The 144,179-nt window shown below is 39.3% G+C and overlaps 1 protein-coding gene across 1 annotated transcript; it reads right to left on the reverse strand.

Annotated features, from left to right (window-relative positions):
* Nucleotides 1-32,010: 32,010 nt before the first annotated feature.
* Nucleotides 32,011-118,162, reverse strand: MPDZ (multiple PDZ domain crumbs cell polarity complex component). The gene is made up of 45 exons (XM_074166352.1): nt 118,147-118,162; nt 117,386-117,552; nt 111,419-111,640; nt 110,306-110,445; nt 108,047-108,260; nt 105,970-106,098; nt 104,578-104,781; nt 101,537-101,651; nt 99,014-99,102; nt 97,112-97,307; nt 95,703-95,792; nt 93,635-93,714; nt 92,779-92,925; nt 92,020-92,187; nt 90,850-91,035; nt 87,962-88,171; nt 86,223-86,339; nt 83,516-83,674; nt 80,288-80,575; nt 79,264-79,387; nt 74,835-75,033; nt 66,026-66,130; nt 65,118-65,213; nt 64,460-64,637; nt 62,222-62,332; nt 54,772-54,934; nt 53,991-54,187; nt 51,831-51,922; nt 51,469-51,559; nt 51,041-51,121; nt 49,843-49,935; nt 49,676-49,750; nt 48,517-48,694; nt 45,161-45,306; nt 44,739-44,822; nt 44,438-44,631; nt 44,031-44,178; nt 40,791-40,877; nt 39,352-39,448; nt 38,651-38,694; nt 37,434-37,556; nt 36,395-36,499; nt 36,165-36,277; nt 35,109-35,232; nt 32,011-34,268 (listed from the first exon to the last, which is right to left on the reverse strand). Exons 1-45 carry the CDS (start codon nt 118,160-118,162, stop codon nt 34,122-34,124), a joined length of 6,132 nt encoding a protein of 2,043 aa, XP_074022453.1. The 3' UTR covers nt 32,011-34,121.
* Nucleotides 118,163-144,179: the final 26,017 nt, after the last annotated feature.

The raw sequence follows: 144,179 nt of genomic DNA on the forward strand, positions 1-144,179 counted from the left end.
CTACACAAAGGCTTTTGTGCTTTAAAACAGATGCCCAAGGGACTCTGTCATTGCTTCAAGAGGCTGAGCTAGAGAAAATCAGATGCCTGCAGAGACTGACATCCTGATACGTGTGGAAGTTGTGTTCCCGTTTTCTGGGAGTGTTCAAGACCAGGCTGGATGGGGCTTTGAGCAACCTGGTCTAGTGCAAGGTGTTCCTCCCCATGGCAGGGGGGTTGGAACTAGATGATCTTTAAGGTCCCTTCCAACCTAAACCATTCTATGATTCTGGGAGACTCTGGGGAGTGTTTCCCCATGAGCCACTGGCTGGGTGGTGAATTCACACACGGGCTGTCTCCACTGCCAAGAACGAGTCAAGCAGGTTCCTCATCAAGGGCTGCTTTCATGCATTCCCTTTGCCAGCCAGTGATGCCACATACTAACAAATACTGCAAATCTTCCCAAGCTTTGTAGTGATCTGGACAAACTAGGCTTCCAACACTTTCTATTTTAACAAAGGAGAAACTATTCATCTGCTTCAGAGAAACGCATCGCATCACAACCAGGTAAATGGATGATGGATGGACATAAAAAAGGGGTCAAATACTGCCAGGACTAGAAAGTCTTTTGGTACAGCCGAAAGAGAGAGTTCCTCTGGGTGTGATTCAGTATCACACTACTGCTCTTATCATCAAATTGTCACTTGTATCTAGTGACATTCACTGAGTCCCTTACAGTAAAATGATCTAAGGCAAGAGAATATTTATCTCAGGATGGAGGAAAGATGGTCATAACCAGTTTTGAGAACTGCTAGATAGTGACAGGCAACTCACACTGTTTCTCCCTCCTCCCACCACCTCATACTTTATCTTAAGCGGCAAATCTGGTCTCCCAGTGAGTTTTACCTACATCACCAGTTTTACTGAAACTGGAAGGGCTGGATCTGCCCTTTCAAGATTTGTTCACATGCATTGTTCACATCATTGTTGCCAGCAGGATGATTAATCCAGACTAACATCACTCATACATACAAGGTGTACTGGATTAGGTCCTTACGTGACAATACCATGGAAACTCCAGTCTGGATTTGCACAGATAAATACACTAAGGAAGATATATCTAGCAGGAAAATAAGAAACAAAATAGAAAAAAAACCCAAACCACTCTGTATTAGGTAGTGCTGGTAGGATGTTCCATATCTGCTATTTCATAACCCACCTTCACCATCTCGCAAATATTTGGCACCCTTCTAAAACCAAATACACACTGAATCCATACTGAGTGGGTAGGGCACAAAAGCCAGTCATCGCTGGTCAACTGTGTCTATGTGTAGGTGCAGTTTTTACAAGTCCTAATAAAAAATGAGGACCATGACCACCACTGGTTAACTTTATGCAACATCTTGGAGCTCTCCTTACACTGAAGAAAGCCTCAATTTATACTCCATTTGTAGCAACAGTGAGAACCCAGAACTGTTTTTCAGAAACAAGTTGCTTAAGATTCTTTTCTTTCTACTTTTAAATGCACTTCCTCCCACCTAAGTTATTCAGCATGAACATATGATATGAATACAGTTACATAGTGTTCTTCTGGAAAGTTTTCGTTTTGGAGGGTAACATAAACAGATATAGGCCAAGCACAAGGTACCTGTTATTTCTTACCTTATTCTTTCTGTTTCTTACCAGAAGTTAGCATCTGCCAACATCTCCTAAACCCTGGAGATGCTTGCAGGAGTTCTCTGGCCAGCTGCGATTCACTGTCACGAGGATGTAGTGATAAATCACAGAGCATCATCACTGATAACAATGTCATCTTACCACTATATCCAATACTGGAGAAGAACGTTTGTTTGGACTACCACATGAAATGATCAGCCACGCTGTAATTTGTAGCATGGTGCAGTCTAGTAATCCTTATGCAATTTTATTCAGTAATCGTGAGTCAGGTTGTGACTTAAAAACTGAGGAGAAAAATACTTTTGCTTAAATACAATTCCAGCTCAAGGCAAGAAGTTTCAAGTTTTTCCTAGATTCCATAAGGCATGCTTCTCACAGTAGGAAAGGCAAACGTGTATCTTGCCACAACTGACATCACGTGGTTGTTATCAGTAAAATTTAAAGTTAAGCATGTGCACTGTTTTCTGCTACCGGTTTTTCAGGCCAGCTGCAGGATCAGGAAGACAACACTGCAGTGTGTGTTTTATTTGGAGATTTTCCCAAAGAACAAGAAGGCCAGAAAAGACATCTCTCAGGTCATGCCTAGTGAGGCGAATTTAAATACATCCTTCGAGCACAAGATTAGCAGCAAGCCAAACAGCAGAGAAGGGCAAAGAAGCAATATGTTCTCCATCGGCATTGGAAGAAACTCTCTTTCATGAGAAGATTTCTTCTCACGTGACTCCTGAATTCTGGTATCATGTTTACTCAAATTCTCTGTGTGAAAGAGGAAGAAGGCTAACAAAAAAACTCTCATCAGCTGGGTTTCAAATCACTCAATGGCCATGCATTAATAACATGCATCAAGTGGATGCAGCCAAGGACAGCAGAAAAAGTAGTTTGAACTAAATTTCTTCTGTGACTTGAGGTTTGAGTGTGGCTCCCAAATGCTGTGAGCAACACACAGAGACCCAAAACTGTGCTGCAAAATGCAGTGTGTTAAGAAATATTACAGAATCATAGAATATTTTTGGTTGGATGGGACCTTTGAGATCATCGAGTCCAACCGAAAAAAAAAACCCAAAACACCAAAAAACCACCACAAAACAAAACAAAAACAACAACAAAAAAACCCCCACACCCAAAAAATCCCGGAACACCAACACCAAAACCAAACCAAACAAATGCCCACAACCACACCCCACCCCACCCACAAACAGACACAAACCAACAATCTCAGGCACTAGAGCATGCCCTGAAGTGCCATGTCTACACGTTTCTTAAATACCTCCAGGGATGGAGACTCCACCACCTCCCTGGGCAGGCTGTTCCAGTGCCTGACCACTCCCTCAGTAAAGTAATTCTTCCTAATACCTAATCTAAACCTCCCCTGCCGCAACTTCAGACCATTTCCTCTGGTCCTGCCATTATTCACTTGGGAGAAGAGGCCAACACCCACCTCTCTACAACCTCCTTTCAGGTAGTTGTAGAGGGCAATGAGGTGCCCCCTCAGCTTCCTCTTCTCCAAACTAAACATGCCCAGTTCCCTCAGCCTCTCCTCATATGACTTGTTCTCTAGACCCCTCACCAGCTTGGTGGCTCTCCTCTGGACATGCTCCAGCACTTCAATGTCCTTCCTGTAGTGAGGGGCCCAGAACTGAACACAGTACTCGAGGTGAGGCCTCACCAGGGCCGAGTACAGAGGCACGATCACTTCCCTACTCCTGCTGGCCACGCTATTCCTGATACAGGCCAGGATGCTGTTGGCTTTCTTGGCCACCTGGGCACACTGCTGGCTCATGTTAAGCCAGCTGTCCACCAATACCCCCAGGTCCTTTTCTGCTGGGCAGCTTTCCAGCCGCTCTTCCCCAAGCCTGTAGCGTTGCCTGGGGTTGTTGTGACCGAAATGCAGGACCCAGCACTTGACCTTATTAAACCTCACCTCATTGGCCTTGGCCCACTGATCCAACCTGTCCAGGTCCCTCTGTAGAGCCTGCCGACCCTCAAGCAGATCAACACTCCCACCTAGTTTGGTGTCATCTGCAAACTTACTGAGGGTAATTACTCAATCCCCTTATCCAGATCATCAATAAAAATATTAAACAAGACCAGCCCCAAAACTGAGCCCTGAGGGACACCACTGGTGACCGGCCGCCAACTGGACTTCACCCCATTAATTACAACTCTCTGGGCACGGCCATCCATCCAGTTTTTTACCCAGTGAAGAGTACACTTGTCTATGCCATGATTCACCAGCTTCTCCAGGAGAACGCTGTGGGGGACGGTGTCAAAGGCCTTACCAAAGTCCAGGTAGACAACGTCCACAGCCTTCCCCACATCGAGAAGGCGGGTCACATGGTCATAGAAAGAGATCAAGTTGGTTAAGCAGGACCTCCCTTTCATAAACCCATGCTGGCTGGCCCTGATCCCTTGGCTGCCCTGCACTTTCTGTGAGAGCTCACTCAAGATGATCCTCTCCATGATCTTTCCCGGTACCGAGGTCAGGCTGACAGGCCTATAGTTTCCCAGATCCTCCTTCTGGCCCTTCTTGTAGATGGGCGTCACATTGGCCACTCTCCAGTCATCTGGTACCTCCCCTGTTGACCAGGATTGTTGATAGGTAATGGAGAGAGGCTTGGTGAGCTCTCCCACCAGCTCTCTGAGTACCCTTGGGTGAATCCCATCCAGCCCCATGGACTTATGCGTGTCCAGGTGCGTAAGCAAATCATTAACTACATCCTCCTGGATTACAGGGGGGTTGTTCTGCTCTCCATCCTTATCTTCCAGCCCAGGAGGCTGAACACCCTGGGGGTAGCTGGTCCGACTATTGAAGACAGAGGCAAAGAAGGCATTAAGTATCTCAGCCTTCTCCTCGTCCTTGGTCACAATGTTCCCCCCCGCATCCAGTAAGGGATGGAGGTTCTCCCTGACTCTCTTTTTGTTGACGTATTTATAAAAACTTTTTTTGTTGTCCTTTATATTAATGGCCAGGTTGAGTTCCAGCTGGGCTTTTGTCTTCCTAATTTTTTCTCTGTATAACCTAACAAGATCTCTGTACTCTTCCTGAGTTGCCTGTCCCTTCTTCCAAAGGTGATAAACCTTCCTTTTTTCCCTAAGTCCCATCAAAAGCTGTTTGTTCATCCAGGCCGGCCCTTTTCCCCTCCCTTTAATTTTGCACCTCATGGGGACAGCCTGCTCCTGGGCCTTTCGGATTTCCTTCTTGAAGAGTGTCCAGCCTTCCTGGACCCCTTTGCCCCACAGGATTATCTCCCAAGGGACCCTCCCAACCAGGGTTCTGAACAGGCTAAAGTCCGCCCTCCGGAAGTTCAAGGTGGAGGTTTTGCTAACCCCCTTCCTTACCTCACTAAGAATTGAAAATTTGACCATTTCATGATCGCTAAGCCCAAGACGGCCTCCGACCTCCACATCTCCCACTAGTCCTTCTTTGTTTGTGAAAAGTATGTCTTTTTCGTAGAACCTACAGATTCCAAGAATTCCTACAGATTCCAAGAACCTGTAGCATATTTTTTTCCATGGTGCAAAGCCTCACAGATACTGCATGTTCTGGACTGAGTCACTGCCATACTTGACCTAATAAGGAGAAACACCCCCCTGAATCCAGAGTCTTGAGTGTCATCTTCTCAACACCACTGCCTAGAATACAGATTAGGGTAATGTGTTAAATCACGAACTCCAGACTTCGTTCACCCAAATATTTTCATTGCAGTATCCTTTTGTTTCTTGCAGTGGGGTGTATTGGGGGGTGGATGGGGAGACTTACTTCTTACTGCACCTGCTAAGCAACAGAGAGTATAAGAGAAATGTGCAGCGAATAGAAAGGGTGAAAGAGGCACAGCTCAAATCCATCCTGGATGTAATCTGCAGTGACAGCTTTCTACTATGGACTTACAATAAATCATTGTTGTTTCTAATTTACTAGTATATTTACAGCTCCAGATTTTTAACATTCCTTGTAGGAGTACAGATACCTTAAAAAAAAAAAAGTATTCTTGGGACATGCTGTACAGATCATCTAGTCAATACAGCTACGGTAATTTATATTTAGGAAGATTTATTTGTTTATGCCTATATTGTAATATATTCTACCAGCTTTTTTATCACAGGTATTGTATTTCAACTCAAACTTGGTCACCACCATTTTTATGTTTTAGCAAATTCTAAAAAACTGACAGTTCAACACATAGGATTCATCTGAAAATAGTCCAAACAAATTGAAAAATCAAGTGAACAGGAATGCATTGTGCATTACACTTCATTTTAAATAAACAAATCAATGGTGTACTATCTGTAACCTCAGCATGAAAGGTAATTCATGTAGAATAATACAATGTCAATGTATCAATGTCCCCTGAATTTCTGAAAGTTTAACAGATTCTCACAATGGGGATCATTGGCTTTGTTTTAATGGGAGGGATAACATAACATAATATGTTTGCCTCAATTAATTTTAAACTAACATAATGGAGCATTATTAGTATGCCTAGATACAAGGAAGACCCTAAAACAATTTTGAGAAGGGAATATGCTCAGTTAAACAGAAGCTACATTGAAATGAATATTTCATAGCCCTGATACAAATAGGTGTGCATAACCTTCCATAACTAATTTGTCAAATATAATTTATGTGGTGGCCTTGAGCTAAAGCACAACAGCCACCAGTAACATGCTTAATTCTCTAAAAAGTACTTGTTTCATGTGCTAGATTGCTTTTCTTCTTTGTTGTCTTTGGCACTTACTTAACAAATCTTCCTCACAAAATCCATCAAGTGCAGTACCTGTGGGAAATAAATTCAGTTCCTAGAAGAACAGTACTGTCCTTGTACTGCACGTGCACATTCACATGCAGGTATCACCATGCTACGTGGGTGATCAAACCATTTGACAGTAAAGCATGGAAAAAGATCCCAGCATTAACTTTGTTGGCCCAATTCACTAGAGGAAGAGGAAAACCTTTTCTTGCTCTGACCAATAATATGTGACTGAGGCAAAGCAGGAAGATGCAGTTTCTTAATAGATAGATACAAGCTACCAGAAAATTTAAAGGCAAATGAGAACACTTTTTTTTTTCCTGAAAAAAAACCCCAACCCTAAATAAAAGAAAAAGATCCATATCATGTCTCTCAGATGTCCTTTGTTTCTTTAAGAATGAAATGCAACATGAATAATTAGTTCAGAGGCAAATACATAGGTGTATATAGATATCTAGACATTTGTATTATTTATGTACATGAAACAGGTATAAATCAACATTTTATGTGCTTTTCATTACTTAAAAACATCTGGTGGAGCTGAGCTGCAGTTTGACATTGAACTAAAGGTTGGGGAGAATTTACAATTGATTCTACAAATGATCCATGCTGTTGACAGGAAAGGAAAAAGAGAATTCTTGTAATCGAATTTTGAAAGAGACTATGTAGAGACATGAAAAATACAAATACAAAAGCCAAATCATGTTGGTTGTTTGAAAAATTTATACAGCCTACACTAAAATGAACAATCACCACAGCAGTTAACCTACCATAATAGTATGAACAAACATTGCATAACACACACTGTAGAACAATACCACAAGTCTTGAAGAAAAGCAATGTCATTGAAATGGTTACCTAATAGAAAGCACTTGTGAGGATTTCAGCAGTGCTTTAATGTTAAGTACCTCCCTGCTCCCTTGGAAAGAAAAGGTATGTACATGTGAGGGCCTTGGGGGGAACAGAACCTTCTGAGAAGTACTCCCATCTGTCACCTATTAGTTAACAGAGGCCGTGTTCTGGGAGTGTGAGCATGCCACTGATAGCAATAGAATCTGAGTCGCGGCTGTCATTGGGACTGCGCTTCGTGATATATCATGTGTATCGACATTCTGTTTTCACACAGTAGTGGGAAACAGCTCCTCAGTTAGATTGAAAGATCTGGAGCTGAAGATTACATGAATGAACTATAGGTCAAAATTAATAGCTATAACACTGAGTTGCTCTTTAAGTTCCAGAATCTAAACCCAAGACCAACAGCTCTTGTTTTCTTCTTCCTCAGACTGTAAGAATGAGAGAAAAGATTAGACATACTGCATTATAAATAAGTCATGATAAATTCTGAAAAGTACCATATCAGAATCTATGACTTCCTACCTATACAATCCAAGCATGAAACGTTCCTTAGTGCAACAGTCTGAACTCCTAAGTCTGTATGAATGTAATATATTTGTCACAGGTAATATAAATGCATCATTAGACAACTGATGCATTTATGTTACAACTTACAGTCATCGTTTACCTGGACTACAGACATCATTTACCTTGACTTATGCAAATGGTTTGACAGTGTCCCACATGACAACCTTGTCGCTAAATTGGAAAGTCATGGATTTGATGGATGGACCACTCAGTGGATAAGGAACTTGTGGGTGACTGAACTCAAAGGGTTGCAGTCAACAGCTGGAAACTAATGATGCATGGCATTCCTCAGCGGTCAGTACTGGGACCAGTGCTGTTTAACATCTTTGTCAGTGACATGGACAGTGAGATTGAGTGCACCCTCAGCAAGTTTGCAGATGATACCAAGCTGTGTGATGCGGTCGACATGGTGGAGGGAAGGGATGCCATCTAGAGGGACCTGGACAGGCTTGAGACGTGGGCCTGTGTGAAGCCCATGAAGTTCAAGAAGGCCAAGTGCAGGGTCCTGCACCTGCGTCACGTGGCAATCCCAAGCAAAAGTACAGGTTGGGCGGAGAGCGGATTGAGACCAGCCCTGAGGAAAAGGATTTGGGAGCGTTGGTGGATAAGAAGCTGGACGTGAGCCAGGAATATGCATTTCGCAGCCCAGAAAGCCAACTGAATCCTGAGCTGCATCAAAAGAAGTGTGGCCAGCAGGTCCAGGGAGGTGATTCTACCCCTCTGCTCCGCTCAGGTGAGAGCCAACCTGGATTATTGTGTCCAGCTCTGGAGTTTCCAACATCAGAAGGACATGGACCTGTTGGAATGAGTTCAGAGGAGGGCCATGAAGATGATCAGAGGGCTGGAGCACCTCTCCTATGAAGACAGGCTGAGAAAGCTGGGATTGTTCAGCCTGGAGAAGAGAAGGCTCCAGAGATACCTTACAGCAGCCTTCCAGTACCTAAAGGGGGCCTAAAGGAGAGATGGAGAGGGACCTCTACCAGGGAGTGTAGCAATAGGATGAGGGGTAACAGTTTTAAACTGAAAGAGAGTAGATTTAGATTAGATATTAGGAAAACATTCTTTACTGTGAGGGTGGTGAGGCACTGGAACAGGTTGCTCAGGGAAGTGTTGGATGCCCCATCCCTGGAGGTGTTCAAGACCAGGTTGATGGGGCTTTGAGCAACCTGGTCTAGTGGGAGGTGTCCCTGCCCATGGCAGGGGGATTGGAACAAGATGATCTTTAAGGTTGCTTCCAATCCAAACCATTCGATGATTCTATGAATTGTTACAAATTAAGTGATGGAAAAAAATCAAGCAACACGAAAAGAAAATGTAAGTTATTTATAGCTGTAAATCACCAGGTTTCAAAAATATCATGAGGGACTGCTGTAAATACATGAAGCTGGGGAAAGCTTGGTTAATAATTGATAAAGTAATAACAAGAAGGAGAGAAGGAGAGAATTCTGAAGGACTAAATAACCAAAAGAGGGGAAAAAAATAAAAGAAAGAAAGAAAGAAAAAAACAATAAAAATAAAAAAATAAGAGGGGGCAGCCTATTTCCATAGAGAAATTTTTACGTTACAAGTTACAATGGCAGTTATTGCCGTTTGACTCATTACAGAAGTCTGCCTATTAACATAGTCAGAGATAGCAATACCAAACATATTTTTGCTGACCCAGTATGTCTGCTGTCGTTTCCACCCTGGAGTCATGTACTTCCAGCTTGCTGCAAGGAATGTGTTTTCAGCAGCCACTTGGTTCAGATATTCAGTGCATTCAAGTCCAGCAAAATTCTGCAAATAATTACTGATTCCTTAAAAAAAATTAAAATCTTTATTCACTTTGATATTTACCTTTTAAACAACCTTCTTCTTATGAGTCTTGTTGGGCTCCCTTAGCCATATGAAAAGACCCTGCAAGCAAGACAAACACCTAAAAAAGATGAAACGGCTGTTTCTCAGTTGAGGCACAAAAGAGGTAGGATTCAGATCTTTTTGCAACCCTGATAAGGCATTCAAACGTTCTTTGCTGATGAGGCAAACATCAGTGAACCAGGGGAGAAGAGCCAGAGCCTGGAGCTACCCAGGCCAGATCCTCAGTGCTGCTGAGCTGCCCTCTGCTACCAGATCCATCCACAAGTCTCACACTGGTGACTTAGTGACACCAGGCAGTTCTTAGATTAACCTCTCTGCTTGCTTTCTTTAGACTTTACAATTCTCATGCAGGTGTTTTCCCTCTTGGATCCTCGCACACCTAATAATCCTGTTTCAACCACCCTCCCTCTGTAAATCTTATCAACCTTATCTCTCTGCAGACATTCTTTCTAGTTGTCCTCACACCCTCTTAGTGCACTCAGTTCTCTGAGACTGGGTTGTGTTGCTGGGTCGGATCAGAGCTGGATCCTCCTCTACTAGGGATCCCATCTCAACAGCAAGGGTTACCATGTGCCAGGGCTGATCGTCTGGAGCAGGCACATATTCCCACAACGCAGCCCACTTTTCTTTTGAACGTCAGTGGGCGCATATCCAGATGTTTGCCTCCAGAAATCCTACCCGTAATCTTCTTCACTAGCTCAGGGGAAGTCAAAGACTTGGGAGCAACAGGAGAATCCATTGGTGAGAGAATATGAAGTGCCAGAAACCAGGCTAGAATGCACAATGTTCTTACTGAGACAGAAGGATGATGTCAGTGCTTGAATTCAGGTTTCAAGAACTGCAAAATGAATGTCCCAGAAAAAAAGGCAGAAGTTTTTTGTGTAATACAATGTTATTATTTACTTTACCTGGCAACCAAGACTGTATTAAAAATTCAAATGATCTATCTGTTTTAGAGTTCAAATCTTTAGGAACAATACACAGTCAAAATGACTTGAGGTAGGAGTGGCTATATTTTCTTTCTACTGACTCATTTGACCCTCTCCACTTCCTGATTTCTGATTTTCTTTTTTTTTCCTTTTTTTTTTCTTTAGTACCTACACTGTCCCTTTTCATACATTTTGTGTTCTGTTCTGTAGTAAGACACCCAAGAAACTTAAATAAGCCAAGAGAAGAGAAGAAAATCAATCACCTGCCAAGTTAAGGTTTAAGAGCAATGAACCCAACAAGGCATACTCATGTAAACCTAAATGTGTGAAGGGAGTTCAGTGGAGCTAAAGTGCTTCCGTGAACTGGAGACAAATTTCCAGAACCTCAGGATTTTATTTAGGCATCTTAATACCCTTAAAATCAATGGAAAATCAGACCCTAAAAACTGCTTCATTCCTAAACCTGTACAAGAGAAGCAGGCTGGGCATAGACAACAGTCTAAAACCGATGTTATGTGGAATATGTGTCCACCATTCATTATGATCCCAGGTGGGAGCTACTATTTTTTTGGCTAGTGCTCCCTGTGCTGTTTCAGTATTAACTAGAAAGACTTGAATAAACACAGATTCAAATCCTACACACCAAAAGTGTCAGACTGAGTGCATGTGCAGGCTGCCTGTGAAATCAGAGGTACGGTTTCCTTTCTCTGCCAGCACTGGTGCTCTGAAATGTAGTTAGAAGCAGATAGATGCATTCACAAGGCAATGTTGAAGATGATTTCTGCCTCTAAAGAAATGAGTAGGTAGCATCAATAGTTCCCTTTTCACAAGACTTCCAGATTTTCAAGTGGAAGGCACAGCAAAGCCTACTTGGACAAAACAAACCCAGAAAATGAATTTTCTTGGACTGAATGGCCTCTTCCACCCCAGTGGAGATGTCTGAGATAAAGTACCTTAAATGACACTGAACAGTTGTTCTTAAGCAGCTCAGTTCCACCTGTACCTTTTTATCACTGATTTTCTGCAGGCAAGTATATTATTCCATGACTCAGAGGAAGGCATCTTCTTTAGCTAGGGCTCAAGCTAGAAATTTCCAAAACATTAAGACCTTCAGTTGAGAAAAGGAGAACAGACTCAGGACAAAAAGTCTCAATTTTATGAGAATGAGAGAGGGACAGAGAAAATCCTTTTATGACCTCTTTTTCAAAAGCACAATGCAGTAGCTAAGCGTTAAATAACAGCTCAATAGGTTTTAATCAATGCAGCAAAATAATTATCTGGAAAAAGTTATACAACCTCCAACAAACAAGGTCAGAGATCAAGATATTTTTATATGTGGTTTGTAAGATTCCCTCCTGCATGAAATAACTTCTTGGATAGAAAAAAATCATCATCTTTACAGTGCTGGACACAAATTACCTATTATTTAAGCACCAATTAAGTTTCCTTCATGTAGATATTAATAGAGAAATTCATTATACAATTCCATTGGTTATTCTACTTCTCTGCAATAGGCATATCCAAATTCCATCATGAGGAATCAAACTGCATTTTTTTTTATTTTTTTTTTTCAGAGCAAATTTAAAAGAGTTACTTTTTGTTCTCTAGTTGAAACAGAATACAAACAATCTATTCCACTGACTTATCCTTTCTCTCTTTCCTGGAATATGCAATTACTACCCATTTAACAGAAGAGATACCAGGACACAGTTAATCAAAACCACGGCTTAAGATCAGTTAGCAGCCAAATACCTGGATATGTATGAAGGGCTGAACACCATGTCCTTGCCACAGCAGCTGTGAGTTTCAATTATTAACCCATCACAGATACTGCATTAAATAGATTGTTACTGTTCTCAGCAACCATAACCACGTCACCATCACATGACAATTGTAAATGCACCTTATCTAAGGGCTGCTGCTTACCTGGCTCCACATATTACATCTTCAGGGTGGATACAGGAACAATTCTGGCACAACTTTCTATTTCTTTGGAGTGTTTCAGCTGCAGAGGTTTTATTTTCCCCTTGCTGAGATACGCAGTTTCTGACACTAAGCGATAGACTTTCCAGGTGAAATACTGTCTCTCTTAAAGCCCACCAGAGTGTTGCAATCAAGTTCAGTGTTGTCAGAATTTATTCTGCTGAGCTTGGGACTTCACATTCAAGTCTGTGTGTAGCAATAGGTGCTGTTGCATATCCCAGAGCTGAAGGACCTAGACCAAGGAATTTTTTCAGTCTTTCGGATGGCCTTTGCCAGGCTTGGGGCATCTCTGCAGGCAGTATGGATAATCCTAGTTTAAGCCTAGGGCAGTAAACTGAGAGAAAGAAATGTTCGGCTGACATGTTTCGGATGCTGTCTGACAGTCGTTTCCCACCACCTCCCCTCCCTCCCAACACTGAGGTCCTGACAAACTGGAGCTGCCCCTTGAGCTGACAGTTTGGCCACACTAGTAAAAGGTAACATATGAAAAAATCCCAAATAAATAGAAAGACTAGAGCTGCCCCCATCACTCAAATTTGTGTGTTTAGTTGAAGCCTAAGGCCACAGGATTCAAGCTCAAGAACAGCTAGAGTGGAATTTTCAGCCAATATCTGTGATTCATTTTCTATGCCAGCCCCATCAAAATCAAATTCCACCTCAGTTTGTCAGCAGCTGTCCAAAAGTCTTTGAGGACCCCAGATGCGACCATCAAGTTTTAAATTGTGCTTCAAATTGGGTATTTTGACATTTGTCTTGTGATAATATTTTCAAGACCAAATACAACTTCCCCGGTCAACTCTTTATCAGATCCAGTATGTTGTTACAAACATCTATATTCTCCCACTTGAACCCTTTTATTGAATTACATTGTCTCTGGTATTGCAGCCTTTCCAGTCCTATTTGCTATTAATTTACTATTAAGCAGGGTCAACTGCATCACCTTCCTCCACTGAACATCTTACAATAGTTTGTAGATAGGCTAAACACTTCTATAGCTTCATAATTCCCTCTTTTACAATAAGTGATGCAATTAGGGAGCAACACGAGCAGTCTCACATTCTACAAGGTGCTGTTCCAAAGAAAGTTTCTGTACTTTGTACAAAGCAGGACATCAAATCCACTGCTGTTAAGGCAGCTGTGAGCTGGTACCTACCCTGGTAAGTGCTCCTGTGGCGCTTTTTGGTAAAACAGCTAAGGGTCAGACGCTTCCTTACTGTGCTAGGAAGTAATATGTTCCTGAATGAAAAGTATTACCTGCCTATTCTGATGAAAACATCCAAGATTTTAGATCCTGGAAGGGCTGAGGCTCATAGTCTAAATGGGGTGAAGAGTGAGGTGATGGGTAATATGTAAGAAAGCAGTTCAGATAACTAGCGTAGGTGGCTGGGATATCTGAGAACTGTTTGTAAGCGGCCTGCTTGCGGGTGTTTGATTTTTCCTGTATTTTCGTACAGAGACATTTGGTAATCTCAATGGACGTACAGGTAACAGTGTATATAGAATCTTAAGAGCGAGAGCTCTTCTAAGTTATGAAAGTGCAATTTTGAATAGAATCTCTCCTTTAAAACATTCTAAATATATATATAGATCTTCAAGAAATCTCTCAGGGAAACACTTTACTGTAACAGTTTCTGCAGCTAAAATAATTTTGGAGCTTTTTTGGTCACTTTGGCTGAACTAATTTTATAATCTGTATTCTTTAGTAGTCAATGCCATGTGGAAAGGATCTGCCTCTGTTGACATCTTCCTGCACATCAAGCACAGTAAATGGTAAATTCTCTCTTGTCCATGATACATGTTTTGTTGAAGCTGTTGTTTTTGAGGGGGTAAGGAGAGTGGGGCCTGGGGGCCAACATAATCTGTAACCAAATTCAGGTTTCTTTTCGCAGGTCACTGGCCATTTCCAGAATTCTAGCAGTCACTGTGTGGTGCTCTTCCAAGTCTGATGATGTCTCTGCCCTCAACTGCTCTCTCAATGAGCTGTCCCACAAGGTGCCAACCCCAAGACACTTTGCCTGCTGCTTCTCATCTGTCCTGGTGTGCCTAATCCAGCTCTTTGTAGTCCAGCAATCCACTGGTATTTGACCTGCCTTTCCTCTGCTTTCGGCATGGGATGTGGAGCACCAGGGGATGGGATCTCTGAAAAACAATGCTACTGATAGCAGACACACAGAGCTTATGGGCTAGACCAGTCCTGCTTCTCCAATTCGAACTGTAATGCCTTTTGAATAGAAGCAAGTGGCCCACACATTTTACCTGGCCAGCAGAGGCTATTATCTGGTCCCTTTCATTCCCCTAAAGCAAAAAGTACATATAATATAGATTCTAGGTTTTAAGTTATCATAATTTTCAAGTTGTCACAGTTTGTTAAAATGCAACACTTGTATGCAGTAGAGTAAGTAATAACTATGTAATAAGACAAGATGGAGAATAGCTTTAATAACCTGAAAATATGTATCCATGGCATTAAAAAGGAAACTAGTAAGATAGCTCCTGAAAGCAAATACTTTGAAGGCACTTGGAGTTGGGACAAATTATTTAGAGGTTTGTAACAAGTAAGTGTGGGAGGACCGTTTGACTTTAAAGGGTTGTGACAGCTAACTAACCCATTTTGTGCTCGAGAGACTTTATAATGAGCCATTGCAATCTGCTTTATATAGGTTCATGTTTCTAAATATCGCATCCAATAGCAAGCAGATGAGGGTAAATACAATTAAAACAGTGTGTGTATATATATACTCACTTATAGAAAAAGGTATATCTATTATATATGTTTTTATATAGAGAGGTAATGTATAAATATACTATTATATATTATACATATATTCTATATGTACACTATAGTATAGTATACTATAGTGTACATGTAGTGCGTATATGTACTGCAGAATCACAGAACTTTCAGAGTTGGAAGGGACCTCTAGAGATCATCTAGCCCAACTCCCTGCTAAAGCAGGATTGCCTAGAGCACGTTACTCAGGACTGCATCCAGGCGGGTCTTGAAAATCTCCAGAGAAGGGGACTCCACAACCTCCCCGGGCAGCCTGTTCCAGTGCTCTGTCACCCTCACCATAAAGAAGTTCTTCCTCATATTTGAGTGGAACTTCCTATGTTCCAGCTTGTGCCTGTTGCTCCTCATCCTGTCACTGGGAACCACTGAAAAGAGTCCAGCTCCACCATCCTTCAACCCACTCTTTAGGTACTTGTAAACATAGATAAGGCCTCCCCTCAGCCTTCTCTTCTCCAGGCTAAAGAGCCCCAGCTCTTTGAGCCTTTCCTCATAAGGGAGATGCTCCAATCCCTTAATCATCTTAGTTGCCCTACGTTGGTTGGACTCTCTCCAGTAGTTCCCTGTCTCTCTTGAACTGTGGAGCCCAGAACTGGACTACATGTACATTAAATATACTCTACACACTACATAGTTTATATAGGTATACTATATGTACACTAAATATATACACTATATATAGTGTATTTTATATTATATATATTTATATATCTCTCATACCTCTGATTCAAACACCTAATTCAGGATTCATATATTACTATGTTAGAAATACTGAAGTGAAAACACAAATAGTAACCTGTGGTTTTGTGACCACTCACAGAGAAACAGCAGGGAGAAAAAAAAGAAAATCTATCCTCTTTCTATGGTGTATCCATTAAATAAATGAAGCATAAGACGCAACATCAGAAGCGACTAAAAATCAGCAATCTAGTGAAGGTTGTTCCACTTCGCTAGATCTTCTCTAAACTGCTCCAGCAGTGCCTCAGTAATATCTTCACAGCTAATCAGGGCAAAGTGAAACAGAGAGCTAACAACCCTTGAAAAACTAGCACTGCCCTGTTCAGCAGCTGTTGAAAAGCACAGAAAAGAAGAGAAGCGAAGGAAAGCCAAAATTTGCGTTAGCCTAGCAGAGCCCACTGGCCCTTGTCCTGCGTATCTGCAGTTTTGATCTGTGAATTGCTGCCCTGCATTAGAGTGCAGAGCCCATTGTCTGAGCAGGACACGAAACCAAGCTGGAGCGCAGTGCTTGGAAAGTCCTTTCACCCGAGAGCAGCATGGCACCATTCGCTCCTGGAGAAGCACACTGAGTTTCAGACTTCGGCAGCATTGACATCTGCACTACTTCTACCCACTGTGGGCAAAACACTGCTCACTTCATCTGCCTGAACCCTCTTGCTCATTCCTTCCCCATCTCTGACTTTCTGGCTAAAGCAGGCAGTATTGATTTCAACCCACAAAGCTCTAAATAAAATTTGGGTTTTGCTGATTTTCCAGTTTTTCCTCCCTTTAGCACTGCAGCAGGATACAGAAGACAGGCAAGTGCACCTTCTCAGAAGAAGTTCTACATTATAATCTTGCACCTCATTCCATGTATAATTGTCAAATAAGCTAGAATTGTTGACAGACTCAGTGTAACTGGTAGTAAGTATAGGTCCTAGATTCAATTCAAAGAGAAGGTGATTAATTTTTGGCAAAGAGCCAAGAATGCCACTTCCCAGGTGCTGTTTACAATTTGTCATAGTGGCTAAATACCTGAAGCAAGGACTGATTTGTGAAACTGCAGTGACCAAGTAGTAACTTGGAGAGACAGACTCTACATGTTATAGAGATGTATATTTCAGTGGCATTTCCTGAACGTCATCTAACATTTCCTTCCTACAACATGTGCAAAGAAAAATGATTCATTTTTTATGGCTGTAAAACATGGAAGCATCTATGTTGAGGACAGGACTAAAGCACATACTTAAATCCCATCACTCAGATGCTGTTCTGTGTTAGAACGCACAAGCTTTACCTAGGCCACAGCCCAGCTCCTCCCTATTTGCACGCAGCCTCTTACATGCAAACACATTCATTATGTCCTTCATTTGAAACAGGTTAGACTTGGACCTGAAGTGAACACTACCTCTCTTTCTCAAGGCACAGATATCATAATAACAAATATGTTGGCTAAAACAATGTCTAAAAATTATTAAAAAATTTGATTGCTAACAACAACTACCTTGTATTGTCAAAACTTTATTGCAAGTATATATATTTTTGTCTGGGTTTCCCTGCATTAGCACTTCAGTCTGGATCAGGAGTTTAATCCTAAAGTATGGTTTGGACCATACCAATTCATCTCATATAGTGGATCACCCAAACTGGACTTTTTTTGGAGGAGACTAAAAGTGAAGCTGTGCCACAAGAGTAGTCAGTTGAAGAAACCACAAGAGAATTAGTCGAGACTAACTGCACTGAAAAATAAATACAATGGATATCTTCAGAAAAAACAGTTCCCCCCCTACAAATTAACTTATTGAGAAACATGTACCTTGTAAACGCAGTCTCCAGTTTACCTGCGTCTGCTGGTGGAGTGTCTTTCCAAATCTCCTGGAATAACAACATCATAACTGAACACCATTGTGGCAAAGAGATCTCAGCAAAGTCAAACTATTGGAATATCCTGAACCAGTAGCTGTGCCTATATTTGACTGTCTGACTTCATAGAATCAGGCGTTTTTCCCCAATTTCCTCTTGGTTGGGATGCATTACTCCTGAGCTTGGAGGAGGTGATCCTTGAATATTTACCAGCTTTCTTGGGCCTCTCTTCCCTCCAGGGCTTTATTGAGCGGTACTCTACCAAGCAGATAGATCCCTGAAGAAGCCAAAGTCGCTTGTCCCAAAGTCCAGGGTAGTAAGCTTGCTGTATGCTCTCCTCACCACCCTAAGGATCTTGAACTGCACCATCTCATGGTCATTGCAATTAAGGCTGCCCTTGAGCTTCACATTCCCCACCAGCCCCTCCTTAGATAGTGAGAACAAGGTCCAGCATGGCACCTCTCCTCATTGGCTCCTCTATCACATGGAGAAGGAAGTTATCATCAGTGCATTCCAGGAACCTCCTGGATTGCTTATGCCTTGCTGTGTAGTCTCTCCAACAGATATCGGGGTGGTTGAAGTCTCCCATGAGGACCAGGGCTTGTAAATGTGAGGCTGCTCCTATCTATCTATAGAGGGCCTCCTCCACTTGGTCTTCCTGGTCAGGTCTGTAGCAGACTCCCACTGTAATATCACCTGTCCCTGCCCTCCCTTAATGATGGAATGACCCCTAAATGGTCAAGGGAATGACCCTTAATGACTCATAAACTCTCAGTTGGCTCCTCATCCATCCCCAGGTGGAGCTCCATGTACTCCATCTGGTCACTGATATAGAGGGTAACACACCATCCTCATCTCCCCTACGTGCCCTTCCTAAAGAGCCTGTATCCTTACATTCTAGCACCCCAGCCATAGGAGCCATCCCACCATGTCTCTGTGAGCCAGTAAGATCAGAGCCCTGCAGGTATGCGCACATCTCTAACTCCTCGTTTATTTCCCATGCTATGTGCATTTGCATACAGGCATTCAAGTTGGGCTTCAGGTGTCATCCTTCCTAAGGATGATACCTGAAACCTCTGTCAAAACTGAAATAAACTCCTGAATTCCATCACACTGTCTGGAACAGCAGTCAGTCCTTAATACATGGTAAGGCTTTTCTGGCAATTTACATCCTATTTGTCCCAGATAAACAAAAGTATTCAGTAAGGATTTTCTTTATCTTCTATTGGGGTATTTGAATAAGTTTCTTCATAAAGTTAATGAAATTATACCTTTAGTGGCTGGAATTGTGTAGCTGGATTCACATCACAACTACACTTTGGCTTAAAAATACACATTTGGATGCAAAATGGGCACTTGCTGTCTGGCTCCTGAAAGGCCAGGGACCCCTGATGCCACCCACTGGACTGATCATCCCTTAAAGTATTTTGTCTGTTTGTCAATTATTTTTCCAGAACAGTAGTTCCAGGAGATGTTTACAGCATGACTGCTGGAAACTTTCATTGAACAGATGGTAGGGGTTGTGTTAGTTTTAGTTGGTTTGGCTACGAGGTAAATTAATACTTTACAAATCTGATTCAGATCTGCCCTGCTTGATTCAATCACTAATGCAAAGACAGCTGTTTACTATAGTTGCCTTTATTCCAGTTATGGGTTTTATCTGCTAGAGTAGTAATTATAGGTCTCTGGAAAAAGCAAGGAGGGAAACAATAATTACACAAATGGAGAGGGAAGACTTTCCAGCTGAAATATACATATACTACTTCTCTCTAGAATTGAGCTTGGCTTTAAACATTAGCCATTTTTCAGACTGCCTGCTGCTTGCTTTCAGCTCGCCTCACCTCTCACTTGAATGTCACAGCATAACCTGAAGACAGTTTCTTGGGGTAACTGCACTTTGCAAAAGACACCCCACATTTTGTTTTACTTTGGTGGTGTCCCTGCTTAATCTTAGCTGGGCTTTAGGGATCAAAAAGCACAAATCTCTGCTGTGTCTGTGAGATGTGTGGAAGATGAATGAAAACAGAAAGGAGGTTGCTTAGCAGATGTCCCCACTGATTCTTAAGTGATAGAGCACAATTTTCCCAGACTACCTGTTACGAGCAGAAATGCCTAGGCAGGAAATTTGTCGACTTCTCTGAGCCATGCTTTACTCGGGTGAACTGTAAGCACTAGAAGAGTGATTACAGAGCACCAGAAATGCAATGCCAAGCCGTCCTGCACCTCTCCTGGGAGAGGACAGCATAGCGTATGGCTCCTGAAGTTTTCAGTCAGATACCTTTGCTCATTCTCACTTTCTGGGTCATCAGCAACCACACATACCGCCACTTATGCAGTGTTTTACCATCTGTCTTTCACACACGTTCACCCTGCTTTTTTGGAAACCACATGGGTTGTTGACAAGGATTCTTCCAGATTCCATCTCCCTCCTGCCAAGCATATTTCCCTAACTAAATAGTGCTGGGCAGAGTATACAAGCAATCACCCACACAATTTTGGTGCAAGCAAGTTTAAGACCACATGCACAGTGGAGAGGAATTTGGGTTTAATCATCACTACTAAACTGTGGGAAGCATGGGTTCACTTACTGGTTTTGGTCAACAAACCATACGATTTTATTGTGTGGTTGGCTTTCCCTTTCCTAGGCCAGGTCTTGAGCCTAGTTCAATCTTTAATAAAAGGCACAGCTTTTGTGACAAAATGGAAGGTTATCTCCCCATTTCGGACCCTTCTTCCCTGCTCTGATTCTTCGTCAGTGATGAAGACTGCATTACCCATCATTTTGAGATTTCACCGCATTGAAGACACAGCTCAAAGACAGCCTTACCTGTCTCTGGGAACTGAATACAATTAACAAGGAGGATATGTGACTTCCAAAAAGACTCAGCAGCAAATAGGTTATGGAAAATAAGTTTGGCCCTCCAGGTCTTGAGGTTGTTCTGTATTCTGTTGCTTCTGATGCTTGTGTGTAAACCATTCTTACCTGGCCTTACCACTTCATCCAGCAGCTGGCCATTGCAATTTGCTTGACTAAACTTTTAGCTACAGCAGTGTTCCTGGGATTTTGATTAATAGTTATTCCCGTGGCAAAAAGTGAATCAAGGAAAGATTTCCCTATGGCAATTTAAGAAGCAATCCTGCATGTAAGTGAAGTCAGACCCAATGCTAATGGAACAGATTTGAAACCAAAGGGGGAACTAAATGCCTCAGGTCATTTTATCATTTGAGGTACACAGGTGTAAATATGAAAGGTCTCTGATGTAGATTAGTAGGTATCACAGCCATGTAAATGATCTCCGAGTTTGGCACATTATAGAACTTACTTGTTCTTAGATCTTAAAATATCCTAAAGTGTGACTTTACAACACAGAAAAAAACTGTTCTTAATTCCCTACAAAAACCCCATGTCCTTTTAAAATAAAGTTAATTAGAAGAGAAACCTTGTAAACACATTAAAATGAGTATTAAAGATACTAATTTCCAAGTAAGTATAAAGTTACTTACTTGGAAAAATTCTTGCTACAAATTTCACTACAGATAAATACCATCAGAAATGAAAAAAAAAAAAAAAAAAAAAAGAGAAGAACTAAAGCACTATAGTGTCTTCTCATTTTTCCTAGGCTGCAGTGGTGCAATCCTACAGCTCTCAGGAGCGGCAGCTTGGTTTATCTAGGCATATGTGTCTTTACTTCCTTCTCCTCTTGCAGTAACTGCAACTGCTTCACAAAAAATAGCATCCAACAGTACACACTTTTAAAAACAACTGTCTAAGAATCGTACGGGGGCGACTCAACTAAATTTTACCACCTGTAGCAAGCTAAATGCCTGCTGTCCTTTCCCTGAGTGTATGTGTTGTATCCCTGTGCTCTTACCTAGTAATCTTCCCAGCTCAGCACACACATGGGCTTCTGGGCACAACCTCACTACTTCTCTAAACTTACATGGAAAAGATCCTCAGTGCATTGACAGCTCTGTGCACTTGCATTGACAGTCCCCAAAACAAGGATTCTTCCCCCAAAAGAGCTATTGAATTACATAAATCTTAGTCTGCAAGGCACCACCCTCCCACCCCACAGAGAAAAAACAAAGCCATACAACATCCAAGATGCTGCAGAAAGGTTTCTGTGATTCTGCCATAACCTGCCTAAAAGTTGTTTATATACATATGCACAGACACACACACGGAAAGCTTTTACATGTCTCTTGGCCTTTTCACTTCCCAGCTGCAAGTTAATGGGTGTGAGAACAATGTCAGTATGTGCCACTTTAAGAACAATCTTTTATGTAACCCTGATTAAAATTTAACTGGCTTGTTTCACTATTCAGTATGTGCAGCCTTTTCAACGGGATCTGATAAAGATCAGTTTTGCTGGAACTTGTTTTCAAAGCACTTACAAAAACAGCTTCCCTGCCACTGGTACTTGGAGCAAAACAAATCACAGAACAAACTCTGTAGAATCTGCTGCGTTTGAGAATGAAGTATAGTAGTAGTCTCGACATGCTTAGTGTAGTTTCATACGTGCAATAAATAAATAAGATCAAAAAGGGGCTGCAAGGATTTGTGGTTGTTGCTTATCTTGCTTTAGCTGCACTATAAGGCCAGTTCACCCTCCAGTCCTGTAGGTAACTGCTTTGCTGGCCTGCCAACTGCAAATAGGTGTCTACTGGTAAAGGATGGAAGTGTGATTGAAAAACCTTGCCCTGTTCTATGTTCATACAATTGACTCTTATCACCAAGAAAGTTCAGCCCTCTGAGCTGCGGTTGAGGGACTGGCGTGGGAGGGAAGAGGAGGGCTACAAAATCTCCGTTTAAATTGTGGAGAAACAGATGATCAACCTTCAGTGCTGTTAAATCTCTTATCTTGTTTAAACATACGCCTCTCACATAGTGACAGGAAAAAGGGAATTTCTATAGAAAGCTGGTAGGTAATGATATTTGGGATGTACCGTAAGTGTAAGCAAGCCTCGAAGATAGCCCTCGAAGATAGCCCTCAAAGAAACTGCAAGAAACAGTTTACTGGGTGAAAAAGTTCACACGTGCATCGTCCCAGTCTCTGCTGGGAGTTCCTCCAAGCTTCTAGCAATGACAGCCAAGACTGCGGTCCTTGAAGTCCCTGTACCTAAGACAAAGCAAGCCTGTAACAAATAAGCTGCAGTACAGTTGCTTATTTTGATATCAGTCTGTTTAATGTACTTTAGAAGTAAGCCACAGAAGCCAGATGCCCTGAGCTGATTATGAATCTGCCCTGCAAGACAAGCATTTAGGAGGTGTTATTCTAGGACTTCAAGACCTTCAAACTTCAAATTCTAGATCCTTGCCAAAAACTCTCAAGACATATTATTAAAGTAGTAAGAGGCATTTGGGTATACAAACCCTGATAATAAGCAATAGAAGAATCTGTGGTCACCTACACATTATTTTGAAACAGAAGTCAGGAATGTAGTTTTCAGAGGAGATGGTTACCAAGTTTCTTACCTTGCATGGCACCATACGTACCTGTGTATATTCCTCAGGACTGACAGAAAAACTGTTTATGGATGGGAAGACCAAAAGTATGTCTGTGCATTAAGTATACGGTTTACAACAGGAGTGCAAAACCTATACAAATACACAGCACAAGAGGGAAGTAACCCATGCCTTTCTCCCAAGACCTTTTTGTGTTTCCTAATCCCTTAGAGAAAACTTCACAAGGGGCTTCCTGAAAGACTATAAATACACAGGTAAAAGTTGTACCCTTACTGCTTTTCATAGCAGAGATTAAAAACATCAGTTCTTGGCCTCTAACAGAGATGGCCAGTAATGATTTCTTCATTACCTTAAACTCTTCTTGGACAGCTAAAAATGCCAAATAATTTTGCAAGAGATAGAGTAAACTTACAGAAAGTTACAGGCAGAGATGACTTTTTACCCTCTCTACAAATGAGTTCTGTTGAGGATATGTTTTTGGAGGCATAATTTTGAAAAGCATATAACCATATTGGTATTTTTTGAGGCGCATTTTTACTTCAATTTTAAAGTGTTCATTTTTTGATGGCCAGTATGAAACATGTTGGATTTAATGCACATTTTGTTGAAGCTTGTGGCCTTCAATAAAGACCAAAAGTAATAAAAAGGGGGCTGCAATAGGGTAACCATTCCTGCTACTTCTGTGGGTTATTTTGCTTGGGAATACATCAGTGTAGACATTTTAAATACACCAGAAGTTAAAATAACTTTTTCCTGATTGAATAATTTCCATCAGGCTGCCAATCAGAGCTGAACACCAACCACAGACTCCAGCAATTGTTAGTTTCGGAGTGCTCGGAGTTCATTTAAATCTTTGCAACCCACGCTGTTTGAGACTTACCTTGATTCTCTAGTGCTATCTAGTGGCTAGTACTGAAAATGATCAATGCGTAGAAAAGCAGCTACACAAAAGTCAGTATCTACGGACAAATCTAGGTCCCTTTTCCATGGCTAGTCTGACATCCATCCGTCTCTAGTGGGCTGGGTACTATAGACAAATAGCCTCTCCCACAAAGCTTCACCACCCCCAAGCTCGCAGATTAAGTGCCCAAGCTGAAACCAGCAGCTGACGGCACAAACACTTTTTTTTGGTGTCTTGAAATACCAAGCAAACACTCATACAGGCAGCACTATCTTGATTGCTGGTGGCCACCTCCAGGCCTATTTGTGCCCCATTGGGTGAGCACTTCCCCTCTCCTCTTTCCACTCACTTTTGAACTGAAACTTCAGACTAGTGCAGTTCCAGACACCTTTCACTAGAGAGAAATGCAAACAGGCTGCCAGATGCCTGCAAATACCTTTGTCTCCTTGCTACTTGTTGTCTGAGATTTTTTCTCAGTTCATCTTCTCCTTGACATCGAGAAGGAAACCAATCTTATTCAGTGTTGCCACTTCTGGGCATGGTCAAAGAGGTTTGCTAGCTTGGCCTAAAGATTTAAGGTTCAAGCTCAACTCTGAATGTCAGTAATATATACCAGTACATGAGTTCAAACTATCAACTGTGTAAAATTGAGTGCACTTCCTACATATAAAATGAACAGCCCTATGAACGTGAGTTCTTCGACTAAAGGGCCAAAATTAAAAGCTTTTAGCAGAGGAAGTCTGGAGTGTACTCATACTTCACGAGGTGTTCCTAGCCCTACAAGCAATGCATCAGTATTTCAGACCCAAACATTTCTCAACTTCAAGTAGGATTTCATTGCTCTGAAAGCACAAACTGCAATGTACTTCATTCTTAAAAATATCAAGCTAATAGAAAATACGTACACTCACATTAGAAAAAGGCTCATCGGGAATCCTAATAATCACAATCTAATGGAGAAGAAACAGATAAACCCTCTACTGCAGTTCTTCCCAACATTAAAATACATCAAATATTTAATCCCTTTTTAAAAATCCTTTGACACCTAAGGATAAAAAACAGTCAGAGTTCCTATTTTAATTTCTACCATAAAAAAATGTAAAAGAGTTATGCCTGGAAGGAAATACCTGCAGGCTAATAATTAGCACTTACACAGTACTGTTCCCCAAACTACACATATATATGGATATATACACACGCGTGCATACACACATGAAGTCTTTGACATTCTCCCCTCACACATAACACCTTCCCCCAACACACACACAAATCAAAAGAAATGGGAGAAGGGGAAGTGCAGACAGGAATGATTTGTCTGCTGGCAAAATAAATAGCTTCAAAGAGTCTTTGACATCTTAGGGTGGAAAGAAGATGACACCATATGATAGCAAACTGTAAACTGTTAATGAGTTATTCCTACTAAATGCTAACATTCCATACATTTGCACTTAAAGACAAAGGTCTAATTATATTTTTTCTTCCAGCTCTAGCAACTGCAATAGGAAAAGTAAAGGCCTTTTTGCAGAGGGAAAGAGACTATATTCACAGAATTCTAATGGTCAGCTGCCATTTGACACCAAAAAAAGCCAAGCTGTTCCTAGGGAGATAAGGCACAGATTGAAAAGAGTGTGCTTAGTCATAATAGGAAATTAAGCCCAGTCCAGGGGGTTCCCACCTTGTCTCAAGCAATTCACTTTCCTGGCCAGGACAGATTTACACTTACTGCACAGGCTTTGTTAGACATGCAAATTACCACAAAGTCGTTCGGGGTTGTGAAAGGGGCTGTAAAAGCTTCACCAGGAGACTGTGTCCACAAATATTTTTGTGAAGCAATTAATACACATACTTGGTTAGAACAACCTGACTCTGCATTAACAAATTTGAGTGGAGTACTTCTCCTTATGTATATGCTTAAAAAGGGAAGTATATCATATAACTGGAGATAAAGGTAGAACAAAGGCAGGTCCTCTGCATATTCTTTAAATTAAAGCCAAGACATTCAAGGCTAGATCTTAAAAAAAACCCCACAACCAGCCAACCAAAAAAACCCTTGAATTCTAGGACTGCAAGTGAATTTTGTCAGATTTGTGGTACACACCTGCACGCTCACCAAGGAGAGCCGAGCACACATCAATCCCGTCAGGGAGTGACCCTGGAGCCTGCAACCCCCAGGGGCGGGTTTCTGACCACCACATCTCTCAAACAGCAAGTCCATAAGGAACAGCATCACAGCATTCACAGCTTTTGTCTAAAACTTAGAATTTCTCATACAAACAGAAACCTACAGTTATTCTTCCAAAACGCTGCTGGACCTTATTTTCCATTAAAGCATGACTTTCAAGTGAAATGGTAGAGCCTAAGCCTTCACTTCACAGGAACTTTTCCAGGACAGGGAAATTCAAGCAGTGAAATGTCTAGGTGTATGCAAAAAGAAGCTGCAGATGCAGCCAGTATTATCCAGCATTTAAGATCACCATGAAACACTAATTTACTAAAATAAATGCGTCACTTATCTTATTTAAATTCCCAACTACTGAAAACGAAGGCTCTGGCCCAGACACTAGGTCTGGAGTTGCCTGGATTCCCCAAGATAATTCTAACACCAAGAGTGACATTTTCCTTCGCTATCTGTACTTGTACATATTCATCAAAATAAAGAAAAATAATATATCTGAAAAAATGACTGAGTAATATTTTTCATTCCAAGAATTATCAGAAGAATAACACCTTATTAGCTCTTTGCAGGCATTTTACACCTGGGAAAAAGTATAAAATCTGGGGAAAAAAGTTGGTGTGGACTTACTAAAAAAGCATGACAAAAATATGAACACTATCACTTCTAGCCATCTTCTGGTCTTGGTGACAGTAACAAAGGTTAATGTTTTCGCCATACGACAGTCTTTATTATCATCTGTCCTCAGTGCTTCCTGTTACAAACAGGAATTCCAGTGAACATATGCTGCTTTAAACATTAGATTATATTGATATTAATAAAAGTAATCTGCAACACTGACCTTTCTACTCCTATCAGACTTATTCCCATTTAACACTGAGCAATGAATAATTTTTTTTAAGGCAAAACAAAATGTGTATGTCTTTGACAGTTTCAGACAGAGATTCTCCCAAAGCAGAGAATAACTAATTTCCTATTAACTACCCAAGTTGCTGCTGCCATTGCCTTTTGTAAAATCCCCAATAATGCAAAATTCTGAAGTGTTGGAAATGGTGGCTAGGGCATCCCTGTGATGAGAAGGCACTTGAAATTTACAATCTGCAAAGACCTTTAATGTGCATCAGCCTAAGTGCAGGTGTGAGGTGCTGTGACGAAACGGGAAAAAGGACTTCACTGAGAGGTTCAAATTAACAATTTATTTGGACTTCACTCACAGGTCCAATACGTCACTATTGCGAGTTCTATGTGTACAATGGCGATTACACTATTGCAATTTAAAAGCAATTCACGGAATACACTATTGCAACCTACAAGTGATCCCGTAAAGTAACAACACAAACCACAAGCGCGCTAGATATTAATACCTTAAAAGAGTGCACAAATCACAATCTTAATAGCATGCCATATACCATACGTATGTTTCTTTATCACTTACCCCTTCTCTCAGGTAAGGTCACTCAATCCCTGGGAAGTTACCCTGTACAGCATCCTGGACAAGGGGGAGGACGAATCTCCTACAGGCCAGCTGTATCGTTGGAAGATTACCCCCATTTTCCTCCTCAAACCTTGTGGTTTATATTTCCTGATTCTGTGGGGGTGCAGGATTATGCCTGAGTGGATTACACTATCTGGGATGTTTACCTCTGGTGGTGCGATGGCTAAGTCTCTGTTGCCAATTTTGTGATGTCTAGCACTCAAAGTCATGGGACTAGTGGTGGGACGGGACTCAGGGCATTTTATTTGTTAAGGGAGTTAAGGCTCCATTCGGTTTCGGTTCTTATTGTGATGCAATCTTGAGACAACCCCGGGCTGAGCCGTTTTTGCAGCTCCCCCCAAGTTATCTCTGCATAGACAAGGCAAGGTGGAGATGAAGCTGAGTCGGCTGACAACTCCCTGCATCTCACCTGTTGTGCTCTGAAACCGGTTTGGCTGGGTGCTCCCATACAGCTGCCCAGGGAGGTGGTGGAGTCACCATCCCTGGAGGTATTTAAGAAACGTGTAGACATGGTTCTTCAGGGCATGCTCTAGTGTCCAAGATTACTGGTTTGTGGTGGGGTGCTGTGTGGGTGGGTGATGGTTTTTGGTTTGGTTGTTGTTGTTGTGTGTTCGGGTGGTGGGTGGTGGTTTTGTTTGTGGTGTTTTTTTTTTTTTTTTTTTTTTTTTTTTTTTACTGTTGGTTGGACTCGATGATCTCTGAGGTCCCTTCCAACCACTACGATTCTGATTCTGATTATTATTATTAACAAGAAACTCAGGCTCCCTTATCTCCATTTGGTGTGCAATAGTGGAAACCTGATAAAGCATCCTGAAAATTCACCCTGTGGTCTCAGTCCTCCCAGTCCTGGTATGGTACACTCTTCTGTAACTATGAACAGTGAGGAGCATGAAATAAGCACTATGAAAACACACCAAACTGTGACACGCTGTTGTTGACCAATGCTGAAACTCTAAAAAGGTATCCCACATTCCACAGAACTACTCATGAAGAATATTCACTCCCTTTTGGCTATAATGCCCACCTTGTTCAGTCAAAGTGCACTCTTAACTAAACTGAACTACACTTAACAAAGTGCAACCTGAACTAATAAACTGCCAAAGGCTGAAATATCAGAAAACAGTAACAAGTGCCAACAAATTCAAAGCCTCCCATCTTAGACAAAAACCTTTCACTTGTCTATCTACAGGTAAACTGGACATCTTACTGAAAATAAGCAATTAAAATATCCAATGGAGCACTCTCAGCTAAGAGCACAGGTTAAGATTTACTGTCCATCATTCAAACATTCCCTTTAGGTAACAATAATGTGAAAAGTTATATATTTAAACTACCTATCTGAAGATCAAAAAAAATTGACTGACTAAAAAGTAGTTTGATGAGAAAAAACAAGTGAAAGACTGCTTAGCACACTTTCTAAAACCAAATCTGTTGCAATTTAACAAAAAATCTTGAGCTAAAAAACTGATAATCCAGTTTGGATAATTCTGCTATCTTTAACTGAGATGTATGTAGCTTTTAGGAATAGTAGTTTGTCAGAATTTATTCTCCTCTTCTTTCTACTGAAAAGAAGAAGTACTACTGAGAGAAGTAACACCTATTTTTTTCTGCCCGTTTCACATGACCACTTCCACTGGGACTAGCAAGTCCAATAATACTGTGGAAGATTTTACCACAGGAGAATGAAAACTTACGGCAAAAAGTTCAGAACCTCCATCTACTTAGGCATCATCTTCCATTAGCAGGTATACTGTTCTCAAGTGTTTGAAACGGATCCATCTAACCCAACATTGCTAGCACTTCCCAAGTATCAGTGGAACAACTTCACAAGCTAACACATAACCCTGCAACAGTGGCTATGAACTAAAACGCATTGCAACCAAGATACGCACAGCTGTTGAGGAAGATGAATGAACTCCAATTCAGAAAGAAATAAAAACAACTTGTATATACACTGCAGGTGTTGAATATGCTAATGACAACAGTGTTCATCGTTTTAATAGCATTTGTAAAGGAAGTGAAAATTTTTATCTATTCTTAGTAGTTTCAAGTGGTGCCTAAGACAGAATTGCTCCCTGCACTTAAGTATTTTAGATGCTTCAAAGCTTTTCTTTTTTAAAATCAAGAAAAAGGTGAGTGTGGAAAACCACTACCAGCCTCTTTCCAATGTCACTCTCACTTTGAGATAAGGCATTCTTTGCAAAACACTATTAAAAGTACTAAGTTCTTCCACATTACTTGCAAGTCTCAGTCAGCAAAACAAACCATCTTTTTGCCACTTAAGAACAAAGACCACAACTTTTTTATTCTTTGAAGTTTGTTTTTTTCTTTAGGCACACCCATGTCAAGGACTACAGAATACACAGCTTCTTTTTTTTTTCTTTTAAAAAGAGGCTGGATAGGGTGAAGGGAAGGGAATCCTCAACAGCTCCTAAATTCCACCCACTCTCCCAACTGAGAATTAACAATACCATTGCTTCCACAAAGCTAACCGAGAAATAAAATCCAGCAGAGGAACTAATAGGAAAGCAGTTGTGCCAATGACACATGTTCACTGTCAAGAAACGAAACGTGTGCATTCCCAGGAGCCAGCCAGCTGTCCTTTGTCCAGACCCATGCTTACAAAAAGTGACAGTCCCTTTCATTAATACCACTCTAAGACTGCTAGCATTCAATATGTGAGAGTTAAGCAGAGTTAGAAGAAAGGACTGAGTATCTGAACAGACAATGGGCTGGAGTCTTTAAGATGCCAGGCCCTTCAACTCCAACACTGTCAAGTCCCATAGTTAACTGAGTCACATGGAGAAAACGTAACCAAAAATGGAACTTGGTAGAACTGGATCCACAGTATGTAGCACCTTACAGGACTAACCCCTGGGATATGAAAGTTGCATGGGATACCAAATGATAAAGAGAACCAACATACTAAGCCTGCAAAATTTATTACATCTCATGGTCCAGTGCATGGCAGCCACTACACAGTGGTCATGCCACAGCTTTCCCTGCGTGGGTCTCGAGGCAGATCCTGTGCTCTGAAGCAGCAGCGTGGGGCACAGCTGAAAGCAAAGCCCCAGGCTCCATGCCTCAATGTTTCGACCCCTCGTGGCAAGCCCCATGCCTTAAGGAATGCTATTTTTCCACAGACTGCAAAATGATTAATGCTGACTGTTCCAAAAGCAAGGCAGCTTTATATTAATTCCTACATAGAATCATAGAATCATTTGGGTTGGAGAGAACCTTTAAGATCATCAAGTCAAACCACTAACCTAACACTGCCAAGCCCGCCACTACATCATGTCCCTAAGCACCATGGGGAAAGTCATGACAGTGCTGTGCTGCCATTTTTTGAGATGTTGAAATAAAATAATCTTGTTTTGCTTTAGAAATAGTTTTCCCATGCACAAACATCTGAAAATTACAGTGCCTATAGAAATACAACACCATATATAACTTTTCTGGGAGGAAAAAAAATAACAAAACACCCTCAAAAGACAGTATAATGATATTACCATTTAATTAAAGAAGCCAAATCCATGAATTCCACATTAGGAATATAACCGACTGAACAGTGGGTTACTAGTCATCTGCCCTGTGGGGTCAGGCATGCTTGCACAGAAACACCCACTTAGGTAAAAGTTTGTTCATAGGTGAGACAGACACCAAGAATGACATTCTGCAGAGCCCTGCTCTGATGCAGAAGTCACCTATCCCATCTATGACATCATTACTGCTATTCCTAATATTATTTCTTCTTACTTAGAAATGGGATTTGCGTTGCCATTGCTTTTGAAATGTACAAAAACCTTTTTTTTCCCTCTGCTTGTCATAGTTTTGGTATCTAGTCTCATAGATTTGCGAAGAGTTTGCAAGAAAAGATAGAATCTTAAAATCCAACAAAGCGGTTTTTAGCAGATACTGTAAGGTTCCTATAAAGCATAATGTAGGGTTTTTTAAAATTAACTTAAATTGTTTTGAATTAATCTTTCACAACAGAATGAACAAGCATGACTTTGTAAAGGAGCCAGAAACACACCTGCAACTTTATTTCTTGATCATGACAGATTGGAATTTATTCACTTAAATCCTCCATTTAAACACAACAGCAGTAATAAAATATCTGTACACTAGTTCTGTTACAAATATAGATACTATTAAAAGTGACTTTACATACTCTAATGTAGGCATTCTCACTCTAACCAAGGCATAAGTATAGAAAAGCAATCGGTAACAACAGCATCCAGTAACGATACCATCTGTTTTCTTTCATCTTAGCATATCACAGTGTAACTTCTAGAATAGTTAAAGAGACAAAACGGTGGGGTTTTTTAGTTAGTTCACTTAGACATAGCTATCAATCTGTTAATACTATTTCACAGACATTCCTAATACTGTTTTTGTGTCAGACTAAAACAAATGCTAGTCTTTTGTATCTTCCCCTAATAATGGCCTTACCATTGCCTGCATTTTCAGTTCAGGCTTCTCTTAAAGGAAAACTGACATGGTGGCCTTTTGCTACAATTTTTTTGCTAATTAACACAAAGGGTCTTGCTGCTAATTAGCATGCTAATTAGCTAGGTATCTTTCTCCCTCAAAAGACTTGGTAGAATTCCTCTGCTGAAAGGTAAACCATGGGCAAAGTGTGCTTTATTTGCCAGATTCCTAAGAGCCAGTTTGAAGGAGCAGAGGCAAAGGCAGACTACAATCCACTAAGGGTTTCAGTGAGTGCGGTTTTTGGACAAAGTTTTAGCGAGTATCCCAACTTAGGAAACTGAGGATGTTAATAAACTGACTGGCCACACTGCTGCCCAAAGAAGAGCTCCATGGTTGCATTGTATTTACTAGACACTCTCTTTTATTTGTGCGTCTAAAATTAATAATCCCCAAACAATATTTGCAGCCCTTAAATCTCCTCTTCTGCTTAATGCAGATTCAGAAAGACCTGCACTGCTGTCTTTTACTACTCACCTCCACTGGGAAGGATTTTCAGTGCTTTACTCCAGGGTTTAGACCTCCTCAGTCCAAGGAGGACTCCACCTTAGCTGCTACTGATAATGACAGCAACACTGTAACATCAACTTCTTCCACCTTGGCTTAACCAATATCCACAAGTCTCTGGCTGCAGGTAAGTAAACCTGCCCTGAGTGGTTTGTTCATGGCTCTGATTCAAGCAGCTTGCAGAAACCTCTGCACTGAGCCTGTAGTTAATCTTGCACGTTGGAAGAGGACAACCTTCACTTATGCACATTTCATATTCAGAAAGTTGCTTTCACACCCATAAATGCTAGAAAACGCTAGTATTATAAAAGTCTAGTTCTCTTATACCGCAGTGGCTGGGCATCCTCATTCACCAGTAGTTTCCACTAGCAAATGGATTTTTCAGCCCTGAGCACAAGTCCTCTCCTTCCAAAACAAAAACATACACAACCGTGCCTCAAAAAAAAATACACCCCAAACCCTCAAACCTAAGCCAATCTAAAACAGTTTTCTTTTTTTTTTGATACACTGTGACTTAGGAAATTTAAACACCCCAACAGAAAAGCAAAACAACGCACCCAAGTCACCTACTCTGCTCCTTCTACTTGGGAATGACGAAATAATGCAAAAAACTGTCTAAGACCATTAATCACCTGTCTCCAGATTACATACTTTTCCCCAAATTCCATATTTTGTTAATACTTTCTTTCTTCAATAACCTTATTTCTGTTTTCTACTGCTGCCCATGCCACCCCATTGTTGACTTGGTGACTTTATAATTTTCCCAACATATTTCAAATATCCAAAACCTCTTAGCAAAACATTCCAGTTTTGTTGTGTGGTTATTAATGCAATCATACCTTTTTTTTTTTCCGTCTTTTAGTAGCTTACAAGCATTCATTATAATACTAATATGAAAAATATCCCCGTCTTTCTACAGCTGACATAACTCCATCCCAGTGGTTTGACAGTAAAAGAAATACTTCTAGTGTATACAAAAATATGGTTAAATGTTATTTTTCCACAGTGTTGTAACACAGCCCTGTGAAGCTGGAAGAGCAATAAGGCTATATAAACATTTCCATTCTCTTTTCTATCTGGAATGCAACTAATATAGCCTCAATCACCCTTCCCCTTTAAGAAGACAGTTCATGACAAAACAGTCAAAGTGACTGTTCCTTTTGTCCTTTTCAGAATAGCAACCGCTTCCTCATGGGTAACCCCTTCTAAACTCTGTCCGTTCACAGCAATGATTTGATCCCCTCTCTTCAGGCGTCCATCTTCTGCTGCTGCACCCTGAAACGATACAACATATAACTGCAGACTCATTCATGTCTTCTTCTCCCTGCCACACCGTCCTTATGGTCTGAATAAAATGGATTCAATGCACAAAACCCCCTTAAATTTTTTCTATTTCCAATGACTCAAATACAGTCAATTGTAGTACAGCCTGCTAGTGCTGCAGTATGCCCTGTACTAAGTTTCACAACATCTAGAAATCAAATCTACAGGATCTCCCTTAACCCTGTTCATCTAGCTACTGTAACACTTAAACTCCACTGTCATAGAAGTATAATTTTCAAGACCTGAGGACGTTTTCAGCAGCTGGTATAAGAAGAACAGTAATCAATACCCAGCTCTGTACTCTGATTTGTTTGGGATTCTTAATTCCTGTTTTCTCTGACTCAAGGCTGTTTCCTAGGGCAGTCCAAACTATCTAATCCAGGTCAGTATCTGAACTTCTCCAAAGGTCCAGACTGAGTTCAATTATTTTATCTTGGTCTACGTACCAGACTCTCAGTCAAAATAAATAAAATAGTCCCTTATACTACCTGAAGAAAATATACTCTAAACATAAGGCAAGGGGGCTGTTTTTCTAAGTAAGTGCACAATTTCAGTTTTGAGAGTTGAAGAAGACTCTGCCACATGCAGAGTCACATGCATTTGGAAATTCTGTATCTTCTAAAGAGTATAGCCTTCAAACGCTATGAGCACACTTTGACCAGCATTTGCACTAAGGACGAAAAGCTGTGAGAACTGTGACAATCTTTTGGCTTCAAACTTAGGCCATGACTTAAGATAGCAGCCACTGTGAACTAACTAATAAACTGATTGACTGAACAAATTTACACTTACCTTCGCGAACACCGTCTTCACATAGATGGGTAAGTCTCCATGGGGACTGCCATAACCGCCCACAATACTAAAGCCTAGGCCATCTGGTCCTCTATCCAGAGTAATGGTCTTGTACTGAGGAGGTCTAAGAACAAGAGTATTGCAATGTTGTCTGAACTTATGATTTAATATGTAGAATATTCAACAAAAAACATTTTTCCTTTCAAGCCAAGCAATACATTTCCCTATCCACTAAAACTACTAGCTTTTATTATGATGAACTGGCTATTTCAGTTCATGTAAAACACTGTAACTCTCTAATGTACTTGCTTTTACTTAGAAGTGGCTATTTCAAACACCTCTTCCACCCAGTTCAGGGCATATGACCCACTAACAAATGATGAGTTTACATTGTAAAGATTTAATTGCACATCTCCTCCTCTAATATATGACTGTATACAGATCATTTATAGGTACATTCCCCCACATATACTTTGACTGTAAGAAATTTTAGAGTTTTGTCTTTCAAAGTAGATCTGTGTGGCTAAAGAAACCCCATTGTCTCTTCCCCTGCTCCTAGAAGAAAAATGCCTCAGATTTAGGATAGAGTTTGGGGCAAAACTTGCTTACATAGCTGTACCTTGCAGTATACCAGAAGCAGTATACCTTGTATACCAGAAAGGTTTGACGCTCCTGATAGCCTAGTGATAGAAAGTACAACATGGAAACACAGGTACCACTGTGGAAAGGGCCTTGCTGTTTTAAGTCTGAGAAAAAACGTTTTGGGTGTATCAATTAATTCTAGCTACCAAAGATCAGTGAAACAAAGGAGGCTGTATTTACAGAGAAGAAATCACATCTTCATCATAACTCTACATGGGGGGCAAAGTAAAGCAGCACAGCAAATCACATCAGGTAAAGTGCAGAAGATGACCTGCAGCCTACAGGTCCCATGTATACCAGATGTGTAAGTCATGATTAAGTCAAACAATTATTTGCTACAATTTGTAAGTTTTTTAGGTTGAGTTCCACCTAAAATAACAAGCTACAGAGGTTGTACATTCTATACTCACTGACCCTAAATCATCCTGAAAAATGCTGGTTGAAGTTAGTCCCGCAAATGAAAGATTGGACGTAGGTGGATCCTGCTGCTGACCAGTTATGACACTCACTTCTCCTCCAGCTACAACCTAGGAACAGAGTTCGTAAACCAGTAAAATGAGAGTTCTGACACTAAAATAAATCATTATAGCAGCTGGCAAAACAGTATGCAGAAAATAGTCCAAATGTCACTGAAGATTTTTTACCTGCAGCTCAATAGTGCCTGAAGCATTTTTTAAGAGACTAACAGCTTGGGAGTGAGTCATGCCCTCAGTAGATGTTCCACAGATGCTAACAATCCTGTCCCCAACCTGCAGAAGACAGTGTAGAAAAATCTAACTAACAATAAATTAAGTTACATAGTTTTATTTGTCACTTTATTTCAACAATAGCAGATCTGTGTATTTACATTTAGCCAGATTTTATCAGTAATAGAGGGCAGGAAGAAAGAAATTAGTAACTGTTCAGAGTATATTTTCTCTGTAAGGCAAATCATCTTTGAACTATATAATGACGCAACACAAAAGTAGAAAATTCAACATCAGAATTAGCAAATTTCACTGGTTTAATGTATTCAGTGTAAAAAAGTAATGATGCTTTACAGAACGGATCCTAATATTCCAGAAATATACAGCATGTAAAAAGAGATGCATTTTGCACGCCACGTGAAGGCACACATCGAAGGAGTTAAGTTATCATCAAAGACTGTATGTTTGAATTCATCCTGAAATAACACTGTCCTTTCTCCATGGACTCTAAGTCAACTTCAACCACCTCTGGTACAATTGGATACAGTATGTGTGTAAATGCTGGATCAGATAAGACATCCCACTTTAACTTTAAAGAACCTAAAAAGCACTATCTCTATCCTAAGGCAGAAAAGAATAGAAAACATGAGAGATAAACCAGACTGCATACATACAGTTGAAGGAATGACCACCACGCTCATCAGTGGAGCTCACTTACAGAATCCATTCTCATACTTTTAATTTTCACAAGATGACTACCTCTATAAACCAAGATTGGTTTAGGGCTTCCTTCCCAAAGTTAGTATCTTTCAGCAATTAACCTTTTACCATGCTACCAATCTGAATTACTGTTTTGTCACTCCAAACAGCAAAAATTCTTGTCACAGCCAGAAGCGCTTATGACTGTTATCATTAAACTGCTGATTTATTGCCTGCCTAGAGCAATTACTATGCATTACTCATGCAATCTTTACAACTTTCTTAACAATTAACTTACTCTGAGTTTCTGAGTCTGAGCTGCAAGTCCATTTGGATGCATCATGGCAATAAATATAGGAACATCTCCAAGAGGACTTCCTACACCTCCAGCAATGCTCACTCCTAGTGAATCTGCAGGGCCCTGTTATTGTCATGAAAAAAGGATTAGATTTTTCTGAAAAGAAAAATACATGCAGAGAATTGTAAGCTTATCTCAAAAAATACTAAAGCTCGTATCTTAGGAAAATCACAACTCCTATGTCTCAAGACATTTTTTAAGCTAATACACTTTGCATCATTTAGAGAAAGCACAGACAGCCCAATATGTTTCTTCCTATCAGTGGTAGGTGACAATTTGCTGACTTAGTTGTATGTTTTATCTTAACCAAACCAAATACTTACAGAATTTAGCATCAGACCCTTAATGTCAGCACAGAAAGCCTTGGAAAGGAAAACTGGACGGGTGGGATTGCTTGTCCTTAATATGGTGTATACCAATCTCCTATTATGAAACTCCCAAAGACTAGAATTAATCTTTATGCTCCCCCTAGTGTCCTACTGCTGAAGAAAAAAACTAGCTCTTCACTACCATACAACAACCTACTACCTGTGAAAACTGCTATTATAAACTGTTATTAGCAGATTCTACTGTAAAAAGAGAATGGCTAAATACAATCCATGTAATCAAGTGAACCAGATGCCAGGCAAAGTCAATTGAATATAAATATTTTGGATAATCAGAAGCAATCTGTGACTCAGATCTCACGCTCCTGTAAATAAGGAAGTCAACTGAATTGTACAGTTGAAAACCTTACAGCTGTCATGTAAGAGTCTACCCGTGAAGAATGTATGTGGAGAAAAATATAAAATACCAAGCAATGGGCTTACAACTTTGGTACAGTTCCCCTGACTTCACTAAGCGGAGTCTGGGTTTAACTCTGTTTAATAACAGTAAAACTAGGTCTCATCATCTCTTACTAATCCTTCCTCCTTTTGCTTTCAAAACAGGTCACAAAATGTGATAGCATAAACTGCACTGATTGTACATAAAAATATAGGCAGTGGAGATCATACAGTCCTTACTTGAAAAGACAGGCAAATTAATCAGGTATTGCCGCATCAATACCTCTCGCAAAATGATTAACAGGGCCAGATTTCTTCCTTTCTGTAAACACACCCATTCACAACATCTACAAAACCTGTTCCTTATATATACCGCTTCATGCTCTAACTTACCTTTTTTATTTCAACTGTTCTTAGTCCCTGTATTTCAGAAGTTGCTGCCAAATGAATTTTAAAAAAGAAAAGTTAAACTAGCTTTTTTAGGGAACTTTTCCATTAAAGTTATCCAAACCACTATCATGATTCTAGCTTTCTGCTGGTTTATTACAGACGTACGTTTTAAGTAGATTTTGAAAGTGGATGTCATTAAATTAATAGGACTTAAATACTTCTAGAATGAGTGAAAAAGTAATTTGTTGTCTCCATTTAAATAACTTTTGGAGTAAGACTGCAAAGCATGGTCAAATAGAACAGAAAAAACTATTATTTGCTAGTTCTGACTTTGGTCAGAAGTAACTTTGTTCTAAATTTGAGCGTAAGACAGCTATTCCACATCTATTCTAATTTAACTGTAGAGTATCTGGATTTCTATGAATAGACAGCTTGACTGAAGACGTATTAAGATTAAACAGAAAATTATGGCTCAACTTAGATTCTAAACTGTTGGTATAACAAGCTGTTAATTTTTTTTATAAAAAGCTATTCAAAGATATATATATATGATGTACTGTACAATAACTACCCCTGCAGCATTTTAATGACTAAGGAATCACTTTCAGACCTACCATACATAACGACAACATTTTAGAGAAAATGAAACATCTCAGCTATCAGTTCACATGTATAAAATATTGAAAGCACCAAAGAAACCTTACTGGTAGTCTTCTTCAGACCACTTTCAAAGACCTCAGGAGCACTGGACCCAGAAACCGGGACACTGAACGATGAGAGACTGCCACTTCCTTCACTGACCTAAATACAGTGTTAGACTGAAATTAGAGAGCAGCTTCAGACACCCGACTGTAACTACTGTATTCAGAAGATTTTCCTGTATTTTACTTTTTCTGTGCCCAGCTAAAGCTGACACAGTGAACCTCCACATATTTCTTGGTCACTCTAGAGGGCTCCTTGTTTGAAAAATTATTAGACCAACAGAGATTGCATGACTAACCACCCCATACAATGCTTTGAAGTTCTGCTTCTGAGGGCCTGACTGTGCCCTTTTATTTGCACATTCTATCAACTCATAGGGTTGATAGAAAAATTAGCCATGATTATCAAGGAAGGACAGAATACAAAAAGACAGATCTTTATAAATCCTCATGTGTCACTGCATCATCTAAAACAACGATTAGTCTCTCCACTCAGCTTCATCTGCACAATTTCCAGAAATATTTTCACTACACCTGCAGGGCAATATAAAGGAACAACAATGGCTTCTAGGGGGACTAGTTCACTGACTGTTACAGACTCTTCAAAACATTCAACATTGTGAGTTTCTTCTTACTTAACAACTTAGATTAAGACTGCCCAGAGCCTACATGTTTACATCTTGTTTGGCATTATCCATTTTGAAGAGAGCCTAACACTTCAGTCTTATCCAGTCTTAACCTGATCACTTCAAACTGTTTAATTATGATTTGTTGTAAAACTATTTATCTGCAGTACCTGATGATCTGCATACCCAGTTTATAACCACAGAAAGTTCAAAGGTAACTTGTGAGCTCTCAGAGATATAGCTCCTACTGGAGAGAACCAGAATGTGAGCTGCTACCATGTGTGCATTCCTGCATACAAACTGATGTGAGTTTGTAACACACCACCATTAGACCAACAATAAAACAAACTTGAAAAAGCCCGATGGAAAGGTTTCCTGCAGGTTTCCTGCTTCTGATGACTAAGATTATGGTAAGAATACACAAGGAGTGGAGAAATTCACTAAGTTTACTGAAACAATACTCCATGGCATGCCAAGCACCCCTAAAGTAACGAAGAGGTTTAAAGTCCACTTCAACTTCTGGTATCAATGAGAATCAGAGTTCTCTCTGTTTTCCAGGCTGGAGCCATAAAAACCAGACTAGGCAACACAGCAAAGCTATTCCTGGAATACATTTTTGCTTGGATTATATCTTTAACAGATACAATGTGCTACAGTGAACATATAAAATGGTTACTGAAAAGTTGCAAAGTAAAAAAAACCTACTTTTCTTCATCTTGGATCAGGTATGGGCAAAATCACTGTCATCCATTTAACCACTTAACCAAATATTTAACCATTATTTCTTCCATACTAAATAGTTTTACAGTTACACACCTGGCTGCTCTGGGATGTTCTCCTCTCGGAGTGGAATGGACCAGCTTTTATTCTTCCGACCTCTAGTCTTACTGTACCTAATGAACACTAAAGAACCAGTCACTTATAACACATCTCTTCTGTCTACAACATCGAAGCCTATGACAATATTTAAGTCACTTATTAGATGGCTGAAGAAGAAAAAAATAGGGACAGAGGGGAAAACAAAGGGCTAACAACCCTGCGATGAACACTGAGCAGAGAGAGCTCATGGCAGAATCAGAGTCACACAAACTTAGTACACTGTGATACTCAGTACCGAGCAGGGTACTTTTTGGATTAACCAGTACTACAATACAGATGTGAAAACTGCACAAGATGACTAATTCTGTCATCTTTCACTTAACAGGGAGTAGTTTTTCCTTCTCACCTGTAATGTCAACATATATTTTCACAATAGCATTTTTCAAGGAATAATGAAATTGACTATTTTCACAATAAGCACTAAAAATAGTGTAACACCACAAAGTATTAATCATTATTTCTGTTGATGTGACTGAGAACATGTCATTTAAACTGGTAGGTAGTCATCTCTCTCCTGCTCTTGAAATTGTCTGTTACTCTGGATCCACACCAACATTTGGGCAGGAGGTTTTCCAAACATCTGTCTGTAGTTAAAGTCATGTTGCTGCATCTCACTCTCAACAGGAAGCTGGGTGATACAAACTGTTTGCATATTGGAAAATCCTTTCACTACTCTTTAAGCTTTTAATTATATTATTACACGCATGAGATATAAATGCGTATCTGAGTAGAAAATTCACCCTGCAATCAAATATTTAGAAACCAATACATTAGGCTGATTTTGGAAACAAATAGATAAGTTATTATCACAAACAACATTTGGAAAACTGGATTTCCAAAATACTACAAGTATTGTCAAAAGAAGACTACCCATCTGCAACATATTCAAATACAGATATTTCAAGGTTTTGTTGCGATTTTCCTATTCCTTCTTTCTTCCACTGGGAAGCTGTTAGTATGAACTCCTGTATCCAAATAACTTAATATTACATAGGTTTGCCTTTATTTATCACGCTTTGGCTGTATTGCCCTAAGAGAGGTTCATGTATTTGTCAGAAAATTCACAGTAAGAAATAGACCAGTGTATCAAAACCAACAACAGGACACATCCATTCAAATAAGGTTTCCATACTTCATATCCTGTTGCTATTCTCTTAGGGGTGACACTAAAGAGATTCACTAATAATTTGCCTTTTATTTTTTAAATAATGTTGACTTCTCTATGTCCTGGGAAAGACTTGATCAAAGCTCAAGCAGACCCATTCTTTCCTGCTTTTATGAATTGACTCATATTAAACCACATGGAAAACTCTTACCTAAAATGGAAAATTGAGGAAGTAATCTAGGTACCTAAAATTACCACACCCTCACATAAAATGCAAACCCACAAATGAGATTTAAAAGTTGCAATGTGTGAAAGTGGGAGGTAATACTTTCCAACTGAATTTGTGAATAAATCAATTCACATTTAGTTTTATGACAGCTTTCTCTCTCTTCCCATTTGACAAACCTGTAAGTCAAGTGAAGGGAAAAAATAATCAGCTTTTCACGTTTTAGGGATACTTACAAAGAAACACTGCAAGAACAGCTGGAATTCTCAGACTGATGGGCACGTTCTAGTGGTCTCATGTTACTTAATATATAATGGGATTTTCCAAAGATTATAAATAATTTTCTAGCAAAATACATTTCATGCAATTCAAGAAAATTCGCTCCTAGATCTTGCTCTCATGAATGAAAACAAAACTGATATCTGAACTAAAAATGGTGACTGCCTACATGTGAGTGATAATGCTTTACTCCATTTATACTGCATGAATAAAACAGAATTGTTAACAATAATATATTTGAGGTATTTTAAAAGTCGTATTTCTCAGGGCTAGGACAATTAATTGCAAGTACTACTGAGTGGTATGAAGTCTTTAAAACATGAATACACAAATGGTGAGTGGGAACCAAGACTCTTCAATTAGATACTCAATTGAATGCTTGCCAAAATGAAAGAAATTTTCCAAATAAAATGGCATTTTAATATAGAGGAGCTGTAAAAGTGCATTATATGAAGAAAAAATGCACTGTCCTTATATAAAATAAAGTATCAGGTAAGAATGCAAAAGTACTTTACCCCAGAAGAGTATATTAACGAGTTCACTATCAGAATACGGACCCCAATTCTGGCATTCTCACTCACAGGCACATGCTGAAAATACAGAAGTGCTCCTACCCCTCATTTTTAACTTCCCGCCCCACCCCACCCTCCACCCCCCCCCAAAAAAAACCCAACAAAAACAAAACCAACCCACAAACCCTCAAGGAAATATTCAAGAACTGCAAAAATATACCTTTGAATGTTGAGTGCAAGTAAGCATGATCATGTGTCTATGTATCCAAGTGTCAGCTATGAGTAGTGGCTGTTATTTTTTTTCCAGTGGAATGGTTTTCCATTGGAAAATGCTGACTCGATAGAATTCTTACCATGCAGCAGGAATGTCTCAAAACCTTGGATGGAAAACAGACAAGCTGGCTGACCAGCTGGACTTCCTGCCAGACCACAGGAAATGCTGTATATCTGACTTCATTCTGATTTGGAAACAGGGGGAGGTCGTGAGAAGCACAAATGTATTGAGAAAAGAAATTCTCGTTCCAAGAGCTGCAGGTAGGAGTTTACTTCAGTTATCTTTGTGAGAAAGCAATTTCTTACACTAGATGCCTTGGTCACTGGAAAATGCATTATAGTATTTAATGCATGTAAGGTGACACTAGACATACACAGAATAAAAAGAAAAAGATGAACATTATCAACTATGAAAGTAACCACTTTTTGGCACAACGAATCTGATACTCTCCATCATTTAAAGTCAGTTCTGTGTATCTGTCTGAAAATGTGAGATAATTAACCAGTTAACACTGTATTTTCTCCAAGAAACTGATAAGTTTAAGGTTTTTCTAGGTACTAGTCTTCTATTGCCCTATAAATATATGGCACTCTGCATGACCACTATTCCCATTTTCATCAGGCAAAGTGTCAAAATCTGAATGCTCTAGACTGCAGAAGGCTTAAATTTGGATCCACAAGTCATTCTCACTGACATCTCAGTAACAGTATGAACTTAGTCTGAATAAAACTAAATTGGATCTCAAGTCTTCACTTTTATCCACCTTCTCTTTTCCCAATACCTTTAGCAAAGCTGCAACAGCCTCCTGGTTAGCATTTCTAACATCTTCTCCATTCACGGTCAATATTTGGTCTCCTTGCATCAATCTCCCATCTGTATCTGCTATTCCTCCTTTCACGATGTCTGAGACAAACACCCCCGTATCATTTCTGCAAACACACACATGGAATTTGCATTACAGTATTGTTTGAGTGCCATTTTTATGGCTTGCCGTTGGGAACACAATAAACATTGTCTCATTATTCTCTTGAGTAATGTTGGCCTAAGTCCTCTAGAAATGGCCAATTCGCTTAGGCACAAAAATGACATGTATGGCCTTCAAGCCCACACGACCTGAGCACCAGACCCCAACTGAAACATAACATGCCCAGCAAGTTGCAGACATTGACTCTCCAGGTACATTCATACCTTTTCCCAACAATACTGAGGCCAAGGCCTTTGCCAGGCTTCTTTTGGAGCTCTATATTGAGTACATCATACATGTCTTCCTCCTTGTACTGGGCCTCATCTCTGTACACAGTCAGACGAACTTTTTGGGGAGTCTGTCGGAGGACATTTATTGCTTCATCATGTGTGGCATTCCTGAGGTCAATCCCGTTCACCTGCAATGAAAGCATACAACGATAAAGTGTGCAGGACCTTCCAGCAAACAAATAGAAGATGCCTAGCTAGCAAATGACAAGAAAAATGACCAAAGAAACCACCACACCTCCAATATCTGGTCACCAGCCCACAGTCTCCCATCTTTAGATGCTGCTCCTTCTTCATATACTTCATGGATAATGATTGCTCCCTGTAGATAAATAAAACAAAAATAAACTGCATGTTGAAAGAAAACGCCCTACTTTGAACCAAGAACAACTGAAAATTCCTACTATAATTCATCAGTGATAAACAAAACAGTCAGATGTATGATGAACAAATTACCACAATATGCTAAAAGTTCATTTATACTTTCAATTTAAAAAGTACCTTTTCCTTTTTTCTCCCCTTTTTTTTCCTTGAACTGATATCATTGGCATTTTTCTATAAATGCTACAGAAACAAATGAAGAAAAAAACTCTTCTATCAGACATTTTAATTTCATTATTGTTATTTCACTTGAGTGACACACATATTTTTTCAACCAACCAGCAAAGTGTCTGCTCCTCCAACAATGCTCAGACCAAGACCAGTCCGCCCTTTCGAGATATCAATGGTTGTTTCACATCCAGGAATGATGGGACAAGTAGCTGGGTCAGAGGCTAACGTGGCTGGAGTTGAAGATCTGCTTGTGTCTAAAACAACAATTTAACATCCTGGTTACTGTAAGAGGACTCAGTATTAGAAAAGTGACATTAAAACAGCATTTTGAGAGTCCACTGACACTTCTACAGCAACAGCTGAACAGCTGACCTACTGAGAATGATGCTGCTGACTCTCCCTTTCCCTCAGACAAGTACTATCCCATAGATTTAATCACAGTTGTCCTGTTTTCATACTATCAAATACCTGGATCACAGGCCAAACAGCCAAAGAAGCTATTGTACACAACAGATTGTACTTGGGATAGAATTTAATTTAAACAGCTATACTAGCAACTATGCAATGTAGATCAGAGATAAATGAAGTATATAGTATATATTAAATACATGGATTCAAGGATGTCAGCCCTGCACTTTTGCAAAGGGTCAAGATCCATCTAACTAAATATTCCATCTCAGACTCAGACCTGTACCATGAAAAAGAATGTTAAGTATGAACCAAATAGAGTGGTATTTCACAAGGCCAGCAATTCATGCTCAAGTCAAGGGATTTATACACATCATTGTGCTTACTGGCCACCAAACAGAACTTTTTACCCCAGTCCAACTTTTAACGGCTACTAATACAGCTTTTGGAAGCAGTAAGTTTCGTGGTATAAACATCTATTCTCATAGTACAAATATATATGGTGTCCTTCTGTAGCAATTTATCTGTAAATTCAGTATCTTTGATATGTCACAAATGGATCTTTGCTTCAGTATTTAAGTCAGCTCTGTATTCTTCACAGAAAAAAAATGCTGAAAATACTAGGAGGGGATATTGTGTAGCAACTAATGTAAAGAATCAGCAATCAAAACATCTGGGAAGTTCCAGTCATCTCTATCACTCATGTCCTCTGTGCTTTAAAGATAAACGAAAATTACCTTTTCCAAAAGGTAAAAATAGGCATCAAAACCCTCTTGAGGCACTTTAAAAGGGCATTGATTAAAAGAAGTTCCAGTAAAATTAACAGAGAACCTGACCATTCAGAAATATGGATTTGTGTTAGACAAATACTGGGGTATAGCATGAGCAATAGGTCCTGCAGGAAGAGTAAGCCTCAAAACTAAGAGTCTTGCCCTCTGAAGGGAACCAGAAGGGAAATTGACACTTTTAAAGGGTAAAGCTTCTGTGAGAGTACAGAACACGTTACTCTACTGTTCTGTTATGCAAGTTCTCGTGTGTATGACTATGAGCAACTGCTCATGCTTAGTTTGAGCTAAGTAGGTGTCATAGTTTAGGCTGTACTGGCCAATAAAGAAACAACAGATGCTTTCTTTAACCTCTCTGCCTTCAGAGAAGAGAAAGAATGAGAGTTTATGAGTTGAAAAGGGAACTAAACTATTGTAGTGAAATATTATTAATAAAGCAACAGAAAGAAAATATAATAATATTAACAAGAAAATAATGAAGTATATAGTATATATACAAAACCTGAGCTCCCAGGATGACAATCAAGTCACCAGAAGGCACTGGGGAAGTCCCAGACTGGACTCAGCAACAGATGGAAACTGGATTCCAGATCTGGATTCAGGAATGCATGGATTGGGATCAAACGCTGACCAACAGAGTCGTCCTCAGACACAGTCCTCCTCAGACACCAACCACTGAAGAAAGAGGCTGACCCTTTGATCCCTCAGCTTTTATATCAGTCATAATGCACATGAGACGGAATATGCTGATGGTCAGTTTGGGGTCACCTGTCCTGTCTGCTCCTCCCTGCAGGTGAGACCCCTTTATGCTCTTCTGTTTCTGAGCCTCCAACTTGGTATGTAACAAAGTTAGCCGACCTTGGTCATTATAGCAGTAAGTACAAGCAGGAGCCTCTCTGCATGCCATTTCTTAGTATCAACTATAAACATCAGACTTCATCTGATAGAAGCAGACGCTGTCTGAAATATATGCCATTAATGTCAGAGAGTGCAGTTAGATAGAAGAAAATTAACTGAAAAGTAAAACTACTGAAAAAGAAATAGGTTCTGTTTTACCTCAAACCAGAACAGTAGGGGAGTCAAGGCTTAAGTATAATTCTGTCCAGTTGGCATAAAATGTACATGATATACATGAACTGAAGAATTGGAAGGGAGTCTTGGTATACAAGGTTGACCTCATCTAGTTAGCTGCATCGGTACTGGGTGAAAAACGGCCTACATAGCACTGCTGGAAACACCAAAGTTGGGTAAAGACGTAGTAGAAATCAGACCTGTAGTGAAGAGGTAGTTAGAGACGGGTTGCTTATTTGGAAGGAGTCTGTACAAAGAAAACAATGTGCAAGGGCAGCAAAGGGTGGGCTTGGTAAAAGAAAGTGAAGGAATAAATTATAAAATCAGGCAGAGAACCAAGAGGAAGGAGATCTTCCAACAGTTTGGCTGTGGATGCTTGTAAATGGTAGTGAAGCTAAGCTGCAATTACAAAACCCCAGAATGATGGAGGGAGCAGTGCTGATATCTCCTCAGGTCTTTATCCCTAGGACTTGCTGTGGCAGGGTGGAGATGGAAGGGATAGACTTGGACAAAGCAATAGATTTTATCCTAAAACTAAATGCAGAAAGGAAGACAACAGAATTATTACCTAGTAGGTCTCCAGTGTGTTTCTTAAGACTTCTTTATAGTAGCATAATTGCGTGTCAATACTACTTCTAGCAATAAGCAATAGAAACGTGAGTCAGTAATACTTGCAGTGATGTACATACAAATTAACTGTGATGTGCGCATTACTCAATTAAGTTACTATTAGCTTCTTAATAGTGTGTTGCTGAACCAATAACCATCATCAATCAGTCACATCTCGACTCTCCACTCTAAAATGGGAGAGTCCAACGTGGCTAGTCATAAATGGCACGACAGTCTAAACCAGTACCCTCTTCCAGGAAAGATGATGTGACTTTTCTCCCTCATTTAAAGGAATGTCTCCCCCTCAGTTCTAGAAAACCACGACAGAGGGACCTGCTGCACAGCCTTCGTGAGGGAGAAGGAAATCCCTCCATCCTCCCACTCCTACAACAGGCCAGCAGGAAGGCAAGAGGTAGGTCTTTGGTGTGGAGCCTTACTGCTTTATTTAGATGGATCTGTAATCCAAAAGTATTAGAAAATGCAACCCAGAAAACAGCTGACTGCGTACAAAAAGAGAAACTTACTTACAAGCTGGGTCTTCATTTTTATGTCACAACCCCAGTGAAGACAGACACACAAGGAGAATCTTACTTTTGACTGCTTCTGGTTCTGGCGAGCTGGAAGAAGGGGCAGTTGTTGGCAGCTGCATGTTTCTCCTCTCTGCTGGGGCAGTGCTGGAAGGGACTGGTGCTGCAGTCAGGCTATCCATCTCTGCTGAGTTGATTGTAAGCCTCACCATAGTTTTGGATGTCTTCAGGAGACTAATAAACTGAATGATAAAGAGAAAAGCTGGTGAAGCATTTAACTGGACTGTTCAGTTGTAAAACAAAAATAAAGCAGAAGAAGGGATACTGAAAAACCTACAAAATTAATTGCGACCTCACAGAAAAGACACCAAATCCTCCCAAGACTTTACATTTCAGTAAAAGTATTTTCAGAAATTACACACTCAAGCTCTCTGTCTCTTCCTCCAAAGCCTACCTACTTCCCTGCAGACAACTTGACTATCTCTTACTCATTTACTGCTTCACAGACTGCAGTGCATCAAAGAGTAAGATGGATGCTCTCCTAATTGGCTTTTAACACAGAGAAAGTAATCTTTTCATGTCTAAACAGTCACTTTTCTTGGTAGTAAAGCAGGTGCTAGAAAAAAGCCCTCCTTGATTCATTATAAAACCCAAATTGAGTTTGCAGAGCTATAAGTTAGGAATAAATCTTGCTAACTAGGAATGGAGATAGTATTCTCCCAAGGGCTGAAATACCAAGCTTGGAATATAATGAGGCCATTATTACAGACACTCCCTATGTATAGGGATGGTTCATGACCTGATTTACCACTGATGCAACTCACCCATGTAAACTTACACATATTAATTTTGTTGGTACTAATACTTCTAAAGTGGAGTAGCTATGAAGAGTCATTATTCAGCGATAGTTCACAGCTTTTATCCCACAACTAAGTGCCTCTCAGTCATCAGATCTGAACCACAGTGGGAAAAAGAAAATCACATTTGTAGCACAGAGAGGTATGATTCATGTAGTGCATTAATGTAAAATAGCAGCTGAGTTTTAAATTCAGGCTTTAGCTTATTCTGCAGTACTTTCCTTATCCAGACAATGCCTGTTGATTCCTTTGGTTCTTTAGCCAGCTTTGAAAATGCAGTCATGAAAGCCTCACTGGCTTAAGACACAATCACTTCCTACATTAAGTGGTGTGGTTTCTGCAACATTCCTGACACTTCAGAAGCACCTTTTCTACTGGATATCCCACAACAATTTCATCATCCACTGCCAGGATCTGATCTCCAACTTTGATTCGTCCATCCTGGAAAAAACATAGAATAAAAATATGAGCTCTGGATGCTATTCAAAAAAACATTTTTTCATTCCCTATTTGGATTTTAAATGTTCTCACACCTTTGCTGCTGCACCATGATCTGTTAAGCTCTTAATAACTACTCCATTAACTGTGTCTTCTTCACTAATGGCAATTCCAAAGCCTCCTTGATCCTGGGGCAAACAGAGAAATGCAAATGCTTAGGTACTGTGTTTATCAAAATGTTAGAATACGTTCACTAAAGACTACCAAAGCCTGCAGACCTAACATAAGTTTGGTTACTCTTACTTTGGTTTCCTTTTCACAAAGTATCAATAGTTTTAATTAATCTATTTCTGAAGTAGTTTGCCAACCTACAAACAGTATAGTGGCTACCAGGATAAATCTGAAATACTTCTGAATTCAAATCCACTCTTTTGAAACTTACATGGTCAATTGTGATTCAGTTGGTAAATTCATAAATAGGAGTAAGAAACACAACATATTTGGAAACTACAAACTGAGGCAAATAAAACTTCATGATATAGCTTAAATTCATTATTTGGAACTACAGAAAAAATACACGCAGGATGGGAAAACACAGAGGATGGAAAAAAGTATGCTCTTCCCATGAAATTATTAAATGTTTGTGGCAGAGTGTAATTTCCCTACTGCTTTCACCTAGAATTAAATCATCATAGGATACCATAACCTGTAAGATATCCTCCTGGTTAATAATGGGAGGCAAGCTGCCTTCCAGGCAGAAAACTTAGTCCGCAAGTCTCTATCCTTATTGTCCACTAAATGCAATTGGCTTCTCCATGTCAACAAGCAGGAGTAGCCTTTTTTCCACCCTCATTTGGCAGCTTCAAAGGCACAGAACATCTGGCCATTCTCTCCCAGCTGCACAATTTCCACTAAGTATGTATGTTGTCTGGGGGGATTTGGTGCTTATAACCTGCTAGTTCATTTACTTTGAACAACTAAGGCAATGATTTTACCTGAGCCACCACCAGAAACTAGTTACCAAAAGTTTTGCAAATAGGACAAGAGGCCACTTCTTCCAGGGATACAGGCAAATTTATGTGAAGTTAAAGAGTGTCACGAGGTTGCCAAAGGCAGTCGTTACATCAGGAAAACTTTGGGGTGCATTCACAAATAGGAAGAGAAAACCTCTAGACAGCTCTATCCTGACTTCCAGTAAAAGACAGTTTGTTCGCCATAAGAGAGACTCCATTACAATAAAGCAAGCTAATGAATACAAATGTGGCTGATGTAAATTTAATTTTCAGGACATACCTTAGGGAGTTCCACATACTGAATGTTTTTACACAAACCGAAGTCAGAGCAAGCACTGGAGTTTGCAGCACTGGTATCAATCTAACAGAAAATGAAAATATAGCTGTGAGCAACTACATTCAACATTTTGCATCACAACAAAGTAGCACACAAACATTTAAAGTGGGTCTGATCGTTTTCTGGATACCTTTGGACTGCTATAACCCTATTCACAGGAATGTTAAGACTTATGTCATAGTTCAGATGAACATAAAATAAACTAGAATTGAGCACAGATGTACTAAGTTTAGCAGCTTTACTAACACCTCATTTGTTTTTCCCTTGGGTTACTTTTCCTTTTTTAGTAATTGTTACGCAGAAAAGGCACTTCTCTATCCAGAACAATGTTAATACCTCAGTCAAATGAGAAAAATAAAAATTTACTTTACCTCTTGATGTTGAAGTGTCCCTGAAGTACACTGTGAACCCTCTACTGACTTTGAAGGGCAAACAGCCATCTGATTTACTGCATCTTTACTTCTGCAATAGATTCAGTTAAAGAATGTAGTAAGCATGTAGTAATACAGCACCATATTTCTTCGAAGAAGTCTAGCGCTTTCTTTTACTTTATTTCTGGCACTCACAATGCAAGTATCAGAACAGAAAACTCAAGACATACTTAACAACTACTAGGAACTGGGTTCAAAAGCACATCTACCTTACCAAAATTAAAAATAAACCAGAAACACTCTGAAAAACTTGTGCATATTAAAAATAAAACTTTTTAAACAAACCTTTAACCAGAACTTACCTGATAAAGATTATTTTTACTTTAGATGGTGCACATTTGATTATTGAGGAAGCATTCTGATGAGTCCTTCCATAGAGTATTTGCCCATTTATCTATATAAAGGAAGGTTGCAATTATTTCTCAAAATATTTTAATTCCCTTGAACTAATTTTTAAGCCTTAAAAAAATCCAATATCCCACATCACTGGCTAAAGCAGCAATTGTATTAAAATAACAGTGTGTTGTGTCCTGCTTTCACTCCCTTCTTCCAGTAAAAAATTCCTTACAGTTTTGATTTCAGACTAACACTGTCACAGTGCTAAAAACGTCATTCTCTGAGTTATATTGGGTTGACTTGGCACATCTTCTATTTCCACTTGCCATTGATCACCTCATGACTGATGTGGTGATAAAGCCAGGGCCATGGGAAATTCTAACCATAACAAATAAATGAATTGCTTATATCCAGCAACAAGATTGCTATTATTTATTGCACCTTAGCTCTGAGCCAGGCACTTTATACACGGGAGTCTGAACACCAGTGTATTTACAATCTGAAGATCTGACCTGACAATCATTGTGTTCATTCGGGAGAATAGACTCATTTAAACTCCCTGAAGGTCCTATGATTCAGATATGATTGGAGGTACCAGTGTGAATTTGTAGAATAAATTTGGTCACATTTTATTAATTGCATTTGCTCTTGGAAATGAAAAGCTGCAGTGCAGAAGTCCATTTCAAGAAAGGGGAAATGAATGGAAAACACAAAGGGAAAATAATGCAACACATATTGTTGTAGTGCTAATATAAGTAAAGAAGCAGTGAACAGTGAGCAACAGATGCAAGACAATGAACTGAGGGTTAAGCATAACAGCAACCCCTCAGCTCCCACACAGGCTGTGTCCACCAGGCATGGTCACAAGCATACCGAGCACTACCATTTACACTGGAGGTAACAACGTAGACACAGCACTGCTTCCAGTGTTTGCTATGGGCTTGTGAAGAACCAAGTCAGCTGGAAGATGGGGCATGGCCCACCAGAGCTCATGGATAGCTACTTGGGAACGTCTGGAGCAAGCTCAGATATCTCCTCTCAGAAGAGGTGAGACAATCTCTTAGCATCAATTTGCAGGTTTACAGTGTGGACAGTAAGCAAGAAACCACATGATAGCAGACTCAGATATATGTGTCGCAATGTGTTCTGAGGATACTCAGCATCTGCAACATTAAGGTTTTAAAAACAGATGTTTTGACTGATTCAACAGAACAGTCTAGAAGGTAACAATGGACTCTGCAACTAACAGGTTCCTCCATGAGACCAGGTCCACAGTGCCAGGAATCCCTAAGTTTCTCTCTTTGTCTGCAACTGCCAGCCTACACTGTTTACTCTCTCAGTGTCTCCCTCAAGCTTTTTTCAGTCTCACCATTTCCTCCCTGTACCATCTCCCCAGTGCAGCCTCAAACATACCTCCACATACATTTTTCAAGTTACACAAAGCATTTCTGCAAGGGTAATGTTACCTACTACTATCAGAAAGAATGGGAAAAGCTGTAACACAGAATACATCTGCAAGTTGCATCAACTGAACTGTGGTAATATAAAAATATCCCTTATGCTCATATACATACGGGAATCTTAGCTGCACATTCAGCAGTTGCGTCCCTCCGCCAAAGCCACTAGAAAACAGCCTGAATGTGTCATGAGATAGAAGTCCATAATACAAATGGATCTGTTCCTGTTTCCCCAATTTAATTTCCATTTTATATGTTACACAACATAAAAATGTTCTGATATTACCACACTTCCAGTGGACAGAGAAGAAACTAGAAAGTCTGGAGCACTCAATAGATGGATGGAGTAAAGGACTTCCAATATTTTCCATGGTCTGCAATGCACTGCCCTTCCATACATCTTCATAACCCAGAAACTGATGTTATCCCCCATTTTTATCCATTTTAAATACACACACATCTATACTTAGTACTATTACAACCAGAAAAAAAAATCCCAGCTGAAACTATTTGGCATACGCCAGAATTAAAATCTGCTAGTACAATGATGTCAGTTTGGATATCTTGGGGATTTCAAAATCAACAGAAGAATATATATATTGCAGGAAGAATCTAATATTTCAGTGCATTTTGAGTCAGTAGGTTTGAGTATAAATTACAAAAACTCACCTCTAGTAACTCATCTGCAATCTGTAACCTGCCATCTTTGCCAGCTGCTCCATTTGGATCAATTCCCACTATAAAGACACTCATCCTGGAACGGTCTTTGTTACCAGCAAGACTAAGTCCCAGGCCTGTCCTTCCTTTTTCCAGCTCAATCATGTGTAGCTCTCCCGGTAGATTTCCATAGCGCTGCATGATCTTTTCTAAATGTAAAAGTGCGAGCAGCAGAGGATTGATTTACATTAGAGGACACCTAGAGAGTCAAGACCAGTGTCCAGTGGGCAGCATCTGACAGAAGAATCCCAAACTGGATGAGAAAATTTTAAGTGTACATCACACTACCTTTAAGCTAAGCCTTAGATGATTTATAACAGTATTTCTAGTTCCTTGTTTTCCTTCTAACTTCAGAAACCATTAAAACTTCTCTTAAAAAAGAAGACACTTCACACGTAAAAGCAATTATTCTCCCTCCAGTAACACCTTCAGGTAACAGATACTATCACATCAATCACTGCCATCGGTTACCTAGAGTACACTGAAAGTCTTCAAGTAGTCCTGCATGTGAAACAGTGAATTTGGACCACAGAGGAAAACAGAGATGAAGAAGAACAAATCAGTTTTATATTACACCATGTGGATCTGACCAAGCACAACTGAAAGCTGGCAGCAACACTTAACACTCAAACCATGAAGCACATGAGAATGAAGTAGTTCAAACTGGACCCCCCAAATCTTCTGCTACAGTGCTATTTCAACGCTGAGTATTCAAACATTAGGATAAACTTACTCCAGCTATAACCGAACTCATCCTCCTTCTCCACATCCTCTGGGACTCTGCTAGAAGATGACTGTGTAGCATCACAGCTCATTCCTGAAAATGCTGAAGGAGGGGGCAGAGGCAAGTTACAAAGCGAAGTCTTTTCTGGCTCTAAATCAGACTGACCAAACGCCTGTGGAGAATAAGAAAAATACAGTGGCTAAGCAGATGCAGAATCTGTGTAGGGCAAAATAGTATACAAAAATATTGAAATGGCAATGACTATGGCTTTGAAGTTTAAATACCAAGCAGCTGGAATTCTAAATTAATAACACGGCACAGAAAGGCTGCAAGAGATCCAAAATAGAAACAAACACCAGGCAAGGTAAGAGATAACATCACTCCAAAATGTATTCGGAAGCAAACAGAACTCACAATAAAAGCCCAATTCAGTAAAGTTTTATGTGCCACTTCACATTTCAGAAAAAGTCTCTTACAAAGATTTTTTTTTAATGCCATATTTGTAAAAAACTTCTACTTCATTTTATTTTTAAAAGCCACTACATATAATTTCTTCCTATCGTATGCTTGGAAAGCCAAATTGGAGGAAAGGGGAAGGAAAAGAAGAACTTGGTGCTTTCAAAAATACGTCCAGAAAGAAGAAAATAACTGGTATATTAACTGAAAGGACAATTTAAAAACAAAATGAAACCGATGATAACTGAAGAAATCTGCAGTAACTGGACTTTTTGAGTCGTATTTACTGGTTTCCTACAAGCTACACAGGGGAGATTAAATAAAGGAGGATACAGATTAAATCACAAAGGAGAAAAATACTTTTGGTCTTGATGTATGTGGTCTCTTTATACTCACAAAAAGTGAAACGTATCAACACATGACTACTGCAATATAATGGTTAAATGCCCAAATCCACAGTCTGGCAAGCCTCCATTCAAGTCAGTTTCCCTAAGGAATATGGACTCCGATCAGGGATTTGTCTAAGTTTTTGTAATTTATATCATTTTGGACTGCTCACAGTAAACATGTAGGCAAGAAACTCATGTCCAAATATCATCATTCTGAAGCTTATGCGTGCCCAATAGACTTTGATACTCCACAGATCAGCTGTTGATGTAAACAACAAAAACTTCAGATGAAAATCAAGTCTTTTTCCAATACTATGATCTTCAGGTGTTTCCCTAGCTTTGCCTCCATTAGCAAAAGTTGAACACAGTAACTCGGATGGTGTCTCTGGGTGTCAAGAACACTTCAGCCAATTTCTTCATCAGAGGCTACAGTGACATGAATAACAACATACACCTTGGAAGACTTTAATCTGCTTTAAATTGGAGGTGTTGAAAAAACTAGGAATTTACCAATGTAGTGATACTGAGATTTAAGGACAGTCCCCATCTCCCAGGGAAAATAAGTTACCCTCATTCTCTCTATACTCCAAAGCTTTAAAGAAAACCCAAATGCCCTATTTAGGTTCCCTTATTCTGCTTGTGCTTGAAAAAGACTTTCCTTTTATTCAGGAACTTGTTCTAGGAGCTTAACTAAGAAGTCATTAAATGTCAAAAGTGAGGGAAGTTTTAATACAGCACCCAAGCCAATAATTTTTATAAAAAGCACATATAAATGCTATATAATATTTATATCGGTCACATAGATCTGTGTTTCAAATCTAAGACAATCCCATCCTGCTGAGATACCTTGCATCGCTAAGCTTTACGTAGGAATTATTTATCGTTTATGCAAATTATACTCTAAAACATGCTAACAGTCACAGGGCAGACATAAACTTCAACTGATGCAGCAAAATTCTAGCGAAGACATTGTTACCCATCAGAATGAGAGCAGGGTGGAAACACTACTAAATAACATTCAAGGTGATATTTCATAATCAAAACTCCATGTATCCTCCATGGAGAAAATCTGGTGAGAGACCTCTACCTCAAGAAGGTGTGAAGGGAAGAGCAGTTCTAGAAACACTTATTTTTCAGAATGCTTCCTAGAGTTTTTAACTAGAAAAAGCTACAAAACATACTGAAAAACTGAGGAAATAGTGTGAAGCAGACCAGATCAGCAGACCTTACAGTAGTCTCCATGTTTTAAAAACAAAATTAACATATCAGTTTAGTGGTACTCTTCATAAATGACAGCGTCCAAGAACTTTGCAAAATTAAAGAAGACATAACCAAAAAGAAAAAAAAACATCCAAACCAAAAAATTGCTCTCAAGGATCTCTGGAAGAGCTGTAAGGTGTGGATGTATGGCTACAGATTAGAACTTATGAACTGCAGCCACAATAATTTGACTGACAAAAAAAGTGCTTCTTTCTGTACCTCTGTGCATACATACACAAAACTGAACATGTCTGGTGTTTAAGGAAATGCTGAAACAAAGGTAAAAGCAAGGCTCCTTTGTGAGAAGGGTAAAAAGGGTGTTACAATGCCATTTGGGCAGAGGGGACCACATCCTGCCTCCATAACTCAGCCTGCCATGCATGCACCGCCAGCAGTAGAAGCTGGCCCCCCCAGTTTATACACACATAAGACTTTTGCTCCCTGAATCGGGCCACACACAAAAAAATCTAAAATACTTTAACTTATGAAATACTTTCAGTGTGCCACAGCACAGTATTTCATTTAAAATGCAAAGCATCAGACAGTGCATGAACCCATCTGGCTACCAGGGTCACTCAGATCACAGGCAAGCAAATATGAAAAATGGCAGCAAGTTTGGAGCAGTATCACTTTCAACAAAGGAGGCACACAAGGAGGAAGAAGCAGTACTCCGGAAGGTACCACAGGCCATGTACAAACGTACAGCACACATATGGTAGGACCCACTCACTGGAATTAAGACAAACCTTGAAGGGTGTGGGAGCAAAAGGGTTAGTTGGGGAACAACGGAAGGTAACCCTAATTGGATTCGATACCTCCTACAGTAACAGAAAACAGCAATCCACATGTTACAGCACCTTTGGCAATACACAGCATTATTAACGAATAACTCATTTTCAGTTACGGATTCACTTTACTAACTGCAGCAACTTTATTAACTCCGTTTATAAAGGGATAAAAGTATTGAAGGGGCTATTAAGAACCCTGATTCAGCAGTTTCTTGCTGTACATGAACCTTAGTTCAGCAGAAGTGACAGAGATGACAAAAGGCCGTTCTTATCTCAATGTTAAAAAAGGACTTATGAAGAAACTGCAAAAACACTACGTTTTCTCTAAAACTGCGTGCAATTTTTTTTCAGAAATACTTGAAAATATAGAAAATACAAGCCATTGTTTGTTACACTTCTACTCCCTTTCCTCAGAAACAAACACAGAGTTCAAAAACACGCATACAATTATACACCATGTATAATACCATAAATGTTTGTTGTACATTCGATGCATTTGACAACATGAGAAAATAGACAAAGGGCATAATCACTCCCAAGATGTATAACCAGCTAGAAATTATTTTATTAAATCATAAATGCATGCACCTAAGAATTAAGCCTTTATTTATTATCGTATTAGAGGTTATCTCTGTTCCCAATATGAGTAACCATGCAGTAAGCACTAACCACACAAAAAAAGCATCTAACTTTTTTTGTATTTCCAAAGTTGTCAGCATCCTGTTCATAGTGCATTAAAAGAATTTCCAAGAAGCAGAGGGAAAATATTTTCAGCATCATACAATGAAAGCTGCAAATGTGGTTTCTTTTCATGCAAAAAGAAAAAAGAGATTCAAAGCTGGAAAGTCCTTACCACATGAAAAGAAAATGAAGTACACAGAAGCAAAACACCTCACACTGATGAGAGAGTTACACTCAGGTGGGTATTTTAACATATACCACTGGGACTGATTCTGTAATTGAGAACCTACTCTTTTGGTAGCTCTAATTAGATTAGATTTAGTGATTATAATTAACGGAGTGGGCATTTTTAAACTTCTTCAAAACTTCTCTATGTGCATGCGTGTCTGTGTCTTTTTAATTCACTACACATTATTTCCACTCTCATCAGCACAATATTTTACCCAAATTGTTATAACAGAATTTAAATGAAGAGAGATACTAATGGCAAACAAGCACACACATAATGTTTGGTGAGTCAAAAGCAGACAGCGTGTCATCATCCAACCTTGTTAGTGTTGAACTGAGAAGAATCAGCAAATGGGTTAGTGCTGCTGAAGACAGCTGACCTACAGAAAAGACTGTTCTGCGAGAAAGGCAGGGAAGGGCTCTAAAAGGAAAACATAATAGAAACTAAGCAAAAATGTTTTTAAATTAACCCTTTGTGACTCCTGAAACAAAAGGATTTATTAGCAGCCTGTGCTAACTACACAAGGTCCACTTCCTGCACTTTGCTACAGACCTGTGAAGGTAAGAAAAAGTGTATTTGCCCTGTGTTTATATCAGCTATGTTTAGCAGAGCATAAAGAAAAAGCACTGATCCTCATACCTGTTCTAGCCTCAGAAGTGCATTAAGTGCAGAATTCAGCAGCATGAACAACAGAAAATTTACTTGCTGTGATATTGTACAGTTTTATTCAAGCATCTCAGCATATGGATACTCTTACACATTAATTAGTTATAAAATTGTGAATTTCTGGATTAGAATAAACACGATTATTTGTAATCATGTAGTAGGGTTAGTTTTATTTTTAAAACCACAGATTAATTCTCATTATTTGATTTACCTCTTATGGTAACACGGTCACTGTACATTTCATGGAAGAGAAGGTTTAGTAATACTAGGCATCTCTAAACAGAATTCATATCTAAAAATAACTTTTACAGATCACTTTCTGTGTGTGTGCATGCATCTATAATTTTCTGAATTTATAGTTTAATGAAACCAAATTATCTGGTCTCCTCCTTAAACTATACAAGATACTTCCTTATTCTTATTTAACACAGAGTTTTCATATTTAGACAAAATTAAAGGATGTATTCTGATCATTTATATTTCATATTCCTTATACTTTTTGTACTGTTATCTATTTTGAGATCAGAACCTCTTTAATAAAGAGGGAACAGCTCTGATTTTGCATAGCATATTGGAAATACTGTTCAATATATACAGAAAAGTAATTTTTACACTAGGTGTATCTATCTGCCAATTGCCTAAATGTCTTAGGGCTTTAAGTTTAACACTGCTGGATAATAAGCAGCATAGTAAGTGGAAAGGAATGTGAGAAGCTTGCAGCATCAACTGATACATTTACATCGTGGTAATTTAATACAGATGTCTGTTGCTGTTTGAAATTTTCTTAAAGCATTTTGGTTTTTTAAATGTATTTGAAAATAGAAAATGCTTCCCTAAACATTTATTCTCAAATATTCTTTTGCAAAACAGAAGTAATGTAGTTTGGTAAGACAATGTATGTCTTGGTTCTACAGTATCTTCAGCAGTGAGAAAGTAGAGCTGTGCATGAACAAGGCTTCTTCACTGTTGAGTAACTGAAAGTCAACAGGCAGTCTCCCTACAGTACAACAAGATTTTCTGTTTACACATGCGATTCACATTTGATTTTGTTTTTTATAAAAAAAAAGTTTGGGAAAAGTACTTTGCCATTGTAATGATTCTATTACACTTCAACCATTACATTTGTCATTAGCATAAAATTTTAAATAGTATTTGATGAAATTTTAAGCAACTAAAATGTGCATCACAAACATTTTGCATATAAACAATGAAATCCTAGCAAATGAGAAAACAAAAGATCAGCCACAATAATCGAAAATCTTGCCCTTTATATTTTAGCCATAGCACCTAAAATACTACTGCTAGCTCAAACTCTAATCTGTGTAACAGCATTGTATTAATATGGACGAACTACCATGATAAAATATGGAGCATTTGAGTTTGCTTAACAGTTAGGTTTAGCATGCACAGTCTAGAACAAGAAAAGCAAATGTTAAAATAAAGGTATTTTTCCTTTTACTGTTTTTTTTTCCAAAACAAATCCTAAAATAACAGCATTTATTTACCCTTCTTTTATTTAAAATTTTTTCAACCAACTTGTGTTTAGCATTTTAATGTGTCCAGGATGCTAAGGTATCACAAACTAGCTAGCATTTCTCTTAGCACAATGCTTTAACCCTACAAACTATCTGGGATGATAACCATGGTGACAGACTAATCCTTACTCAGAAATACCCAGAGCAGTAGTAGTATGAAACACAGATTGGATGGGTAACTGCTTGCTAGCAAAACTATCAGCTATCTTTTCACAGCCCATTTGCATTACTTGAGCTATTCTGGAGTACACTTAGGATCTCTTTAACTACTAGAGCAGCCTGAATGAAAAAACAAAGGGGAAGAAACCAACTTATTAGCAACATGTCACTTGAAACTGACTGCCTTGCTAAATACATAGCAGTACCATATTAAATATAGCTACTGTGTGCAGGCAGCTAGCTATCTGGGTGACTGCACATGAATGAAGGCAGGAAATTCCTTTATAAGATCTTATTATAAAGTACAGATGCAAGTTTCAAAAAATGAAAACAATAAATATAATGCCATTTACAAAGATCACAACACAACACGTGTACATTAAGAGAAGAGCATTTGCAATGTTTCTGCTTACAGAGAAACAAAGGTTTGTTAATAAATACTCAAGAAATATCCAAGAAGCTTAATAATTGGAAAATAAAGAGAATAAAGAACTACAATTAAAAATAGAAAAAGAGCATTCTCTAAATAAAATTAAGTTGTGACAAAGTAACGGCATCATTCCCATCTCAAACTGTCCTAAACATTCAGCTGTGGCAACTTTGTTCACATCACAGCAAATGCCTTACTTTAGTAGCTTGAGCATCAATAACCAACATTCAATAGAGCTTTTTCATGCAACTTTACCTTAGATGACTGACGACAAAATGGGTTAGTAGTTTTCTGCCCACAGGGAGCAGAAGCTGAAGAAGGGTTATAAAGACACTCTGGCTGGGGAACAAGAGTTATGAGACAACTAGTAAATAAACACGCAGCTTACACAGACTCTACAATGAGGAAGTTTAGTTTCTAGTGATGCAAGCAACTTATATTAAAGCTCAGTAGCTTTTGTCTGCAATGTCCATGCAGCTTAGTGACAGAAAACTTCCGTGTACTTCTAGGTCCTTTCATTAATGTCCAATGAATTTTTTAACAGGTGCTGTATTTCTGCATGCGCTCCTCAGACATGCTGTCAATCTCTAAGAGCTGGTTTTAGTTAGACTCCTACTCTGCCCCCCAACAAATTATCTTTCTTGAGGCTTTTCAAAATAGTTTGAGGACGGCGTGCTGGAGGGTAATTCCAAATCCAAATCGATTTCATTCTAAATGGAAATAATACTCAAATCAAATATTTGTTCCTAAAATAGCTGAGATGGAACTTTCAGGATTAAATATCCCATTCCCAAACACCACCACCTTGAATATTTGTTTCATCTATTACTATATATTACATCTCTTTTCATACACTTTATGCTTACCTTTGGTCTGCTTATAATGCTCTGTACCATAAAGACTACAGGATTGCCTGCCTTCCGTATGGCTTCCACAGCTTGTTCATGGCTGGCATCTCTGAGGTCAATTCCATCCACCTGTAATTGGAAGACCTCACCTTAACGTTGCAAGAAGCTACAAGAACCATGAGTCTGCTTTGGGTTTTAATTAGGGAACTTTGACTAAACGCTAAGCCCAAACTTTTGTTACTGGTGGAAAGATTTCTACTGACTTGGCTTGAGGTCCCTCACACACAGGTTTGAGATTTCTAAGAGCACTGAAAGGACATCAAATAAATATTTTCCATGGTTTTGAAAACACATTTCTGAACATTATTGGTTCAGGCTCCATACATTTTCCCATAGGCAATGTAATATAAGAGATATGATAATAAGAAGAGATAAAGTAATCTGAAGAATGATAGTGTCTGCCAAATACCGCTTCCTGTTAATCCTATCTCAGAATAACCTACCTCTCAGGACTTTAAGAGACTTACAAACTGAAACTTGTTAGGTGCTAGAGGGTTTTCGCTATGGGATGTCAGTAACGTTGTACTTTTTTCCCTTGCTTTTGATTCCTTTTTTTTTTTTTTTTTTTTTTAAAGCAAGGTAAAACCAATTTTAGCTACTTGTCACTTTCCCCAGAAGTTAAAATGTTTAGGTCAGAGCTGAAAAGCTTTCTCTCTTCTAGAAGAAAGCATTTACAAAGGACGGCTAAAGACAAATTTTTGCCTGGTTGCTTTTCTTCATGCCTTCATATGCACTGAGGTATAAAACAGTTTGTCTTGCAACCCAGGTAAGAACCATGTTATGGTGAGGTTAGCATCAGTAAAGCATTCTCACAATGACCATAATAAAAGCTAGAAGCTAACACAGAAAGGTTATTTGTTAGTGGCAATTCTTGCACACAAAGTTATATAATGATGATTACCCCTAGCTTTTTAATTGCCTAATTCTACCTTAAACTTAATCATCCAATGAAAATAACGAGAGAACAGAAACAATCTGAGAGACACAATTCTAAACCTATGCAGAATGGAACAGACACACCAAGGCTCTCCAACTCCTCATGTCTGAAACACTTTCTGCACTAATAGAGATAAATGCCCAGATACTCCACAACTTAAGAAACTGAAATAATCCATTCAGATGCAGTCACATAAACACAACATTAGCTACTTAATTTCACTCATACACTCCAACTTCTGCAAGCATCACTGTCAGAGACAATCATTGCGTTCATAAAAATCCAGGTACACAGATAGAATGAAAGTTTTTAACTTTGCTGCCCACCTCCCAACTTGTTATACACTGGAAACTCTCTGTTGTAGAAAGTACTACCTATATTAAGGTATTATTTCAAGATTCTTTATATGGATCCTGTAGCAGACAGTAAACTGCAGTTTGAGTAGCACCATGTAAAGCAAGCCCAGTCTGATCCAGGGGAAGAATCACCATCTCTATCACGCTGTTTTTCATGTTCTTATTGATGGACAGTCAGCTAAGGACATCCAGCAGGGTTAAGAGGAGTGCAGTTCCTAATGGCCTGACACTGGAGACGGCTTAACGTATGACTTACTGATAATCACCACAGGAAAAGGAAACACACATTCTTTTCAGTATGTTCACTCTTCTTTAAGCGAGAAAATAGAAGTGGCTGCATGAGCACAGGATTGGCTAAGCAGAAGAGAAATCTAGACAAATTCCTCCCTGCAACGCCACTGGTTATCCTATCCTCAGGCATGGGCATAACACTCAACTTCTTTTGTATCAAATCCAGGTTGCTTCATGTCAGCAGGAAAAAAGGTCTCCCTACTTCCTGCACAAGAATGGTGTGATTTGATTAAGATTTAAGAGGGAAATAAGCTTGACATTTATTTGCATGATTTGCTATTCACTGGCCATTTCTGTTGCTATCCAATATGCAAAACTAAAACATTTTAGCTTCACCAAACAAGCTTATTGCTACAGATGCTGACTTTAAAACAGGCAGGTAGAACTGCTGGTTTTACAGACCAATGCTCACACAGTCAGCCTTCTATGCTTTAGGTTGTATATTCAACTTAAAGCTGCCTGCACACAAGCATTAGCAGATGGTACTGCGCTCTGTGGCTCAAGTGGTGCCAGCTGGAGCAATTACACAGCTGTCGGTTCAGGACCACACATTCATCTCAGCGGCTCACAAGATGCTGGGGCTATTGCAAGCAAAAGGCACTCGGCTGGTACCTCCACGATCCGATCTCCAGTCTTCAGCGTTCCGTTTTTGCCAGCTGGGCTGTCTTCCAGGACGTGCTTGATAAAGATCCCTCTCATCACTTCTCCATTACTCAGGCGGCTCCCCATCCCTCGTCCTCCAACAATGCTGATTCCCAGAGACTTGCTAGGCTCTCTCCAGAGTTCAACCCTGTTGTAACAAAACATGAACCAAAATAAATGAAAATCTGTTGTGATTATGACAGTGCTGCATACTGAAGACACCACGATTTGCACAATGGTTTCAAAACATTCAGAAATACCTCCTCCTTGGAAAATTTTCCTTTCAGTGGGAGTTATTTCCCGAATTGCTCAGAAAGCCTGTAATTCTGTCTACTGTTTTTCACTTTATTTTGGATTCTAATCAAAACTTCAAATCCTTCTCTTCATCTCTTCTTACTGGCTCTCAGACAGTCAGTCTATAAAGTACTAAAGCAATCAAGATATTGCTAGATTGCAGGGATTTAGCCCAATGGCAGTAAAAATCAACACTAAATTACTCCTGCAGTGCACAATACATCTAAGTGTAGCAATTCTGTTGTTTTCCTACTCCTCTTAAAATACATTACAGGTTTCAGAATTTTTGCATTTCAAATGAGATTTTACACTGTGCAACTAGATCTGCACTTACTTTCTGGGCTGGTTCCAGTTACTGAAAGCTGCATTTTGAAGTTCACTTTCTTCTCCCTCTCCTTCTTCACGTTCTGGAAGCTCTGGGAGTTCCCTGCTGATGAAAATAAACATACAATTAATTTTTAAAGAACCAATATAACCACTAGATTTCACTGCAGAATTTCATGTATTGAATCACCCTCACAGCATTAGAATTTGTATACAGGGTTCATGTACGGAACTTCTTTTTCAGATGTCTGTTAGAATACATGTTGTGTTTGGGCATTCCCTGTCCACTTTTCTCTGCAGTTAACTTGCTACTAACTGAAATCACGGAATAAAAGACTCTGTATTTTGAAACTAGAAACAAATCAAAGCTGAAGGTAACTACTTATTGTTTCCAAAATGGAAGAAATTACAATAGCAGCATTCAAAAACAGTTACTGCTTTTAGAGAATAATTTCAAGAAAACGGGAATTATTAGTCACTTTGAGTATTTTTTCCTGTCACTGTAATGAATATTTAAAACTCAAGGAAAAGGACAGCATAATTCATTCTTTCCAGCATACATTCTGGAAAGACCATCGATGCTGAATTCTTGTGCTGGAGGGACTGAGTATTTGTGGCAATACATAAATCAAATCCCATGGTATTTTACAGAAGCTTAGGATGAGGCAGTATTCAATCTCCTTTTTGGGTACCTCAAACACCTATAAAACAGCCTCGAAAAATGTCAGAAAAATTTGCTAGCCAAAGCAAAAAAGGTATTCTGAATAGTTTTCTATTGTAATGGCTGCTGGTCTGAAGAAAATCATCCACCTTTCAGCTTTTCTAAAATAAAACTTATATTTCTGAACTGTGCAAAGTGTATGGAAAGAGTTACATCTGAGAGCCCTATGGGAGAAAACAGGAAGTCTTTTGACTCACCTGACAGCATGTGAAGCAAAAAGTTCAAGCGGCACAGCTCCCTCTGCCTGTTGTCCCAAACTGGCCCTGTACTCGTCTAAATGTTCTGCTGGCACATACGTAATACTGCAATAAAACAGGACATGATTAAAGCATCATGAGGACCACTGGTCCTACCTTTGGTGGGTGTAAGGAATGGATATGAGGAAGCCACTGAAGACCAATTCATATAGCTATTGACTTCAAAGCCACATTGCTGAGTTATATGAATCCTTTGTGACTTTGCGACAAACATGCATTTATGGTCAAATGAGGTAGCTGACCAGCACATAATTTCCTGAGGGCTGGCCACTCCATTTTAAGTAAATGGTGCTTGAACAACAACAAGAGTGTAATAGAGTCAGTCCAGCTTCAGTCAAAACAGAGATTCCTTGTGCAAAGGCAAACACTGAAGGATCTATGACGTGTGAAGCATTATTACCATCCTAAATGCTGGCTGAAAATGCTTCTGGAAGTTGGTTTGCAGGAGGTTTTGTGCTATCCTGGGCAGTTTTGTATCTGTTTTAGGTTTCTATACTTTTGGTGAAAAAAAACTGCATGGGTTTCAACATACAAATGTGTTACAGCACAGCACCTATGCTGCAGGGAGCAATTCCCTGCTCAACTCCTTCCTCCACCCCCTTCATGCACTTCCAGCCAGCTTGGGACAGTCAGATCACCATGTCAAACGACATGCAGACTCCTGAAGCCCTAGTGTAACCCAATCATGTTTGAATGCCAGAAAAAGAAATGGCCCAATAGACTGGGGAGGAGGAAACAAAGAAAAGGAAAAAAGATTAAGGCATGAAAAATGTTTCTTAAAAAAATTCCCTCTACAGGCAAAAGGACACTATCACCTAAACAGAGCTACTTAGATGGTCCTCCTTTAATGATGCTTCATCATCTTAAAAACGTTCAGTTGTTCAATAAGCAGCTTTGCTATCAGATCCAAGTGTGCCAAGAAGTAAGGCTGAAGAAAAAAGAACACCAAAAAAAGTCTGTCTTCTGTCCATCACATGAGTAGAAGAATTATGAATGCATTTCCCCACAGAACAAACAGGGCAAAAAAAAAAATATCTTGATGACTTCACATGGATGTGTAAACTGCTGAGAGAAGACTCCGTCAGCTCTGGGTCTCTCTCTCTCACTTGGAGCCCTCTCCTGTCCATCACTCCCTCACTGGAATCCTCTTCTGTCTGTCACTCCCTGACTGCCACTGGTTCCCCCTCTCATTGTTTTTCTGCTGAATACAGCAAGCAGCAGAGGGCAGAACAAATAAACTTTTATATGACTAATGCTGTCTACCCAAAACACCATACCAAAATTGTTGGTATGGAAACTATTACAGGAGCCTAACCCTAACAAATCAATGGGCCCTGATGTTATCTACCCGAGAGTGTAAATGATACGGCTGATGTCACTGCGAGGCTGCTTTCCATAATCTCTGAGAAGTCGTGGTGACTGGGGGACGTCCCAGGAGACTGGAAGAAGGCACACATCATCCCCATCTACAAGAAGGGCTTAAAGGAGGATCCAGAAAATTATAGGCACATCAGTCCCTGGGAAAGTTATGGAACGAATCCTCCTGGGAGCTATCACAAGTCAAATGTAGCACGTAACTACGAAAAGCCAGCAAGGATTCACCAAAAGCAAATCGTGCTTGACAAACCTGATAACCTTCTACGACAAAGTAACCTGCTGGGCTGATGTGGGGTGAGCAGTGGACATTGTCTACCTGGATTTCTCCAAGGCTTTCGACGTGGTTCCCCACAGCCTCCTCCTAGAGAAATTGATGTGTTACAGTCTAGACAAGTGGTTTGTGCAGTGGCTGAGGAACTGGCCACTGAGGGTGATGGCAAACAGCTCCTTTTCAAACTGCCAATCTGTCACAAGTGGGCTCCCCCAGGGATGGATACTGGGCCCAATGCTGTTTAGTATCTTCATAAGTGACCTGGATGATGGGATAAATTGTACCCTGAATGAAGTTTGCCAATGATACCAAACTGAGTGGGTAAGTGGACACTTGGAAGGGAGAGACTCCCTGCAGGGAGATCTGGATAGGCTGGAAAAGTGGGTAACAAGAATCTTATTAAGTTCAGCAAGGACAAGAATAAAATCTTGCACCTGGGAAAACATAATCCAAGAGTGCAGCACAGGCTGGGTTCTACCCAGCTGGGGAGCAGCTCTGTGGAAGAGACCTGGGGGTCCCGGTGGACAAGAAGCTCAAGATGAGTGAACAGTGTGCTGCAGCAGCAAAGAAAGCCAACAGGATGCTGGGTTGCATCAACAAGGGCATCAGCAGCAGAGATAAAGAGATTATCTCACTCTGCTCAGCGCTTTTCAGGCCACACGTGTAATATTGTGTTCAGTTTTGGGCCCTGTTATACATCTAGAGAAGGTCCACAAAGATCATCAAAGGACTGGGAAGCTTGCCATGTGAGGAAAAGCTGAGAGAATTGGATTTGTACAGCCTTGAGAAAAGAAGGCTTAGGGGAGACCTTATCACCACATTCCACTGTTTAAAGGGTGGCGACGAAGATGGAGACTCCCTTTTTACAAGGAGTCACATAGAAAAGACAAGAGGTAATGGGTAGAAGCTACTCCTGGTGAGATTCTGTTTGGACACAAGCCGAAAATTTTTCACAATGACAGCAATCAGCCACTGGAATAATCTCCCCAGGGAAGTGGTGGATTGCCCAACATTGAACACTTTTAAGACTGAGCCGGACAGGGTGCTGGGCCATCTTGTCTAGACTGCGCTTTTGACAATGAAGATTAGACCAGACGACCCTTGAGGATTGTCTTCCAACCTGGTACCCTATGAAAATCACCATAAGCACCGTATTTATTTGTCTTCTTCATCTGTGCCCAAGCATGTTCCCTACCTCCTCACACATCTACCACACTAGATAGAAAAGTGCAGAAAATGGTCATTAAGGAGGTGCCCAGGGTGCTGAACAGGAGGAACTCTCCAGTTCTTTTAATGGAAATTTCTAAATCATCCATACTATCACCAGCTTTTTTTCTTCCTTAAATCTCCTCCCTCTTCTACCTTGGCATTTTTTCAAACACACAAGTGTCCTGTGCTTGACACAAAGTGTTTTCATTTTCAAGTGCTGGGGAGTTAACATACGCTAGGGAACAAACACTCAGCAGAAGATCACTGACTCTTACATGTCATTCCTGAGGGCATTCTAGCACTGGGAAACATGCAAGACACGCAGCAGTTATTCCACGAAGCCCAAGCAGTGAAAGGGAAGAGAAGCAGGAGGGAAAAGAGTTTTTGAAAATAACCACTACTACTTCTCAGCCATCTCCAACTCCAAATGCATTGAACCGTAGCAAAGTGCCAGTATTATGGTCACAAAACTCTTACAGGGCAAATGCTGCTGCAGAAGCACCACCCAGTAAGCCCATAAGAATATCTTGCCTCTACAAAAACTGCGAGACGAGCAAGATGCATTTCAATGAAAGAAAATGTATTATTTATCCAGTTACATTCATCTGTTTAATCCCAATTAAATTAATCAATTTTCACCTTATAAAAATAAGTAATAATGTGTTTTCCCTTGAAAGACAGCTGCAGTAAAGAAACCAGAATTGCAAGCAACTCTTCTGCTGGCTAGAAGGCTTGGACAATCTCCTTTATACCGAACTGTAGCTGGAAGCTATTTTTTAAAGTATGGAAAGGAGAATGGCAGACTCCTAAAGAGGAAACAGATATGCCCAGATTCACCCTGGATGTAGACTGGTAGTAGAAGTCTTTACCTCATACTTCTGCGCAATATCAGCATTAGAGATCAGCTAAGGGGGAGGCAAACCGTATGCACTCCAGATTCTTGGATATCCTGTTGTTTTTCATTATACAAATGAGTAACTGACATAGTGCTGGGACACAGAAAAGGAACTGCTCAAAGGCTGCTCTCAAACAGCTTTATATGCTACTCACTAACATCTCCCAAAAGCTCTCTTAAATACATAAGCTTCCCTTTCTGAGAACAGAACAGGTTCGTTCCACCATTTTGAAATATGCATCTAAAATTGAGCAACTGAATTACCTAATTGATTTCCACAGATGGAGTCAAACTTAGACAGTATCAGTGGGAGCTGTTACATTTTAGCTCTGTGGAAAACTACATTATTTCTATTCTAGTGCTTAACTACAGTTCTAATTGCCTGATTTTAAGTACTCAAAGGAACGTTCAATATGTTTTTAACTGTTTCTTCTTATCTACAACTAAACTTCAATAATGCTTCAGCTACTTCATAAATATAACACTTACTAAATAGAACACTCACTTGCATTTTGAAAAAAAAAAAGCACAGAAAACTAAATTACATGGATCAAATGCATGAAAAGGTATATTCTGTGTAGGAGTTCAACTTCCTTTCTTGCTCATGATTTCCACAGTTCAGTTAACTGTAAAGGTTTCCCTAGCTGCTCTTATTAGCTAAGTTGTATTATTGACATGACTGTCCTCCTCTTCTCTCTCCTTTGCATGTTATTATTGAAAGGAAAAGTTACACCAAAAAACTAGCTCTGAAAATTAATTTTAGGAAATATGTATACCAGAAAGCTGTCTTTGCTAAGTGGCTGCCTGTCCTGCTCCTGCCTTCTGTGACACACAGCAAGGTCAGATTGTACTAAAGACCTCAGATTTATGTCTGCAAAGAATTTCTTCCCTGCTTAGTACTTCACGGGCAGACATCCCCCTGTTACCAAACCCATCACTTGCTGGATCACTATTGTAGCTCACTTCCTGGACATCACAGTGAGGTCTGAAGACATCCAACATCATCCTGAACAGCTTAGCATGTCACTGGCCCAGAACAAGAAGGGTATTGGGCTCGCCTGGTCAACTTTGTTGACCTTCTGCTGTGAAGTGGAAATGAAAGTCCACCCAGGCACCTGAATGGTTCATCTGCAAAAGGGACTGATAAATGCCTTAATATAGTCACAGGGAAGACAGTAAGAGAAACAAGTGCCAGGAAATAGGGATTAAGACACAGAAAACAGGAAACAAATAAATGACTCCTCTACTATTGTGTTGTAATTCATATATTGTTACAGTTCAACAATTTCAATGGAAAGTATATGCAGGGTTTAATCATTTCCTTTCTTTCATAGCTGTACAAGGTCGAAGGAGAAAGTGTTCTGGTTTCCCTTCTTGAGAGCTACAACCACCCTCTTCTCCCCAGAGATATGCACTAGTAATGAAAGCAGTGACAATGGAAACACCAAAGGCTGTACATAAGAAAATATCTTGTAAACACAACACTGCATGCAGTACAGAGGAACATTTATCACATGCTTGACTGAACAGCCACACAAAACCTTGAAACACCAACAAACCAAATAACAAAGTATGGAAAAGGTTCAGGACAAATTACTGTCATTGACATTTAAGGTCTAACTTGAATCTTTTTATACATGAAGAAAGTAAAATGTAAGTGCCACATAAGTGCCACAGAAAATATGACACTGAGATTAATCCAGATATCAGTACATCGAACTCCTGCCAATTCTAGTAGTGAACCCTGTATACACATACACACACACACACATATGTACATGCTCTGAGCACATCTGGGGTGGCTGTCACAGATGAAATTTAAAAATATTAGCAATAATTTTTTAGCATACAGGTGTTTTCATGCCAGTCTGAGGAAGTATGCTCCAATCTTCAAGTTTAAAGCCATATATATACACGTATATGTACATACAGAGTCATACCTTTTTTTAAAAATAGAGATATACACTTCCATATGTGCAGCCACATGTGCACGCGCGCGCACACACACACACACAGAGTATGTACCTATATCTGGATATATCCCTGACATTACTATGGATGTCATAAAAGCATGGGATGATTTTACAGACAAGTTGCAACACAGAGCCATAATGAGTTTCTGAATTGCCAATACTCACACATAACAGAGGGCCTGATCATCAGCAGGTGCTGGAGAAGATCTAGAATGTGAAGCATACGATGCAGCATCTTTTTACAATGGTGTTAACAAACGTCAATGTCTCATGCTGAATGCGAGAGGCATACTTATGTAGTTAAAAGTGTGAGCTGCCTTTTTTTTTTTTTTTCTTCTTTCTCTTTTCCTTTTTTTCCCCCCTTCTACCTCCGCTTCATCTACACCTCCACCAGAAAGCATCTGCTCTATTATCATCTACAGAAATGATTATTAACAAGCATGGAAAATGGAACTGCAATCTATCTTTTATTTCTTGATCAGTAATTCATCCCCGCACTTTAGGCAGGTGAATTCTGATTCAGCTCTGTAATTATCTGACAGATGTTACAAGCAGCTGCTGCTGAGCACAAAACCCTGGCTATTATTACAGAAATATAAAAGCTCCTGGCAAGGTGGAGTGAGAAGTGAAACAGAATGCATTCTGGTAAGACCACACATCTGGTTTGCCCACATACAAAGGAGAAAAAAATTAAATACCTAAGTCTAAAACTGAAATTGCTGGTTCTTCAACTATTCAAAATCAAATTTCCTTTAATAAAATAAAACAAAGCCTTCATGTGGAGAGTATAAACAGCTTTATGTTTCTCAACAAATCATGTTTGCCACTGAAACACAGCACTGAAATTAAATACTTCTCTCTAATCACTTCTTGGGGGCATCCTTGCTACCCAAGAAAAAGTTCAGTCTAAAAATTAAGGTAACAGCTTTGCTGTATGGATAAAAAGAAATAATACCAAGATGGCCTGCAAATCCTGCATGGTGATGCACCACATTAGATCTGAAAGGACATCTATATAGTTGTGTATCCCTCTCAGCAAACAGGAAAAACTATAATGAGATAATGTTCCATATCTCCAAATTTCTGATTTGGGATATTGTCCCCATCTTTGTATCATAATATTTTTCTGGTATTCTGTACTGCTCCTGAATGTACAAATTAACAGAATATAGTTCAATTATGCTGAATAATTTTGTATCAAAACTATGTAGGCCCAAAAATATTGTCTTTATTCTTGCAAGACTTCTTTAGAAGCTACCAAAATATTTGATCTTACAATTCTTTGAAGTTCAGAAGCCGGATTCACTTTAAACCCTTATCATGGGAATGCACCGAAGAACATAAATAGAAAATGAAAGACAAAAATCTAAAGCAAGTACATGAATAGCAACTGCCCCTTTCTGTGAGATCATTCAGAAAGGGGATGCACTTTTCTCTGGAAAATCTGAATATTCATGTCTAAGACAAGATTTTGGTATTTCCAACGTATCTGCAGAAGACTAAGACTACAAAACAAAACTTTTAGTCAGATAGTGTAAAATGCAGCAGCTATAAAAGGATAAGCACAAATAATGAACACATCTGTGGTTGATCATGTAACTACGGCACTAATGAAGACTCCTCACAGAAGAATGGTGCTGTAGCATTTGTGTATCTAAGCAGACGTACACACACATGCATGCACACATACTAACTGATTTCAGTCGTGGCAGTCAGAATTGTAATAGTTTGAAAGCCTACAATAATATTCAATGCCACATTTTATCAATGCTGATTTACTCATATTCCCGACAGCACTGACAATAATGTAATTCATTATATGAGCATATCCCATTATTTAAACAGGTTTGCATTAAATCATAATCCTAACTTCATGACACCTGTGGGACAGACAATGAAACGTACCACCCACCATGAAGATACCTGGCCTACATGTTCCCAAAATGTCAGGTCTCTTCAAAGCTAGAATACTTCTGGGGAAGAACATCATGCCCTGCAGTCCATTTTGAACTGACAGAAACCACAGAGTTACCTGCAACCATACTGGGACTGAACTGATACCTTTCAAGGCGAGCCTCTTAAATAAGTAGAGGCATCTATTACCAACAGCTCCATTAATCCCATTTGCAGATCTGACCCAATCCATGCTACCATGGGTTTGATAAAAAAAGCTACTAGATTTTTTGGCGCAGTAAACCCAGCATTGTTATGTCTAAAGCACTGTCCACAAGCTTAGGAACAACCTCATTTCTAAATGGTTCACGTGGGCAAAGTTAACTCCACAACCACAACAGTTATACAGAATAGTATTTCAAGGGAAAGTTAAAATTCAGTAAATTGAGTGAACTTGAGAAGAAGAAACTTCCTCATCAAGCACATGGATTTTTCAAAACTTGTCTTAATTACCTCAAGTTTAAAGTAGTGCTCCCAAGAGTAGATATTTATGCAGTTGAGCAACAGCTCCTTTGTATGCACTAATAAAAAATCTGAAGTAACTTCACCAAACAGACTGTTTCTGCTGTTTGTCAAAAAAGTACTGAAAATGTTTTAAGTATAACTTTTCTGCATCAACATCATGTGTCATACTTTCTGTCTGGCAGTCAAAACCAAAATCTATTACAGAGATCCCCATCAAATTAAAACACTTGTGCAATGGCCAGGACAATCCAGCTTTGAGAAACACAAACACCTTGAGAAAATTCTTACTTTCTTTAGAAGAGTCATACTATGAACACAAAACTCTGACTAATCCCATTCCTTCAATAAAACCAGGGCAGTAATGATGATGATTACTAATGACAGTAATAACTCTAAGAACATCCAAAGCCTCTCACACAAGTGATTTTATCTTTCAAACCCATAAAGCTGTAATCTGAAGGTGAATTATCCTTCTGGAGCTGTAACTTAAAAGGTAAACTCATGTTGTAAAAACAAACAAAATTTTCATTTAGAATACTTGCATAGATAACCAAATTTTCATTATTAGCATCTTCATACCACAATACATCACCTAGCTTTACCTACTTTATATCTGGTCCAATGAGTGAATGCCTCCTTAGCATAGCCCGGGCTTGTGCATTGGTTAAGTTAGTGGTTGACTCTTCATTAATGGACAGGATGCAGTCCCCCACACCAATCCGTCCATCACGACTTATTGAGCCTCCATGGATGACGCTGCGGACTATCATTCCTGAGCCATCTTTATTGGAACTTACCGTCATCCCTATAGTGAAAAACACAATAAACAATTAATAACATCTTTGAGCACCAAGAAAAAGAAATGTAACCTGGAGCAGGAAAGGTAAAAGCCATCCATCCATCCTGATAATATCAGCAACCTATAAACATTGCTTTTGTTCTCCCTTGCATTTCCTTCTTTCCAACAGGAGACAGCAGTTACAAATCACAATCACAGTATTTTTATTTTACCTTCTGTCATTTCACATATCAGGCTCAATATGAAAAAGACTGTTGAAAATTTAAGCGGAAAATATATAAAGAAGGTAATAAAATTGTTTCTAGAACAACCAAATCTATGAGTCTTCTGGATGGTTCACTGAGTTTAAACACCACATTTAGTTTGGTTTAAGATGGTTCTCTTTGGAATGGAGCTGCAATAATTAAGCAGTTAATTAGGTGAATAGGGTCAATACAACCACTCCATATTTTCAACAGAAAGGCTGAATCAGATCCCCTTGAGATAGTGGCTGCCTTCCTGCTGTCCTAGGTGGGCCACCACTTCGGCCTGACTTCTGTGAGAGCCCACACACTACTGATGTTACACCACCTGCTGTGCAGGACACTACTTCTCAATGTTCACACACACCATTTAACTCCACTTTCTTTTCACAAATGGGAAATGAGACAGAGATGCTCTTCCCCCTCCTCCCCCAAGGGGAGCCCACAGAGACTTACTTGTGGTGCTGGACTTCACATGTCTTTGTTACTGGTCTTACATGCATGAGTTGTCACTTATTTTCAAGGCAGTTGGTGCTCACGAAATCAACGCTGCTGACAGTTCCAGGAAAAACTGTTCTTCACTAAGGCAATGCAAGGGAAGCTGAAGGGCCAAAACCCTGGAAGTCCCCCTAGTGGACTTCCAGTATCTTAATGCTGCCAAATTATATTTATTTTTTTTTTGCACCAACATGGCAGCTTTCCTTTACTAAGAAGATGAAGCCACTGAAGTAAGAGCACCTTATAGTGTAATTGGAGAAGAAGGCAGTGACCACCTCACTAGGTGTTCTGGTTTTTCATGTAAACATCAGGCTAGCAAGCACTGGGAGTGCAGTTGTGTGTCTGCAAGCCCTTACCTTATTGTCCAGACTGTCAGTGGAAGGAAGATGACAGCTACCCAAAGCAAAACCACCAAGGATACAGACTATGAGAAAATTCTAAGCATTTATGTATAAACATGGCTACATAAGACAGAGACTGAACACTTTACTCTGTGACCTTAAACCTTGTGAGATAAATGGCCTGAACAGAGTTTAGAAGGTTTATAAGCCCCAGGCTACCCAGACTCAGCCAACCATACAAACCATACAAACATCTGCCTATGTAACTGTCTCAGAGAAAAAAATAAAATACTGTAACCATTTAAAGAACAACACTAATCTGAATATTCATTTGTGCTTTTTAAGACTCCTTCCAGAAAGTAAAAATTTCTTAATAGTGTTAGCTCCTCACACCCATTTGTAGCTACGATCAACGTAGCTGTCTAAAGTATGAGAAAGTGGCCCTGACAAGCAAGGAATAGGCCAAAAAGCTTCTTAAACACAGGAATACATGTACTTCTACTTTGGTATGCAGAAGTCAAGGCTTATCTTTTGGAAAAACTGCAAAACGCATCTTCATGATGGCACCTTATATTAAACAGATGAGAGAATATGATGTTACCATTGACTGGAGATTTATGATTTGCAAAGTAATGATGTCAGCTGTGGTCAGGCATAATTTAAACATGGGTGTATCAAACTTGTGATAGAGGCACACAATGCCACTGATTTATTGCCTTGCTATTACAAAAAGAGGTAAACTGCCTGTCCGCTACCCCTCAGATAGGTAATGTTACAATGTTGAGCACATCACAGATGGCATTTACAGACGTCATCCTGGGGTGGATGCCCCAGCATTTACACTCACATACTCTTTCCAACAACCATTCCTTTACAGATCTGCTCACACTGGTTGCTCAGTCAGATCTGAATGTAAACACAACTGCAACACAGTGGTCTCCACTAGAATTCTGGCAGCATGCACAGAAAAGCAAACTGCCAAGGAAACAGCTGAAATGTGGTTTGAAATTCTGAACCTAACCTTACCGCTTGGTTAGTTAAGCCAACAACAAACAACAGTATTACTGAGGCTAGTGTAATAGCACTTTAGAAAACCATCACTCCTGGCTTCTATGCTGACACCCTCATTACAACAGATCTGTCAGGCTGATGTCACACTTTGGACAGCTACAGTTTCAGGTTAAAAATGCAAATGCCACTGTCAAGTTGCCAGATGAATCACACAGGACAATGGCATTTCAGCTCTTCTTGCATGTGGGTGCTCTGTCCTTTTACCTTTTAAAAATCACAATGAAAAGGTTACAGCTCCAGCTGTGGCTGGATTTGGAGAGCTGTTGCAAGCTATTGGTGAATAATGCTTTCCACTTAAACACCACTTAAAGGTGTTCAAGACACCACTTAAAAGGAAAAAAGAAGTGCCAGTTCTCAACTGAAACAATTGATGCAGCTGCAGCTTTCAACAACATTCACAGCTCTTGACTTAGCTCCTTTTGTAAAAATGCAAGTCAAAAGCAGTGCAGTCATGTGTGTAAATTGGTCACTGTGCCCAGGCAGCTTCGCAGGCCAGAGCACACATAGACTTGAAAAATAAGACTACAGTCAGAAGCCAGGAGAAAGCATTATTCAGATTCATACTGCGTATATGTGAGAGGACAGCCTTACTTTTCATGCATGTAATGTCTGCCAATGTGCACCCTGTCCCAAGTTTGTATTTGTATTACACTTGACATGAAATTTGTTTTGTATGCTCACTGTACTTAAAACACTCATAAGACATACATGAAAAACACTGCTCCATTGAGTTAAGAGGTTATTGCAAACAAAACTTTAACAAAATCCAAATGCCTAGAACTGCACTGTGACCTGCACTTTATGCAGCCTGGTAATGAGGCCAGTAACGGCCGTAGTTACCCAAGCACCTCATACCAACAAAAGTCTAAACTTATATTCACATCAGCCTTGCCTACAGATTTATATTTTGGGGATCACCTCCTGATCCAGTTTTGAGGTTGACTGTATTACAAAGGAGAATGCGATATGGGCAGACTGAGCATCCAGACACCAGAGGGCCGTTTATTCCAGGCAGAAGCGCCCACTGAATCACAGCATCACAGCACCCCAGCCACCTCTTCACAGCAAGGGAGTCCTGAGTGGTGGCTGTTTATCAACAAGGGGCCCACAACCTGCTTTCAGGGTGCTTTCTGTAGACAACCCATCCTAATGCATTTGTGGAGTCAATGCACTCACCCAGCATCCACACAAACTCCTGCCCTACCAACACCAGAGAGTCTTCAAGGATGCGCAGCCAGCTGGAAAAAACGGCAACAGGAACCTAGACCAAAGCAAATGAAACACACCAGCCACGTACGGGAACATCACTGCTCCCCACAATAAAGCTTCCCTCACGCTGGCTCTGGGAACTGGCTGGGGAGGATACTAAGGCCATGCTACCCCTCACACTTCCCAGGGCTGCATTAGATACCAGGTGAGGACAACGAAAAATGTTTCGATCTGTTGTGCCTCTTCGGTTCAAAATGTGCCTCTAGTCAGTATAGTCTCGAAGTTGCAGATTGCAGATACTTAAAACTCTGAAATTATCTACAAAATGATAGTATCATTGAATTAAAACTACTACCTAACAAATGTATCAATGATCTGATTTTCAGAAATACTGAGGCACTTAAGATACAAGTACAAACACGCAGCAAGGAAGTGAACAGCTTGTTTAGACCCTTTTGACCATTCTCAGAAAGCAAGATCACTTTGTGTTTACATACATTTGAAAGTCCAGTCTGCAGTTCTTTGACCTCTTTTCTACAGCATTCCTTGGCTATACCTTGTTTTTCCACTGTACTATATAAACATATAGACATTAAAAACCAATGTATTAAAATAGTTAACATTTAGGAAAGACAAAACTCCTTTATGGGAAAAGAAAAATCTCACTGAGACTGGACAGTTTTGTGTTCATGGTGATAGCAAATGGATCCACTGACATCACAGCCAAACAGGGCAAGAGCAGCAAAGAATTAATATCCTGTTATGTCTTCCCCACTAAAAGGGAAATGTTTAGTCTTTACCAATAAATCAGGAAACGTGAGAAAAACAGAAAGCCGTGTTCCTGAACAGGTTATGAAAAATGTTAGCTACCTTACCTAGACTTGAATTGCCTTTTGCAATAGTGATAGTCTTCTCATACATGTTTTTGACCGAATTTGGGGCTGTGGAACCTCCCTCCAAAGATACTGGGCATCTCTTTTCCATTAAAAGCACTTGTTCCTAACACAAAGGAAAATAACATCAGTTCAGTGTGCAGAGACAAAAAAACAACTGGACATACTGACCTCAACTCATCTTACCTCATACAAAAGCTAGGTGCATAATTAATACAGATTCCTTATACAGACACTGGAAACATTGGTCCATCAAAGGTCAAACCAACATACATGAAGTTTCTGTTTTCATTCAGGTAATAAAGCAGATCTACCAAAGTACACTTTTTATTTAGGGATATCAGTTACACTCTTAAAATTAGTGGGATGAATTCAAGGGTTCTCACACTCATTCACTACAGATGTCTGACAACATGCCAGTGGTAAAGTAACAAATCTAAGAATTTCTTAATAAATCACTGAAGAGAAGAAAAAAGAAACACGTCACAGTGACTGTCATATGAAGGAATATTATGTTTGGACTATTATGTTTGGCATCACAAGCCAATTTGTGAGCTGAACTGCACAGGTTTGCATGAACACCAGGATGCAAGACCTTAACACCACAGACCCTAAGCTTCCTGGGCCTGGTTTCCAGCTGTGCATCTCCTCTTTGCACCAATTCCTCTGTGGAGCTTAACAGGGGATAAGAAGACCCCTGGCCTGCCCAATGGGTACACTGAGGTCCAGCAGTGTTTACTGCTGTGAGGTATGAGCAGAATTTTATATACCCTTGTATTGCCAGACTCTGGGAGATGACTATCTTGACACCATAAATTATCTCATGTTTGGGATAGGTCTAAATCCTTAAGTTTTGATGTGAGCTACCATATCTGATGTAGTTTTATAATCAAACCACCATATATGGCTGTTGGCCACTGTCAATTTCTGAGGGAGATTCTATGGTATAACAGGGCCTTTCTGTAGTTTTTTTTTAATTATTATTAAAAAAAAAAATGATCTTTACATTTCCAGTGGGATCAAGCTGCGTGGTACTAGCAAGGCTTGTACTTAGTGCAATTTCTGCTGTTGTCTGAGATCCAGTCCATGTTGTTGTGTTTTCACTTTCATTTTGGTTGATATCCGAAACATCCAATGACAGAAGATCCTTTTTAGGAAACCCAGTTGCAGTTTCAAGACTATTGTCCACTACGGACTTTTGCTCTCTCACTCTCTGATTCAGATCCATGTTGTACAGATTCTTGTCAGATACACAGCAATCAGCTGCAGCATTTGAACGGTCCTCTCCAATGGGCTGTTAAACACAGGAGACAATGAACAATCAACATTTCTTTATAATACAAATAAAAAGTGCATTTCATGCTAAAATCTAAAATAGAAGCTAATCTCACAGAATTTAAAAATACTTGTTTTAACCTAAGTGTCTTCAGCAGATCCCTAGAGGCATTTTACTATAAAATGTACTTGATTTCTCAGGCAATTTCTTCTGTTTTAAAATACCAGAAATCAATGAAAATAAGTTACTGCTGAAGGCCAAATTCTGATTTGGTACTCATCAATAACTCTCCACCAACTTCAGCAAAGTAACATCCACTTCACACATTCTCAAACTAGACATAACTCCAGCAAGTTATAAATATTAAAGCATCCAACTGTCTTTCTCAGGTAGAGCTTTGCAAGACCAAGGCCTTCACTTTCAAAACACTTAGCAAGCAAAGAGCAATTTTGAGCAGCTCAGACAATAAGCATGCAACCTAATTATCCATTTAACTGAGTAGAAACGTATTTAGATATCCCTTCCACACAAAGAGGGAAAAGTAAAAACTTGGTCAAATATCAGCAAAAAATAAACATGGATATTTTGAAGTGTGACAACAACGAAATACAATGATGCAGTTACAGAAGCTTAGCAGTTAGTACTTATTGCAAGTGTATCGATTATGGCTGCAGTACCACGATTGCTTTCTATACAAAATTTGTTTTGACTTTCAGGATTCTAAGGTGCTCCATTTCAAATATTTGAAAGGATTCCAATAATTACAACCTTCTGGGAAAAAAAAAAAAATCTTCAAATATTCTCTAGCTAAGCCTTCAAAATGAGTAATTTTAAAAATATGTACACTATTAGATATTAGAAAGATATATGAAGGACTTATAGGCTCTGTATCAGTATTAGGGATTTTTCTCTGAAATGTATTAAGTGTAGCCAAAAGAAGGTCTACCTCTATCTGTCTCAGTTGTTATCCACTGGTCCTATAAACCCTTCTATTTCATTTCCAAAAAAATACGGAAAACATGTTTCCCAGGATTTTGGGATATTTTACACCATTAGTTTTTCTCATCTTTCACAAATTGCATATGTGCTTGCTTTGTCCCCAGACAGTTGTCAAAAAAGGTTCCCCTGTAAATAAGTGGTTAAGTTGCATCTGAGAAGATAATTGAGCAAAGCCTAAATACAACTAATCTGCATGATGTAATCAATGAAATAATTTCCTACCTTTTGGAGAAAAGAACATTAGGACTATAATCTATTTAAATTATTTCATAAGGTTTTGAATACAGCTGGGACATCTACTTTTAAGTCTGTTTTGTATCCATTTACAAATCAGTGAAAACAAGACCCAGCTCATACTCAACATGTATTCCATATGCCATATGTACATATTAGAGTTGTAGCATATACCCATTTTTATTTTTGTTTCACTGAAAGACAATGATGTAATTTCTGAAGATAAATACAATGTCAGGAATTTCCAGCTACAGCAACATGTCGTCTCATTAGAACATTTGCGTTACTTTAAGTATTTTTTTTTCAACACCTATTTAAAAAGTGAGACCAAAGGCATTCAGAACCTCTCAACTTCCCTGCAGTCAAAAATAGCTGAAATACCTCTGCATTCCTAATAGCATCAAATATCAATTTTTCCATTTTTATTGCATTTCACTGTCTTCAGAAGTCTTGTTTTATGAACAGATTTTCTCACCACGTTTACTTTGTGAAGTCACTCATAATTGCAGAGTATAAAATATTACTTGATGAGAACCGAATACTCACTTCACACTGATGCACTGAGAGGAATACTGAAAAGTCAGGACCATAATCTTTGAAAACGCATGTAAACTGAAGCCATCTTTAAGTCAATGCTGAAAATAACTTAAGACAGCCTCAACGTGATATATAATGTAAATCCAGCCTCCATCTCATAAAATGCTTCTCAGCATGCCAAATACGTAATCCATTTAAGTAACAATTACAGAGTGATACAATGCAATCTGTCCCACTGGCATAGCAATGATGTGCTCTCTTGTGGACTAGGAGAAACATCAGAAGATGAATTCAGCTTTCCAACCAGTGCCTTGTAAGGGCTGAACATATTCCAGAAGGGATAAACGGAGTTACTACAGCTCAGGTGTGGAGAAAAAAGCAGCAGCTAGTCTATTCAAGACCACAGACTGCCAATGCTGGAGAAATCCCTACAATGCTGCTTTCAAAGATGACTGCTAGGAGAAACGACTTGGAAGACTCTGGACTGGCAAAATAAATCTACAGATTGCCAAGAAAAAAAAGCATGAAAAATCAGGGAGAGAAACAAAACGCCAACTCTGATACAAACAATCAAATCGTTACGGGTATGTGACCAGCAAGAAAAAAAAAAAACCAAACGAAAAACTGATCTTTGTAATGCTCTTAAAGAATTTATCTTCATTTATTGACTTTAAATAGAAATTATTAGCAATCAGGTGTGATACTTACAGATTTACTTTTAACTACAGTATCATTATGAACATTCAAGAACACAGTAAATGAATTAGCAAACACATTAAATATGAAGCATAAAAGCAAACCTTAGAATGAAAACTTACTCTTGCTTTTCCTACCTAGAATATTGTAAAATAATGCAGTTATTTTGTGTTACCACTCTTTACTGTACTCTGAAGTAACAACGATCAAGTTTTTGTACCAGACTACTCATCACAGATTTAACACTACAAACATCTCACCATACTTTATTTGGCTATACAAAACAAAAATCCAAGCTCTCAACCTTCTAGCTGCCTCTCCACCACAGACGTCTGAAAGACAACAGCACTACCCAAACCAAAACTGCACTTTAATCTGCTAACAAATAGTGCAGTTTGACCCAGGATGACATAAGACATTTATATCTAATAATACAGCCTTTTCACACTTATAATCAAAGTTCTTCATCAATAAAACCATCCTCCTTTTTACCTTGGGAGTTGACAATGGAAGAGAGAAGCTGAAGTTCAGCTCACCGCTACTGGCACTGCCATGCAGAGCTATCATTGAAGCCTGGAAGACGTCACCCTCTAGAGAATACTGCGATTCAAAGGTGGACTCATCCACTAGATCTGCCTCGCTGGAGTCCACCTAGCAACAAAAGCAATTCAATCAGCCAGGCTATCTGTTACCGTCACACCACATAAGCCCCGAACACATGCACCTCAGCTGCCACATTCTGACTGACACTTCCCTTCTTTTCTCCAACCCCTCCCCCCCCCCCCCCCCCCCCCCCCGTTTTACACTGAAGTTACATTTGCACAGCACAGTAGGAAAAATTTCTGCTTCAGTTACAATTTATGTTACTACATCTTAAGAGGGTGCAAAGAACATCTGAAGTAAAGTGAGAGTCTCAACTGGAATAAATTGCAGGGCTGAGGTAGGCTCATGCCTGTTAATAGAAGTACGAGGCGTTAGGAGAATTCTGCTGTACACTCTGGCATGAGTATTTTGATTTCTTTAAGGCTTTTTTTTCCCCTTTTTAATTTTCTTTTACAAGAATTAGCCCTGAAAAAATAATGAGCTTCACTTAGTGCCACCTGTCAGGCATGTTCCCTCCACTCAACTTCACAGGTTCGGTTGTTTTCAAAAGGGTTCAAAAACTAATCTGAAAACTGCAGTGCTTTTCAATACATTTGTATGAAAAAATTATTACATTATTTTTTATGATTTCCAGGATATTTTACACTTGAAAACAACATTAATATGGACAACTCTCCTGTCTTACATGACATATCGAATAGAACAGAATTCTAGAAGGAGTTCCAGACATGGATGCGGGCAGTATTTTCTGGTTTTTTTTTTTTCCTTAAATCGAATACAATTTTTATCAAAACATATACTTTCAAATACTAGAAAAAATTTAAGTCCTAAAAGACTCAATTTATGGTCACAACACTTTGATTACAATTTCATTTTCCTTGGCATAGCTTAAGAAAGCAGAGTATGCTAATACAAATGGTCAGCGAGTACAGAGCCATGTCCATACCATAAACTTTCATGAAACAGCCAATTGCACCATATCTGCAGAGAGGGGACCTAACTGTTGTTTTTCAGCCTCTGTGGTTAGTAATACTATGAATTCATTATGTCGTATTCACAACAGCATTAGCAACAATCTGCAGTGATTCAACATATTGATTCCTTTTTGGGGTACAAATGATACATTTATTTTTCTTTTTATTATCTCAATCCTAAAGACTTAACAGCTAATTCAAACTGCTCCTTTGGTGTAACTTACTCTCAGCCCATCTTCTGGAAAATGTAGACTAGTGTTGCTGAAGCTATGCCCTAAAAAAAGGATTGTGAAAAAAGGGGACAGAACTGTAGAATCTGAATGCAGATTTATCAATGAGAACAGTATCTCATGAGTCCACTCTGCAAATGCATATTCAACTGGGTGAGTGCACAATTTCATATTTTGCACATTTAATTAGTTAGCAAAGTGACAATTTAACCTTATTATCTGCCATATATTTTCATTCTTCTTTCATAATTTTAATTTTTTTATATGAACCACAGATAGAAGTCAAATTTTTAAATACTTAAATTTTAATCTGATCTGTTCACCATATCTTTAATTAAAGGATATTTACAATACATAATCCAGCTTCTTCTCAATGAATAAAATAAGGCAAATGCTATCATCTAACTACTGGTAACGAGGTAACAAACTGCAGAAGAAAAAACAGGCAGTCTTGTTTAAAAGCAAGTTATTTATCCCCAGCTTGTCACTTCCAAATGTGAAAAAAATAGCAAACATACTGGAATCAGTAATTCAGAGATTTTTGCCTTGGAAGGAACTATTTCAGGTTTTTGTTTGGTTTGGAGCTTCTTCTAATGAATTACATTCTGCTGTTTAGTAGAAACTGCTTTCCTACTAATGTCCCCAGAAAATGAGAGCCAACTAATTTCAATATTAGACCCAGATCAGTATAAATAACCATGAGAAGACACACTCAAGATGTATTTATATGCTGCTTTTTGGTTTTTTTTTGTAGAGTCCTACTTCCTTTGCCTTATTTATCTGAGTTCTTATTGGTAAGTTCGGGACTATGTAAGGCACTGAATGCTAAGGTAAGCCGCATTGTTTGTACAAGTGAACACCTTTTGACCTTGCAAATCTCATAATCACTGATTGATGCTGGAATCTAGAGAATACTATTAGGAGGAAGTGTTGGCAGCTTTTGAAGACAGACAGCATTCCTTGTAAGGCTGGCTTACATGCAAAAAGAGAGTTCCAAAAACTTTTCAAGATGAAGTGATGTGTTATGATATATAGGCAAAGAGATTTATTTACAAAACAAGCACATGAACATTTCTCTACACCAGGTGAGATTTTCAAAGGGATACTCAGTGCATGCAAGAAGTGGGTAGCCATGTACTTTTGAAAATCTCAGCAAAATAATTCAATTTTTTCCAGCAACTAACATATCATAAGGCAGATTCACAGCTCATGCAAACAGCCAAAATCTCCAGATGCCAGTTTCCACCATGCGGGCATCCATCCTAACTATGGTGGATGAGTAATGTGGTGACAGTAAACACTAAAAAAAAAACGCATGTATAGTGACATAGTAACTCCTTCCATTACAAAACGCAAAGACTTAAGAAATCTTTGGTAAGTTGGGCCACTAACCAGAGCCAGCTCAGCATGGAAGAGGGCTGCATCAGCTGGCCCTTCCTCCTCAAGTGACTGGGCAGTGTAGAAAAAGCAATCTTCCTTAGCAGAGACATAGCCCTCCTCTGGTGAAAGCTGCAGAAAGAACGAAGCTCTGAGTTGGATGAGTGGCCAGGACACAGGGCTTGCAGAGTGCATTATGTGTGGGGGTTTAGAGAGGCAAATGAATTCCAAATGCAGCAAAGAGTTCGTTTCAATCACAGTCACAGTCCTGGGCAGGTAAAACAATTATTTTTCCCCAAATTTACCTGAATCAATTGAGCTGCACGTGTCATTTTACATCCCCAAGTAATGAAAAAGGCCTATCCAGCTACACCACAGAGCCCATAGTTTAGTCCAAACTCATTTCAATTCAATTTCTGCTTTTATTAAACATATATTAAAACTGCCATCAGAGCTGCCACTAGGGAAACAGCCTAACAGCAGAGGCCTTTATGACCTTGCTAGCCGCACAGTAATCTTTTTAGCAGACAGGAAGACGGCATCAACTGTCTCTAAGATTGTATCTGCTCGGTGGAACAGCCTCAAGAGGACAAAACACAATTCTGACTATAAACCAGCAGCTTTTTCCAACATAATTTGATGCTAGGTGCATTCAGCCGGTACTGCAAAGAAGCCAGTGATTATTCACAATGTTTAATTAATTGGCAAGCATAATATGTGAAATGCTAAAGTGCAAATGCTGTATGTTTACAAGCTGCTGGGAACAGAAACAAAACCCCCAAGCATTTTCTCTTTTAGAGGGGTATCTTCTGTAGTATGAAAATGTTGATTTGCAAGGCATTTTAGTATGTAATACAGAGTTTCCAATACAAAAAGTGAATTTAACAATGTTTAAAAAGTATCCTCCTCTTACTATGGAAAGTAAAGTTTCTAGTAACTTAAATATCAGCCATGCCATTCCCTTCCACCCTCTCCATAAACATCTACTAAGAAGGAAAATCTGGTATCTGCATCCACAAAGATTGTAAGATTATTATTTCAAGGAAAGAAAAATGAACCCCAAAGACTGCACCTGGACTTACAAATACAGTGAAAAGTATCTTCTTTGCATGTATGAACTGATTTGAATTTACCACATCAGGGACACTAGTCCACTAGCATCCTTACTGATACACTATCTTCGTTACTCTAGTTCTCTTTCAACCTCATTCCTCTAATTGTTACAGACTACTTTCTAAAATCAAGCCTGAAATTATTTAAGGCTGTATTAAAATAACCAGATTGAGGTATATGAACTAATGACTACTCACCATTGCTTAAATGTAACGCATGCAGTCTAAATACAAAGGCTGCATATGTACTGTACCTTGCAAAGCAAAGGAATAGGCAAATTCCATGCAAAATATATAAAATCAACTTTATGTCACGATCTCACACATTAAGAGAATCTTGTAAAGTGTACAAAATAACGCCTGGCAACAGCCATCCCTGAAAGACTGCGGGGTTGCAAGATGCTTCGCTGTTTTCTCAGCTGCAAGACAGGTGTGCCAGGTCCTGCAATCACTACACCAGTCATACACTACACAGGCCACTCCTACATGCAAGGAGATAGAGGAATCCGTTAAAGACAGTTTCTGGATGTTTGTAGACACCCAGCTGTACCCCAAAGCACAGGAACTGTATGCAGAAGTTAGGATCATCATGTACCAGCTTAAATGACATGAAGGGTACCCATTGAATTCCCAAATCCTTACAGGCAGTGGTTTGGCAACTCCTATTTTAACTATTCCTGCTGGGGCTCCTTTCAGTGCTTGTACTGCTTCCTCCAGGCTGCCATTTTCCAAGTTGATATCGTTGACAAACATAAGCCGATCTCCAGGAAGAAGTCTGCCATCTTGCTCAGCCACACCCCCAGGAACTAACGAGCGAATCACAATTACAGTGTTTGCTGGATCAACAGGATCCTAATTAAATAAAAGGAACAAAAAAAAAATCATTTTAATTACTCTTTTATGTCTTGAGAGGCTTATTTTTATGCATGAGCTTTTAATAACAACCCAATAGAGTTGGGTTATTAAAAAAGCTGGAGCCCTGCTCCAGATGAACCCTCAGCAGGAACATACCCTCCTGTCCATACTGTCCATATGTTTAGACTTCCACCTACTTTTAATTCTCAAATGTGAAAATTATTACTCCTTTCTAGGTGATGTCCCACCATATGTCTCCAGCATCAAATACTGCTAAATTGCAGAGAGCTGTTCATACCGTAATGTGTAATTACACACCAGAAATTCAAATACTTCCTACTGCAATGACAGCATTGCAGACCATCCTCCTTTACACTCAGTGGTCTGGGAATACAGTGGGGCAGTGCAGACTGGGGCAAAGTTGACACACACACATTGGTAGAAACAAAGGGCTTGTTTTCAATAACTCTCTCATACTTCATGGCACCAGATCTTGCTCAGCTGAGAGAGCACTTTTAATTTAAGAGGCAAGTCCTTGTGCGTGCCTAATTAAACACTCTATGGGAGACAAGAACATACCAATACAGCACTCTAATCAACAAGACAAAACAAACTGATATTTGCTTTTAGAAAAGAAAACTGCTTTGAAGTCCCATCCTCCAATGCACTGATTTTTATAAAAACTCTAGCATGAACATAGGATTCTGCTGTAACAATTACCACAGAAGCACATCTTTGCATGATTCCTACAGAATTATACTCACAAGGAATATCATTACGTGTTAATACTTCCAACACACAGCAATTCACTGGAGTCCGTGCACCAAAGACAGTGAGAAATGTAATAATGTACCAGCTTCACTGATAGAAAAAGGAAGAGAAAAGCAAACATCTACAGAATGGCATGCAACTGTAACAAGTTTCCATGCCAAGATGTAGGTCTGAAAAGATGCACACCATCAAGGCAGCACCCAAAATCACAGGAGCTGGAAACTGCTGAAAACCGTTGTGAGAGAGAAGCATTGAGGGAGGGAAAGAATGACTACAAGAAGACCTTGAACACTTCATAGCAGCTAATGCAGTAAGAGTGCCATGGATCAAGAAAACAAAAGTGGAAATACAACCAGCATTGCTGGAGATAGTGCTTAAGCCTGAACACTCACATCTTCCTCACTATTTTAACAAGTATTTACACTGTCATTTAAGATGACACTGCATGATACGTTTTTTGAAAAAAATCACCTCTATAACATATGTGACAGTCTTCCCTGGGATAAAAAATTACATAGACTTTCCTATAGGCCTACCATTGTATAAAAAGGAGGAATATAATAGTATGAAAATAACTGTCCTTAATTTTAGTCACTGTTTATTGAAAATTTAATGGAAACAGTCTTAGATGAAAGCAGAAACCTCAGTGACAAACTGAAATGTTTTAACTACATGTCAAAGGAGAGAACATAGGACAAATCACAAATATTATAGCATCAAAAGAAAGGTAAGTTTCAGAAAGCGGACTAGAGCTGTAGGATATAATCAAACTGCCATTTGAAAAAAATATATAAAACAATTTAAGGTACTTCACACAACCCTCCAGTACCACCATCCATAAACAAAATTCCAACCACACAGGCAACCACCGTTTGTGTCAATGCTTCAGAAGAGGCTGAAGCAAAAATGTGCTTTACTTTGTGCTGACTCTAAATAATGAGGCTCAGCTACGGTGTTTCTCTGCAGAGCATCATGAGTAACACATTAAAGAATAATCACCGTTTCATAAAGCAGATACTTGACTATGCCTTTATCCTTCAGATTATTAAACTACATTGGTCTTCACCTTTATCAGTGTGTGAATGCAAAATACTGCTGAGGCGTAAATTAATTCTAAGCAGTGCCCTGTGGGCATAATTTCCACCTGGAACTGACCTCCAGAAGCAAATGTATATACTCTTAGGGACAAGATCCAGCAGAGACCTGGGAGACGACCAGGTCCTGCAGCACCCCCAAACAGCTGGGCAAAAGCCTACACTGACCAAAGGGAGAAATTACTTTAAATCAGATTAAAAATTATTCACTGTGACAACTGGGAACAGGAAGAACATTTGTTCTGGGATCCTGACCAGAAGACAGGCACTGACCTGTTCATCAAGACACACCAAGAATAACAGCTTCAGATACCCAGGAATTTTGAAGTCAAACACAAAATGAATGGGGGCGTTTAGGCATGTCCTGGACAGACAGCAGCTAAGCATGGGATTTCAGAATTGCAGTTCTGGATTTTAGTAAATCCTTCTTTAAGCACCTAAGTCCTTGATTGGATCTTGCCTTAAGCACCTCAATGCAGGTGCAAAATAGAAGGCTAAATGCCTGAATATTCCGACTACATCATTCATTTGCCCTGGGGCACTACAAGATGAGCTTTCTGAAGACCCTAGTATATTACAGATTATCTATTTTTCTGGATGATTATCATTAGAACCTGTAGTCTTAATACAGCAAGAAAAATAAGTAATGTAGCTAGTGGGATGCTTATCAGTAGTGATACCCACTTAGCTTTACTGTATTCTTGGTTTCCATTAACGTTTACCCTTAAAACACGTATTAGATCATATTGTGAGATCCAAACAATACAAAGGATTTTGCCCCCTACTCAAAGAAAGTAGTGGAGAAGTTACCTGGTAGTCCAATATGCTAAATCCAAGTCCCATACTCCCTTTCTCCAGTTCAATGTGCTGTACTTCTGTTTCCCACATCGCCAAAGATGAGCTTTGCACCTCTTCCATACTCTGACCCTCGTCAGCTATTTCCAAAGCTGCTCCCTCTGTGTCCGAGGAGCCAATGAATCCAAGTTCTATGTGAGCCTGAGAAAAAAATGTTCACCAATAAAATGTAAATGTTTGTGAATCTGCAGAGACAAAACTCTGCCCATGAAAACAAGATAAAAACTTGATTTTTAGTGATGTGTCTCTAAACACAGAGAAAGTGCAAGAACTCAGCAAAATTAACAAACAAGTCTGATAAATCTAGCACATAATTCACGTATCCTTGTAACAAAATAGCTACACTGCAAGTATATGAAAGTACTCACTGGAAAAAATACTTACATAACGGAATTTCTGTCAAACTAAAAACTTCAGAAAACTTCATTAGTACATGTCTTCAAATATACAGGAAATATCTGTTATTAAATACTATGTCTAAAAATATGCTTTGAACTAAACATAGCAACACCGACAGGAGTCAGAACATATGAAAAAGGAAAACACACACACACGTACATACGCATGCATCTACGTTCTTCAATTTCTTTGATTTCATAGAAAAGCTTAGCAACTACAAACAGAATTTGGTGCCTTGCACAGAACTCAGAATCAACTGCGTCTCTTTACATACAAATGCTATTGCTTTGTATAAAATACTGCAGGCCATTCCTACATGTTTCGTACATCAGGCTGCCCAGAGCTTTCATGTGTGAGTGACAGAAGTGTGTCTGCCAGTGAACGCACAACACAAACCCAGAAACCAAAGTTCAAAACCAGATTGAATATATTCAGATTCTAAAGAACACACAGTTCAGTTTGCCATACTCCCATAGCCCACCTGCAGAACAGAAGTTAAATACTCGGGTAGATAGATCTGCATCCCAGAATAGCCCATGACCTACCAGGGTTGACTTATTCTGCTGGCCTAAAGTACAGTTGATGAATCTAATCTGCCTTTTTCTATTTATGTGGTTCGAAGTCCTAAAATATTAAAATGTGTTTCTAATCTTGTACAAGAATTTTGTATGTTTTTTTCCCAATGAAACAATCATTTTCTCAGTGATTTTTTTTAAGACAAAATACCTTTTTTGTGAGATGAACCTCAGATAGACTTAGACTCTCCAGTACTTCTGGGTGAGCAACGGGGGGAGCTACCGGACGACAGCACACCATTGTCACCTTAATAGGCAGTTCCTTCAAGATATTGACCACATCCTTGTGATTTTCTCCAAGCAAAGAGATCTCATTCACCTCAATAAATAAAGAATACACAGTGTTCAGAAGTACACACAGAATTACAGTGAACAAAAATCGGTAAAAAAAACCAACTCAACTCACTAATCACCTCATTTTTTAAAACAAACAAACGAACAAACAAAAAACACACGCTAATGGACACTGTCAACCTTTAATTTCTACTCAGTTTGGTGCTCAGAATCAGCAGTGAAATAAGTTTTCAACTGAATGTACAATGTCATAAATTGCATGACACCACCCTACAAACACCACATACTCTGTCACTTCATGTTTCTTGCATTCATATGAACCAAATTCACAGGGATAGGGATATTCTTATTAAATCTAAATGCTTTTGCTAGGTATTCTTTTTTGTGACCTTGAACTGTATCTGAAATTCAGTTACCAGCTGAGAAATGCATGTAGGCACATGCATTCACATAAATATGCATAAGCACATATGAAGTGACTGCTCAAGCACTTCTGGTTACAGCTGATATGCAGTTAGATCTGCTACATTCCCAAAGTCATAACCTGTGAGAAGCAAGTCAATGCTCAAAAATCTTATTGAATCCAGACTAGGATAAAGTGGTATTTTTTTCTTACTTCCAGCAGCTCATCTCCACTGAACAGCTTGCCGCTTCGTCCAACTGGCCCCTCCGGTAAGATAGATCTGATGAAATGATGTCCAACTGTAGCTTCAAGACTTATCCCTAGTCCACTGCTTTCGCTAAATTTGTTAACTACAGCCACCTAAAATAAGATTAAGAAATCTTTACTTTTGACATATTTACAGCTGTACCTGTTACTTCTGTTTCAATTTATATACAATGAGGTGAATATTCCAGAAGTGAGAAACCAGAAATACTGTCATGTGTAAGTCAAGTAAAAACTGAAACTTCGATCACATACCACTTCAAAATAACAAGTGAGAACTGTATATTACAACAATATAGCTATATACATTTGCAAAGACTACAGCTGTGGCATGTAATTCTGAAATAAAGTCCTAAACTCAGATGCTGCTTTGAACTGTATCTACAGTAAATGTCCTATGCATTATTTAGATCATTACATCAAACAATTTATTCAGTATGCAGAATGGATAGGATGTTTCAAGCACTAGCTTCAAATTCGGGCCAATGAAGGGAGCTTTGAAGTTCACCTTAAATATTATTTTTTCTTTAATACACATTTATCTACTTGAAGCTAGGAAATATGTGAAACAATACTCATAGGCACAGCAACCTAAGAAGCCTGTGATTATTTTGCTAAAATCAATACCAAAAAATATGTATCTATATTCAAAATTTATAACCAAAATAAAATCATCTCAACAGATTAAGGACCACGTGTACAATTTTTATAAATAAAGGAACCAATGCAATACAAACTTATTTCTATCCATATGTTAGCAACACAGTAGGTGGACATTTAATAGTAGTAATCAAAGTTTACCTACCACTATTTCATAATTCGAACCCATAATCCTCTGCCACTTTGCCTTTGTAGTTGTTTCTTCTGCAGTAGTTAGCTGGAAATCTAAAAGTTATGTCTGAGATTACTGTGACAAAAACTAAAACAACCTGTCTGTTCCTGTAACTGATTAAGTATACATGCAAGACTACACAATCATTTCCGTGATGCCAGAACTCTCCTAAATATGACTAAAAACTTGGCATGTTTTCCCTCACCAAGCTTTGGGTTGTCAGAGGAAAAACTTGCAAAATAATACTGGATCCAACCCCTGCAAAACTAACTCTGTATTTTAAAAGACATGAAGTTCAGTCAAAAAGTTTGGTGTGCACAGCTGGGAAGAAAGGACACATATTTAAACTAGCCTCATTGTTGAGCGAATTTAATGCAACTTTACAAGGTAACGAGCACAAAGCAAATGAAAAAGTTACATGCATGCCCCGGGCATTTGTTAAACCAGGCTGTATGTGGTCTGATCAGACTGATTCAGGGGGATCGCTGAAATACTTACATATGTGATACTGCATACTGATCCTTTTGGACAGACTCTGTATTTTACAGAGAGTGTCCAAGGGAAGTTTTCAAATAAAATCTGGAAGTTTTGTATCTTTAACAGTATAAGCATAACTGTAAAATACTTTTTTGAAACTGTAGGCCCTAGAGGGCAGTGAGAGAACACAAGTCCTAGCTCTTACTTTTTTTTTTTTTGTTAGATTCGCATACATGCATACATACAGTGAGAAATAATTCAATAATTCTAATAGCTAAAGAGCAGTAATAAAACTGGAAGGGAAGGAGGGGAGAAAATGCTGTGAAAAATACAACGACAGGCTAAGTAGCAAACTGCAGCAACTTTTAACTTGACTGAAAGTTTATCTGCAGGCTGAAAAATAGAGAAATACTTTCCTCCTGCTCATTTTCCCCTCATTCACACTGTTCAGATTCTAGGGCAGGAAACAATAAAAAGCAGTATTTATATACAACAGCCAGCAAACACAGCAGATTTAACAGAACCCTACATATTCAAGGTCCATGGCCTGTGCTGTGCCTACAGTAAGTAACAAAATAAACCCTTTAGATCTCAATGCTCACCCCAGGCAAAGACTAGAATTATCTTCATTACAAGATTAAGGTCTCAATTCCCACTGACTTTTGAAGAATTTAAAGTGACTAACAGCCTCAGACAGCGTTTTAAATCTAGTCATTGCTCAGAAACATTACTAAAAATAAAGCCAGGTGTTGTGTGGCATTCAAAATTGACCATACTTTCCTCACAGCAGAGACCCTGCAGTATCTGAAAGGAAGTTGTTAAAAAGAAATTCTTCAGTTATCCAGGATAATGGAAAGCATGAGTTATGAAAAGATACATGTTACAGAATTCATATTGGTGATGCTTTTCCATTCCCCTCTAGCTCTGGGAGTAGGAAAGTGTTAGAAAACACATCAAGTGCTGTCTCAACCTGGAAAACACCATCACACACAGGACTTCTGAAATGCAGTACAGTGCCCTAACAGCTCAAGAGAGAAAAAAAAACACCCATTAGAAAATAAAAATTTCCACAAAGAGTGTGGGAAAAGTCAGAGCATATCAGTGCAGCAGAACTGACTGAATTTCAAACATTATCAGAGAACACATATTGAAATGAACGCAAGCTCAGGAATTTGTGAAAAGGAAGTTTATCAGAAGAGGTAGAAGTCCTGGAACTGCCGCTGGGCAGCTGCAGGTAGTTGGAAACATAACACATGTTGGGGAACAAGGAAGGAAAATGTTTAATACTAAACTAGACTAAAAAGAATAGAAATACAAAAGTAGACTTGAAAGAGGGCTAAGCACGTAGCAAAAGCAGCCTGCTTCATGGGACATCTTTGACACAATTATTTTCAGACACATACAGTAGAGCACTCAAGAGTACATGCTTACGTGTATGATTACTTTCACTTTCTAGCTGTACCTCAGCTACACAGCACACGGAAGATGGAAAGACACACAAAACATTTGATCTTTGTGTAAGCACACCCAAGTGCATTTTCACAAAATATAAAACATTGAGAACCTGTTTCCTGTTGTTTCATGTCCTCTCCAATATTTACCACACTGGTACTGCATGGCAGTGATGGAGATTCCTGTTCTGTTTCACTGTTATCTGGAAAAAGAAGACAACGCCTTTTCAGCTTTTTATGTGCTGTAATATTCATCAGGGTCACAGGCATGCCTCAGGGCACTGACACTCTCTTCAACTGGACTTCAGAGGATCTATATTTGACAAACGGAATCTGTCATGAGGGGCCCAGAAGAAATGCCATATTTTAAAGATATTTTGTTTTCTGTTAATGCTTTTTTCAATTAAATGAGAGAAAAAAAAAAAAAGCACCACTATCAGCAGCTGCATCTCTGCAATTGAAAGAAAATTTACTGGAGAACATATAATATAACATCTTTTACCACTCTTGTATTATCTTTTTTTTTTTTCTCTTCTTCACTTTGTGCAGTTCAGGAAGCTGACATTGAAAAAGTAAAATGCTATAGACTTGCATACCTGACAGACTTTTCCCTTGTAGAAAGCCTCTCCTACCACAGAGTTCTGTTAGGTATGTTGCTGGCTGTCAGCTGTACCTTGAACACCTCTAAGCTGGAGGTTTCTCCAGCACTTTCTGGGCATTTCCTCTGTAATTTTTACTAAAGGTGAGAACGAGAGGATGCCATACAGATAACATATTACTGGGTCTTTCAAAATCTTGTGCTAGGTGGGGATTTTGCCTCAGTCTATAAGCTGTGATAAGCTTCTGCGGACATCAACCTCTAACACAAGCAGCTGAAAAAATCTTTTTGTTCATGCGTGCTCTGTGAAGATACTCTGTCCAAACATACCGACTTTCAAGATTTAGCACATATACTTCAAGATGGACACAGTATAAGATTAAGCTTCACTAATCTCACCTCATCAGCAGGAAAATTAATATTGTTCATTGGCTTCCGAACTTTGTACATGTATATAGTTAATGCCCTATCAGATTAATAACCTCTAGATATAGGTCACTCTTCTCATACCTTGAGCTTGTGATACTGACATGCAAGAGTGAAAGGAACCGAGACTTGCTTTTGCTCATTGTGGAGGGTATCTTTTTGCTTGCTCTTGAATGCAGCACTCACCATCGAGCACGAATAAAACATTCACTGACTTCTTACCATTTGAAGACTTGCAGGATCAAAGTCTTCAAGCAATTCAGCCAGAAGTGCATTACACTGCAAGGCTTTCAACACTCACTTTGAAAATGTAGCAAATAATATGACTGTGTCTAAAAGATTAATCAAACCATAGTAAACCAAATTCTCCCCTCATGTACAACAGCTCTGCTCTCAGTAATACCTACCCAGAATGAATCTGGCGCATTTTATTTTCAGTTTGCATTTGAGAAGGAAAATGTTTCAAGCCAACTTTAAAGCAAAGCCAGTTTTAATTACCTTTGGCTGTGCTACTATCCATTGTTTGGAACAGTAAGTCCTTTTCAACAGCAGCACTGAAGTCCTCCTGGGGCTGAATATGATTTTCCTGCTTAAGCCCTCTTCTGATCAAAGTGAGCCGAACCGTTTGTCCCGTGTGCCGCAAAACGTCAACTGCTTGCTGGTTAGTAAAACCCTGAAGATTTGTTCCATCCACCTGCAAGATTAAGCAGCTTTTCAGCCCACAAGACACCACCCAGGAAAAAAAAAAAAAAACATCCAGGGCAAAATAATATGGTGAGTTCTCAGCATCTGTTAGCCAGAGCACAAAGCAAGCAAAGGGACAAGAATAAAAACACAGATGACTTAACGAAATCGGATACACAAAGCCCTTTCACTGGACTATCCCACACCTAGGTAACAACCACTACCACAGCAAAGCGGGGAGAAGCGCTTTGGGTGCCCACCAGAGTGGGGCCAGACAGATCCACTCTGTGAGGTGGGAAAGGACACAGCATGTGCTATGCAGGGCACATGGTGCAGTCTGTCTGCTCAACTGCTTCAGCCCATCTCTGAGGATAAAATACTGAGTGAATTAACTAACATAGCCATGGCTAGGACAGCTAGGAAGGCGAGGGTGAGGAGAGACATATCCATACACTGTGCTAGGAAGAACTGCAGAGCACAGCATTCTGAGACCAAGTAACCTCAGACACAGTGAAGTCTACTACAGAACACGTGAAGTCCAGTTTCCCAATCAAACACTGTCTCAGCCAGCCAGATGTTATCTCTGGTCCATCACTTTAATATTTTAAAGAACTAGATTTTGGTCTCTTTTGCTTGCAGCTACCCAAATACCTCATTAACTCAGGGGTTTTCTTCTGAAACTCAGGACTTTGGCATTGCTCAATTTCATCACAGTATCCCTAGTACACACCACTTTTTATTATTCTTCTTTCTGCAAACTCTGTATTACCCTATTTTTTTCCTCTGTCTCACCCCTCAGTATCTTTAATTTCTGAAGTACTTCTAACAATACTATGTTCTTTGACTCCTGTAGTTGTTTCACTCTATACAACACACAAGCTCAATTATTTCAGTTCCTCCTGCATGAATAACGACTCCCCCCAGATCCTTGATCATTTTGTTGCCCTTCTCTGAACTTCTTCAAACTCTGGTGCTCTTCTAAATATAAAGTAATTAAAAATGTGCTGGTGTTATTTAATTTTTCCTCCGCACTTAAGCAAACCATATTTTAAAAATGTGTATTACTCTTTTGTCTGAGGTCACTCAAATCTTTTTATCCTTCTGCATCTGCAGTAGAAGAAGAAATCAAACTTTGGAATAATCAATTTTAGCCATTTGTATTCAGCATTTAAATCGTTATAAAAAACATATTTATTTCCACATGCAAGCATGCTGGCATATTTGCATTTGGAAAGAGAACATAACTTGTTGTTAGTGCTGCCTTCCCACAAATGCAAGGACAAATCTGTGACAGCCACAAAAAATGTGGTTCCTGCATTCATGACTGATTTTCACCAGACAACTAACATTTCATGTATGAAAATATTTTCTTCTTTCTCTGAGCTTCTAAAACTTTAATGATACACTTTTTAAAATAATTTTGAAAACAACTGCTTAATTTGAATCAAACTTTGAAACTTTGCTTTTTCTAAGCAGTCTCAAAGATCTTACTGGTAAGATATACACATACAACACAGACTTCTTCTAGAAGCACAAGTTACACACAGGCAGAATAATTAGAAAGATAATGTGATTGAATTCGCAGACAAAAAAAAAGGACTCACCATTTCAACACCAATTCTAAATGTTTTGAGCAAGTACTATACAAGCATATTTTTACAACTTGAAGTTGAGTTTTGCAGACAAGTGACCTCATTTCTTTCTGTGTTTACTTACAACTATAATTTGATCTCCGACATGGATTCTTCCATCATGTTCCACAGCACTGCCTTTTGTAATGCTTTTCACAAAGATACCAGAAGGTTCTGGGATGAAGAAGAAGAGAAAATTAAATTAAATAATTTATTAAGAAACGATTTAAATAATCAAACAATCTCCAACTAATATGAACAACCAAAGGGAAAAAAAGAAATAAAACACAATCTCCAAGTAAGATAACGAAAGAATCATCAAGAAAGTATATGCTTTAAGGAAAACATATATATTACTATTTTCCTAAAGTATGAGCCTGATTAATGTCAGCTTGCATTGGACCAGATTTCATTCAAAATCTTACAATGCCGAATTCTCAATTCTTGCTGCAAAAGAAGAAATATTCTAACTTATTTTAATCTAAATGTTGAAAGCAACATTGACAAAAAACGTATCTCTGACTCTGGGGCAGATCTGCAGGACAGAAAATTCAGTTTGAGTACTCTAACCTATTCCGTTTTTTCTATGTACTTAATAACTGCTTAGGAAAATGCACGCTTGGATAATGAAAAGCAGAAAATTATAAGCAAGTGGGACTACAACTTACATTTGAACCAGCTTTTAACTACAGCTGTAAATCAGTACTTGATCCAGTAAATAAAAAAAAGACACTAGAGGAGAAAAGAATCCAAACCCCCCAAACAAAAGCATTTTAGACAGTTATCAATTTCGAATCAGAAGGAATATTTTACAAAACACCTACAGAAAGGACACTTTACCAAAAAAATCCATTTCAGAAAGGACATTTTACAAAAAGAAATCAATTTCAGGAAAAAACACACTAGATTTTGAAACACCTTCAACAGCTCAGTAAAGTGAAAAATGCATGGAGTTCCTACATACGCATTTTTGCATAGTATACATGAAATTGAGAAAAATACTAGCATGAACTGGCACGAAATCAGGGCTGAGGGTCACAGGCCTGCAACAATGGTATCAGAAATCTAAAAGAATCTACTTTCTCTCAACAAATATTCCAACTCTGTTAAATGAATATGCTCAATAGGAAGATAATCCACTATAAAATGGGTTTTAACAGCTAGCAAAACACCCCAGTGCCTTTGCAAACCTGAAACTCTCCATTTACTGGCCTCGATATGACAAAAGTTAGCAGGAAGGAGGGATAAATCTCTATTTTGCTCTAATGACTACATTCAGTGTAGGAAGAATCAGACTACAAATATATTTAAGCCACAGCATTGACAATTCTTTTCTGTTTTTTCTTAATTTGTTGTTTTTCCAGGCTTTGTGAATAATTAAACAGCTGGTCTTACTAACTTCCAAGCATTTTTATACCCTGTAACAACTGTATGGTAACATGACAAGTTGTTATTTGTCATTCATGAAGATTCAGCTGCAGATTTTGTTGTCCCGTAGTTTTACTGCTGCTTCTCTGACAGCAAAGTTGTTCTTTTATTAAGTGTAAGTCACAAAATTAAGTGAGATGCTCAATTAGTTCCTAAGGCAAGACTATTTTCTGATGCAGTTACATGCAGCACAATAATTTAAAATCAAAGATCAATGATATTCCAACACTAAACCCATTAAAATATGCTCTCAGATCTATCACATGTTCTACAATGTAATTTGCCTTTTGGAGATTCAGCTGGAAGCTGGTAAAGAGTGGACTTATACAAACTATGACCATCCTGCCCTAAGGAACAGATTGTTAAAATTTAGACCAGTTTCTCAAACCCAACAAATTATGTCTATAAACTGGCAGTAACATGAAATGTATCTATGCATACATTTTTCTAGCAATCTACACATGGGTAACAGTCAAACCAACAGCTTTTTGAGAAGTTTGGCTACACATTTGACAATTGTCCCTTCCTAGTATTACTGCATTTGCCAAATCCCCCCTATGGACACCTAGCAGAGTTCTGCATCATTTTTCTGAAAAATGTAGTTGAAATTACAAAGTAAAAATATACAACTGTACATTAACACTTTTGTATTTATTTATTTAAGTTATTTATTGGCTGCAACACCCCAGACATTAACAAACATTTATTGTATCCAGAATTCACTACAGAATTCTTGATCTGCCAGCAGTACTGCAGACATTGTTTAAAAAAAAAGTAACAATACCTCCTAATACTACTCACAACACTAATGTATTATCTTGTAAGAGCCTTTTAAAAACTAAAATGTAATTTAAAAAGCCCAGCTAGCTCTAATAAAAATGGCTCAATCTATTTTAGAATTGTTTTGCAAAACCATATAAGCACAAGCTTTAGCCAAGAGTGAATATAAAAATTGATTAAAAAAAGCTGAGATTGGATTTTATAATAAAATTGATTGCTTCTAATCTGAATGCCCTTCTCACCAAAGGAAAATAATTCCTTTTTCTTTACAAACTTTAAAAAGATTTTAGATGCTCGAGGTTTTTAGAGATGCTATACCAAAATTAAAATTAAGTCTTTGATGCACATACACCATAGTATGCAACAGATTGTATAGTAAACTGCAGGAATCGATCATTACCTGACGTTTTGTCTCCAATGTAACCAGCAATAGTTATTCCTAATCCCTGGTTGTTTTTAGTCAGTTCAACGTTAAATTTCTCCCCATCTTCACAGCCATCAACAGAAGCAACTGCCTAATAAGAAAAGTGTGATTAGAAAGGTAGCTTTTTTTTCTTTAAAGAGTCACCACATTCTTTGATGTCATTAACATGTAAAATTAGACACCAATGTAAAAAAGAAAAGTACCAACTTTGCTTCTGCTCTTACTTGGTGTTCAGCAGAAAAAGTAGACATAGGTAACATTCTTCACTGTAAAGCAATGCAGGTCATTTCCTCCCTGCCCTACTGCCCCTGGGATATTACCCTCTAACCTATAAAATCATTATTTGATGACTACAATGACTGGTGAAAATTGTACAAATTGAACAATGAACCTCTTGTAGAGTAAGTTACACAAACCATGCTTCAATGTTAGAATATGTAGCTTGCTGCCCTTCTGGGACCAGAACCAGCTTTAAAATACTGTGTTATTAAAAAGAAGAAAAAAAGATCAGAATTATATTCTATATTCTAGTTGTTTAATACCTATAGCTATTTTTTTCCTATGCATGCCTAGTTTAAAACATAATCAAAGCTATTACTAGTGAGGCAATTACGTTTCTTGGTTTTGAAAGACTTAAAAATACTGTTTCAGAAAGTAGCAACTATACTTCCAGCTAGTTAAATAATGACAATCTCCACTAATTATCTACTACAATCCTGCTAATTTCAGTAACAAAGAATTTTTGGGGTAACGAATTCATTTATGTATTGTTAATGAAAGTACAATAAATATTAAAATCCCATTTCAACACTATTGCTTTTGTATTAAATGAAAAAAAAATTAACTTACAAAACAATTTCAACTTTTAAAAAAGGCTTTTTTTTATTCTTCATTTTTCAGCTGTCTAAAACAGATAGTTACTAACCATTCCCATAGCTGATATATATCAGTATATGAATATATATAAGACTTCAATTTCATTGTATTTACATGGACATCAATATTTATGCATGTATTTAAAATGGGAATTCATAAATACAGTACAAATCTATCAAGATCCTGCTATACTCCTATTTTCTTCTGTCTCTTCTGCATGACAGATAGCAGCTAATGTTTTTTAAAGTGCCAATACAGCAACCAGGCAGATACTAACTAAACCCAGTTTGACTAGATGAGCATGCATATGCCAAAAAAAAGAAGACTTTAGGCAAGCTATGATGCTACTTGCCAAAAGGGAATCTGACTTCAGTTCTTTATCTGAACAACTCCACACAAAAATACAGTCAAGCACAAGAAAAATAAATTTCTGCTGCTGTAACTACCTCTCTGCTTGATAATACAGGACTATTTTAGCCAGAGGTAATGCCACTAAAAAACAGCTCCAATTTCTATAAACTCATTGATTTTTACAGGATAGACATCTACAGGGAACATGAAGTGTCTATTTTGGACATTCTGCTCTCCCTAACAGCTTTAAGAGCATCATGAAGTCTTCAGCCATTCTGTATTCACCAGGAAGAAACAGACAAACCAATCTGTTTCCATCATCATCTTTACTCCAGACTTGAATTAATGAGGCCTGCAGCACCATTAACTGGGTGCTTCCTCCAAGAACAAGACTTTGTGTTATTTAAAAACACAAGTTTAAAAAGTTTAAGTTCAAAAATAGCCTGCCTCCTGCTAGGAGAGATGTACCAGGAACAAGGTGATGAAAAGGATGGAAAAGGAGAGGAAGGTAGCAAAAAAGTCAAATTTTGTCACTTGGTGGCTTTGAGCAATTTCCTTGGTACTAGAAATTCTATACATCCTGCAGCAGCAGCAACAGCCTTCCACATTGCATCACAGAACCTCAGAAAGGCAAATACTGAAAGGTAAATTCAGCTTCTCCTCTGAGACTGCTGCTTTCCAGATAAATAATATTTGGGCTAAATATCGATCCTTTTATCTAAAATACAGCCAGGTTTTCATGCCTCTGAGTGCTGTAAAAACACAAAATTCTGTCTCTCCTCTTAGATGTTCAGAAGACTCCATGTCAAGATTAATTTTTTTTTTCCTTATAATCACAAAACAGTGGACGAAGGTATGCTTGTTTTCCACAGATTCCACTACAATGAACAGAGGCAAAATAATGGTCATCATGAAAAAATTAAGATTTTATTTATTCCAGAAAATACAGATTATTTTCTTTATTCCAAATTACATCTGAAATGTAATTTGTAACTGGGAAGAAAATGTCTAGAAAATCAGGCTCAAAACCAACAACCTTTTTCTTCTCTCACTCACTTACTCCACGTAACCATATTTAAATATATCTGATCATAACTATATGTGACAAAACACTGCTGTTCCTCACTCCCATGAAATCAGGCTTTGCTGCAAACGTGCAAATGACCTATTTTGTAGAGGTTTTGAGCTGACAGGACATGATAATATTTACAGAATTTTTTAAGCGGCTGACAGTCGTAGAGGAGTAACAGCACAGAGTAGAATCATCAGCCAGGGAATAAGGGTAGCAGCTGGTTGACTTTTTTTGGAAGATGTCTAGCAAATGAGCAATGTCACGTGATGTAGGAAAAAAGCAGCATCTGTGTGCTGGTTGGCACAGGGAGAAACTGTCTGATGGATTGCTGCAATGACATGGAAATAAGAAATGTTCCTGTAAAGGAAAAGGACAGGCATATAGAGAAATGCTACCAAGCCAGCTTGCTCTGTCTGAAGAAAAGACTGCATGGCTTCAGTTGTTCTCAATGTATTACCGCACAATCACAAGCAAACCAGAACCAGACATTATTCAGATAACACTTATAGAAGTCCTAAGCTTTGATCCGAAAAGGCTTCAAGCATGTAGTTCCTTGCATTGTAGATTCATGACACAAATTCTCCCAGACTGTCACCACAACCAGGAAAGAAAATCCTGGCTTTTGAGAACATAAGCGTGAAAGACATTCAGCAGTTAAAAGAAAAGGAAGACTAAGGTAAAAGTTTGTCATGAATTAAGTATAGTCACTATTGCTTACCTGTTTCTCTGGTGTGGAGGTTGGTACTGGTGTACCTGGTGGGACTGCTGGTGGAGGTGGCTCCTCAATTGGACCTCTTGCAATTACCAGTTTCACTCTATTTCCACATTGCCTTAGAACTTGTGCCACCTGCTCACTGCTCATTCCAGCTAGGTCTGTATCACCAATTTTCAGGATGTGGTCTCCACTACACAATCTCCCATGCTGGAGGAAGAATAACGATGAAAAAAAATCTATTAACATCCTGCTATTTCTCCCATGTAACATACAATTAGAAAAGGACCACATAGCTTTAGTCACTTTTAAGATAAATGAACCAGGGAACATTTTTTGGGTGCCCAGTCAATATCATGATAACATGGAAAAGAAATGTAGGTTGCCTAATGGCAATGCAGGACGTCCTTTTTCAAGCAGTCACTCGAGCACAGAAAAAAATACATATAGTTATTGTTACTACCTACTGGTATTTAAAAACTGCATGTAGATTAGAGAACTTCAGGCTTCATTTCGAAACACACTTCCAACAGACAGTATATAAATGTGTAAGCCAGCTTTGCACTTCTATTTAAAAACTGGTCTTCAGGATGAACCATAACTTCAAAATAAATTGCTCTTACTTGATCCAGTTATTTATTATATTGCTTTCCAATGGTTTACTTTCCTAATGATTTACCTTCTGAAAAACTTCACATGAATTTAGCCCATATGAAAAGTATTAAAGAGACAGGTCTGTAAAAGGAGCTCATCTACCTGCTCAGGGAAGGAATGTGGCAATAAATCCTGCCCATGCATCTCTAGGACCTGTTATCAGGCAACCACTTCTGTGGTTGCAAGACTGACTAGTCTCTGTGCCTACTCAGTCCTTGACCATCATTAACGCAGCCCCAGCTACTTGCCCAATGGACAAGCTGGAAGTGAGCTGTGATCACCAAATTCAATTCAATTCCTTTGGGCAGGAGCAGTGGACACACAAAGCCTGTGTCCTCAAGCAGACGCGTGAAGCCATATGCCTGCTTCAAGCTTCAGTAAGCCCAGTGGAGAGAAGCAGACACTCTTCTTAGCTGCTGGGGCAGAGCAAGTAAGCGTTTGGTGTCTCCCTCACCCCTGAATTATAACCAGTATATTCATGAAAGAACTAGGACTCTAATGGCACACCAAACATGCATAAAGTAACAGGTTTGAAAATGCGATTTAGAGCCTAATCCAGCTTTTACATTCAAATGCACAGATCCCCTGCACTAAACACACCCTTACTGAGAATAAATTTCGCGACTTGCTCTCTCTTTTTTTACACTTATGAGGAAAAAAGCTTCCACTACTTAGCTTGATTATAAAAGTAAAGGGTAACTTCACACCCTAATAAACAGCAAACAGAGGACAGGTTGAATTTACCTGATCAGCCACCCCTCCTGGAAGGATGGTTTTAACAATCACTCCAGTTGACTTTCCTCCCACTATCCCAAATCCCAGACCTGAGCCATCATTCACCAACTCGATGGTCTCCACATGCTGCCAGTGAACCTAAAAGGAATAAATAATGAGCTTGCAAATGGTTGAAATAAGGACATACGTATTAAAACCTGCAAAATATTTCCTCTTATTTCTTGGGTATGTTTTTGAATAAAGGAAGGTTGGAGGAAGGTGGAAATATGGGACCTTTTTAACAATTACTATTAAGTGTAAGATTACAAAATATTTAAGCAATAAATTGCTCATTCTGTAACAGTTGGAATTTCTCTGGTACAAAACTTCTATGGGTAGTGGGTCAGGCCTTTCAATAACTTTCTGAATGAATTTAACCAGCAACCTAGAACTGTCCATCTCCATGGCCCATTGCAGTCAGTAGGAAAAATACTGCTGCTAGGAAATATCATAGGACTGGAAATTAAAATCTCCAGATAAAAGCATGTTCACATTGGCCATTATAACAAAGCACAGGAGACAGCATGAACTCAATTCAGAGGTTAAGTCTGAAAGGAGCACCAGGTAGTGCAAGGTAGGCATTAGCAGAATTGCCCCGTGTACTGAACAAAGATTTCTGGTTGTCTGATGTTAGCAGCACCAGAATGAAGTAGCTCTGATGGCAGGCTTCACCTTCTGACAGGAGCAAAACTTCTCTGGGAGAAAGACAAATGTACAGGAGGCAGTACAGGGGCAGTACTGAAGGAACAACTGGAAGCTCCTGGTATTGACTCTCCTGAAGAACAAACCACACCATAAACTCATCTGAAATTTAAAACTGCAGCTGGTGCTCCAGCAGGTAGGATCTTGAAGATAAGCAGTTATTTTGGAATAATCAAGGTACTGCAGATTCAAAGCCCTGTAGTACCTGTTTGGGAATCCGCAGTCTTAACGTAAACCAATGATGATCAAGCAAAGCCTGAATGAAAAATAACAGCTCCAGATAAGCTGCTTTCCCCCAGCATTTGAAAGTGAGGTGAACACAAGGACTGGGAAAGGCATACATAAAAAAATAGAAGGAGCTGTGGCAGCTTTGAAAGGAACATTTTTTTCAAGCAAGGGAATCTGTTCAGAGAATACGGAGGCAATCACATATAGGAAGTGAGCTGCAGGAATACTGGGAGAAAGCAGGCCTCTCCTGTGCGCTGACAGGAAAAGTTAGGCCAATCAATCAGCTTTATTCCGGCACACAGAAGAAAGGAGTAATTGTGAAATTTCTTCACTAAAGGTTTTATGCTAATGATTACAATAAACACTAAAACAGATGCTTTTTCCAGGCTGATTGCTCCGTATACTTCTGATTATCAATTCCGATAAAGAAGAGCCACAGACGACTGAACAGTGAAACCTACAGAAACCAAAGACAGGCCTTTTCATCCCAGGACAAGCCACTACATAAGTAAGATACCAGGAAAAGAAAGTGCAGTTAATATCACCATGTTTTTGAGCTGTTCTTTACACTTAGATGCGCAAAAGCTTTCAAAAGAAAGTAAATACAGCAGAGCTGTTTTCTGGTGCTCCTGAAGTGTGTACCTCCACATGGCATTTTGATGGCTCACTCTTGTTGCTTTACTTAAGCCCCACCACTAACAGACAACAAAGAAACAAACAGAGGAGCACCAATCCAGCCGATGGTGCAGACGAGATTGAAATTTCTGTTTGCCCAAGCAGAAGGTAAAGAGAAAAAAAAGATCTTGTTTACTGCTACCTGAAAATAAGGCTTCATAAAGTAAGGTAAACATGCTGAACTTGCATTGGTGGATACAGAGAATTCGGCAGATGGGAAGAATGAATTCGTTCAAGATCAAGTTCCCCCCCGCCCCAGCAAGCCTGAATATTTAGTACTCTTTGCCTGGGAAAAGGTACAACAAAGATAAATAGAAGAAAAACCTCAAGAACTGTAAAGGAAATGTACATACAAGTTACAAAAAAAATGGCTCAAAAGACTAGATGCAGTAAGCACATACATGCCCACAACTGAATACAGAGACGTTTGGGGTATACTCACCGGGTTGGAATGGGCTGAAACTGTGCTAGCAGCAGATGGAGACCGGGAAACTACAGGACTGATGAGCTGAGGGAAAGTGCCCCTGGCCACAACTAGCCGGACGTTATCTTTTGCTTTCTGTAGGATGCTGATAGCCTGTTGATGTGTAATTGTCTGATCAAGGGCTTGTCCGTTAATAGCAAGGATTTGATCTGCTTCCTTCAGCTTTCCATCTCTGTCACGTATGTGTAAACAGGGAACGGGATGACAAAATAAACAAACAAGAAAAACCAAACAACTGTTGCCACAGAAATTACAATATTTTGACAATTTTCCAATGTTTTTAATAACCTGTTCTCTATTCCCCACACTTTTTAATCTCTCCCTGCAGTTTTGCTAAAGGGAGCTGATGTGGCACCCTGGTGATCGCTTCCTTTGAAGCTAATCCCACTGCCACTCTCCCCTGGCTACTACCCCCTAGCTAGCTTTATTCTCCCTGTACCCCCATGCGAGACTAAGCATATTAGATGTCAGTTGCTCCCAACCATAGCCTGGGAACTTATGTTTATTCTTGACTTTGAGCCTCTTGCTTAACAGACCAAGTGCTTCACTTTGTTCAGTGCGCCCATTCTGAATATTCATCAAACCGTGGAGTGGAACACACTTTCATCAAGATGTTACAGAAACAAATTTTGTTTTGCACAAAACCAAGGGGAAAAGGAAAAAAAAGAAAAAAAAAAGAAGGGGAAGCAGACAGAGCAACAGAAATAAAATGATAAAACAGATCCCTTCTAAATGACAGGGAAAAAAAGTCCTAAACAAATTAAAAAATAACTCTTCACTTTCTGACAAAGGAAGAACTACTGTAAACTTGTATACTAAGCCCTTCCCCAGACCTACTTCAAAAGAAGTGTATGAAGCCTACACAGATGAGTTACCTTCTGCCTCCTCCACTGCTTCTATTGCTTCTGCAACAAACCAGCAAAAAATCTGGAGTTTTGTCTTCAACATCCTGAAGCAGCAATGTTTTGAAAACAAATGGCAGCATCAGGATCCCTATTACACCAGCTTTTGTGAGCACCTACAGTGTAGAAGCCAAGGTACTCAACAGCATTCATGAATAACACTATTTAGCTTCAGGCCGTATTTTTTCATTTGTGAATTTGAACTGTTTTTCAGAGTGCTCCCGAACACTTAATACTGCCAGGGCCTTTCTGATTTATGACCTCTGTAAGAGTTGTTGAATGTTTCTCTCTTCAGGCAGGGCCTGATTCAGTAAAAGTAGGTCTCAACTCCATGGAATAAGAAAAGTAAAAGCAAAGACCTCTTGAAGCGGAAGAAAAATAAGAAAAAAAGAAAGTAAGTGGAGTTTAGGCAGATTAAAAAATATTGTAATGCCATTTCTCATAACTGAATTAACTCTGTAAGCCACGCTCTGCCCTCTGTTAAAAGAACAGTGTTCAGACAACAAATAACCAGAAAATTTCTCCCTGCAGCACAGTGAGATATAGCACTGAGATGACTCAGCTGCCCCACACAACACAGAGTACACCACGAAGCAGCTCTGGCTAGGATCCTGATCAGCAAATCTGCACACAGTGATACTCCCCACCACTCTGCAGTGAACCAGTGCTGCCGCCCTTCACCACTGAGTTTGTTTCCTCCATCAAGCTGTTCTTAAAGCAGAAATCCATTTCTCTCAAAACTACTTGTGGAATCAGGATTAAAGTATAAGCATACTTTCAACAAGCTATTATTATTGCTGAGTTTCTCGTAACATCAGTTGAGTATCTAAGAGTCCAACAGGTTTAGGTCAAGCCTTGCTTGATTTAAAAGCTTGGTTTCACACCTGCTCAGTCGGAAGCTACCTAGCAAACAACACTGCTAGTCACAACTGATGTTTTTTGCACCAAAATGGTTTTCAGTGTATTCAAGGATGGCAAAATCTGTATTTCAGCTTTAAAAGCCATGATGCAGAAGAGTAACCTCCCCGTTTTCCCCGTTGGAAAGGGGATATTAAACAACACAGAAACTACATCTATCCTTTCTAAAAATTCAGAACAGATCATACACTGCCCTGTTCCAACATTACATAAATTGTAGTGATAAGTAATTTTAAATCTGCTACGATGCATAGCTTAAAATATGAGAGAAATGTGCCCTTGTAACACAAAAACAAGCATTAGCATTAGCATTATTAGCATTATTAGCATTAACACAGCTAAATTGCAGTGTCATGTTAACAATTGGTACAGTAAAATATTCCAGTAGTAATCTTACCGATGTGCCACACTTCCCTCCTGGATTTCTTGCACAAATATTCCTAGTTCTCCCCTGTTTTCACTCTTGAGTCCTACAACACTGAAGCCTAGACCACCACTTACAGGTTTAATAAGCTCAATGGTCTCAACAAGACGACCCTGTTGAGCAGATGGGAAAAAAAGGGTAATAATGTTAAAAATGTTGAAAAACAGCATGTGGTAAACAACTTGGAAACTTTTAACTTGAGAGCTACAACTGGACAAGGCTACAGTAGCTAATAACTGAAAGATAGTTGTTCAGTTCCGGTTTCTCACTATCCTATACAAAAGTGACAATCATGAAAGATTTGAGAAATAGAGATTATTACAGCCCAGAAGAGGAAATCAGGAAACAACAGCTAAATACACAGAGCTTAGGCTCAGTAGTGACTAAAGTAGGATAAATGTGTCTATAAAATTTTACAGGGTACAGCCCAATTCTCAAGCCAAACTAGAAAAAGAGGACGAATTTCAGAAAGGGGGAAAAAGCAGGACTGTGCAAAAGGCTATCCAGGAGAACAGCAGAAGACTTTCCCTATCTGGCTCCATTACCGGTTAATTTGAAAAATGCTAGATTATATGCCTGGCCGTGCTCAGCTCCAGCCACTGAAGGGACTTGTAAATCATTTCTGTGTACCACAGGAAAGCAGTACGATTACAGCACAATGCATACAAGTCCAAAAAGGAATTTTCCATCTTATTTCCAAGCAAGTCAGAGAACTAGCTTTCATTAGTTATGCATACAAGAGCATGCTCTCTCTGACAAAGCATCTCTCTCACACACAGAGTAGCAGTCCTACAATGAGCACTGAAAGATAATGGCATGCTGATTTGTGAGAGGCATACTGCCCAGCTAAGGACAATAACTCAGCAGTGACAATGTTAAGGCTACTTTTCCAATGTTAAGGCTACTTTTCCAACTGTTTTCTCACTTACCAATTGTTCCTCAAATTAAATGGTTATTTTTGTTTTACATAGCAAGTGACCCTTGGTTTGCTTAATAATTCAATTGCTTTTAAATAAACATACATGTATTTTAATCTTCCAGATAATGAGTGATCCATATTTTGTGGCTACCAGACGACATGCTTACCTGGGACATATTTCTGATCAGCTGCTCAAAGTCATCACTAGAGGACTTCCCATTAATCTGAGGAGTAATGGATCTCATCGATGCTTCCAGCACATTAGCTGGGCTGCCATTCTGTTGAGCCAACAAATATGACTCATTATGTGGTAAGGTCCCCACATTCACACCATGATGGAGCAGCTGGGGGAATTCACCAGTGGAGTGTACAGAAGGTGTAATGTTTACCTGTAAAAGATTGATGGCAACACAGATTTACAGACACAGCAGAAGCCCCCTCCTTATCCAAAAGCATCATGATAGGCCAATTGCTTGTTGAAAATATTTGAAATCCCAATTTGCAATTTTAAAAAGAAAAATTATCTTTTAGTTGTGAATTACTGGCATAAAACATGAAAGAAATTGATGAAAATAATCTAAAATTATTTTCCATATTCTTGCCTAAAATTCTATTGTTCATATTAGCATAGCATCCTGAAGTACTCCAACACAATGGTAGAGATAAACAAGTATAAGCAAGCTTTTTCTACAGTACCAGTATTTTTAAAAGCAAAATTATGAATAATTTTACAAGAAAATAAAAAATAAGTGTGTATATTTGGATGAAAAAAGAAAGAAACCTCATCAGCTACACAGGAAACAAATTTCACTGGTCAGGGTTTCTGCATCACTATGCACTATTGCTGCCAACATGACTGTCTACATGAGCTAGAATTAGATACAAAATTATTGAACAAGTCTAAAATCACCTGGCTGATCTGAAAACCACACTTGTACCTTTACACAGACAGCCTTGACAACAGACTTCTCTCAGAGCAAAAAAGAAAATAAGAAAATTCTCCGCTTTCCCCAGCCATAGTAAATTACCTATTTTCAAGCAGAACTCTGACGACCAATCTAATCATTGGCTGGTGGTGGTATAAAGCTCAGGTGAAGCAGAAGCCCTCATATGGCTGGTGTCCCACTTGCCTGTCGACTGTCAACAGGCACTGTTTTACTCCACATCGATCTGTTTCATACTTCCCCAGCGCACTAACTACAATTTAGGACCACAGTATTGCAGCCTCAAATACTTTTCATGGTTTTACACTGCAAATTTTCTAGCATTCTGCACCACAATACAAAAGACTGGGACTCCCCTTCCTTGAAGCCTTATTTTTAAACATCAAGTATCAACAAAAAATTTCAAAACTGTAAATGTATTCTAAAATGTCTACTGCACCAGTCTCAACTGTTTAAGCATGCTACTTCCATTAGGTTTATCGTATCATTCTCCCAATAGTCCGGTCATTAAAAGGTCAGTACGTCACATAAAGTGGCTTCTAACTTGTGAAACTCCAAGAAAAAAAAATGGAACTCTAAGAAAAAACGTCACTCTTAACAGAATAAAGTTTTGTGTATATGTGTGTGTAAAATACTTAGATTTCAGAATGTCTCCTCTCCCAAAACACACATACAATTACATTTTAAAAATATCTTTGTTTTATAATGACATTTATAATGATGCTAAAGGTAGAAGTTCAGAATCCTCAGACAAATTACAAGCAGAAATGTAACAACTACTCTCTTCCCTGTCCCTGTCAAAATACAGGCTTATAGCATGTAAAAGTTGAGAAGAACTGGTGTGTGTTTGCTAACCACAGAAGTATGCGTCATTCCAGAGGGAGCAATAAACCACAAGTGGAAATCTTAGAAAGACAATGCTCTTCTGGTTGCATGAAATATTTTTCATAACATATAAATTGCATTACTTTGCAGTAATAAAATCACCATAATTCCATCAAGAAGTAGCTTTATATCATTGTGATTGTGTAAGTACTATATGAAAGAATAATGCTTTGCTTTATAATTTGCTTTATGCTAATTTTCCTTGATTGGCTTTCTCCTTACAGTGTGTAACACCTGCAATCTGGACATAATTTGCCACAACACAAAAAGAAAAATTCACAAATACCACCTAGTATAATAAAACTTACATTAGAGTCAGACAGACAGACACTAAATGCAGTCAAAACAGTGCTTACACGCAGTCACTCAAAATATTTAAGAAAAAAGGAGCTACCCAAACCACGTCTGCAGTGTATCAACATTTAAAGCAATGTAATCAGCATTGCTAGGTCTCAACTTGGACAAGAACAAATTCTGGGTGTTTCTGCGCTCCTGCCATTGGACCCATACCCCTGGAGACCCCAAGCAGCACAGAGCACTGCTTCAGCTGACTGCAAGCCTCCCGTGCAGCAAAAAGGCCGGCTGCAACAGCGAGCAGAGTGACGAAGCGCAAGGCAGCCACCGTGGGAGGCCTGCGGGGAGGCGGCAGGGAGGAGAGCACTGCCAGGCCCCCTGCCCTGCCAGGGGCTGCCTGCCCCACAGCTAAAGGCCCTGGGAACAGGCACCAGCACCGCCCTGCTGGCTGCTCCTTTACCTCTCCACCTTCAGGGCAGCGGAGCAGATCCCAAATTAGCACTTCTTATAAGCATTTCATTTCAAAACACAGAATAAATGGCGTTGCTGCAGAAAGGGGATAAGAATAGGAAATAAAGGTCTCCTCCAGTCGGGGCAAACCACAGAGTTAAGTGACTGTTTACAAAAGACACAATTTCTCCACTTCTTCCCTAAATCCCCTCTACTGACATCCATCTATCCCATGCAACCCAGTACGTGCTGTGCTGCGGGAGGGACTCTTCCTCACCACGGCACTGTGAACAAAAACCTATGGTCAAATGCACAAGCAAAAAAAATCTGAGGAATGCAGCCCAGCCAAGGGAAGGGTATTTTGTTCTGGCAGAGTCCTGACTGCGGTGGAGGCGGGAGGGGGAGGTGAGGGGGAGGTGAGGAGGAGGTAGACAAGAGAGAGACAAAAAGGCAAGGAAGAGAATCAGGAGAGGACTGCCAGCACAGCCTGAATATTTCCATTAAAATATTCTATAACAAAAATAAAATATTATTGAGAAGTTCAAAGAATACAATCTCTGTTTTTCTTTTCTGTCACTCCCTTATCTTCAAACAAAGAGATTGTGCTTCAGCATGAGAAAACAAACATTCACTGAAGAATAAGGATATGAAGAGGCAGAAATAAAATCTGGTTCCTTCAGTGCTCCTCAACTTCAATGACTAGTGAAGTCAGGACTCGAAAAAACAAATCCAGCTTACTCGTTTAAGAAAAAAAAAAAAACTTTAAAGCACCAAAGCATCAGATTTGCTGACATCATGCCTCACCAACATCCAGATGAAGCAACATACCACTCAGTCTACTGCATGAAACACAAATGCAAACTCCAGAGGCTCTTGTTAAGCACACACCAGCAATTAAAGGGATTGATTTCCATTTAACACACAGCAGCTTTTAAGAAATAGGAGAGCAAATCTGAAACACCTCTATGCATGCAGAAACACACACTTTTTCAGATCTTCTTTTGGTGCTTAAAAGACCATTTATCTGCAGGGCAGAAAAAAAAAGAAAGAAAAAAAAGAAAAGGAAGTCTATTTTAAACCACAAACAATGGTAGCAACTCTGACTAGAATGCAAGGAATATTTGTCTGCTAAAACTGTATATTTGCATCCAATTTTTTTTCTAGGAAAACATGACAGATATTTTCAAGATTTGCCAGCTCATTTTCCAGACTCGCTACACAAATAGAAGACAGGGCTCCAACTATCATCTTCATGCCTTCCAGGAAGAGTGCCTCAAGAGAGGAATACATCCTACCCTTAAATTTATTGAGGCCGCTACTGGCCCACAAGCAGGTCTCACTTAGTGACCTACTTCTGCTGGGATGCTTGCAAGGAATCAGTTTGACTTAGAAAGAAAATTGCCATTATTGCTTCCCTGCTCCCGTCCTTTCAACCTATACTTTCCTAAAGGATGGCCTTCTCCTGAGAATCTTGCAACAGTCTTGTAGCTCGTTAAAAACTCACAAACTAAAGACACAGGAACAGTTTAACAGACTGTCACTTACATTTCACCTTGAAAAGAAACAGACCCCTGTTCAACTTTCAGTGCAGTTCATCACGAAACATCAAAAAAATTTAGCCATCTTAGTCTCGAGTGGGTAGAGACTGCAACACCTAGCCACAGCACAGCTCACCGACTGACATCCTGTCTCAAACATAGGTCTGACTGCAAGTGCTTGGGTAACAACTTGTCTCCTTCCTCAGTTTGGCACAGCTTGGCCAAAAAGCCTGGTCACTACTCACACACCTTGCAGTTTTCACCAACCTGTAGTTTAAGAGTTTCAAGAGCACAGCGCCTTCTCAGCCATAAAAAGAAAACTAAAGGGTGTCCTTGAACAAAACTGAGCCTTTGAAAATACAAAGAAATAAATTTTTCTTAACATGACTGCCTACTTCATGATTTTATTCTTTGTCCTGTTTCAATATGCTTTATAAACATTTAAATAAAGCAAAGAGGAGACAATCTCATGTTATACTGTAGAGAAGAAATGATTCTATACAGAAAATACAGGATACTTTCTGAAGAGCTGGCCCAAATTCAAGGATGGAACAGAAGCATACATTTGAATGAGCAAGTGTTCATGTAAACTCAAATCAGCTAGGGAATCCAAGTAGCTCCCCTGTCAACTAGACTGGATATGCACCATGCAACATGTACAGGCCACTAAAGTTACTGCACAGATAAACTTGTAGGGTCAGGGTAGAAGGTAAAATTATTATTTGCTTTTTAAAAACTATACATTTGAAATTACCCATCTGTAGTATCAGCTGCTTCATTTTGCTAATTTAGGTGACTGTATTTAAAAAGAGAAGCATCCTTTAACTTCACACTAATGTCTGGAAGTGAAAATTTAATTTTCCTTTTCACCAAATTCCCATTAATGCTTCAGGCACACTTCCATTTCTCACTACATGTTCTCAGAGTCATCACGTAATTTCTGGATATCACTGCTAAATTCTCCTTTTCCAATAGAGGAGCAAACAAATCCTCAGAACAGTTTTTTTTCCTATATTTTTTTTAATCACTCCGTCACCAAGTCTTTACATACCAAACATGCAAAATCTGAAACACATGGTCACGTATAGCACTGTAGACACCATTCTAACTTATTTTTTATCTGTGCAAAATAGCATCAAGATGATCCACAAGAAGTAAGGGGCCAGACTGTGCTCTTCTGCCACACAGTTGAAGTAGCATGAGGACTCCTCACCAGCTGCAGTCCAGTCAAGAGACCACAAGCAGCTCCATGCTGATGGTAAGGTCCGTGTGCAGGGGCTGCATCCTCCCCCCTCTGCATTTCTGCATACCAGCCACAGAGCTGCCCATCTTGCAGGAGACAACAGGAACAACTACTTGCAAAGCCAGATACACAGTTTAATCCTAATTCAATTACTGAACTATTTTTTATATTCTTCAAGTTCTTATTCTTCTGACAGGGAAATTAAACTATAGTAAAAAAAATAAAGTCAGTATAGCCAAGTTACTGCCCCTTATCTGATCCTCACGGAAGACATGGAGAAAAATAATACTTTTACATAAAATCCTGAGCAAGCAAAAAGGAGGTAGGAGCTCTTGCTTCTCTCCGATCTTTTATTCCTATACAAAAAAACCAGAACTTCATGTCCTTCTGAAGTCAACATTCCACAGCTTCCTCATATATTCTCATTTTAGCAGGGTAAGACACAAGAGAGCAATAAAAGGCTCCTAGAAAAAATATCCTAAAACCTTATACAAAACATGTTCCTTTTGAAGGACAGACAACCTTATGTTAACTCCCCACTCAGTATCACCATTTCCCTACCATGCACATTGCAAGTAACAAGCACGTACATAAAAAACACATACAGAAACTATAGGCCTCAAAAAAGTCAAAAGAGTACGTTCCCCTCAGTTCCCTGATGTTTTGGATCAGACATTTAATTTAGGCTATTTGATTTCACTATTCAACATGCAAACACACACACATTTTTGCACCTTCTTAGCAATTTTTCTCTTGTGCCTGGGAGGCTGCTTTTCCTACCTGATCCCTCAGTTGTTGAACAGAAGTCTGAAGGTTGAGAATTTGGTTAAAGAGAGGACTCTGCAGCACTGATTTTAATAAGCTCAGTTTCTCCTCATTTGCAATGTCACCTCGATCCCGAAGTTTTGCCTGTAAGCGCTCCATGGCCTGGAGGGCCCGATGTGTATCTGTAGCAATAATCGTTCCTAGTCAGTAGCAGTTTAGAAACAGCCACATACAAGCAGGTAAAAGGCTTATATGTATCCCTTTCTACTGTTGAAACTACAGAGGACTTGAACGGTTCAGTTCTGAACAAAAATCCCAGCCCAAACATGTCTAATAAATCAGGCAATCAGAGGCAGAGCACAAAACAGAAGCCAACAAAAATTACATTTTTGTCCATTAAGATCTGGGTTACAGAAGTGAAAGAACCTTCATTAAAATTCAGTTGCAGGAACTGTGGCTACACACTACTGTAAGTAAGTAGTGACAAAAATAGACGTAATAGAAAACACTTGTCTTTTTCATACGAACTTTAATTCTAGTAAAGACTAAAACAATGAAATTAAGACAACAGGCTAAAAATTAAATACATTACACAAATTATGTTATTTCTTTTGTTTTCAAAAACAAAATACAAAACCCCAATACATCATGTATTTCTGTGCACAGTAGATATTTATTACAAAACCTCCCTCAGGAGTATATACCAATATCCTAAACCTATCACGCACACTTGATTTGGCCACAAAAAACTAGTGATACAAATAAAAAAAGATTACCAATTGTTTCCAACATGTTTTCTGCTTCTCCGCTTCTATTCCAATAATGGTAAGAGGCAGCAAATACAGTACTTCCCTGAAAAAGAATAGAAAGGGAAAAGGGTCACATTTGTAGAAATACTAAGCGCTGAGGAAGAAAAAAGCTTGACTTCTGAAAACAAGAAACAGCCCCGCAAAATCACAATCCACAAAAACCGCATCTCCTTGAATAATTAAAATTACCTCACAGGCGACCATACTCTGAATCATTTTGGAGCTTTAAACCTACCTGAAAATTGCTTTTAGGAAGATACTTTGTAATATTTTTGCATTTCCATATCAAAGCTGCTGTCTGCATACTGTTGCACAACATGTCTTGCATTGCTTTAATCAGAAGCTATGAATCATAGCTGCCACTGATATTTTACACAATTCTATTGCTTTCCTTTTCAGTGATTCATAAAAAACATTCCCTGCGGGATCACATTTCAAGCTCTGTGTTGACAATTCCAGGTGCATGAGCCATTGCACATTTTTTTTAAAGTCACCTTTTAAAAAGAAAAGGCACATAAGTCACAAAGTCTTAATGCTACACAGAGTTGCACTCACACTACAGCCTCCATTATTAACACCTATTGGAACTGAGATTCAGCTCTGGATGACGGCTGGGTTTTCATCAGCCTGGGTTTCCAGGAAGGAAATTCTACACTAGGAGGAAGAAATTCTGAAATTGCTTTGTTTAGTCTTTTGTGTTGCTTTTTGGATTGTTTGTTTGGGTTTTTTCCAATAACACGTCTGTAATTGCTCAGAAATGTGTAGTGATAAAATATGTTTGATGGAGATGGATAGATGAGGAAAAGTGAGGAGTTCAAGTATCATTGCAGGTATATGAACTGACCTGTGCATTTTACAGTCTTATCTTTCTTTCACAGTGGTACCTTCGTTTTCTTGATAATAGGAGAGCACTTCAGTATAGCATCCCAACTTGAATCTGGTGAGCTTATCAACGTATAGAGAGCTGTGATCTCTAAGCACTCTGGAAAAATGGAATTATTTTTTTGGAAACTTTGAAGAAAAATAGGGAAAGGAATGGTGGTGTCAGATCTCTGGGTAAGACAGCCTAACTAAAATTCAACAGGACCACCAGTTACAGAACCTGAGCAGGACAAGCATGAATCGATCCTCACTGTGAAAGAAAACATCTATTAACATAGATTCACTTAGAAGGAACACAAGCCAGGATAAACATTCTGACAAGCCTGTATTATTTGCAGTTTATGCAGAAAATCCAAATCAAGTGAGTTTAAAATGTTTTCAAGTTCTATCACCAAGACTTCCCTAGTTTTGATGTGCCTGAGGCTTCATACCAGTTTCTTTTATTGCATTTGAATTTGCCAATACGTTGGTATAGAATCACTGATGATCCTTTTTAGGACAATGTACAGGGACAGATACTCAAATCTTTTGAATCTGACTTCGTCAAAGTAACCTTATTCCATGTCCAAATTATGCATACCGGTAGTAAATAAAAACAAGCCATTATGAATTTGTTTTCTCACAGGCAAGGCAAATGCCAGTACATGATACTAGATCTGAAAACCAAACCAAGCATCTTGTGTTTTCACCTTGTCACTCTGCAAAGACAAGACAAAAAAATCTATTTCACGTGGGAAGGGCTGGATGAGATTATTTAAACATTATAAAGGAAGCTGGCTTCCCCAAACCTTAATCACTCATAGCTTTTCCTTCTAGATTAACAAACTACTATCACGTCCTCTATTCAGAGTCCCTGTTTACTAATAGAGGCATGTTCACAGGTGTTTTTTTCAGTGGCAGTGCCTGAGAACCTCAGGAAGAGATGCAAGTGTAAAACACCTGTATCTTTGGAGTAGCTGGATATTGCTTTATATTATGATTCAACTTGCCTAAAATCTCACTCCTGCTGTGCTGTGAAAGGCATGTTTTACAAGTGACAGAATGGACAAGGTCACCACTGTGTTCATGCAATCCCAGAGGTACAAACTCTGATGATGTATAACGGAAGCTCTCTAAAAGCAGACACAAGTCCTAAATGTACTCTATAGATGGAGACAATCCTATCTAATTTGCAAGGAAAAGTCCCTAGCTCTGCTAAGACACTCATACTTTCTATTTACTTCATGCTTTAGGAGTAGAAATACTGCTCCAGAGCTATCATAGCGCCAGCAAATCCATTTTTAACTCTCAGTTTAATTCTCCTTATTTTGTGTTTATATTAGCAGGGAATCCCTCCTCAGCTGACCAGCTTAATGCTTTTGTTGATTACTGCACTAAGCAGGAGCAATACCAAAACTGCCATCGGGATGTTTTCCTTCAGGACACTTCTTCTGACGCAGATGCAGAAACAATGCATTAAGGGACACCAGCATTTCTACATGTTGCAGTCCAAGATGACCCCTGTTCGCTCTGCCCGCACTCTGAAATGGCAAAAAGCCACGTGACTGTGCTCCTGCTGTGCCACAACTGTGCTAATAAGTGGGACCTGTCAGCACCAGCTTAGTGGCACATTAACATAGCCGAAAACAGGGCAAGCAAGCACACATCTGTCCAAAACACACCAGAGCGACATATCCATAACCACCACCACCCACTACAGCTGCAACTCTTGCCCTTTAAACCAGCTTGCTTCTAGGTATTTTAACAATCATGTGCTGGGGAGAAGTATGGAGGCACGCATGACTATTTGTTGAAAGGCATAAGTCTATCATTTGCTGTAGTGAATATTTTTATAATGCCAGACTTCCAGACGCAGAAATGGGAAGTTTAGTTCTGACTCTCTGATTTTGCATACTACTGGCAGTCTGCATTACAGGAGTCTGAAGCCAAAACCAGCCCTTCTGTACATGATACAAATACTGCTCATGCCTCAAAGAGCTTAATAGCTTAGCTCAAGTAGATTTAACTATTTTTGTATTTCAGTGCTAAAGTTCATTAATCTCTTCACTGTAATAAGAACACAGACTGACTGCGTTAGACTGCTTTATTGGCAACTTGAAGAAATACTGTTAAACGAACCGCAAGTTAAATTCACTTTCAAGTTTTTAAAGGCACAGGTACCTGAAAGATGTGCTATTTAAAAAAAAAAAAAAAACACTAAAAAAAAAGCACCTTTTCTTTTTCCTCCTATTTTATAACAGGAAAGTATAAAACACAAGTAATTTTAGACAGGTACATGGTGAGAAATGTGCCACCTTCTACTAAGCATACAGAAAAGTTAAAGACGAACCCTTTCAAACTCGCACTTCTGAAACTTTATTCTTCCCATGCTAACAAACAAAAATGTGTTATATATATATTTCTCTACTCTTTATGCTGCCCTTCTATAAGGTCAGTTGCCAGAAAACAGTTGGCATGCTGCAGCTCTAGTTTATTTGTGCCCACTTCTAAAACACTGAAATCCACAGGTCTCAGAAATTTAAAAAACGGACATGAAATTTATGTTGATCACCTCCTTTCCACTGCAACCATGCAAGTCACTTAGCGAAACAGCCAACAGATCCATGAAAAGAGAAAGATGACCCACTTCCAATGATTACTCTTTCACACTTGATCATGTAGCTCCTACGAGGAAACTTACTCTGTTTCACTGATGGATACTCCATCTACTATTTCACAAAACCATTTCAGATAATACCCTAGAAACTAATGCTCATAGCACTGGATTAGCAAACATGGGATGCCAAAGATAGATAACAGTAATAGGCTTTGCCCTACAGCTCCTGCATTACATGAAGTGCTCTGAGGATACAGAGGAAATGCCTGTCTCGAGAGCCATCTCTAGGCCCAAACTTCGGCTAGGAGTTGCTTGAGATTAAAACTAAATCTGTTTCAATTAAACAGCACAGTAACCAGAACATGTATTTTATAGCTGCTAAAGAGAGTATTTCAAAACTTCTAATCTTAATTTCAACATCTGGTCTTGGATTTGGCTGGGCTACAGATATCCCTTCATGCTTGATTTTTACCCCATGTCGTCTCCCTCCCCTACTTTCTGGCTACCACTCAAACAGGCATGTTGTGTTAGCAACACCTGGCACGGGAATGGAAACCAAACGGCACGGGAAATGGAAGACGCTAATTACTGCTAAACTTTCTGCTTTCCCTGCAATTTCTCGGAGCTTCGTTTTGCCCGGTTACCTCACGCACATGGGCTACCATCCCCAGGAAAAAAACCTAAGGTTAGCTTCAGACTTCTTTGGGGGAGTCTTGTCAGTGTAAAGGCAGTAGAAACCATTCACTGTAAACTGAAAGATCTCATAGTTTTTTATGTACTCTTCCACTGTCACAAAGGCAATTTTGCAGTTCCATACAGCACTGTCTAGGATTGCTATCAACGCTACAAGGACTTGACAACTGTAGCCTGACTGGTATAGCCTTCACTACTCATAATGAAAGACAGACGCATACTTGAGCACGCAGTGAAAAAGTGTGGAAGTAAATGCGAGAGTGAGCAGTGACCAATAGGGTAAGGAGGATAAACAAAAAGTGGAAAGGAAGAAAGAAGGGGAAAACAGGCTAGCCTACCGTTTTACTGACAGGACATCTGCTTGCCAAATTAACATCAAGCACTTGTTTTCATCAGCAAAGAGACCCTGGACTGCACGCTGCTGGATGACAGAAGAGAGAATGGATTCAAATTAAGGATTTAATACAAGCAGAAGTAACGTGTGCTGTTCCACAAGGAACAAAGTAGATTTCCACTGACTACCTGGAATGTAACAGGCGAGCACGAGAAGTCTGAAGTTTACACTGAAAAGCTATGCTAATGAAAATTGTTCTAAAACATGCAAAGCAGAAATAAAAAGGCAGTTCAGAAACACAGCCTGTATTAATACTATAAGCAGTTTCGTTTGAAAAGTGATGTTAATAGCCTCTTGAAATTTAACATAACACTGAATGCATCAAAAATGTAAAGAGATTACAGTGGTGGCTCTGTATGTTAGAGAAACGTACTGTGATAGAGCTGAACAGTATTACGTATTTTGAAGCAACTATAAAAATATGATTTGTAACATTCAACTATTTTTAAGCTTCTGTACACATCACACTAATGTAGTAAGGAAACTTACAATGCTTTTGGATGAACAAGCAATCTGCTGTGTTTAATTAATAATGTTCTGTAACACTGTAAGGAACCCTACATGAGCATAGTATCTATGTTAGCTGATGTGCAAGTTATAATTGCAACTGGGAAAAGGGCATAAATAACATGTAATGCTTTCAGTTACTGCTAAACGTGTGTGATACAGGGTATTCAAAAGTCATTTGGAAAGAGTACTGCAAAAACAGTAACACAGTAGGGGAAATTATTCTGGTGGGATTTGGGGATTGGGTTTTTTTTGGTTAAGGAAACTAGTAGATCATCTGTTTACAAAAACAAACAAAAAAAAAGTAGATCTTCCAGTAAATATTTTAAATTGAGATTAACTGGAATCCCTGTCTTCTAACTCTTGAAATACAGTATTAGCTTCAGAAACTAAAAAGCAGCTTTTTAATATATGCAGAATAAATGCAACACTACGTATACTGAATTGATGTATGAAACCCAGGCATGGTTAATATTGCCTCTTCATGTTTTCAACATGGGCAATTGATTACCATATTCATTAAACTCAGTTAAACCTGATGAAACACATTTCCTACAACAGCTGCGCTTCTTAACGTATACTGGATGTTTCAGGTGATGGATACTGGATGGAGGTGACAACAGCATACATAAATGAATAAATAAGAAGCCCCACTAAATAGTTACCAGTAAGCTTCAATGAAGAGCTTCGATTTTCCTTACAAACTGAAAACACAACCTTCTCATTGTACATTGTCACAGTAACAGGCGAGTAATGCAGAAAATCATTACAGCATGTAACAAGACTACCATGCAAGGTGCCTCAGATGCAAGGACAGGGTCTGAAAAGCCTACAAAAGAAATACTCCAATACTGTCTAAGCAAAAGTGGCATATTTATATATTGACTTGTTGGGAATGCCGATGGTGAGACAAAACTGTCCTTACCAATGATGACACAGTAAACTGCCAGCATGGCATTGTATTGGCTTAAGCTGCTGCAACAGGGTGCTCAGATACAAAGCCTATTAGAAAATTTACTGGATACACTCCACAGAATTTTAAATTTTCTTACATGAAACATGGAGCAGATGATTTAAAAGGTCTTTATAATGGTTCTCAATACACTGATTAAAGTGTTATCTATTAAAACAAAACCATTTACAGTAATCTGCACAACTGAGGAGTTGCACAGCATTCCTCTCTGAAGAATCCACAGACACACAGCCTGATGGAATATAAGGATCACCCATTAGTATGTAAGTAGTGCAGCTCTCTCTTCCCTAGCGCTGATACTGATCTAACTCTCCCAGTGCACTTTTGTTCGAGGAGAGGGGAGAATGTATCCAGTTCTGATGAAAAAGCTTCTTGAAAGCATAAAGGAAGCCATTAGATTAGCACCAGTGCTAATCAGTAATTGTTACATGCATGTAACTGTTAACACAATACAGACAGATAAAAAAATATACTAAAAACGGATAACAATTTTGAAAAGAAAAAAAAAAATAAGGTGATGTCCTCCATCATAAAAAAATGTTGCTAGTTAAGGTGGATATGTCCTTAGATATCCTCATTCTGCGTTCTTTTCTTCTAATGTTACTTTCCATTTCCACAAAAGCATCAAATAACATTTCCCAAAAATATTGTATGACTTTCCCCTTTTCCAGTTCAGATTCTTCCCTCCCAACAAGTTGCTGTTATCTTGGAAAATGCAGTGCTGATATGCAAACCACAAGGCATTACACTATAGACTTCCGCAGCGGCAGAATTCAGGCCCTTCAGCTTGATTACAGTAAATCACTGTTCTGCTCTGGAAAGAGAATCCTGATACCTTGGCTGGCATAAAAGCCATTAAGGACATTTTCTGTTCAACAGTTTAGACTAAGAAAATATTCTGCATGTGTTAAGAAGCGAAAATATAAAAGAATGAGGCAGTGTTTATAAAAGCAAAGGGGAAAAAAAATATACATTATTCAGCCAAGTGGCACATCGAATCTGTTAAATGTGGCACATGGAGTTCAAATAGCTGGCTTTTTGAGAATTTTTATTATTTTTTTATTTTATTTCTTCCTATTCCTCTTCCCAGTAACGTAGGGAGGTACACGCAAGTACAAGGTGTACAACGGGGTACACCACAGGAGAAACAAACGATCCCAAAAAGCAGACCTTTTCGTTTGCACAACCAGACCCACCAAAGGGGGAAACCCGCCAGGCCCCCTCCGCTTCCACTCTGCCACAACGCCCACGCCTGAATGCACGACCCGGAGCGGTGGGGGGGGAAGCGTCAACACGGTCACGGCAACAGGTACCGGCACCCGCGGACTGGCGGCCGCCCCTCCGCCAGGCGCCCCCACACTCGCCGCGGTCTCGCCTGGGCCTCTGCGCCGCCCCTGGCTCCCAGCGAGCCCCAACGCCGCCGACCGCAAGCCCTGGGCCGCTGCGCCCAGGAGCCCACCCCTCCCCGGGCCGCGGCCGCCCGCAGGACCGTGGCGGCGGCAGGTGAGGAGCCCACCGCCGGCATGACAGGCACCCGCTGGGGTTAAAAGCAGCCGGGGGAGGCTCAGCTTTTGTTTACGCGAGGACGGCTCTCCGCCAGACCGCTCCAGCCCCGCCGCAGGCCGAAGCCGCGGCCCAGCCCCCAGCGCCGCTCCCCGCCGCCGGCTCCGCTCGGCTCGGGGCGGGGGAGGGGGGGAGCAATAAGCTCAGCCCCACTCCGCGGCTCCTCGGCCTCTCTCCTCCTCCAAATGCCTTCCCCCTCCCCCCCCCCGCCCCGGCCCTCGCCCTGGCCCTGGCCAAACCCAGCGGATCAACCGAACAATAATAAATAAAACTTCGCGAGGTAAATATGTTTTAAAAGGCCGCTCGAAACTCCAGCGACACGACGGGTTCCTCCCCGCGGACCGACGCGGGCGGGCTCCCCCCTCCACACACACCCCCCCCGCGGTCCTCAGCGCCCCGCTTACCCCGGCGGCTCGGCGGGCCCCGCGGCCCGGCCCCGCTCTCCGCCTTCGCCCTTCCCGCCCCCGAGTAACGGCGCCCGGCCGCGCCGCGGGGGGAGCGCGCTCAGGCACGCCCCGGCCGCCTGAAACCTAATCCTGCCCAGCCGCCCCCCCCGCCCCGGCACCGGCCCGGTACCCCGCCGCCGCTGGCGGCCGAGCGGGACTGCAGGCCCCATCCCCGAGAACAGGGGTACTGAAGGGGCTGGGGGGGGAGGTTTGAGGGGTCCCCCCAGGCGCGTCCTCCTTCCAGCAAAGGTCCTCCTCCCCCCCACCACCCCGTGCCTCCCCCCGGCGGCAGACGGGGCTGGGCGGCGGAGCGCTCGCCTCGCCGAGGGTGTCTCGGAGGCGCTGAGGGGGGAACCCAGCCCTTCTTGCTGTCCCCCGCTAGCCACTGGTTCGACTAGCTGAGCCTGGGCTGGAGCGGAGGACAATGGGAAACGTTAGGAAATGTTAAAAAAAAAAACAAAAACAAAACAAAAAAACCGACAAAACCCAACAAACAACCCATGATGAAGTTAGACAAAATGATGGATAAGGTCACAGGGCTACTGAAGAGATGATTTTCCCTCTAAGCAACCTCTGGTTAGCATCTTGACTAAAAGCAAAGAAGGTGCTGCGTACCTTTCACATACGTACATACATTGTAGGGATAAAGCACATAATGCAGGAGTGTTTGCAATGACCACAAAAAAACCCAACCAGCAAGTTCTGCAAAAACATGGAAGTATTTTGCTGTCGTTGCCTTTGCTTCACCTAGCAAAGGCCATTAGGATTGCAGTCTCCCCTTTTCCTTGCCAGGGGGTAGCTCTTTGTGGCAGATGGGCTCAGGCCGCTGCGTTCAGATAACGCCCTGCACGGGGAGAGGATCCCGGGCTGCATCAGCCCTGGCTTTGCAGAGGCTCAGCATGCTCTTTATCTGCTTGCTTCTGGTCTGGCTTAGTTCTTTCTCCAAAAGGATTTTACCTGTCAGCGTCGTCATACTCCAGTGATAGTTGTTTGGCGTCCTTTTTTTGTCCCATGAGCAATTTAAAGAACGTTACTCCTCCGGACATAGAATGGAATACTATGTCAGAGGGGATCAATAAATGCAATCCTGGTACAAACACTTTCACAAGTAGAACATTTCTCACGTAAACTTTAAGAAACACAGCTCTTTGTACATTGCATGGATTTTTTTTTTATTTTTTTTTTTAAATTTGGAAGATTAACTTCTGAAAAAGGTTGATCCCCCGAACAGTATTTCTCTTGCTTAGTATGGCTGGCAGATTGAAAAACTCCAAATGATTAGCTACCTTTTCCTCTGCTGCTTATTAAAATATGCCAGTAATTACACCTGTTTAACAATCATTCTTCCACTTCTTAACTAAGAAAAACTGATTTTCAGTATTTTATTCACAGATGACATTGTTTGATCCAATGTGTGCTAGGGAGCATATTGGTTTTTTTAAATCAAATGCAGAGGGTTTGTTTGCTAGAGCTAGGACATTGAATGCTCTATAAACTGTCCCATGGGCTTTCTGTGTTACATGAGCCTTTATTGAATATAGAATGAAATCTTAAAAAATAAGGTACAATTTGTTTGCATGTATCATTGTTCAATAAATAAGCCACAGCAGATAACTGCAAAATCAGACAGCTATTGTTATTTTTTCTGTTGCTCATGCTTTAATCATGGCATCCCACTGAAATAAAATACAGTGACTCTAGCAAGTTTATTTGGAGCTAAAAAAAAAAATCAAAATGAGGTGCAATGGTACTTTACTCCAGATGTATAACACCAACAGCTGTTCAACAGTTATTCCCAGTGCAATTTCTGTTTGTATGGGATATAACTTCCAGATTATTTTTTAACATGCAAAGTGCAAAAGAATTGCATTTTCAATTACATTCAAATTTTGTCAAGTCCCTTGAAGTAAATATTAAGTAGATTATACCTACTGAAGTTCAAAACATCATGCTACCTTAGGCCTTGCCTGTATTAAAAATATTTGCATGGGTATAATTATGCTAACATAGCTGTACCCACAAACCTAGCCCTCTCGGTAAACATACAACACATCTGTAACGGGAATTTGCATCACAGTAACATAATGAGTTCTCATGCACAGAAGCTGATGAAGAGTCATGCAGGCACAGTTCTAGCAAATAGCAAAGCAAACTAATAGGGGTTGGAGTACACTAGTGGTCTTGTGGATATACCTGCTAGTAGGTTTAGGAAGATAACTACAAAGACATCAGCAATTAGTATTTACTCATTTCTTCTTTTTGTCAGAAGTGTTATGAAGTCAGACAAAAAGATAAGACATTTCACTGATTCCACAACAAGGAAACCATGTTAGCTCTCTAGTCCCTCTCCAAAGTATTAATGATTCCCCAGGGTGGGTTAGGTGATGTACAGTGACACACGACGTTTAAATTATGTCATGGCTTCGTTAGTGTAAATACTGTGGCTATTAATGTAATTTTGAGGGATGCTGCCCTTAAAATGTAAGGACAGAGAATCTATTTTGTATTTCAAGTCTAAATGTGATTACAAACTAAAAAAAAAAAATTATGTATCTACCTACATTTATCCACCTGATTTTTAATTAAAACTGCAAGCAGCTTTTTAAAACAGAGGGTTTCTTCAAAAGACCATTACAACCACAAAATCCATACTATAATATTCTGTCAGAAAGGACTCTTAAGGAGAAGATAAAAGGGAACTAAAAAAAAAAAACCCAACATTTTATCTTCTCAAGTGTTAATCTCCAGTAATGTTTCATTTCTCAGGCCAATTTATAATATACTCATGCTAGAAGTATCAATATTGGATGAGATGTCTGCCTTCCTGATTTACTTACTGCTGGTAAAACAGCAGAGATTAATATTAATGATGTATTGCTTAGATTTATTAGAAAACATGAAGGAGAAGTAAACCGAGAAAAGCAGTCTTTACAAAAATAACAGGGGCACCAAAAACAAGGCTATGTGTCCATTAAATCATTCATCAGGCGACTTTTAGGAATGCGGTCTTTCAAAATAGTAATGGGAACAGGATCTAGCAAATTAAATGAGAGTGAGAGTCGATCCTGCTCTGAGTCACAAACATTGGCTTCACTGTGAGAAGGATATTGCCTATGAATCACATTTGACAAAATTTATGACACAAGTCAATTTATTTCCTAACAAAAAAGATGCATTCACAACAGTAATTGTTTACTTTCAGCACTCTGGGTATAATATTTTGGTATGGGTATTGCATGTCCCACTGCAGAATGAGTAGAATATATATTTTAGGGACCTAGAAGAATTCTGAAAGACTCAGAAATATTTATATATTTTATATTTTTGCTTGAAAAATTCCCTCTCTGAACTTAGAATAAAACTTAGAATAAAAAGAGACCAATAAAGCCTTTTCATAAGCGCTACCTTAATTAAAAATCAAATACATTTCTGCTTTTATAACCTGACTCTTCAATATTACAGCATCATTTTGTCAATGTATATTCATATGTATTTATGCATACATAGACAGAGTGTTACAATTTTCAGCAGAGCATTTACTCAAATTTTAGGTTAAACACATCTGATAACAATCTTCCTTGTTGGAAAATAACTGTTATAGATCAGGTTTTTTTTTTTCCCAGATGTGTAAACATCCATTGCATCAAGTGGAATTAAACTGTAGAAAACCAATCTGAGATCAAAGGTAACTGCGATCCTAATTGTTGTAGCTAGTAATCTAAGTATATGAAGTATATGGTTATGCATTCTGTCCTTATCTGTCCAAATAAGGCTGGACCACCATTTTTCTTCTTCTTTTTCATCAAGCTCTTTAGAATACAATACTTTTGTACTATAATTTCTAGAAGTTATACTAGCAGAAGCATACAGTCAAATTAAATATAACACTCTTCTCCTCCATCACCTCAACATAAAAGTTACGCTTTGAAAGTCAGATGGCAAGAAGTAACTATGCAGTTGGAGGTAACACCATGCATGTTGTTATGCCAAGTTAAAATTAGGAACTTTCTCTTAACTTTGGTGCTTGGAATTTATTCAATTTTTGGATTATTATGCTGGCAAGTACAGAATATTAGTTTCACTTAGTGGAGCATACATATTGGCAAGAATGGTGCATAGATTTACATTTTAAAGGTTTTGAGGGAAATTGTCTTCCCTGGGGACATACTTCATAACTGTTATTATTGCTATTGGAGGTTACACATGTGCGTAGAAGAGAAAGTATGCCCCGTGAGGTAAAACAGAGTAAAAAAATCATAAAAGGTATGTTAATTATTTATAACTACAAAACAAAATACTTGAAATTATGGCAAATTAAAAGGGCATTTATTTACACACAAACAGGATTGTTTAAAACCACAGGCCTTGCCCATAGCAGAGAAGTGAAGCCAAGTAAGTGACAAAGCATATTAATTTTATCGTAGATTTTTCAGACACATAATACCTACAAGGAGAGTCTGGTTTTGTCAGATTAAGCCTTTTTTTTTTTTTTTCCCAAATGTTGTGTTTTGCCAAAGGTGGTCACATATTTGACAGACCCCACTCTCAGAAAATCTAATTTAAAAGGCTTTTTTCGGAAGTGCCACAAGGGACACAGTCCAGAGCAACATGTGATCTGGGGTACTTGTCAATGCAACAGTTGTTCCAGTATTTGAAAAGACAAGACAGTATCTCATGAATAAATTTTGTGTTAGAAAAATAGGGAGGTCCTACATGAGATTTCCTTGAGTTGTAAAAATTTCAGAATGGGAGGAACTGACCAGGAGTTTGTATGCAGCAGATCATGTTAATGTTATGTATTGAAAATGATAGCATCTCTTCCCTAAGTGTTGAGGTATCAGAACAATGATATAAATTTAACTGAAAAAATACTATGTTTTTGTAAAACCAGTTTTACAACCAGTTAAACTAGTACATTAAATGGGAGGGAGCCATGTTTGTAGGAAGAAGAGGAAATATTTCTCTAGCAGGTTGATGTATTTTCAGAACAAATCCTCTTGAAGATGAATTGGTGAAACTAAAGGAAAGGCAGAGCAGTGTGTATAGATCAATTTGTCATATGGCTCTGCAGTTTATCACTGTCCAAATACCTTGTATTTTCCTCTGTGTGCACTATTTAGCTAAACAGAGTGTCTGAGATGCTGCCCTATACAGTGTACGATGCAGATTAGCTTTAAGAGTACACGTAGTCTTCAGTTCTTTGCTTCTCATCCAAACTGTGAAATTGGAGAGGTGCTTCTGTTTCAGTGGTTTTCAGAGTTAAAAGCTCAGGAAAAATACAGGTCTGCATTTGCAGTCTCAAGCCTTTTGTTTCCAGAAAGAGTCATGATATTACCCATTTTGGATAAACAATTCCCTACCATCAAAATGGTATCTCCCAGTCCCAGACAAGGACCAGCATCAGAGTTGTCATCTGTTTGAGAGGGATAGTGAAGATTTACAGATCACTTTGCCAAGTCATGGTGTGTACAGAGAAACCTTGCAAGCAAGCCTCCTGTATGACCTTCCAGAAATGCTTTTCAAAAGGGGCTATTCCCACATGGCTCTGCGTGATCTCCCTCAGTTTTAAGTTACATGTAGAGAAGAGGCCAAATTGTACATCTGTGTCCTTCTTTCACCTTATTTATCATGTAGCTGCACTTTGGTTTAGGACTAAAACTATTAGTATTACTAGTATTATTAACTGCAGTAAATACCATTAATACGTAGTTGAGTTGGGTTGGGTATCTGGTTATTACAGAGTAGGAATTACCGACACAACATTGGTGTTGGTATGGAGATCTTGAGTATAAAATCCAAACATGCCAAGTACGTGTCCTTCTGCCTAGGAATCTGAAAACTACGTATTGCTCATTCACATCAGCCCATTCATTTGCAGAGGGCAGGTGATGTCTCCGAAGGAAATAGCTCTGATCTCTTGAAGAGGCTACCCAGGAAAAAAAGCTTCATTAGCCATTATCCCTGTCATCCTATCAATGCTATTTTGTCTAGCAAGAAAGCAAGATCAGCACCTGTAAAAACAGGAAGAGTGGGGGGAACCTTTCCCATATTGAGAATATCTCCTATTCAGTGAGCTGGATGAAAGGAGGAAACTTCTGATGCTTTGTGCTACAGACTCAGACCAGATGTGAATGAGCATGTCTGTAATAGGCTGAGTTTTTAAGGTCTCAGGCAGGTTCACTGATGTAAAAATCCATACAATATGCTTGATTGGTGCTGGACTTGCTTTCCTCTGTGTGTGCTTGGCTGTTGCAAAGGACTTCACTGTTCCTACACACCACCAAAAAAATGCCAAGAAAAAATGAAAAAACACGGTGAGGAAAGACGTTTGATCTGACTAAAAGACTTAAAAAGCTTGGTGTTTCTGGAATAAGCCCATTTATACAAGCATATGGCAACTGAAAGGTCCATTTTACTTCATTCTTAAATAGGAATTTAGAACTAAGTGAAAATCACTTCAGCAAATGAAACTAAAATAAATTTAGTTCAACAGTATTCTCATCAACATCAAAAAAGCTGTGTTAGAGCAGGAAGCTGATTCATTAAATCCCTTTTTTCTGTTAAAGTGCACTTTGGTTTAGGTCAGCTGCTTCTCTTATAGATAAGGGTTCCTCCTCACAGTGGTATTGCCATGAGGAGAGCTCTTACAGACTTTGATATGAAAGGTAAAAATTTGCCCTTAGTTGCTCAGTAAGTGCCAGAAACTTCCATCTTAAGTAGAAACAAGAATGGTTATTCCATGCTGAACCCCTCACTTTCAGCAGTAAAATGGTTGCCCATCTGTAGTCACAACTTTTTATGCAGAAAACATTTCATTTTCTAGCTAGATGGTGTTGCCACTGTCATTAAGTATCCATTTTTTTTCTCTAACCTTTTAAGGATTCATACAGTGTGCAGAGCACAGGACAAGGTCTAAAGGCACTCATAAACTTCCTCCAGTTTTCTGGCTTGAGCCAACATCAAGTCTACAACTAGTCAGAATCTCAAAATGTGTTATGCAAAGACAGGCTCAGATGAGCTGCATTTTTTTTTTTTTATCATATGGTTGCCTTTTAATTTTTGTTGCCAAGGGGACAAACCAAGAGGAAATGCATTTAACAACTGCAAAGTGATGAATTTTAAAGCTGCTGTTAATAATATTTGAACTCTGAATCTATTTTGTATGCAGCAGGAATGAAGAACAGTAATGTCATTTCAGAAAATAAACAAAACCTAACTAAACAAAAATCAGCCTTTCCCTGCTGTGCTCTTCTTTCTCATGTCTGTGTCATTTGAGAAACTGAGCTTTGAAAAACAGAACTCTAAGTGTCTTGGCAACACAGAAATATGGGGAGGTAAAGGGCACAAAAATATTGAACCTGGTTTTTCTCATAACCCTGTATTACCTTAACATACACTGACATTCTTGCACATGAAGAAGGTCCAAAATGCAAATCTGGTTTATAAAATGCTACTCTAACAGTAGACAGGAGCTGCTGCAGACAGCAAGAGAGATGTTTCTACACCTCCCTCACCCACCAATGGAGTGTTTTTCAATAGGAAAGACTTGACAAGAGAGACAGGAGAGAAGCCGGCAGCAGAAGAAAAACCCATGTCATTTTTAGGACTGCTCTTTGCATAAACTAGCTGGAACTAGCTGTACGCAGACTTAGACCACTAGTTTGCTTACAACCCCCTGCCCTGCAGCACAGAGCCCATCATCCCACTCATGTGGCTACATAAGCAGCCTTTCTCCTTAGCTCTTCCGGCTTACTGTGTATGTTCTCCTCTTCTGGGACTTAATGCATGACAACTCGTGTGGACTTCGCTGCAGGAGCGTTGCTGCTGCGTTCAGACATTTGTACCTGCAAGGTTACCCTCACTGCAGATACCTTCTGCAGATGTTTTTTCTAATAATGCCACTGTAGTGAAATAAATGTTGGACCTGGGTATTGAAACTGTCTTCAGTAAATTTAGAGAGAAACAGTTCCTACAGAAATTACTTAAGCTGGAGAGATCAAAAGGCCTTTCTCCGGATCTGTGTAAGTACCTACAGAAGGCTACCAGTATTGCTGCCCTCAGCACTCAGCCCCATCAGCAGGCCTGTTGCCTAGATCTTAGCACCTTGAGATCCATCAGCATTATGTTTGTGACATTGAATTTACCTAGATGACTCCATCTTTGTTTCCTGATATACATTTGGTCTACCCTCAGGTTAGCCCTGCTTGAATTCATAAACCAGACATTTTTCTATCTGATTTTGAGGACTGTTCCCAGACTTCTCTGTTAGAAGATATCTTCCTGCCCAGCTACCACAATGACCAAAGGGAATCCTGCTTCTTCACTGTCTTTAAGGAAGAATTTGGTAATCAGACAAATTAATTGAGGCAATTTAAACTTGCATTTCTTGCAAAAATAACCTAGACTATCCTAGCTAATGGTATGCTGAGTTGGGCACACTCCCTTCATTTGAAACCAAGACTGTTCCATCTCATAGCCCTCATATATGGAATTATTGACATTTAAAAACGGAAGTCTTTAACCTAGCTCACTTCAGGAATGTCATAGTAGTGTCCTTAATCAAAACAGCCCTCAGTCCAAACAAAGAGAGGAATGAAAATTGAATCACACACCAGATGGAGAGTCTGCCCATCAAACTATTCTGTGTACATGTGGATATCTCTACTCCATATGAAAAGGAGTAAACTTTTGTTTCAGGTATTAACTAGCTGGAGAACTTCATGATCCATAAATCTTACATGATAGGAAATGCCTCCGTCCAAGGAAAGAGAACAATTTGTATACCCTTGTCCATGTTCTTCCTTGCTAAGGCAGCTTTTGGCCCAGCATCATTTTGTAAGACTGCACATAATCTCTGCCCAGACTTTCGTCAAGGTCCTGAAAGCCAGAGCAAGGAGTAGGCATCTAATATATTTGCAAGCGTATTCCAAGCTGGACTAATCACGTTTTCTTTGGATCCAGGTCCAGCTTCATTACCTCTACTTCTTTTTTTCAGGAAAATATCCAAACAGCTCTCTTAATTCATATAACGCTCTCAACTTTGGGAGAACCTTTATTTGAATCTTTTTGTATGAATTTTAAAGGAAATGCTTGAAATACTTTGAACAGGCAAGTTTATCTTCTGAATGGTGTAATAAGACTTACTTTCCCTCTGCAATTTTATTCAGGAATAGTATGTTTATACCCAGTTATAGACAGTTTTGAGGAAAAAATGTATGTATACCATTTTTGCCTTCTGACTTTCAGCTGCTTCATGCTTTTATTAAGCCAAGAGCATCAGCAGTCTGATAGGGGAGTGTGTACCAAGTGTAGCAGTGACAATCATACATTGCTTAAAAGGGTATTATCCTTACATGTGTGGCAGGGGATAAGTGATTTTTCAACCTTGATGGGAGATTTGAGAAATCAAATTTTCTGTGGGAACATAAAAGCCGTGTAACTCAGAGGTACTGAAGACACTCGTTAAGACCAGCGGGGAATTGCAATCTCTAGAAATTAAGGAATTTGAACATCTGTTAAAACTCAATAAATGTTTCTGCAATGAGTGAAATAATAAATCTGATAGACTTTCAGCATAGAAGCTTGGAGACGATCAACAAAAGAGATTTATACTTCAAATTAATTTGGCAGATGGCTCAAAAAAGAGTTTTTTAATTTCCCTTCAAAATTGTAAATAAATCAGTTGAACACCCAAGAGAAACTAAGAGAAATTTAAGGACTACATTTACCAAGTGTAAAGAGTGGCATATAGTGTAATGGAGTGTCCATCACTGCAACTTCCTGAACCTATAACAAGCTCATAAATCAGGGAAGGCTTCAGGTCCCTAGTAGTTTCTCTGCAGAATTGGTCCCCAGGGTAGTTCAAACTGCTGCTGGGGCCAGTCCTGACTTCTTGTTGCTACCTAGCACTTCAGATATGCTTATGTGGCATGACGCAGTGCGGTGCAGAGATAGGCAACATAGCTTCAGGTATTCAGAGGTGGCTTAAGTACCAGAAACACTAGATCCTCATTGGTGCAGTACCTTGACTCAGCTAATTAGTTCTGGGCAACAGAGCCTTTTTGCCCAGGTGGACACTGTGCTGATGTAACCTTCCTGCTCCTGGTACCCAATGTGGTTGCATCATTTAGAGACACATAATTATCAGATATACACTACAGGGAATGAAAAATGCACAATGCATGCAGATGATTTACATACCATCACTGTTGTACAATACAGTAAAACACAAGCAATGTTTTCAGTGGAAATGATTGAGATCGACGATGTACAAATTAGTTGACTGGTGCAACATAAAACATTTTTCCCCACCATATGCTGTAATAGCTGCTACAGTCTTTACTTACAGGAACCCTACACTGATTGAGGGACACTGTAGAGCAGAAAATGGGACAAAGAGGGAAAATAGGAAACAAAAGTTCATTGTCTCTTCCACTGCAAGTACCAGGAGACCTCAAATTAAACTAAAAGTTACTAATGAAAATGGAGAAAATTCTTTGTGCAATTTGTGGAGCTCCTTGCCACAGGACAGAAGTTTACATGGGATCAATACAAATTTAGAAAACCTATTAGACACTTGAATATGAAGATATGAAAAACAATGAGACAGAGAGAAAATGTTCATTACATTTATGATAGTAATTTTCTCAACCTCTTTGTTAGAAACAGTCAGATAGTGCCTGGATGACTTACTGGAAAAACTGTGGTAGCTAACTGGAAAGTATATTCTATTAAAATAGATACCAGTAATCTTTGCAAAAGAAGACACTATGTAGAATCATAGAATTGTGGAATGGCTTGGTTTGGAAGGGACCTTTGAAGCTGATCTAGTCCAACTCCGCTGCCATGGGTCTTTCACTCGATAAGGTTGCTCGAACTTGCCCAACCTGACCTTGAACACTACCAATGATGACGCGTCCGCACCTTCTCTAGGCAACTTGTTTCAGTGTCTTATTGTCCTCATTGTAAATGATTTCTTCCTTGTGTCTAATCTAAACTTAGCCTCTTTCAGTTTAAAGCTGTTGCCCCTTGTTCTGTCACTACAGGCACTGGTAAAAAGTCTCTCTCCATCTTTCTTATAAACCCCACTTTAAGTAAGTACTGGAAGGCCACAATTAGAGCCTTCTCTTCTCCAGGCTGAGCAACGACAATTCTCTCAACCTTTCTTCCCAGGAGAGGTGTTGCAGCCCTCTGATCAATTTTGTGGCCTTCCTCTGGACCAGCTCTAACAGATCTGAAACCAGGTGCCCCAGACTACAAAGGAGGTCAGGCTGACTTGCCTAAGGTTACCTTCGTGGTCACAGCTTCAGTGAATTGACAACTTCATGCTGGAACCCTTGTTTTGTTTAGTGACAGTCTGTCAAAGGTGGGTGTCAAGTCTACTGTCATAAAGTATGTGGTAGATTTGATCATGGGTGGCAAAATTATACAATACATAACGTATATGATGGAAAATTTAGCCATGCAAGGATTATTTTGTATTGCAAAATACAAAAAGAGTGTAATTCTCATGAATTAATACTGCAAAAGGACCATATTTTTTAACTAATATTTGTGCAATACTCAGTTGAAGGGCCCCAACTAAAAGCTGTTTTTCATATGGTTACTATCTATAGTAACAATATATTAGTCTTTTAAATACCTTTTCAAATACTCTTTAAAATATTTTAAAAATAATAACCTTTTATTATAAATGAGTTTATATTCCTAATGCCTTGCTCTAATGCCACACTGATAACATCATGTCAAGATGGTTAGATTGGGGCGGATTGCTTGTGGTTTGTTGTAGTTTTAGAAAGCTACACATCAGTAAAGGGAAAGCATTTAGGTGGTTATTGATCAGCAGCTTCTCTGAGCAAACTATAGTGAGTCGTGTATCCTTTTAATGACTGAGGCATACAAGGATTTATCTAATGTAATTAAGATGTTTAACTTACAAAGAATATGAGGTCTTCACATGTATAAAATATCCTCATGTCCAAAGCTACTGGTAGTCAAGACATCTGTCAGTATTTTCACCTCCCGAATTAAGCATTTAATCACTTATCAAGACTACTGCTCCTGCATCTCAAACTTCACAATTTCTTACTGTTTTGATAAAGTCCAAAACCCAAGATAAAAAATATGATCACATTTAAGTGTGTAAAACTGTAATTCCTCTCTGACTGCAACTAAAACATAAATCAACCATTTCAAGGGTTGCTCTATTTGACCTAGCCTGGTCCTATAACATGTTATGTTGGTGTTTTGTGCATCTTGTTCATAGAACCATAGAATACTTTGAGTTGGAAGGGACCTCTGAAGGTCACCTAGTCAAACCCCCCTGCAATGAGCAGGGACGTCTTCACCAAGATCAGGTTGCTCAGATCCCCATTCAGCCATGTTTCCAGGGACACCTCTCTGGTCAACCTCTGCCAGTGTGTCACCAGCCTCATTGTACAAAATGTCTTCCTTATATCTAGTCTAAATTTATCCTCTTTCAGTTTAAAACCATTACCCCTGGTCCTATTGCTACAGGTCCTGCTAACAAATATTTGTTTCTATCTATCTTTCTTACAAGCCCCCTTTAGGTACTGAAAGGTTGCAGTAAGGTCTCCCCAGAGCCTTCTCTCTCCAGGCTGAACAGCCCCAACTTTTTCAGCCTGTCCTCACAGAAGAGGTGCTCCATCTCTCTGATCATTTTTGTGGCCCTCCTCTGGACCCACTCCAACAGGTCCATGTCTTTCATGTGTTTAGGGCTCCAGAGCTGGACACAGAACTCCAGGTGGGGTCTCACTGGAGTGGAGTAGAGGAGCAGAATCCCCTCCCTCAAGCTGCTGGCCATGCTTCTTTTGATGTAGCCCAGGATATTTTTGGCTTTCTGGGCTGCGAGTGCACATTGCTGGGTCATGTCCAGCTTTTCATCCACCCATACCTCCAAGCTGCTCTTGGCAGGGCTGCTCTCAACCCCTTCATTCCCCAGCCTTTATTTATAGTGGGGGTTGCCCCGACCCCAGGTGCAGGACCTTGCATTTGGCCTTGTTGAACCTCATAAGGTTCACATGGGCCCACTTCTTGAGCTAGTCCGGGTCCAGGTTAGTGAAGTAGAATTAATGATGGACATTGACAGAAATCAAGCAACACCTGCTATACATACCCTGCAACTTTCATTATTAAATGGGCTATTCCACTCACTATTTCAAAGATCCTTTGTAAGATAAAGCATACAATTGTGTTATTAAATCTCAGATCTCATCTCTTAGGTTTTTTTTCTCCATTCCTGAACTGGCACAGTACCCATTGTGTCTCCCTCCTCTGGTGAAGATAAAAATGTTGCTTTGTGGTCAGGAGACTGAAACAAAATTAGAGAGAATATTCCCAATGTTGGACTTTTTGTGAATCGTGACGTAAAATCTAGCAATGAACATTATTTAAAAGGTAGTACCTTATCATACATTTTTCTTCCTCAGGTTTTGAGGAAAAAAAGCATTTAAAATATAGCAAAAGTTCTCTATCAGGATGTTTGAAAAAAGACTGACATAATCTCCTTCATGTGTTAAAAGGCTGAGGACGCATTCCATTGGAAATTTTATTACATTTAAAAGTTCTTGTTTGCTTGTCTTTTTTGTGTTTTAAAGACATAATTTGTGAAGAGCAAGCTTTTTTAGCATGTTCGTTTCTAATGGGATTCCATTCCATTTCATTATGTGCTTGGACAGCTATATATTAAAAACTCTTCTGAGAAGTGTCAAAATAACTTCAGGGGTGATTGCAGGAGGGAGATGGGTCTTTCTGTCCTCATACAGATGCTGTGTTGCAGGACATTGTACTGTCGGGGTGATAATATAGCAGTTCTGATGTAACACTAGGGCTGTTTAAACTCTGAGTCAGAAAACCTGTGCCTACCATTAATGTGTGTTCTATCTCTTTTATGTCATTGCAATGACTTTTTTTTTTTTTTAATCAAATTAGCCAGTAGCATCCCCAGTCCCTTTCCATGCATGACTAGAGAGTGCTAGCAGGACAACCAAGATTGATTAATATACCAACCAACCAATCAAAATACCAAGGAAAATACTCAAATTGCAACCCTGACAATGGTATATTTCGTTACAATGAAAATGCAGTTCCTGAAAATGCATTCCATTTTTAGCAAGATATGAGCACAATTGTATAGTTGGTTCTTTTAATGAAAAAAAAAAAAGGAAAAGTAAAATAAGTACTTGGAGGGAGTGATGTTTTCTTAAACCACAACTACCAAGTTTGTAATTTTTTACCTCAAATATCACACATAATAGTTAAAAATATTTTTGTACCAGTAGGTGTCAGTACAATCATTGATCTCAACTACAATATAGCAGAGTATATTCTTCATATTCACTGCTGCAGGGAGATGAAAGTATACTGATGAAAGTTAGCGTATCATGAAACGCTTAGTCCAACAGTTTTGGAAAAGATTGACTCTGTACCTTAAAAATGGATTCATTTATAGTATCAAGAGCTTGAAGAGATTTTCAGTACTAAAAATTTCAAAGGTATGTTCTAGAGCTCTTCTTTTCTTGCTGTACAGCAACTGTAATTTTCCATTTTCTTTCCAAAACCATTTGATTGTACATTAATGAATTCATAGCGTTTACAGAAATAGGTATTGGGACTTGGCTTTTTCCAACCAGAACCTGGGGTTAGAAATCCATCCAAAGGCATGGCACTTATCAAGGATAGCTGTGGTCTTCTCTGACCTTTCCAGGACAAGTTGAGAGCTGAGAGGACTACAACTCATGTTCCAGTAAGACTATATTACAAAATTTTCCTCTGACTCTTAAGGGTATGGGGAAGTTTGAATAAAACTTGAGGTAATCAATAAGAATAGATCCTGGAATTGGTTAACCCTCCAAGTAGAAAGGAGGGAGTAGTAGCATAATAATTATAGCCTTAACAAGTGCAGAACTAGACTGTTTCTACATCATAACTCTGCATAGGGGCATGGTAAATTCCCATTTACCAGCTCTGGTCTGGAAAGATTGTTTTCCCACAGTATTGTCTTACTGTTTCACCTCCTCTCATTCCCTTTTTAACCTCTTACTCCTTGGCTTGAAGTCTTAACTAATCCCTATCCTCCAGGAATCATGAAAAGCTGCAGAATTAACACCATAAGTAGCACCAAAATAACCAAAAATCTATATCTGAGGCACTATACCATATTCATCCCTTCGATACTGATAGTCTAATAGCTGCAATAGCGTACCACACCTATTTCCTCGGTATACAGTGCACACACATTTGATGATAGGTGACCCTGCTGTTTAAAACAGGCTGGATCTTGGATACAAACATCAGGTGTTGAACACTAACTTCTTAACACAGCTTAGTTTTGCTTGTCTCAGACCAAAACAGGCCAGTAGCATCCATCAAAATAAAGACTCAAAAATGAGACGTAACTTCTCAGTCAGCTACTTTAGCTGCCACAAACAGATGATCTCTTTCCAAGGCCTTCAAATGCCGCCTAGATAAACTGATTGCTGGTCAGAAATAGTAGATATTAATTCACACAATGTCAAATTCCAGCTTACTTCCATGTCTCTTATATTTTCCTACTACATTTTACTTGCTTATCCTAACTGCCCTCCACGGAGATGCTGAAAAAAGCCCAAGGAAATGAAAGTCACAGCTAAACTGATTTTCAGGCACCTGGATGTCGTTTGCTGTGGTTACTTTCCTATGAGCACACTGATATTTCCTTGCCTGGAGATAGGGTAGGACAGATGTGGGGAGGTGGGGGAGAGCGTGGTGGGTGCCTGCATCTCCCCAGTACAGCACCCTGGGGCAGAGTCAGGGCATGAACCCCTGTGTGGACTGAGCCTAAGAAAGACAAGAAAGCCAAGGAGGTAGTGCAGGATCTCATTTCTGTGCTGGTATTGTCCTTCCTCCCTGCTGTGGAATACTGAGCAGTGCTGTAACGGGCTTCCCATTCTTGTGCCAGTTTGGCTATTTTTAATGGATATGCTTTTAATTGTCCTGCTGTGGGACTTCTGTATCGTTTACATGACTCTGCTTTGGTGGACCTTGGGACAACTGTTGAGAAGAGCACTTGCATTTAACATGTGGCAATGACCGGTTTCTTGCTCTGTTCCTCCATGTGCAGCAGATACACTCTTCTTGGCTCTTCAGCTGTCCTTGCATAGAGGATAAACGAATCCACAGGACACAAGACTGGAAATAAAAAGGCCTGGCTTCTGTCTCTGGATCTGAACTGCTCTGACAGCTACCTGCCCTCCTCCTACTTTGTCGTCTGAGGGTAGCAAAGTGTTTTACAAACTGGAGGTAAAAACAACAAATGCTACAAGAGTCATGGTTAAGCCCTGTTTTGTCCACAGAGGAATTGGCAAAGAAATTTTATTCATGCAAATGATGAAATCTAAGTTAAGCGGAAAGAATTAGCTTTAGTTTGAACCCCACACACATATTTCACATTCCTGTTATACTTCTATACACACCTCTTTTTTTCACAAACATGTATGCGTACAGTGGCTTATATAGGCAGTTAAGTTGTTGGGACCAGATATGTTGAATTGGTAAATTTATAGTCACATGAAAAAGTAAAATAGCTCATGATGCTGTTCTTCCTTATTTGAAGTTTTCATATGCCAAGATTGTGATTCTTTATTTTTTTTCCCTGCAATTCTTTATTTCTTTCCACTTTTTACTTGTTACTGACACCTAGAACACAAAATTAGATTCTCTACAATGATTTAGGTGTTAGTGGTGTCATTAACTATAAAGAGAGAAACACAAAGCTCACTCCAAAACCCAAAGTCAACAGCTGTCATGCAGAATGAAATCAGTTGAGAAGTTTGCCTGAAACCAAAGAAGAAGCAGCAGAGAGAAGAAAAAATGTCCATTAAATGACCCTTTTTAAAGAAACTCAGACATATTTCTATTGAGTTAAACAAAGTATTATGGGAAAATTGCCCTACTTCTTTAGAGTTTTAGCAAGTCATATTAGAACCCTCAAGGTGGAATGCAGATCAGAGTCGTTGAAATGGAGGAATTTCACCAAGACACATGCTCCTGTCTCTTCCCTCTGACTCCTGTTATCCGTGTCTTGGCTGTGCACAAATACCAGTTTTCTACAATGAGGTGGAATATTTCATGAATGATTTGAGAAATGCACATTGTTCTCTAAAGACGCCAGGGTAATCAGCAACAGGTCTGTTCTTGACTAATATCCTTCTTGGCTTCATGAATCATAGAAATTTTAACATCTCTTCGTCAAACTTAACAGACTGGATTATTTACAATCTCCACAGTTCTCCTGAAAGTCAATAATCAGTCCCACATTGTTGATCGTTACCAGACAGCTGTCATTAAGATCCATAAAGTACGAAATATCCAGTATAGGAGGATGGTTACAGAGCTTCAGATGAATATGCCTCAGTGACACCAAGTTCCCTGACCAGATACGTGAACAAGAAAGAGAGAGATGAAATCAGGCACTTAGGAGACTGCAGTTAATATACAGTCTGGGAAATGTGGTTAGCATCAAATATGGAGACGAACAAATACTCTGTATTAAATGATGGACTAGCCTCTTAAAATTAACAGAGCCCTGAAAGCAAATGGCAAGTAACATGTAACACTGCAAAGCCTTTTGCCTGTTTCTCCAGTACTTCTGTCAATCACATAGCAATAGGTACTACATGAGAAAGGCTTCCCCCTGTGAAAGAGAAAAAACTTTCTACTTGTTGGTCTCTGAAGAGCCAGACATCTAAAATTAGTCATTGATATTTTGACAAAATGCAAGGGAAAACTTGGTACCCTCGGTAACTAATGCTGAAAAGAGAGACAAGGTTTATAACCATCAGATAGCAGATAAATTTCACATGATATGACATAGCAAGTATAGACTGGATGAGATATATACTGGGCAAGTATAGTTTTGGGTGAGAAGGTTGTATTTAACTAAGCGCT

The sequence above is a fragment of the Numenius arquata genome, chromosome Z (assembly GCF_964106895.1).
Source record: "Numenius arquata chromosome Z, bNumArq3.hap1.1, whole genome shotgun sequence".
Classification (NCBI taxonomy): Eukaryota; Metazoa; Chordata; class Aves; order Charadriiformes; family Scolopacidae; genus Numenius; species Numenius arquata.

Excerpts from the sequence above, each read along its gene's own strand:
- MPDZ (XM_074166352.1), bottom strand. Across the intron at positions 110,446-111,418 it reads TGATCAGAAATATGTCCCAG|GGTCGTCTTGTTGAGACCAT; the intron begins GTAAGCATGTCG and ends TCTGCTCAACAG. Across the intron at positions 79,388-80,287 it reads AGCTTGATCCCACTGGAAAT|GAACAAGTGCTTTTAATGGA; the intron begins GTAAAGATCATT and ends CCTTTGTGTTAG.